This window comes from Ranitomeya variabilis, chromosome 2 (assembly GCF_051348905.1).
Source record: "Ranitomeya variabilis isolate aRanVar5 chromosome 2, aRanVar5.hap1, whole genome shotgun sequence".
In the NCBI taxonomy this organism is placed as follows: Eukaryota; Metazoa; Chordata; class Amphibia; order Anura; family Dendrobatidae; genus Ranitomeya; species Ranitomeya variabilis.
The window spans coordinates 378,176,854-378,313,490 of record NC_135233.1 but is presented as its reverse complement, the minus strand read 5'-3'; the positions used below and the strand labels follow the sequence as shown (position 1 = coordinate 378,313,490).

Below are 136,637 nucleotides of genomic sequence, written 5' to 3'. Positions count from 1 at the left end.
CCAATCACAGTGCAGCTTTCATGTTACCAGAGCCATTTATAAAATGAAAGCTGCTCTCTGATTGGTTGCTATGGGTAACAAGGACTGCTTTGATAAATGAGGCCTAGCTGGAAACACCAGAATTGCCATTTTTTAGTAATCACACTTCCCCCTCAAAACCACAGTTAGGGTATGTGTCCACGTTCAGGTTTGCTTCAGGCTTTGGTCAGGATTTTATGCAAGTAAAATCCTGACCAAAAATGCACCTGAGGTCACTGGCAGGTCACCTGCGGTGTTCCTGCGTGTTTTGCTCATTGTAGCAACATGCTGCGTTCTGAAAAAACGCACCGCATGTGCGTTTTTGCGGGAAAAAACGCATGCGTTTTTTAATGCACAGTGGAGACGGGATTTCATTAAATCCCCTCCACTATGCTGTAACATCTGGACGCTGCGTTTTTGACGCTGCGGCTCAGCGCTGCGTCAAAAACGCAGCGTTTCCTGAACGTGGACACATTCAACGATCAGGATGGCCGGCGGTATCGTCGGAGCGGCAAAGTCGCTCGGCGCTAAGCCCCGCCCCGTTCTGGGACGCGATGATGCCGGATGTGTTAACTGTACACATCCGGGATCATCGCACCCTCGCATAGGGCCCTGTGATATTCCTTGCGTCGCCGCTGCGTCGCCGCAAGGAACACGGACATGCTGCGATCTGAAAAGACGCGCAGCATGTCCGGAGTCGCAGGGCCGCCGCGTGCGGGTTTCCACGCATAGTGGACACGGGATTTCAAAAAATCCCCTCCACTATGCTGGAACATCTGGACGCTGCTTGTTTGACGCTGCAGCTCTGCGCAGCGTCAAACACGCAGCGTTTACTGACCGTGGACACATACCCTAAGAAAAAATTGAACAAATGTCATATGTAACCTAACATTTTGCTAATAAAAACTACGGCACATCCTGCAAAAAAAGACAATGCCCTCAAAACGGCCATGTCAAGGAAAAAAAAAAAGATAGCTCTTGGAAAAAGGGAAGGAGAAAATGGAATTGGGGTTAATGGGTTGTCCCATGAATACCATTCATGGCTTATCCATCGGATGATAAATGTATGATCACTGGGGGTCTGGCTGCTGAGACCCTGAGAACGGGAGTCCAAAGTCTGGATGGAGCGGTAGTGAGCATGTGCGACCATAAGTCCCGTGGATGGAGCAGGGGTCGCACATGCTCACTACTGCTTCATTCAAACAGGGGGTTTTGAGACCCTTGTTATCATGATCAGCAGACATCCCAGCCTTCGGACCCCTGGCAATCATACATTTATCACCTACATCGTGTATGGGCAATATGTGTTGTTTATGGGATAACCCCTTTAAGGCTTTTCCAGCAGAGCCTTCCTGCGTCTTCTGGAGAAGCGCAGCACATTGCATATGCCATGAAGTCAGTGGCGGGGATCAGAGTGCAGTGATTTATGCTACTTGCTGCCAGTGCAGACAACCGGGGCCAAAGCTGCAGGGAAATTAAAAAAATACTTGGGATATAATCACTCCAAATCCGAAAAAACAAGAGGAGCGGTGAGGAGTCTGCGGTTTACAGGGAGGAGAGAGGTCAGGGAGAGCAGATCTGCAGGAGGATCATAATGTCCTCTAATAGCCGGCGGTGAAAGGTAAACTAACCGCAGACCTGATGATGGTGGGAGCACGAGCAACTGGTCGGGGATAGCATTGCTGGAGGGCAGGCAATAGGAGAGGGAAGCGGCAGCCTGGGTGGCGGGCAGATCCGAAAGCAACGGAAGGCACTGGCCGTATCATTGCCAGTCTGCAGCCAGTTCAGTAGGGTCTGTTTCTGCGGTTTGTGCAATGTGGGTGTTTATTGGCCTCTCTACAATCCCGATGGGACATGAATCATTATAAGACTCGCTTCAATTTACATTAATAAAAGCGATTTTACACGAGCAGTTGGCAAAAATTACCAAACGTACGTCAACCTCACTGCTTTACAAGCTAGAGCCTGCTCACGAAAACCAGAGGAGAAGCGCAAATGTTGCATGTACAAAAAAATTTAAAAAATTTGGACCTGGGCCTCTACCCTCTATGTTCGGTAGATTTAGGGCCTTTCTAGCTTTCCAGATCCTGTGAAGATATGTGTGACCTCTCATGTAACAATGTCCCTTATCCTGCAATAGTGTCTTGATCCGGGCCCATTCCTGTAATAATGTCCTCCATCCTGGCCCTTTCCTGTAATAATCTCCATCTTGGGCCTCTTCCTGGTATAATGTCCTCAATCCTGGGCATTTTTATAGTATAATGTCCTCCATCCTGGGCATTTTCCTGGTATAATGTCCCCCATCCTGAGCCCCTTTTAGTAATAATGTCCCCCATCCTAGTATACTGTCTCCTACTTGGGGCCCTTCCTGGCATAATGTCTTCCTTTCCTAGTATAATGTCCTCCATCCTGGGCCCCTTCCTTGTATAATGTCTCCCATTCTTGGTGTAATGTCCTCTATCATGGGCCCCTTCCTGGTATAATGTCTCCCTTTCCTGGTATAATGTCCTCCATCCTGGGTCCCTTTCTTGTATAATGTTTCCCTTTCCTGGTATAATGTCCTCCATCCTGGGTCCCTTCCTGGTATATTGTCTCCCTTTCTTGGTACAATGTCCTCCATCCTGGGTCCCTTCCTAGTATAATGCCCCCCATCCTGGAACCCCTTCCAATTCTACTCACCTTCCCCTGCTCCAGCAGCTGACTTCAGCGTGTAAGCGGCTGGAGCGCATGATGGCATTACCATGGTCCGCTAGTGAGTTGCATGCCAATGTCAGTTGCCAGCCTCTGATTGGCCGGCAGTGTATATGCAGTGCATGGACCCGGCAGGTCTATGCATTGTAATACATTTCAGCTGAATGTGCATCGCTAAGCACACATCCAGCTGAAATAGCTGCTGGCTTCAGGAGACCCCCCTCTGCCCTCTGCGACCATGATCATGACGCCTCTGACTGTTTCTCTATTTCATCATAGGAGCAGAAAAAAATGATCAGAGTGTCGGATCTATCGCAACAATGCCCAATGGACCCATTTACTTATAATAGTGCCCATTGCTTTGGATGACTATTCTTTCAGTAAATTATGAAAGTTTTTACAATGGAAGCCCATGTGACTGTCCAGCATGTCCAACCTAAAGTCCCCCATTCACATATGATTCAAGATGGCTGAATCCACCAATTTCAACAGTTTTGAGTCTATGTGGCCTTCCGACTCTTTCTCAATAGATAATGAGAATCCGGATTATTGAATTTTAATAGCTCATCCTTTTATTCTGGGTGGAATAAGCACGTCTAAACGTGTCTGGCAGTGCCACCCTTCCACGAGTCCAGCCCTCCTGTGTATCGGGTACTCGATAGCATGGGTGGTCATATTGTTAGTGCAATCTGTGCAGCTGCACAGGGGCCCAAGAGGTAAGGGGGCCCATTTCCACCTCCAAAGTAGGTGAAATTGTGCATTTTGATGAGAGTTTGGACTGCAAAGGGCCCATATATTGTTCTTGCACAGTGAACCTTTTTTATCTGTGTCCGCCTATGCTCAAAATAAATATCTGTTGGCTTTACGAACATTGACACTGACAGCTATCTATTGTGTATGCCCAGCTTTACTTTTCTGGAAATTTAGAGTAGTCTCCAAATTTCTGATGATACATATTCAATATATGACCACGGAGAGCCTGTGTCACGACACAGCTGTCGGGTGACCCGGGGACCAGGGGCTACTTGCCTGTCCCTAACACTAGGGAGCACCATAGCTTGCCCTAATCCCTGGTATACTTCTGAAGGTGAAGATACCGGGGCCTCCACCCTTGCCTTATCTCCTGAATCAGCCCTCCGTCTGTTCTCTTCCCCCACCCAGTGAAAAGGGGAGCTGCCATGTGCAGCAGTACACCAACCCAACGAACAAGGGAAACTGAAAATACCAGGCATACAAATATTCACTCACATATAACAGAGGAATGCACCGGGGAGTAGAGGATGGGGAAAAAACAAGATAAGAGGGAAGGGAATTATCACACTCAGAAACCCACGCAACAATCACAGATAAATCCACCAAATGCCTTCTCATATAACCACCAAAATACCTCTCCTCCCAAGCCATGTAGCATAAGCTAGCTCTGACAATGTGTTTCAGTCAGGACCCAGATTATAGGGGACAGGAGTGGCTAACCAAGATCAGCTGAGAGCTCAGGCTCCCAGAGCTTCCAACATGGCCAATTAACCCCTCTACTGCCAGAATAAATAAACAACATTTAAAAAAGAAGGTGAAGTGCTTCTTTTCAGCACAGGAGAAGGATCAATCAGACATTGCGGTCTTCTGGCTCCTCTCCGTTGCGATAACCCCGTGACAGCCTGCAAATTGTCTGCAACTCACATCACAACCACTAGGTGGCCATATATAGACACATATAGCATAAATGTCTCCTGACAGAGTGTCGAAAAATTATGATTATTATTCAAATCTTGCCCATTCATCTCAGGAAATGTCAAAGTAAAATAAGGACTGAAGGAAGGACATGTGTGTGTCCAGTGATTATACCCACTGGGTATTTCAGGAAGTCATTGTGGAATCTAGAAAAGTGCAATTACAAGGGGGCATGCAAAAGTGGGGCTTATGGCATGCTGAGAGTTGTAGTTTCATTGAGCATGTTAGAAAGCACTGCTTTAGAGCAAATAAACCCAAGGATGGCATAAAATGCTGGGGCTTGTAGTTCTGATTGCTCGCAGAGGAGCGGTCAGTATTGGAGGTCACACATAACGCCGGTGGCAGAGCGGAGTCCGGCGCCTCTCCCTGCTTATATCCAGACGCCAGCAGATAAATAAACATTTAACATAGCAAGAAGATGACATCACCCCCAGAAAATAGGAGGAGTCCGCTCCCCCCTCCTACCACTGACATAAAGGGGGCTGTAGGGGGAACAGGGGTCCTCAAGGGAGGAAGAGGCAGTAGGACAACGGTGCACCTGTGTATATTGTAGAGTCATGAGTGCGCTCACAGGGGACGGTGCAGGAAGCGGGGGGTCATCCTCCCACTTTACATAATTCCCAAACATTCCCATACCCCTGCTCCCCAACGTCTTCATACAACCCTCGTCCTTTTCAGTATTTTCCGCTCGTCCGTTTTGCGGAAGGAGTGAATGTGGTAGAACAAGAGTAGAGGTGTGAGGAGGAGATGACCGAGCAATAAAGGAATGGGCAAGAAGGAGCGAGGGAGGAGGAAGACGTCCTGGACATAAGAACAGAGGATGTGTCACACACAGATGTGCAGAAACATTACAGCATCCCATAGACACAGCGACCCGAGGGATGGGGGGCCGAAAGAACGTAAGAAAGGAGCGAGAGAAAGAACGAAAAAAAGGAAATCTAACGATCTGTCTGGTGCTGGATCCGCGACTATCCTTCCTTCTGGTCACCGCCGCTTCTTCACCCGTGGATCTCCAGATGTTGTAAAAACAACTTCCAGGAATCCTTGATATCCGCACACTGTACACATCTCCACAAGGAGCTTTCAGGAACAAACTACAATTAATTAATATATTTCTTCAAGTTCAAATGACATAACCAATCAGATACAGAAGATGTAAATATGGCTTACACACTTCAGGCACTATTGTCCTTTAATCAGCATTCTAATCCATACACCTCCGGAGCTGAATTCACAATTCAGTAAAAAAATAAAATATTTTACTTAAGCTCAATGCATATGTGTGTCATCCCACAATACCCTGATCGTTAGTAAGTATGAAAAAACAGAATTCAGAAATAAACTCCCATATTTCCAGTTCACCGGAGTGGCTGCAGAATGGTGAATGCAGCTCTGGATTATTACATAGAAGAAAACTCAGAATCTGAGAAGCTTCCCCTTAACGTCTACCATCTACAGTGAGGAAAACAAGTGTTTGATACTCTGTAATTTTTATCGTAGGTACACTTCACCTGTGAGACAGAATCTAAAAATAAAAAAATAGTAAATAAAATTGTACGATTTTTACATAATTAATTTGCATTTTAGTGCATTAAATAAGTATTTGACATAATAGAAAAACAGAACTTAATATTTGGTCCAGAAACCTTTGTTTGCAATTACAGAGATCAGACATTTCCTGTAGTTCTTGGCCAGGTTTGCACACACTGCAGCAGGGATTTTGGCCCCCTCCTCCATACAGATCTTCTCCAGATCTTTCAGGTTTCGGGGCTGTCACTGGGCAATATTGAGTTTCAGCTCCCTACAAAGATTTTTATATTGGTTTCAGGTCTGGAGACTGGCTAGGCCCCTCCAGGACCTTTAAATGTTTCTTACGGAGCCACTCCTTAGTTGCCCTGGCTGTGTGTCTCGGGTCATTGTCATGCTGGAAGACTCAGCCACGACCCATCTTCAATGCTCTTACTGAGGGAAGGAGGTTGTTGGCCACAATCTCGCAATACATGACCCCATCCATCCGCCCTACAATACGGTGCAGTCGTCCTGTCTCCTTTGTAGAAAAGCACCCCCAAAGTATGATGTTTCCCCCACCATGCTTCACGGTTGGGATGGTGTTCTTGGGGTTGTAGTCATCCTTCTTCTTCTTCCAAACACGGTGAGTGGAGTTGATAACAATAAGTTCTATTTTGGTTTCATCAGACCACATGACCTTCTCCCATGCCTCCTCTGAATCATACAGATGGTCATTGGTGAACTTCAAACGGGCTTGGACAAATGCTGGCATGAGCAGGCGGACCTTGCGTGCCCTGCAGGATTTTAATCCATGATGGTGTAGTGTGTTACCAACAGTAATATTAGAGACTGTGGTCCCAGCTCTCTTCAGATCATTGACCAGGTGCTCCCGTGTAGTTATTTGCTGATTCCTGACCTTTCTCACAATTATCCTTACACCACGAGGTGAGATCTTGCATGGAGCCCCAGACCAAGGAAGATTGACAGTCATCTTGTGTTTCTTCCATGTTCTAATAGTTGTTGCCTTCTCCCCAAGCTGCTTGCCTATTGTCCTGTAGCCCATCCCAGCCTTGTGCAGGTCTACAATTTCGTTCCTGGTGTCCTTAGACAGCTCTTTGGCCTTGGCCATGGAGGAGAGGTTGGAGTATGATTGAGTGTGTGGAGAAGGTGTCTTTTATACAGGTAACGAGCTGAAAGAGGTGCAATTAATCCAGGTAATGAGTGCAGAGTAGGAGGCTTCTTACAGAAACAGTAACAAAACTGTGAGAGCAGAATTCTTGCAGGTTGGTCGGTGATCAAATATTTATTTCATGCAATAAAATGCAAATTAATTATGTAAAAATCCTACAATGTGATTTTCAGTTTTTTTATTTTTAGATTCTGCCTCTCACAGGTGAAGTGTACCTACAATAAAAATTTCAGACCTCTCCATACTTTGTAGGTGGGAAAACTTGTAAAATCGGCAGTGTATCAAATACTTACCGTATTCTCCCCACTGTAGAGTTTACACAATACAACTAAACAGTGCTGAAAAACACTGCTATCTAAGCATCAAATAATACCACCATACGATGCTGAATAACACCACTTAATAGAAATTCAATATTACCACCATACAGTGCTTATACATTACCACCGTACAACACTGGATAAGCCACTATATGGACCTCCAGCATTACCACTGTAGGAAAAGTACCGCCATACAGGGCTGAAATCATTCTACAACTCAAGAGTCCACATATTACCCCCATACAATGCTGAATAACACCACTTTATAGAAATTCAATATTACCACCATACAGTGCTTATATATTACCACCGTACAACGCTTGATAACATCACTATATAACATCACTCCGGTACTACCACTATATGAATAGTGCCGCCATACAGGGCTGAAATCATTCTGCAACGCAGAGTCTACATAATACCACTATATAATATGAAATAATAGTCCTGATAGGTGAAGGGAACCCACTTGATAGAAGCCGAGGGACACGTGCCCCTTTTTCCCGTCCCCGAATGTTTTACATCTGGAGTGATAAGGACCGGCACAAATACCGCCATGACCTGTCAGTAACAGACGACACAGAGCGACTCACTGCAATAAGATTTCCGACTCTGCAATCAATCAGCCACTTAATATCCAGACTCAGATTATAATCCCATTGTCTGCGCTTCCGGCATAATCACTGGCCCGAGATTAAATGGGGGGGACAGGACGCGGCCTCCCCCACTCATGAAGATGGAGCCAGAAGGAACACAGGGAAGAGGCGTCTCGGGAAAAAGTGACTTTTGGGAGCAGAGAAAATATGGAAAGTAATAAGACACCAGGAGGAATTGATGAGAATAAAAGGAGAGGTGAAGGAGCGGGCAGTGATGATGAGAGCGGAGGTGGGGGCTGGCACAAAGGGCATTATATAGGTGTAGGTGACTACTGATCCCTGCCCTTTACTATATAGATGCATATATTGGTTTCAATCCCAGCTCTTGGCATCCAAGGTGCTAGATTGGGCACTCGGACATTGGATGGTTTCTGGTCTAAACCCCCTCCCTCCCCGCTGCATTCCTTCCTACTATCCGCACACACTACTCCCTCCATCCTCTCATTGTCATCACCCCCATTGTACGCAAACAGCTACAAAATTACACCAATCACACTATTTTCTCGCCAGGACTTTCGGCTTTCCATATCATGTAATGCTTTGACTTGATATCAAATTCCTTTAAAACCCATGTCGTACCCACTCATAGGTCCAGGTTGGTGGTCCGGATACCCAGATTATTTAATGTTGTGGTTTGTTATGGAAGTCCAAAAATTGATTAAGATCTCCAGAAATTAAACCCCACTGCCGCTATAAGAGGACTTGTCACTTGCCATAAATATGTCAATTTTTGTAAACGCCGTTCTCCTGAATCGGGCTGTGTTTTCCTTATGTTCCTACTCCTCTCCGTTCCTGAGATAAGGCCTCTTTTTCCCTGAATGTAAATCTAGCCTTGTTAGACAAGTGGGTGTGGTCTTCATGAACCTGCCCGTAGAGAAGAGCTCAGGGTCATGCCCTTTTCACTAACAAAACTAGATTTACATACAAGAAAGAGGAGGTCATATCTCAAGAACGGAGAGGAGCAGGAACAAAAGAAAAATATTGCCGGATTCAGGAGAACAGCGGCGTTTACATCAGGTAGAAAAATTTCATATTTACGGCGAGTATCACTTCGCCTTTAAGTGGAAGCTACCATTATGCTTGCCCTTGGAAGGAACATTATACATGGCTTTGGTATAGAGATCTGTCCTGTGCTTCCGTTCAGTTGATAAACTATAGATATTGGGGGTAGGAGTAATTTTTACAATTGCCTCCAAATACTTTTCCACTGTAATAACTAATGTGGGAGAACATCCCATCATTGGCAGTAGAGAAGCCTTTCCCGTTTGAGGCTGTTGTCATTCCCCTCCCCGCCAGATGGGGCAGTGTAATTTTAGGATGTGGTGAATGTGCCCTTCACTTGATCTTTTCTGCTCCTTTGGTCTCATCTTTGCTCCATTCTCCGATGTTTGGCCATACAAAACATTTATTGGAGTATCCAGAAGCGCCTGACGCATCGCGTGCATGCAGTGCCACCATCACTCCACGCGATGGTGTTTGTAGCATCTGGGAATGGACCGGCGCCATCCTTAGCAAGCCGAGATGAAGGAGCCGCCAGCACGTGCACCCGCGGGGCCTCCCCGCTGCCGTGAAGCCAAAGAGCGAAGACTCACGTCTAGAGGAATGATGTGTGATATTACGTAATGTGCTGCTGCATCTGGGCCGTATTCTTAAAGGGAGAGGCACCTGACACATTAACAGCGGAAAGGTGGGTGTGTTTAATATGATTGGGCGTGGCCTATAAAATATCACACCAAACAGATGACTCATCTTGGAGTCTTCTTCTACTAGCTAAATGTTAAAAGTGCCAAAATTGAGAAATGGGGGCGTCCAGTCCTGGCCAATCATACAGTGCCAGCAGGAGTGTGAATAGAAATGTGTGTAAATATTAAGATGGCCATGAATTACCGCTCCTGGGCCTTGATACAAACCATGAACCAGACCCCCCTACTCCATAGCATCTGCATACCACCCAACCGTCCCTGATCTGGCGGAACATTCACAGATTTACAAAGCTGTCCTGCTGTCCCAGGAGGTTGGGGTAAGTAGAGATTTCAACTGTTTAAGTCCTTCTGCTCCCTCCCCCCTCTCACAGCGTGCAGCCTCACAGACACAGAGAATCTGCAGCTGCATCCCCCTCCTCTCCCTCCTATTTACTGTGCTACACATCAGAGACTGAGGAGGTTTCTGAGCTTTTACACAGAATCTGAGGAAGATGTTATCTTAGATATAGAACAAGATTTCGGATATGTACATGAATTATTTTAGCAAAAAAATGACATTTGGCATGGTCTACTCTTCATTACAGATCTTCCCGTCTGATGTCTTTATAACAAGCAGCTGCCTGTGAGTTGGATATACTGTAGACCTTTACATACTTGGCTGCAGCTGCGGTACTGACCTATGGCTCCAGATGCACAGTCGGCCCTCGGGGACATGTAAGGAATGATTCGTCTCTGCTCAAATTTCTTATGAAGCTTTTCCCTTCACATAGAAGACAAACAGCAGTAAATATAAACCCTCTGTTATATCTGTTTCTAGGAAAGCTGGGTGGCAACAAGAGGCATGAAATACAAGCAATGAATCAGACCTCCCCACTACATAGCATGTGCATGTAAGGAGATGATGAATGGAAGATTTCCACAATTAATGAATAACAGGGTGTCTGCAAGTAAGCGCCGCCATCTACAGGTCAAAGATTGTAGGACAAGAGAAAGTGGAAACAATTGCATCAGCTGGAACTGTATGAGGAAGAGCATGGTTCCTGAGGGTAAGAGATTGGAGGAGACATCAGGTCAGGTGATAGCTGTGGAACAGTTAGTAATTACAAAAGGTCCAGGAGGGCAGTGAAGGGGAAGAGTCGGCACCTGGACCTGTAGTAGGATGGATGTGCGGTGCGGCAAGGTTGGTTTTTAGAAGCCATTATGAGTGACCTGATCTGAGTGGAAAACCGAGTGATTTGATCAGAGTGGAGAATCGAGTGACCAGATCCAAGTAGAGAACAGGGAGGTCAGACTGGAACCCAAACCAAGAGAAGGACTGAGTGACAGAGACAAGAGCTAACTGAACAAGGGCCAGAACTGAGTGGGACAGGAGCCAAGAGAACTGGACGGACCATGTTAGAGGGACATTCATGAGATCTGCAACGTGAGGTGCACAAGTATGGTACACAGGGAACCGAGGCCGCACTTCAAGAGATGGAGGTGGACAGCGCAAAATGTGGTAGAAGCAATTCATTAAGAAGGGACTTGCGGCTCAATTTAGTAGGGTATATGGGGCATCATACTATGTGTTGGGAAGCACTGTGGGGGCATCATATTCGGATACTGTGTGGCAGCACTATAGAGGCATCATACTGTGCATGTGCAATAACATGGAGGCATCATAATAACAATAATCTTTATTTTTATATAGCGCTAACATATTCCGCAGCGCTTTACAGTTTGCACACATTATCATCGCTGTCCCCGATGGGGCTCACAATCTAAATTCCCTATCAGTATGTCTTTGGAGTGTGGGAGGAACCGGAGAACCTGGAGGAAACCCACGCAAACATGGAGAGAACTGTTGTGAATTCCATTCTCGGACTCCCTCCTGTGGTCATGAATGGTACTTTGGTTGGTTCTGCTCTTGGACTCCCTCTGGTGGCTTCGAGCGGAACTGCTGGTCACTGAGGTTGGCTTTATCAGCTGCTCTCGTTTATTGCTATGCTGCTTCCCTATTTAACTCCACTCAGATCGTTACTTCATGCCAGCTTTCAATGTTCAGTATTGGTTCAGATCTCTCCTCGACTTCTCTGAGGACCTGTCTACTCCAGCAGAAGCTAAGTCTTTGCTAGTTCATTTGTTGTTACTGCTTCCTGAATATATTTCTTAGTATTGCTAATTTCTAGTCCAGCTTGCTATCATGATATTCCCTTGCTAGATGGAAGCTCTGGGGTGCAGAGTGGCACCTCCACACCATGAGTCGGTGTGGGGAGTCTTTTTGCTTACTCTGCGTGGTTTTTGTAGTCTTTTGTGCTGACTGCATAGATCCCTTTCCTATCCTCTGACTATTTAGTGAAATCTGGCCTCCTTTGCTTAAACCTGTTTCATTCCTGTGTTTGTGACTTTCCTCTTAACTCACAGTCAATATATGTGGGGGTCTGCCTTTACCTTTGGGGAATTTCTCTGAGGCAAGGTAAGGCTTCTATTTTCTATCTTTAGGTGTAGTTAGCTCTTAGGCTGTGAAGAGGCGTCTAGGGAGAGTTAGGTACGCTCCACGGCTATATCTAGTGTGTGTTGATAGGATTAGGGTTTGCGATCAGCAGAGTTCCCACTTACCCAGAGCTAGTTCCGATTTTGAGTTTACTCATCAGGACATTCCGGGTGCTCCTAACCTCCAGGTCCATAACAGTACAGCTGGCCATAAAGTGTTAAGGCATCTCAAAAGAGGGATAAGAGAAGTTCTGAACCCATTTTTTTTTCTTTGCAGTGTGTTTTGTCTCTCTTTTCTCCTTAACCTCTGGGTGGTTCAGGACTCAGGTGTAGATATGGATATTCAAGGTCTGTCCTCTTGTGTGGATAATCTCACTGCAAGGGTACAAAGCATTCAAGATTATGTAGTTCAGAATCCGATGTTAGAGCCTAGAATTCCAATTCCTGATTTATTTTCTGGGGATAGATCTAAGTTTCGGAATTTCAAAAATAATTGTAAACTGTTTCTTGCTTTGAAACCCCGCTCCTCTGGTGACCACATCCAGCAAGTAAAAATTATTATTTCTTTGTTGCGTGGCGACCCTCAAGACTGGGCATTCTCCCTTGCACCAGGAGATCCTGCATTGCTTAATGTAGATGCGTTTTTTCTGACGCTTGGATTGCTTTATGACGAACCGAATTCAGTGGATCAGGCAGAGAAAATCTTGTTAGCTTTGTGTCAGGGGCAGGATGAAGCGGAGATATATTGTCAGAAGTTTAGAAAATGGTCTGTGCTTACTCAATGGAATGAGTGTGCCCTGGCAGCAATTTTTAGAAAGGGTCTTTCTGAAGCCCTTAAGGATGTTATGGTGGGATTCCCCATGCCTGCTGGTCTGAATGAATCAATGTCCTTGGCCATCCAAATTGATCGGCGTTTGCGTGAGCGCAAAATTGTGCACCATTTGGCGATGTTCCGTTGGTGTCAATTTCTGCTTCCACTCCTTCTGAAGTCCCTCAGTTTCTGTCGGATTACCAGGATGTATTTGATGAGCCCAAATCCAGTGTCCTACCCCCTCATAGGGATTGTGATTGTGCTATAAATTTGATTCCTGGTAGTAAGTTTCCTAAGGGCCGACTTTTTAATTTATCTGTGCCAGAGCACGCCGCTATGCGGAGTTATATAAAGGAGTCCTTGGAGAAAGGGTATATTCGCCCGTCTTCATCACCGTTGGGAGCAGGGTTCTTTTTTGTGGCCAAGAAGGATGGTTCTCTGAGACCCTGTATAGATTACCGCCTTCTCAATAAAATCACGGTCAGATTTCAGTACCCTTTGCCTCTGCTGTCTGATTTGTTTGCTCGGATTAAGGGGGCTAGTTGGTTCACCAAGATAGATCTTCGAGGGGCGTATAACCTTGTGCGTATTAGACAGGCTCGATGGTCGCTGTTTTTCTCCCGTTTCGATTTTGTGGTCTCATACCTTCCAGGTTCTAAGAATGTGAAGGCGGATGCCCTTTCTAGGAGTTTTGTGCCTGATTCTCCGGGAGTCCCTGAGCCAGCTGGTATTCTCAAAGAGGGGGTAATTCTGTCTGCCATCTCCCCTGATTTGCGGCGGGTGCTGCAGGAGTTTCAGGCTGATAGACCTGATCGTTGTCCAGCGGAGAAATTGTTTGTCCCTGATAGATGGACTAGCAGAGTTATTTCTGAGGTTCATTGCTCGGTGTTGGCTGGTCATCCTGGGATTTTTGGCACCAGAGATTTGGTGGCTAGGTCCTTTTGGTGGCCTTCCTTGTCACGGGATGTGCGTTCTTTTGTGCAGCCCTGTGGGACTTGTGCTCGGGCTAAGCCCTGCTGTTCTCGTGCCAGTGGGTTGCTTTTGCCCTTGCCAGTCCCGAAAAGGCCTTGGACGCATGTTTCCATGAATTTTATTTCAGATCTTCCTGTCTCTCAAAGGATGTCTGTCATCTGGGTGGTTTGTGATCGCTTTTCTAAGATGGTCCATTTGGTACCCTTGCCTAAATTACCTTCTTCCTCTGATTTGGTGCCATTATTTTTTCAACATGTGGTTCGTTTGCATGGCATTCCGGAGAACATTGTGTCGGACAGAGGTTCCCAGTTTGTCTCTAGGTTTTGGCGGTCCTTTTGTGCTAAGATGGGCATTGATTTGTCTTTTTCTTCGGCTTTCCATCCTCAAACAAATGGCCAAACCGGACCAACTAACCAGACTTTGGAAACCTATCTGAGATGCTTTGTTTCTGCTGATCAGGATGATTGGGTGACCTTCTTGCCATTGGCTGAGTTCGCCCTTAATAATCGGGCTAGTTCTGCTACTTTGGTTTCGCCTTTTTTTTGCAATTCTGGTTTTCATCCTCGTTTTTCTTCGGGGCAGGTTGAGCCTTCTGACTGTCCTGGTGTGGATTCTGTGGTGGACAGGTTGCAGCAAATTTGGACTCACGTAGTGGACAATCTGACGTTGTCCCAGGAGAAGGCTCAACGTTTCGCTAACCGCCGTCGTTGTGTTGGTCCCCGACTTCGTGTTGAGGATTTGGTTTGGTTGTCTTCTCGTTATGTTCCTATGAAGGTTTCTTCTCCTAAGTTTAAGCCTCGTTTCATTGGTCCTTATAAGATTTCTGAAATTCTCAACCCTGTGTCATTTCGTTTGGTCCTTCCAGCTTCTTTTGCCATCCATAATGTGTTCCATAGGTCGTTGTTGCGGAGGTACGTGGCGCCTATGGTTCCCTCCGTTGATCCTCCTGCTCCGGTGTTGGTTGAGGGGGAGTTGGAGTATGTGGTGGAAAAAATTTTGGATTCTCGTATTTCGAGACGGAAGCTTCAGTACCTGGTTAAGTGGAAGGGCTATGGTCAGGAGGATAATTCCTGGGTTGTTGCCTCCGATGTCCATGCTGCCGATTTAGTTCGTGCCTTTCATTTGGCTCGTCCTGATCGGCCTGTGGGCCCTGGTGAGGGTTCGGTGACCCCTCCTCAAGGGGGGGGTACTGTTGTGAATTCCGTTCTCGGACTCCCTCCTGTGGTCATGAATGGTACTTTGGTTAGTTCTGCTCTTGGACTCCCTCTGGTGGCTTTGAGCGGAACTGCTGGTCACTGAGGTTGGCTTTATCAGCTGCTCTCATTTATTGCTATGCTGGCTTCCCTATTTAACTCCACTCAGATCGTTACTTCATGCCAGCTGCCAATGTTTCAGTATTGGTTCAGATCTCTCTTGGACTTCTCTGAGGACCTGTCTACTCCAGCAGAAGCTAAGTCTTTGCTAGTTTATTTGTTGTTACTGCTTCCTGAATATATTTCTTAGTACTGCTAATTTCTAGTCCAGCTTGCTATCATGATATTCCTTTGCTAGCTGGAAGCTCTGGGGGTGCAGAGTGGCACCTCCACACCGTGAGTCGGTGTGGGGAGTCTTTTTGCTTACTCTGCGTGTTTTTTTGTAGTCTTTTGTGCTGACCGCATAGTTCCCTTTTCTATCCTCTGACTATTTAGTGAAATCTGGCCTCCTTTGCTAAAACCTGTTTCATTCCTGTGTTTGTGACTTTCCTCTTAACTCACAGTCAATATATGTGGGGGTCTGCCTTTACCTTTGGGGAATTTCTCTGAGGCAAGGTAAGGCTTCTATTTTCTATCTTTAGGTGTAGTTAGCTCTTAGGCTGTGAAGAGGTGTCTAGGGAGAGTTAGGTACGCTCCACGGCTATTTCTAGTGTGTGTTGATAGGATTAGGGTTTGCGGTCAGCAGAGTTCCCACTTACCCAGAGCTAGTTCCGATTTTGAGTTTACTCATCAGGTCATTCCGGGTGCTCCTAACCACCAGGTCCATAACAGAGAACATACAAACTCTTTGCAGATGTTGTCCTTGGTGGGGTTTGAACCCAGGACTCCAGCGCTGCAATGCTAACCACTGTGCCACCGTGCTGCCCACTAATACTTTGCGCAAGCGGCACTGTGGGGACATAATACTGCGTGAGGAGCATTGTTGGGGCATCATACTGTGTGTGGACGACCCTCTGGAGCATCATACTCTGTGTGCGGGAAGCACTGTTAGGGCATCATATAGTGTGTGAGGAGCACTGCTGGCGCATCATGCTGTGTATAGGGGAACAGGTGGGTATCTTACTGTGTGTGAGAAGCACTGTTGGGGCATCATACTGTGTGTGACGAGCAATGATGGGGCATCATACTGTGTGTGAGGAGCGCTGTCGGGGCATCATACTGTGTGTGAGGAGCACTGTCGGGGCATCATACTGTGTGTGAGGAGCACTGGTGGGGCATCATACTGTGTGTGAGGAGCACTGTTGGGACATCATACTGTGTGTGGGGAGCACAGATGGGGCATACTGTGTGTGGGGAGCACTGTTGGGGCATCATACTGTGTGTGAGGAGCACTGTCGGGGCATCATACTGTGTGTGAGGAGCACTGTCGGGGCATCATACTGTGTGTAAGGAGCACTGGTGGGGCATCATACTGTGTGTGAGGAGCACTGTTGGGACATCATACTGTGTGTGGGGAGCACAGTTGGGGCATCATACTGTGTGTGGGGAGCACTGTTGGGGAATCATACTGTGTGTGAGGAGCACTGGTGGGGCATCATACTCTGTGTGAGGAGCACTGTTGGGGCATCATACTGTGTGTGAGAAGCACTGTCGGGGCATCATACTGTGTGTGAGAAGCACAGTCGGGGCATCATACTGTGTGTGAGGAGCACTGTTGGGGCATCATACTGTGTGTGAGGAGCACTTTTGGGGCATCATACTGTGTGTCAAGCAATGTTGGGGCATCATACTGTGTGTGGGGAGCACTGTTGGGGCATCATATTGTGTATAGGGGAACAGTGGGATATCATACTGTGTGTATGGAGCACTATGGTAGCATCATACTGTATCATTTTGGGGCATCATTCTGTGTGGGGCCATTATGGTGCTATCATATTGAACTGAAGTGGCACTGTGAGGGCATCATACTGCGTGTATGGAACACTATGGGAGCATCATGCTGTGTGGGGCCATTATGGTGGTATCATATTGCACTGAGGTGGTACTGTGAGGGCATCATACTGTGTGGATGCCAAGATGAGGAGCATTGTAATGTGTTGAGATGGCAGTTTGTGGGCATCAAAAATGTATAGCAGTGACACTGTGAGCATCATTGTGTGTGAGGGGCATAACACTGTGGAGATAATACCACTCTATGTGAGGGGCATGTTGGGGGCACCATACTGACGTCATTTTATATGGGGCCCCTGAACGGTGTATTATAGTGGTTGGGAACACACAGGGGCTTCCACTCACGGCTCTATTTCTGTGCGTGGTTAGGTGTGTGGCCTAGCATAGAGAACTATGCTGCGATACGTGGTCCTCGTTCCGATCATTACAAGTAGGAGCCCTTATTATACTGGTGTGTGGCGGAGGGGACTTTGTCGGGGACATATTGTACAACCAGGAGTCTGCACGACCCGTAGGAGATGAATCAGAGGCCATATTGCTTTCCCTCAGGTTCTCCAGAAATGGATGTGTTGATTTCCATTGTTTAGAATCTTCAAGACTTTCCATGCCCTGAGAAGTGTCTTGTGTGACCTCGGCCGTGCCATTATCCCGGCTCCCACAGCTGTCACCCTCCCTGGCCTCCAGGTCCCCGCGGTGTATCTGTGCTGACACACGTGCCCGGCCCAGAGCAGTCTCCATGTCGTGGCCTGACAACCATGTCCTGATCTACCCCCTGTCCGGCCGTTGTCACCCCGGAGAAACTCCCTGTCTGCTGTGACCGTGTGCTTCCATACCCACATCTGTTTTACGTCGCGGCTCAGGAAAACATTATCACACTCCATGTGTCCCCCCGCCCGACGCTGCCAGGCCCGTTACATGCCTGCCCGTCCTGGTGTCGCCTCCATACTCCGCACAGTCCCTCTATTCTGTCCAGGATTAAAGGGATCTGGTGACTGTGAGTTTCCATTTGCCAGAATCCTTAGGGGAACTGGCTTTCCCGTAATTACGGTTAGCAGAACCCTACGGCCCTCTCCCTTTTGTATCTGACTGCGTTTGGCCCACGCTCGTTTCCCCGCGCTCGCTCTTTAATGAACTCATTTCTTTCTCATGTCTTTCCAAAGATCCTTCCCACAGAAGAACGATCTCTGTTCTGCGGGACGGGGGATGCCAGAAGGACAATGTTCTGCAACATCTGACGAAAGACGGGGTTAAAGGTGCAATGCTCTGCGGGCCGTGTCTGAAAGGAGGGATCAGCGAGGAGACTGCCGGACCGGCCAGGAAAAGCTGAGTGACTTTACAGGCTGTTAGGGAAACAAAAAGTGGGGCGACCTTCTGTGGGGGTCACTGGGGAGAGGACTAGGTGGCTCAACGGTTAACCCTGGGGCAAGGGGTCCAAATTCAATCAGAGAAACCTATTCTCACTGTGCTCTCCCTACCCTGAAAACACGCTCCTAGCAAAAGTATGATAAGAGAAGGGCTAAGTGTAGTAGGCAGCTCTCTGGGGCACCATTGAGGGTGGGAGTGCAATCTAAACTCTGTATTGGGCACTCCAAAAGCTTGGTCTTCCTGCCCAGTCCAAGTTCTGTACTGATGGCAGGACCTTCTTAATACACAGCTCCATATCCCCTTCTTCCCTATGATATATTTATGTGTACCTGGGGCCACCACTAGGGGGAGCTCACTGTATCAGTGTAATGGGAGATGCATAAATCTGTCTTCAAAAACTCCTATGCTCCCCCTAGTGGTGGCTGAAGGCAAAATTAATGTATTATTTAATACAAATAAAAAAAGGTTAATATAATGTGGACATATTTATATTAAAAAGACCATAGGTGGAAATGTACAGCTTGGCAACTGAGGGATCTGTATAGCTGTGGGGAATCCTTAACCCAATCCAGAGCCTGCCTTGATTGCCTGTGGCCACTGGAGTTCAGTCTGTAGCCCTCCAGTATTTTACTGGTGACCCTAAACTTTTTAATAGAAGCCACATCCGGGGGATATAAAAGTGGTCTTCAGTTGAGTTGAAGGCCACCAAAAGTGCCTACAATGGGCATGCGAGCATCAAAACTGCACCATAGAGCAACAGATAAAGGCGGCCTGAGCTGATAAACTATGTTTTATGGCACGTGGATGGCCAGATGGGTGTGCGGCACTTAACTGGTGAGGAGCGAATGTCTGTGAGGTGGATCCTTGAAGCCCTTGGTCCAGATCATTAGTTGTGAAGCAGCGTGGACCGATGATGTTGGTGCAGCAGGGTGACCGGATGGAACAATGGAAGCAGAACTGCAACAGGAGGCACAAACAGGAACCACAGGTGCCGATAAAGCAGAGCTGAGAAAATGGAATCAGATGTAATGCGAAGCAGACGAAACGCAGTGTCAGCTGAGTTACACAACAATATGGCAAAGTTGGCTCAGTAGTGTAGCAGAGCTGAGATTGTTGCAGAGCCCAATGAAGAGCTAGCACAGCCCAATGAAGAGCTAGCACAGCAGAATTGACGCAGCCATAGAACAGAGCTGAGTTTGTTACAGAGTCCTATGCAGAGCTGGCAACAATAAGTCAGAGATGACTCAGCCGTACGACAGAGCTGAGTTTGTCACAGAGTCCAATGCAGAGCTGGCAACAATAAGGCAGAGATGACTCAGCCATACGACAGAGCTGAGTTTGTCACAGAGTCCTATGCAGAGATGGCAACAATAAGGTAGCGATGACTCAGCCGTACGACAGAGCTGAGTTTGTCACAGAGTCCTATGCAGAGATGGCAACAATAAGTCGGAGTTGTCTAGGCCATACGACAGAGATGAGTTTGTCACAGAGTCCTATGCAGAGCTGGCAACAATAAGGCAGAGATGACTCTGCCGTATAACAGATCTGAGCTTTTCACCAGAACCAAGGCAGAACTGACCATCTGCATAGTAGGGTTGCAGCAATGCAGTAGAGCTGGGTTTGTCACAGAGTCCTATGCAGAGCTGGCAACAATAAGGCAGAGATGACTCAGTCATGCGACAGATCTGAGCTATTCACCAGAACTAAGGCAGAACTGATCATCGGCATAGTAGGGTTGCAGCAATGCAGTAGAGCTGGGTTTGTCACAGAGTCCTATGCAGAGCTGGCAACAATAAGGCAGAGATGACTCAGCCATGCGACAGATGTGAGCTTTTCACCAGAACCAAGGCAGAACTGACCATCGGCATAGTAGGGTTGCAGCAATGCAGTAGAGCTGGGTTTGTCACAGAGTCCTATGCAGAGCTGGCAACAATAAGGCAGAGATGACTCAGTCATGCGACAGATCTGAGCTATTCACCAGAACTAAGGCAGAACTGATCATCGGCATAGTAGGGTTGCAGCAATGCAGTAGAGCTGGGTTTGTCACAGAGTCCTATGCAGAGCTGGCAACAATAAGGCAGAGATGACTCTGCCGTATAACAGATGTGAGCTTTTCACCAGAACCAAGGCAGAACTGACCATCTGCATAGTAGGGTTGCAGCAATGCAGTAGAGCTGGGTTTGTCACAGAGTCCTATGCAGAGCTGGCAACAATAAGGCAGAGATGACTCAGTCATGCGACAGATCTGAGCTATTCACCAGAACTAAGGCAGAACTGATCATCGGCATAGTAGGGTTGCAGCAATGCAGTAGAGCTGGGTTTGTCACAGAGTCCTATGCAGAGCTGGCAACAATAAGGCAGAGATGACTCAGCCATGCGACAGATGTGAGCTTTTCACCAGAACCAAGGCAGAACTGACCATCGGCATAGTAGGGTTGCAGCAATGCAGTAGAGCTGGGTTTGTCAGAGTCCCATGCAGACCTGGCAGCAGTACGGCAAAGCGGAGTTAATCAGAGTCCAGTAAAGGAGAGATGGCCGACAGTACAGCAGAGTTGCCCAGTGATGTAGGAAAGCTGGGTTTGACGTGACAAAAAGATGACAACAGGCTATACTTTGGGTAAAAGGAAAGCCACCAGAGGTAGTGGCGCACTGGGCAATGGCTGATCTGCTGGGAAACCTTGTGTTCTGGGGTCCATAGATTCACACACTGACAAAATATACGTTTAGAGCCCCTTTAAGTTTGCTGGTACTACAACTCCCATCATGTTCCCCTGGATTTGCTGACATTGTCCTGGCGTTACGGCTCCTGGAGCGTCACAGTGTTTCTTTCTTTTGGACCTGAAGGTTTGTTCTCCGGGGGGCTTGATGAAAGCTTATAGCTGATGTATTCCCGCCGCACGCAAGAAACCCGCCCCAGGCGTCATCACACACGGCCAATTAGCGGCACCGGGGGGTACATTCATCTTAGCGACTCATCAATCTTCTCAGTCAGGTGTGTACACTGAACAGCGCAGCGCCGCACCAATAAGTCGCTGCAGAAAGGAACAGAACGTTGTAATATTGTATTTTACAAATTACTTATTGTGAGTTCTTCTCCCTTCACAGCCAAAGCTCACGAAAAGCAATAAGTCACCATCCAGTTACTGCAGTGTTACCAGCAGCTTTGGTTGTGAATGGAGTACGAGACATAATATAATTAAAAAAACCTGACAAAATATTACATTTTTCATGTCTTTTTTTCATATTTTCCAATTTTTTTCTACTTTTTGATAATACGGGTAAAACGTTATAACCTGAAACTTTTAGGAAATTGCTTAAAGGGGTAATCTAGCTTCCGTATAGCGAGACAAGCGTGGCCGGTGACGTCACATCTACAGATATCTGTGAGGTCACCGGAGCCAGATTAACCCTTTAAGCAGCAATGAACTAATTAAAGGGATATTCCCAAGCTGACATTTGTGACCCGCACCTATCTCGTGGACGGGGCCTCGTCTCGCGCTGCCTGGTATGGAGGCGGCTGCACGTGCGCTGCTCCTTATTGTCTGGACTCCCATAGAAGTGAATGTACAGTCAGACGTGCGACCTCCTGTCCCTTCCCCAAGCCTTGAAGACAAACGGAGGGACCCTGACCCGTCAGACATTCGGCAGATCCTGATCTGCGATATTCGCCCCCGTTGGGCAGTTTTGGCTCGCTGCAGATGGCGACCATTACACCACACCGGCTTGTTATAGCGGAGAATTGTCTACAAATGTGGCATAATATAGGCAGCAATCAAATGGTTAATGGAAAAGCAGAGCCGGCGTGGTACGTGCGATCATCATTAATAGTCTGCACACCGCCGCTCATTAAAAAAAAAAAGTGACGGCGTGGCAAAGGAGGGGTTAACGAAGTTGGCGTTACGCAGGTCACGACGAGTTCAAGGTGAGGTCAGCGGAAAAGTGATGATGTCATACAGAGGAGCGCGTTCCCATGGTGACGGGGTTGGGGTTTGGTAAACAGAGGAAAGGGAGGGAAGAGCAGGAATGTGAGAGCGAGCGAGCGGAGGGGAGCGCGGGACTGCTGATGGGGAAGTGGCCGCTGCGCCCCGTGCTTGGCAGGTTATAGCCCGAGGAGCCTCCAATGTAGTCAGCACCCCAAGGGTGGAGGTGCCGCGGACTACTGCACCCAACAGCTACATGTCTGCTGAAATCCCAAACTGACATCATTCGTATTAACCCATCCACAGATCTGGGGGTCTTTATTAATCCCCCCCAAAAAAACCGACCAGGATTAGACAACACGGCAGCTTTCTTCCTAGAACAGTGCCACCCCTGTGCACAGGATGTGTCAGGTATTGCAGCCTACTAGGCTGAGCTGCAATACCACATACAACCTGCACACAGGGGTGGCGCTGTTTTTTCTTGGAAGACAGCAGCCCTGTTTCTTGAGTCTTGTAAGACTCCTGTACTGACTGGCAATGGAGATGGGGAGGATTCAGCGGTGACACACTTTGGCCCAGAAATCGGCCAGTCCCTGCACATCGGGCGCCATGTTAAAGTGGTAGAACATTGGTGAGCTATCAGTGACCAGAGCTGGTCATGGCCACCCTCGTAGAGATACTGGAGCCCACGAAGAAAGCCGAGGCAGCAGTGAGGTCTAACTTTACGGGGTCGTTTTCAACTTTTGTCTACGGACGGTCTCACGCCCTGTAGTAAAGCTCTCACGACCCTCTAAAATCTTAAAGGGGTTGTATAGAATTAGTAAAACACATTTAAAAACAAAAAAAACAGTGCCACCACTCTCCACAGGTCGTGTCTGGTATTGCAGCTCCACACCATTTACTTTGAGACAGATACAACCTATGACTGGACTTTTAGAAAGCAGCCATGTCTTCCTAATCCTGCGCAGCCCCTTAAGGGTGCCCCGTACAGGACCACATAACTACAGGCCTCCAGCGTCTATAAAGTAGTGGAGGTACCGGCCTCGTATGCTGCTCGTAGTGTCGGTACAGGTCCTGGAGCTCAGGACGTAGGGACGGGGGATAGATGGAAGGAGACAACACGTCAGGATCAGACTACAGAGGGATTGTTTGTAGTCTGTTACCATGGAGACGCATAGCTCGGCATGAGAACTGCATACACAAACAGATGAAACATTTTAATTAGGATTTTTTAGCAGAATGGCTTCGTTTTTCATGCATTGGAGCAATACCAGGTACTACAGGCACGACATGTACACATTCCCGATCCTATCTGACCACGTGCTATTCCCACAGCAGACATCTCCATCTCCAGAACTTTCCAGCTCTACATCCTGAAAACCACAGCAGCTGCCAAACACAATAGCGCGCAGTCCGGGCGAGGAGGACTCGGGTCAGGCTGTCAGCCGTTCATCTCATCTCAGGACTTTCCCATGAACCTGGCGCCATGTATCAGAAGATAACGGACTGCCAGGTCCTCCGCCTGACCAGTGACTGGCGGGGGGCTACGCAGCGCTCCTTCACTGACTTAAAGGAGAATTCTCCTATTCTCAAAAGTGGCCGTGACATCACATACGTGGCTTTCTCCATTCACTTCTATGGCAGCCAAATCCGATTTCCCAAAAAAGCGAAGAACAATAGGGGCAAGTGCTCAGTGACCGCTCCGTTACCCATGGTGTAAGAAGGAGCCCCATTCCTAAGGGAGGTATAGGGCCCGAACCAGCGCTCAAAATATCAGAAACGGGAATATCCCTTTAAAAGAGGTATTTTTAAGAACTTTATTTTGGTAGCTACCAATCAGATTGTAGAATATTTATTTAAGACTTCGTTGTTGAAGTGATTTCATTGATCGATGCGCTCACATCTGTGTACATGAAGTAGCTGAGATTCTCAGCCACAGAAGTCGGAGAGCGAGCGTCATGCATTTTTTCCTCGGTTTATCTTCAGCTTTTACATACTGTAATCCTCTCATTTTAACCCCTTAAGGACCAGGGGTGTTTCCATTTTTTGCTCCCCTTCTTCCCACGCCCATAACTTTTTTATTTTTCCATCACTATGGCCATGTGAGGGCTTGTTTTTTTTGCGGGGCGAGTTATACTTTTGAACGGCACCATTGGCTTTTACCATATCACGTACTGGAAAACGGGGAAACAAAATTTCATATGCGGTGAAAGTGCAATTCCACAATTGTTTTTTTTTTTTGCCATGTTTCTTAAATGCTATAACTGACCTGCAGTTATGATTCTCCAGGTGATTACGAGTTCACAGACACCAAACATGTCTAGGTTCTTTTTTATTTAAGAGTGGAAAAAAAAGCCATTTTCCGAGACCCGGATCTGGGGTTGGGTGAGAACTTATTTTTTTGTGCCACGATCTGACGTTTTTATTGATACCATTTTGGTGTGTATATGATCTTTTGATCGCCCGTTATTGCAATGTTGCAGCGACCAAGAAAATGTAATTCTGGCGTTTCGATTTTTTTTCTCGCTACGCCGTTTACAGATTGGATTAATTCTTTTTATATATTGATAGATTGGGCGATTCTGAACGCAGCGATACCAAATATGTGTAGGTTTGAATTTTTTTTTAATTGTTTTATTTTGAATGCGGCGAAAGGGGGGTGATTTGAACTTTTATATTTTTTTAATATTTAAAAAAAAAAAATTATATTTTTTTTACTTTTTACTTGCTTTAATAGTCTCCATGCGAGACTAGAAGCTGCAATCATCCAATCGCTTGGCTGCAGCCAATCCATCGGCAAACCGGGGTCATGTGACACAGGCGACGATGGGCGGGGTTACTGACGCGCTTCCTGTGTGTGCATGTTAAATGCCGCCGTCAAGAGTTTGACAGCGGCATTTAACATGTTAACAGCCGGGGTAGATCGCGATTCCACAAGCAGCTGTTAGGCTACTTTCACACTTGCGTTTGGAGCCGCTGCGGAGGGCTGTGGACTTCCTCCGTGAAGCCCCGCCCCCCGCCGCTAGCTCCGCCTATTTCTGCATGCGGCCGGCATGCGGCTTGTGTACCTATATTTAACATTAGGTACGCAGGTCGTGCCGCTGTATGCAGATGTTGCCGCATGCGTCGTTTTGACGATGCGGAGACCAGCATAGGACGCAGCTCGTAGCAATTTTTTTTTTTCCGCATCGTCAAAACGACGCATGCGGCAGCATCTGCATACAGCCGCACGACCTGCGTACCTAATGTTAAATATAGGTACACAGGCCGCATGCCGGCCGCATGCAGAAATAGGCGGAGCTAGCGGCAGGGGGCGGGGCTTCACGGAGGAAGTCCACAGCCCTCCGCAGCGGCTCCAACCGCAAGTGTGAAAGTAGCCTTGGGGGCACATGTCAGCTGATTAGATCAGCTGACATGTGCCAGAAAAGCTGTGGGCTCATCGCCGGAGCCCGCACCGAACAGGGGGAGGCGTCCAATGACGGATTTCATCACCAGGTATTATTGTAATCAGTATAACGGCGCCGACCTGACACTGTCTGGAGGTTACTGAGCACAATCCTGCTTACAGGGGCACTTTAACCAGCTAAGAGAAAGACAACAGCTGAGGGTTGTTATAGTCTGGGAAGGGGATAAACATGGAGCTTCCCGGGCTATTAATATCAGCTCACAGATGTCTACTTAGCCTTTACAGATTTAAGGGGGAACGCCCCCCCCCAAAAAAAAAAAAAAAAAAATGACATGGAGCCTCCCCTATTTTAATAACCAGCAAAGGCTAAGCAAACAGCTACAGGTTAATCAACACATCACCCGTATGTAGCAGAGCTGGGGTCCATCGTGGGACATCATCATTAAGGATTACCTGCAGACAGGTGAGGATTACTTTTGTTTTATTTGGATCTTAATAAAGAGGGCTGGGGAGTAGTTTGTTCAAATAAAGGACTTTGCTCTGTGTTTTTTAACTTAAACTTAAGGGGTTAGTTATTGGGGCTTCTTATAGATGCCTCTTCATTACTAACCCCTGGCCTTGATGTCGGCAGACATTGAACAGCTGACATCACCTCCAAAATCATTACCAAACTTGCCAACACACCATTGCAAAGGGAAGAGCCGAGGCCAAGCACCAGGATTGGTGCATCTAATGAATGCGCTATTTCTAGGGTGGCTTAGGCTACTTTCACACTAGCGTCGGGAACAACCCGTCGCTGCGCGTCGGGCCGACGTTCCCGACGCTAGTGTGGTCTCCGCCGCACAACGGGGGCAGCGGATGCATATTTTCCACGCATCCGCTGCCCCATTGTGAGGTGCGGGGATGTGCGGGGAGGTGGGGGCGGAGTTCCGACTGCGCATGCGCAGTCGGAAAAAGCGGACCGTCGGGAGCAAAAAACGTTACATGTAGCGTTTTGTTTTCCCGACGGACCGCTACCATACGCCCAAACGCCGCCAAACGCATTCACCGTTTGGAAATGCGTCGCAAATGCGTCGCAAATGCGTCGCTAATGTTACTCTATGACGAAACAACGTATCCAGCAAAAACTTTTGCTGGATGCGGCGTTTCGCAAAAACGACGCATTTGCGACGTATTGCAGTTAACGCTAGTGTGAAAGTAGCCTGAGGGCTAATGTTATTAGTCTGGGAGGGGGCCCCTTCCCTGCCTATAAGGCCATGTGCACACGTTCAGTATTTTTCGCGTTTTTTCGCTATAAAAACGTGATAAAAATGCGAAAAAAATGCAAAAAACCTGCTTACATATGCCTCACATTATTTTCAGTGTATTCCGCATTTCTTGTGCAAATGTTGCATTTTTTTCCGAGAAAAAATCGCATCGCGGAAAAAAAAAAGCAACATGTTCATTAAATTTGCGGAATTGCGGGGATTCCACACACCTAGGAATGCATTGATCTGCTTACTTTCCGCATGTGGCTGTGCCCACCATGCGGGAAGTAAGCAGATCATGTGCGGTTGGTACCCAGGAGACTCTCCTCCACGGACTGGGCACCATATAATTGGTAAAAAAAAAAAAGAATTAAAATAAAAAATAGCTACAGATCGCTTGGAAAACTTTAGCATTCTGCAAGCTAATTACGCTTGCAAAATGCTAAAAAAACGGGAAAAAAACGCAAAAAAGAAAAAATGCGGATTTCTTGCAGAAAATTTCCGGTTTTCTTCAGGAAATTTCTGCAAGAAATCCTGACGTGTACACATGCCAGCAGCTGTCTGCTTAGCCTTTACTCAATAGGGAGGGGGATGTAATTTGTTTTCTGGGAGTCCCTCTTGGAAATAAACAGTAAAGGCTAAGTAGACAGCTGTGAGCTGATATTAATAGCCTGGGAAGATCCATGTTTATTACCCCCTTCCCAGACTATAAACATCAGCCGCCAGCTATCTGCTTTACCTCAGCTGGTTAAGAAAAATAAGGAGGATCCCATGCCATTTTTTAATTTTAATTATTAGCTAAATATATGTATAGTAAGCTACACATACACTACACTGATTATATTACCTCAATTACATCTTTCTATTTTATCTATATTCTATTTTGACGGTTCATGCTGTGAAATTACAGTACGGGGCTGATGAAATGCCGGGCTTCCCATGAGATGGGTCCGTAAAAATCACACACTGCACTGGCATGGTCTGTGTGCCTTGCGATTTTTTTCCTCGCACCCATGAACTTGCATTGGTGAGTTTTGGCCGTTTTACACGGCTATACGTAGCATTCTGATTTTATTTCTCTCCCCTATTCCAGGGGTGTACGATGGATTAAAGGGATTTTCCGTGACTTTAAAGGGGTTGTCCACTACTTTCAATTAACCCCCCAATGTATCCCCCCGGGGCCCCTGATGATTTGTGTAAATACCTTCTTTAGCCGTTTTCGCCTGTGAGCGGCGCTATGCTGGTGGCTGAGTCCGGGTCACGTGACCCCCAGGCTTCAGCCGCCGCTCATTTCCGCCGACGTCACGTCAATTTCCAGACTCTGGAAATTGACGTGACGTCAGTAGCAGGCGTGACCCCAGGCTCCACAGACAGCAGTCACTCATAAAGAGTGACTGGGCTGTGGGCGGGGCTGAGGCTGACTGCGGGGCTGTGCTGGGGGCGGGCGGGGCTAGGCAGGGATGTGCGGTGCCCAGCGCCGTGCGGTCGGTATGTGCTGGGGGGTGGTGTGTGTGTGTGTGTGTGTGTGTGTGTGTGTGTGTGTGTGTGTGTGTGTGTGTGTGTGTGTCTGCAGGCATCGTCCTATGGGACAACAAGTCCCATCGGGCTCTGCCTGCTACAGTGGCAGTGAGTGACACATTAGCCAATGATGGGACAGTAGTAGTCCCATCATCCGGCTAATGTGTTGAATGTAATAAAAAAAAAAAAAAAATACACATACATATACAGTACCACATAACAACTTCACAAGGCACATGCCCACAATAAAATATAGTATAATAGATATACAAATGTTAGTATTAAATGGTGGGCTAGTATATGGATAATTCTGGGGTGATCGCACTCAAAGTGCCACAAAACTCCCGCAAACAACGATCAAAGAAAAACCCCAAAGAACTAAATTGTTAATGAATATAGAAATATTTTATTAATAACCAGGATCAGGGTAAGAGAAGAAGGAACAAAGCCAGGCAGATGTTATTGCACACATGTTGAGAAACGCTGGGGTGTATGTTATACAGCTGGCTCAAAAATGTACAGAGAAATACAATTTAATCATAATGATGACCTGTAAACACAGTATAGACATCTAGAAGAACCGCCCCACAGGTAACTACATCTTAAGGTATTAGTCAGTATGAATAGTCCGCAGATTACCTGAGAGATGTGAAGATGAGAGCCGCCGCAGCATACACCCGCCCCAACGCGCGTTTCGGCGTGATGGCCTTTTTCAAGGGGATGAAAAAGGCCATCACGCCGAAACGCGCGTTGGGGCGGGTGTATGCTGCGGCGGCTCTCATCTTCACATCTCTCAGGTAATCTGCGGACTATTCATACTGACTAATACCTTAAGATGTAGTTACCTGTGGGGGGGTTCTTCTAGAGGTCTATACTGTGTTTACAGGTCATCATTATGATTAAATTGTATTTCTCTGTACATTTTTGAGCCAGCTGTATAACATACACCCCAGCGTTTCTCAACATGTGTGCAATAACATCTGCCTGGCTTTGTTCCTTCTTCTCTTACCCTGATCCTGGTTATTAATAAAATATTTCTATATTCATTAACAATTTAGTTCTTTGGGGTTTTTCTTTGATCGTTGTTTGCGGGAGTTTTGTGATACATATACAGTACGTACGTACATACATACATACAACACCATGCGACGACACTCACCATGCGACGACATGCGCCATGCGACGACATGCAGCATGTGCCATGCGATGACATGCGCCATGCGACAACATGCGACATGCAGCATGTGATGACATGCGCCATGCGACAACATGCAGCATGCGACAACATGCGCCATGCGACGACATGCACCATGCGACAACATGCGACATGCAGCATGCGACGACATGCACCATGCGACAACATGCGCCATGCGCCGACATGCGCCATGCAGCATGTGACGACATGCAGCATGTGACGACATGCGCCGACATGCGCCATGCAGCATGCGACGACATGCGCCATGCGACGACATGCGCCATGCAGCATGCGACGACATGCGCCATGCGACGACATGCGCCATGCAGCATGCGACGACATGCACCATGCGACGACATGCGCCATGCGACAACATGCGCCATGCGACAACATGCGCCATGCGACGACATGCAGCATGCGACGACATGCGCCATGCAGCATGCAACGACATGCGCCATGCGACGACATGCGCCAACATGCAGCATGCGACAACATGCGACATGCCACATACAGTACAGACATACAACATACATATAGACATACAGTACATATAACAGAGTACATACCATCACTTGTCACTTTGATCCCCGAAGCCATTGTCATCTGTAAAAAATATTAAAATAATAAACAAACACTATACTCCCTGATCCGCAGAAATCCAATTAAAACGAGTGTCCCTCGACGATCTCCCGTGGAGAGCAGGAACATCTGCTGACGCGACTGCTCTCCAGAGGCTCCAGGAACACAATGAGGAGAGGAAGGTATCCTTCCACAATGTATTCCCCACAATGTATTCCTACGCCCCTGTGAGAAAATAGTCCCTAGTCTCACTTTATGGCACTGCTGTTGAGAAATTTTCCCATGCAGCAATTGCCATAAAGTGAGACTTTGAACCTTAGTACACCTCAGTGATGCACTGCAGGAGCCATTGTCTCCTGTCAGTGTGTCACTGAGGGTCCTATAGAGCAGTGACATCACCCGATGTCACTGTTCTATAGGGGAGATCGTCGTGGGACACTCGTTATTAATTGGACTACGGCGGACAGGTAGTATACGGTTTATTATTTTACGTTTTTTGCAGGCGCTGAAGTATGGTAAGTATGGTTAAATGAAGAATAATAAAATACTTTTTTCCTAATGTGTGTGTGTTTTATTAACCCTTTATTAATATTGGATTAGTAATGGATAGGCGTCTTATTGACGCCTCTCCGTTATTAACCCGGCTTAATGTCACCTTACAATAGCAAGGTTACATTAACCCCTTATTACCCCATATCCCACCGCTACACGGGAGTGGGAAGAGAGGGGCTAAGTGCCGGAATTGGCGCTTCTTACAGATGCGCCATTTCCGGGGCGGCTGCGGACTGGTATTTGTAGCCGGGGGGGGGACCAATATCCATGGCCCCTCTCTAGGCTATGAATATCAGCCCGCAGCTGTCTGCGTAGCCTTTCTGGCTATAAAATATAGGGGGACCTCCCGTCATTTTTTGGGGGGGGGTCCCCCTATTTTAATAGCCAGTAAAGGCTACGCAGACAGCTGTGGGCTGATATTCATAGCAGGCTACAAATATTGGCCCCCGGCCGTCGGCTTTCCCCCTCTGGCGCAGAAAATTGCGCGGGAGCCCACGCCGTTTTTTTTAAATTACATAACCATAGTGTTTATTAACCCCTTTCTGCCAGCTAACGGAATAGTACGTCAGCTGGCAGTATCCCCCACTTTGAGGTGGGCTTCGCGGTGAGCCCACTTCAAAGCCGCAACATGTCAGCTGTTTTCAATACAAAAATAAAAAATGTACTTGATCGCTAAACGGCATAGCGAGAAAAAAAAATCAAAAGCCAAAATTATGTTTTTTTGGTCTCCGCGACATTGCATTAAAATGCAATAATCGGTGATCAAAAGAACGTATCTGCACAAAAGTGGTATCATTAAAAACGTCAGCTCGGCGCGCAAAAAATTAGCCCTCACCCGACACGATATCTCAGAACATATAGAGGCTACAGGTATCAGAAAATGGCGCCATTATTTTATTTCTTTTTAGCAAAGTTTTGAAATTTTTTTTACCACTTAGATAAAAAATAACCTAGACGTATTTGGCGTCTATGAACTCGTAATGACCTGGAGAATCATAATGGCAGGTCAGTTTTATGCTCTATGCACACGTTGCAGATTTGGGTGCAGAATTGTCTGCACAAAATCTGCATCTCCTTGCAGAAAACGCAGCTGCGTTTTGGATGCATTTTTTTTCACGTTTTTTTCATGGTTTTGCGCGGTTTTGATGAGGCTTTTGTGTGGTTTTGATGCTGTTCTTGGTGCGGTTTTTGGTGTGGTTTTTGTGCGTTTTTGTATGCGTTTTGTTTTTTGTGCGTTTTTGTATGCGTTTTTGAAAGCTAAAGATGTATTATTGAACATTATAGCGTGATGTCATTTCTGTCCAACCTCCTCTTTTACATTTGTTCAACCCACACTCAATTACACACAGATAGATAGACATATAGATGATAGATAAAATGGATAGACAGAGCTACATATAGATAGATCTATAGATGCATACATCTATCTATTCCTATATCTATCTTTAGATATATGTGGATAGATATATCTATTGATAGATGTATTGATAGTGTAGGGTGCGTGTCCACTGTCAGGATTACATCCGAAATAGCTGCAGATTGGATGCTGCATACTTGTAGTACCATTGGATGATCCCCGCACACACCCGAACAGTCCCGCACAGCGCCACACACATCCAAACAGTTCCCCAGAAACATCCGAACAGCCCGCAGACCCCGCACACACCTGATCAGTTCCGCACAGCGCCGCACACATCCGAACAGCCCGCAGACCCAGCACACACATACACGCACACCGTCACTGCCCACATTCCTCCCACCAGGGCCGGACTGGCCATCGGGCACTTCTGGCAAATGCCAGAAGTGCTGGTGCCAGTCGTGGGCCGCTCGATCCTCCGCCCCCTGCCGCCGCCGACTCACCCCCCTGCCGTCGCATTCAACTATCATAGACGCCGGTACAGTTGAATGCAATGATGGAGGAGAGAGCGTCTACAGACGCTCCCTCTCCCATCATTCCCCGCTCTGCCTCTGACACTGCGGGTGCGCAATGACGTCATATCATCGCGCACCTGCTGTGTCCCGGATAGACTGCTGCCGGCGAGACAGAAGCAGGAAGCAACGCGGGCAAGAGGAAAGGTGAGGAGTGTTTTTTTTTTACTGGACTGTGGGGACATTCTCGGGGGGGGGAGGAGGAGAGATGCGGGCTGTGCTGTATATACCACTGTGCGGGCTGTGCTGTATATACCACTGTGCGGGCTGTGCTGTATATACCACTGTGGGCTGTGCTGGATATACCACTGTGCGTCCTGTGCTGGATATACCACTGTGCGGGCTGTGCTGTATATACCACTGTGGGCTGTGCTGGATATACCACTGTGCGGGCTGTGCTGGATATACCACTGTGCGGGCTGTGCTGTATATACTACTGTGTGGGCTGTGCTGTATATACTACTGTGTGGGCTGTGCTGTATATACTACTGTGTGGGCTGTGCTGTATATACTACTGTGTGGGCTGTGCTATCTACTATGCGGGCTGTGCTATATACTATGTGGGCTTTGCTATATACTATGGGGAGTATATTATCTTCTATGGGGAGGCCATGTTATGTACTGTGGCTGTGGTATATTCTATTGTGGGGGTATATTATATTCTATGGGGGAGGTTGGGTTATATACCATGGGGGAGGTTGTTATATACTATGGGGGGCTGCATTATATTCTATGGGGGGCTACATTATATATTATGGGGAGGTGGGCTTTATTATATTCTATGGGGTTACATTATACTCTGTGGGGTGGCTGCATTATACTCTGTGGGGTGGCTGCATTATACTGTGGGGTGGTTGCATTATACTGTGGGGTGGCTGCATTATACTCTGTGGTTGCCGCATTATATTTTGTAGGGTGGTGGCTACATTATACTATATGTGGGCTGCATTATACTGTATCGAGGACTATGGGGAATATGTTATACTATATGAAGGACTATGGGGTGCATTATACTATGGGATGTGAAATGTACTACATGGATGACTATGGCGGTGCATTATACTATATGGAGCACTATGAGGAGTGTATTATGCTATATGGAGGACTATGAGGAGTGTATTATGCTATATGGAGGACTGAGCAGTGTATTATAATATATGGAGGACTATAGGGAGTGTATTATACTATATGGAGGACTGTGGTGCACATTAGAATATATGGAGGACTATGGAGTGTATTTTACTAAACAAGTAAAATGCTGCATATTCAGATTGTTTTTGCCGGAACAAAAATCCTTGTTCTCAGCAGCACATCGCCGGTGTAAACTGTAGATGTGCTGCTGATAACATGATACTGTATGGTGATCTGTTAGTGATCTATTAGTGATCGTTCTGTCCCATCATTCTTTCTCAGACGGTGGAAAGAGGCCGGGAAACAAGCGTTGAACAACTTCAGTATTGTCGATCAAACTCATTTAGCGGCCTGAGATCAGCGCATGTAAATACAACCGAAACACTTTTGTGTGATGTGCAATATGTTAGCATTTTGGGCCCCATTTTAAACTTTGCCTAGGCGTAGGGCCCCACTTTGCCTAAAACCGGCCCTGCCTACAAGTGTACAAAGATATTATACAGTCACCATGTGACAAGTGGGCCTGTGTAACTTCAAATGCCAGGGCTGAATTTTAGTCCCAGTCCGGCCCTGCCGCCCACACACTTCCCTCCTCCCGAACTGCAGCGTTTCTTGGACCCACATTCGCATCTAAACTGCAGATCTTTTTTACATCTGCGGTTTTGCTGCGGATGTGCCCGGCTCCATAAAAGTCTATGGGTGCAGAAATGCTGCAGTTCGGCACAAAAGAAGTGACATGCTGCAGAGAAAAAAAAAGCTGCGTTTCGGTGCGGCCTTTTCCGCAGCATGTGCACAACAAGTCTGCGGCTCCCATAGACTTACATTGGTTGTACACTATACTGCGGATTTGATGCAATTCTGTGCGGCAAAAAACCCTGCGGATCTGCAATCAAATCCGCAACGTGTGCACACAGCCTTAGCATTTAGTGACCCTGGCAAAAAAGCCAAGCAAAAAACAAGCGTCGGATTGCACTTTTTTTGCAATTTCATTGCACTTTGCCTTATTTTGCACATTTTCTGTTACACGACATAGTAAAACCAATGGTGTCGTTCAAAAGTAGAACTTGTCCCGCAAAAGATCACATGGCCATATTGATGGAAAAATTATGGCTCTGCAAAGAAGGGGAGCGCTAAACGAAAACAAAAAAGCTCCAGGGGGTGAAGGGGTTTAGAAACATGGATATGGACATATCTATGGAAATAGACATAGATATATCTGTATGTATGTATGTATCTATCTATCTGTGTGTAATGGAGTGTGGGTTGGACAAATGTAAAAGAGGAGGTTGGACAGAAATGACATCACAAATCTTTTTGAAGCTAGAGGAGGGAGAGGTTGGGGTGTGTTTTGGAGTGGGCGTGGTAGGTTCGTGCTTAGTGGCAGTGCAATGCATCATGGAACTTGTAGTATTAGAGCACAATAACTCAGGAGAAAGGAAGTTGTCGATTAACCTCATGAGAGCTGAATCCAGCACTGAAAATGTGCTGCTACAGCATGATAAAAGGTAATATTGCTAAAATAAAGACAATGGATGTTTTCAGTGGCACATAATAGCAAGATTTATGGAAAAAAAAAAAGGTTATTGTAGTGGACAACTTCTTTAATATTAATATTGAATATTAATATAATATTCAGTCTATCTTTAGGATAGGTCCTCCATATTAGATTGGTTGCGGTCCAATTTCCAGAATTGAAACTGATCACCTGATCGCTGAGGCTGCAGTGTATGGAACTGGCACAGCGCCACACACCCTGTGGTGGCTGTGACTGGTACTGCAAGCTTCTTCCTAATAAACAGCACTGGAGAACAATAAATGTCATTGTTGCACTCGTCCATGAATGAGACACAAAACTTGAGTTTTTCATGATTTATTATAAAAAAAAAAAAATCACCTCAACAAAATACAAAGTAAAGATTGCAGCTCCGGAGGATTGGCACGCACTGGGCTGCACGTCCCCCCTCACTCGCATCCTATGTGTCTTCAATAAAAGCAGCCGACTCTATAAACCCCGTATACAATATACAGACAGACAAAGCCCCCATGAGACAGACGAGGGCAAAGAGCAATGCTCAGGGTCCGGGCGCGACGCCCCACCCTTTAGTCCAGATAATTATGAACCAACGGTTTTATATATTCGTTAGACCCCATATAATGGCTTAAAGGGGAAATCCACTGCAATCCTGCAAAATCAAGAGTGATGACAATTAAAGGGGCGCTTCCATCTTAGCCACTCATGGCAACACCTGTCTATATGCTGGAGGTGGCCGGGATCACTGACACCACCGAGCGGGGGGGCAACTCTCATACAAATCAATGGGATTGAGCACAATTCTTCCCGGCTGTTTTGTACTCCTGACCACCCCCAGCATTTGCACAGGTACTCCTCCCATCTCCGCCATGAGTGGATGGGATGGAAATGCCCCTTTAATACAGAATTCTGCTCTCCGCCCTTCCAGGAGCTGTTTGCCCTCACTGTCCTGTTTGGTGGGGCCAGCAGGCAGCGGGGGTCCCCCTATATCTGGCCCTGGTTATGTGCGGGGGTCCGTCTTTACCCTTAATTTCTCTGTACACACAATGTCATATACATAGAACCTGAACATATGTACAGCGGGAGACGAGACCCTACAGAGACTTGTGCACACATACACAGACATCCCCTTATATACAGGCGTCTGATCATCCGGAATTCATTTTTTTTATCTTCATCACCGCAGATGGACTACAACCCCCACATGTCACATTTGCAGACAGTTTATGTCCCGGGTTGGATCCTTCTCCTGTTGGACGGCAGAAGCTTTGTGCGGCCCCCACAACATAAGCTCGGAGGACTGAGCCGGCATTTAGAGGGGTTCACTTTTTTTTTTGCTTTAGGTACAAAATGTCAGCATATAAAAGTTCATCAGTGATTAGTAACAACGACCACATATATTCTGCTCCACCCCATAGTGCGACCATGGAAGAGGCGCCATATTGTGTCCGTGGTCAGCGCCAATGGGAATCTATGGACTCTACCATGTGAGTGGGGGGGATGGGGGTGGATGCACTTCAGTTTATCTTAATGAACTGACTTTCTTTTGGGGGGGGGGGGGGAGGAAATATAATTTAGATTACAAAAAAACACACATAAAAAAACAACTAACAGAATAACAAAAAATAGAAATAGTGCATCGACCTTCATTTTTCCCTTTAGCTTCATGCCGTTAGTAGAACATAAAAACACACTGAATTGTGATTAAAGGAACACTCCGGCTGAGACGCCATGGCGGACCCTTAGGGGGCGGAGAATCCTTGTGTCATGCCCCGCCCCTTAAGGGCTGGTGTAAATTTGGCAGGGGGCCATCATCCGTCACCCCAGAATCCCACCCCATATATATCTGCATTATTACTTACACATCTTATATACATATATCTGTATTTACAGTATAAAACGCTGATCGCTGCCTCCTCAGTTCGGCCCGTCGGCCACTGACGTCTGGTCCTGCAGATAGAGGGACTGGTTCCCGCTTGCGCTCCCTTGCTGTGGAGGGGGCGTCCGGGGTGTGCGTAGTGAGGGGGGCACCGTGGACGACTTGATCTGGATCACCCTGGTGTCCATCACCTCGCAGTCTATCTGCATCATGGTCTCGTACCCCCGCGTGCTGTTATAGACGCTGTCTGCGAGGCACAAGGGTCAGATCGTCAGTAACCAAGCCCTGAGATGATTGCCTTAAAGAAGCTGTCCCCCCGTAATAGACGACCATGGGGCTGACGGAGGTAAACGAGTGCTGAACTTTGCTTTCTCCGACCATCGCTCCAAACACATAGGACACTCATGGTCGGTGGAGGTCCCAGCGGTAGGACCCCCAGCAATTACAATCACTAAGGATGAGAGAAGTAATCCTACAGGAATCAGAGTGGGCGCCCCGGCGAATGAGCGAACAACTGAGGCGGATCGAACCAGCGGTTGAGCGAATGACTGTGGTGGCAGGCAGATGATCGAACCTGCGAGTGAGTGAATGACTGCGGCAGCAGGGAGACAATCGAACCTGCGAGTGAGTGAATGACTGCGGCAGCAAGGAGACAATCGAACCTGCAAGTGAGTGAATGACTGCAGCAGAAAGGAGACAATCGAACCTGCGAGTGAATGACTGCGGCAGCAGGGAGACAATCGAACCTGCGAGTGAGTGAATGGCTGCGGCAGCAAGGAGACAATCGAACCTGCGAGTGAGTGAATGACTGCGGCAGCAGGGAGACAATCGAACCTGCGAGTGAGTGAACGACTGCGGCGGCAGGGAGACAATCAAACCTGCGAGTGAGTGAATGACTGCGGCAGCAGGGAGATAAACAAAACTTGCACAAATGATCAAATGATTTATATTTTCGGTGATCCAAATAACGTCTTATGTTCTGAGGTTTCGGTCATATTCCCTTACCTTCCCCAGATACATGAACTATTGAGGGTCCTGAGATTGGGGATCTGGAATTCAGGAACCAGGCTGTGCAGAACCCCACAAGATGGGACTCTGCAGAATCTGACCCCAGTCTACAGTCTAAGTAGTCAGACCCCCACAGTTTACGTATCTGAGGAAGGTGAGGGAACGTGATGGAAACGTTCTAACACTTTATTTGGATTGCCGAAAGTAAAAATCATTTGATCGTTCATTGTAGTGAAGGGCAGGCGCCACTTGTGAGTCACTGTCCAGGAGAGGAAGGAATGGGGGCAAGTTGAGTATATCTTATTGTTTTTTAACCCCTTCCCTGTTAATTATTTGAGTTCAGGAGTCCTTACAGAATATCGAAATAATTGTGTTATGGTAAATTGGGCTCAAATAAATTCGATATGAAACAAATTTCTCCGCCATATTTTGTCAGATTTGCTCGTCTCGCCTATTCTGTTCTACCCGATTTAGGACACGTATTTTAGGACTCACCATTGACAGACATGGCCGGCATCACCAGGGACATCTTCGGACGTGACGTCTTATTGTGACTTATTGCTGGAAGCAGCAGGTGATCCTGAAAGACAGAGGATGGGAGTGATTGTGCAGCCCATGGGGCAGGACGGCAGCTCGTCCTCGCATCGTGCGAACCACTACACTGACCCTGCGGAACGAGACCACGTAGAACGTATCTTCCCGCCGTTCAATGGCGTCCATTAGAAAGTGATCGCTGGCCTCCTGGGGGCCGAACAGTTGCAGCGGAGAACTCTGTAACCTATGGGAATGATAGAACGATCACTACAAAAATGTAAGTTTCACAACAGAATGGAGCTCATCACAGGGGGTCTTGCATTCAGGACCCTCAGAGATAAGCTATAATCTGAAGAGGAACCTAAAACAAGTGCTCAGGTTTTCTTCAGCGCCCCTACAGGAGTAATGAAGTATTATACTGTGTGCACAGAAATCAATGGGAAGTTCTAGGAATACATGGACCACCAGGTCCCCAGAGACAAACAGCAGCTGTTCTGTGCTCTGATGAATACATGATGGTCCCAAGTAACAGTAACAGAATCCCCTTCCAACAAGATATTCATAAATGGGAGATGTAAAAAAGATCCCTTTAAGGAAATAGGAAAGAAATGCAAAATGCTGAGACATAGGGTGTAATGCAGAATAGACAGCCAGACGGGCGTGACGGCAGCACAGTCGGGGGGGATCGGAGAGGCGGGTGTGCGATGGACAGAACAGGAGACACGAGGAAGAGACAGAGGTGGACAGCGGAGAACGCGCCCAACGGTGACGCCAGAACTAATATCGGAACAATGTGGATAATGGGAAGATGAATGGGAGGAGGAGAATCTGGAGGACAGTGAAGAGCCGGACCTGTGAGGCTGCAGTCTGGACATGTGAGCCGGCACCAGATCTGACAGCGCCATATTGTTCCTGATCAGCGGTTTCTGGAAGAGAAAACAACAGTAAAGTGTCTGACACAAGAGATAATACTAATCACTGATACTGCGCGGAGCTTTACAAGAAGGGAAGAAGCGAACACGGGAAAATGAGCGGTAACATCCATCAGCCGCTCACTCGCACACAAACCTTTATTTTACGCTGTTTTTTCGGGATCTGCTTTCCTGTCTTCCTCTCATTCTGATGCCGGCGAACCCACAGGCTGAGCTCGTCCGCTAACCTGCACGGGAAACAGAAAGAGATGAGGACGACGAGGCTGTGGGAGAGCAACCCGCGAGAACGACGAAGTTGTGGGAGAGCGACCCGCGAGAGCGGCGAGATTGTGGGAGAGCGACCCGCGAGGGCGACGAGGTTGTGGGAGACCGACCCGCGAGGGCGACTAAGGCTGTAGGAGAGCGAGCCGCGACTGCGACGAGGCTGCGGGAGAGAGACCCGCGAGAGGGCGACGAGATTGGGGGAGAGCAACCCGCGAAGACGATAGGTTGTGGGAGACTGACCCACGTAGACAACGAGGATACAGAGACAGACCTGTGAGGACGAGGAGAATATGGAAACCGACCTGTGAAAATGAAGAGGATATGGAGACCAACTGGTAAGAACAAAGAGGATATGGAGACCGACCCGCAAGGACGAGGATGATTTGGAGACCGACCGGTGAGGAAGATATGCAGATCAACATGTGAGGATGAGGAGGATACAGAGAGGACGAGGAGGATACAGAGAGAATGAGGAGGATATGGTGAGGACGAGAAGGTTATAGAGACCGACTGGTGAGGACATGAAAACCAAACAGTGCTACTCATCAAATTACTACACTGTGAAATCAGAACCAAAAATGAGAAAAATGGACTCTTAGAGTGGGGTTGTCTCAAAGAAAGGGTTTGTCCTCGCACATAAAAGCAGCAATAGATCAGGGGCGGTCTTTTCCATTCACTCCATTATTTGGCCCAGTTACTAAACTTTTCCCTTACACCTTACCCTTAAGAGAAGAAAGGAGGAGCTCTCCTGGGGCAGGAATATGATGGCAACAGTCCCCGAATAGTCCTGACCCAAGACCCCAAACTATGGTGAAACTTGACAAAATCCCTCGCTCTGACCTCAGGAGATCCCCATGTACGCAGCCCCACTGCTCTCCGTGTCTTAGACGTGGACTACGAGGTAACGACAGATATAATAATCCACGACGTGGCACCTACCGGAGCGACTCCGTGCGGTTGAAGTGTCTGCAGTCTGAGGAGAGGAAGAGCTGGTCCAGGTCTCGAACCATTAAGTGCTTGACATTTGCCAGCGACCCTGACGAGTTACTGAGAAGACGACACGAATATCTAAGACTGCATAAATATCAACACTAAAGAACAATGAATGATTCTCCCTAATACATCAGCCGACGTAGCTCAGGCCTCCTGGCCTCACGTCTGACCCCGCAGGCCCCACGTCTGACCCCCGCGGCCCCCACGTCTGACCCCCGCGGGCCCCACGTCTCACCCCCGCGGGCCCCACGTCTCACCCCCGCGGGCCCCACGTCTCACCCCCGCGGGCCCCACGTCTCACCCCCGCGGGCCCCACGTCTCACCCCCGCGGGCCCCACGTCTCACCCCCGCGGGCCCCACGTCTCACCCCCGCGGCCCCCACGTCTCAACCCCCGCGGCCCCCTCGTCTGACCCCCCCGGCCCCCTCGTCTGACCCCCCCGGCCCCCTCGTCTGACCCCCCCCGTCTGACCCCCGCGTCCCCACGTCTGACCCCTGCGTCTCCACGTCTGACCCCGCGGCCCCCACGTCTGACCCCTGCGGCCCCCACGTCTGACCCCTGCGGCCCCCACGTCTGACCCCTGCGGCCCCCACGTCTGACCCCCGCGTCCAACCCCGCGGACCCCAGGTCTGACCCCGCAGCTCCCACGTCTGACCCCGCGGCCCCCAGGTCTGACCCCGCGGCTCCCACGTCTGGCCCCGCGGCGTGGACTCACTGTTGCTTCTTACCTGAATGAGCTTTTGCGTTTGGCGGGATGAGGCGCGTAGTATTTTGGTCTTGGGGGATCAGACGAATCCTCTTTATTGTTGAAAGTCAGCAGGTTGCGGCCACTGTAGGAAACCTCCGGATTCTTCATCGTCTCCTCCGCCATATTGTTACGAGTCACACTGGACAGAAAGAATGAGAATGTCCCATCCGTTATACTTCCATTAATGCCTAGAAAATGCACTGGGGGACGCTCTAACCACCCCGAGTCTATGTGCGGTGGACAAGTGACCCGCTTTCTCAGGGGCTGCGCACGCTCACCTGGTGGGCCCGTAATTGAATGCAATGAAGAGTAGGACCACCATGATGCAGACGACCTTCCGATTGTTGGTGGAGCCATGGAGCGACGAGTTCTGCAATAAATCATAAAGTAGGAGGGGTGAGGAGCAGAAACTTATATTAATGATTTCCCCGACACTTCACGGCGTCCGCTCACCTCCCTCATCAGATGCTGCACAGTTTCCCGCAGCTCTCGGTTCTCTCGGCGGGCGATCTCAAGGTGTCTTTCCGTCTCCTGCAATTTCGCCTCCAGACTCTGGACGTATTCCTTCTTCTTCCTCCGTGACTGACATGCAGATTCACGGTTTTTAATCATGCGCTGCTGTCTCTTTAAGAGCTTTGGCTTAAAAAGGAGGGGGGGAATATTGTGGATTATAATTGAGAAGGAAGAGGGAGGGGGTGACATAAATGAAAGATAACTCGGTATATAAATATAAAGAGATAAAGACGTGCTATAGTCATTTGTATACAGGGAGCTCCCCCTAATGGTGGCTGCAGACAGGATCTTATTTATCTCTGTATACAGGGAGCTCCACCTAGTGGTGACTGCAGACAGGATCTTATCATGTATCTCTGTATACAGGGAGCTCCCCCTAGTGGTGACTGCAGACAGGATCTTATCATGTATCTCTGTATACAGGGAGCTCCCCCTAATGGTGGCTGCAGACAGGATCTTATTTATCTCTGTATACAGGGAGCTCCACCTAGTGGTGACTGCAGACAGGATCTTATCATGTATCTCTGTATACAGGGAGCTCCCCCTAGTGGTGACTGCAGACAGGATCTTATCATGTATCTCTGTATACAGGGAGCTCCCCCTAATGGTGGCTGCAGACAGGATCTTATGTATCTCTGTATACAGGGAGCTCCACCTAGTGGTGACTGCAGACAGGATCTTATCATGTATCTCTGTACACAGGGAGCTCCCCCTAGTGGTGACTGCAGACAGGATCTTATCATGTATCTCTATATACAGGGAGCTCCCCCTAGTGGTGACTGCAGACAGGATCTTATCATGTATCTCTGTATACAGCGAGCTCCCGCTAGTGGTGACTGCAGACAGGATCTTATCATGTATCTCTGTATGCAGGGAGCTCCCCCTAGTGGTGGCTGCAGACAGGATCTTATCATGTATCTCTGTATACAGGGAGCTCCCCCTAGTGGTGACTGCAGACAGAATCTTATGTATCTCTGTATACAGGGAGCTCCCCCTAGTGGTGACTGCAGACAGGATCTTATGTATCTCTGTATACAGGGAGCTCCCCCTAGTGGTGGCTGCAGACAGAATCTTATCATGTATCTCTGTATACAGGGAGCTCCCCCTAGTGGTGGCTGCAAACAGGATCTTATGTATTTCTGTATACAGGGAGCTCCACCTAGTGGTGACTGCAGACAGAATCTTGTCATGTATCTCTGTACACAGGGAGCTCCCCCTAGTGGTGACTGCAGACAGGATCTTATCATGTATCTCTGTATGCAGGGAGCTCCCCCTAGTGGTGGCTGCAGACAGGATCTTATCATGTATCTCTGTATACAGCGAGCTCCCGCTAGTGGTGACTGCAGACAGGATCTTATCATGTATCTCTGTATGCAGGGAGCTCCCCCTAGTGGTGGCTGCAGACAGGATCTTATCATGTATCTCTGTATACAGGGAGCTCCCCCTAGTGGTGACTGCAGACAGAATCTTATGTATCTCTGTATACAGGGAGCTCCCCCTAGTGGTGACTGCAGACAGGATCTTATGTATCTCTGTATACAGGGAGCTCCCCCTAGTGGTGGCTGCAGACAGAATCTTATCATGTATCTCTGTATACAGGGAGCTCCCCCTAGTGGTGGCTGCAAACAGGATCTTATGTATCTCTGTATACAGGGAGGTCCCCCTAGTGGTGGCTGCAGACAAGATCTTATGTATCTCTGTTAACAGGGAGCTCCCCCTAGTGGCGGCTGCAGACAGGATCTTATCATATATCTCTGTATACAGGGAGCTCCCCCTAGTGGTGGCTGCAGACAGGATCTTATGTATCTCGGTTAACAGGGAGCTCCCCCTAGTGGTGACTGCATAGGGGATCTTATGTATCTCTGTACACAGAGAGCTCCCCCTAGTGGTGACTGCAGACAGAATCTTATCATGTATCTCTGTATACAGGGAGCTCCCCCTAGTGGTGGCTGCTGACAGATTAATTTAATGAAAAAAAAATATTTTTAATGATTTTACAAGGTTTAACCCTGAAAGACTCACATCCACCTCAGCCGGGCTGCTTTTGCCAGTAGTCGGGGCAGGCACAATGGTCTTGGCTTCATGTTTAACAGGTGATGTCACGGTCCCCCCGCTCTGCACTGTCATGAGCTGAGACACCATCACTGGTGTGGAGGCTGAAGAGATGAAGGAGAAGGGTGATACAGATCAACAGACGGCGTTATATACCGGAGACATTGGTCATCACAGAGCAAGAAGGTGACCGGTTAAGAAATGGTTAAGAACGGGCTGCAAAGCCACATTCCGTGACAATAGAGGAGACTACGACTCTCCGCCTGCTATACCTTCCCATTTCCAGGAGGAGTAACAGAGGCACAGCATAATGCAGCACTGTACGATACATGGTGTGATCCCACGAGGATACAGGAGAGAATCGGGGGAACCGAGCCCATGACTTATGATCCGCAGGTGACGATCCTGGCCGGGAAGTGAGGATGTGACACGAGGCCTGGACGCCATTAGGGGATTAGAGGGGCGGCAGGAGGGGAGGGAGTCAGGATGGGGGCCAGGGTATCTGCAGGAAACAGTAATTATAGGAAGTCTATGAGGAGGCTTATAATCACAGGGGGAGGCTCGTTACCAAACTCTTCTAATCAAGCATGAAATTACCGAGCCATGTAATAACCAGGAACATCTGTGGCCGATCCCCGGACTATGCTGCATTGTGGACGGTGCGCCCTCAGAGAGGACGATCCCCCGCGGGGGGCGAGAGGCCGCACATAATGAGACTATACAGGAATCTGCGGCCATGGATAGTGGCGTATTCCTGAGCAGCCACGGGATAGCGACAGGACCGGCCCACCACGCTCTGCCCCACCTCACGGCGAGAACAGGGCCTGGATGATTCTAGCTCAAAGGGAGGGCTATTTCCATCTTGTACGTTCATGGTATATTTGCCCTAAAGATGGGAATTAAATGAGGCTCTTAAAGGGATTGTCAGGGATCAAGAAACATCGATTCGCCAGGGAAGGATAACATAATAAATCAGCTGCAAGCGACTGGTTGCAGCGGTCACATGAGCAGTGTTCTGGAGGTGCTGCAGCTCTTAGTAAAGTGAATGTGATCTTCCGTACTGAGAACAGCCACTACACAGCTCAGTATACTGTGCACATCCAGCCTGCTAACAGCTGATTGGCAGACCTTAAAATAGCTGTACAACTGCTCTAAGGATTGATCACGTTTTCTATTGATAAAGACCGTTTCATTGAGGGAGCTTAGGTGACATTTACATTCAGCAATAATGTCACCTAAGTTCCCTCAATGAACTGCTCTGTAAAATGAAAACCTATGTTTTAGCTGAAAATAGCTGATCAGCGGAGGTGTCGGGGGCTGGACCGTCATATGTAAGTCCTGAACAGCTACTCTCACACTTAGAGAGGATTTTAAAGGATCCGTTCAGATTTTTAACTGTTAAAGGGGCTGTTCAGGACCAAGGTCCAACACCCGACACTTCTGCTGATCATCTGTTTGCAGCTTTTCTATTGACAGTAGTTCATTGAGGGAGCTTAGGTGACATTATAGCTATCTGTAAATGTCACCTAAGCTCCCTCTTTGCACTGCTGTCATTAGGAAACCTGTTTTTTAGCTTTAGACATGATGAGAGCAGAAAGCCACTGTGTGACTGGGGGAGCGAGGCGACAAAAGATATAGCAGCGTCGTCAGGCCACTCGCCTGTACGGCCCACTGTATCTCAGAAGAGCATTTTCACAATGATGGAGGTGAGCCATGGATCCTGTCCTGAGTAGCCAGGAGACGAGCGCAGCTCTGGAGCCGCCAATCAGTGAAGTAAGTGTCTTGGTAGGAAGAAATAATGATGTCCTGCCAACAATGAAATCATTGTATAGCGAGCAGATCCGGACACACTGGAGGTTATTTGTTAGTAGCTGGAATGTAGGGGCCTCCGCACACAATCCAGGAGAAGGGGGCCTCCGCCAGAACGCAGCGCAGGCGCTACCGAGGAGCAGCGCCGGGACCCCCGACAGGAGCAATAAACCTAAGTGCTAGGAGCTCCTAGGAGGCGCCGCCGCCCAGCAACGCACGTGGCAGGTCGCCCTCTGGTGGCAGCTGCTAGAAACACAGCTCACTTTTCATTTCTTTTTACTTTTTGTTCTTTTATGCAGTTTGCCGTCTTGGACAAGTAATTTTATATGTTTAAAAATCAGACTTTTATTTTTTTTTGCAGATGTGATAACATCGAATATGTTAGATTGGGAAAAGGGGGTGAATGCAAATGTGTATAACTTTTTTTTTTTTTTTACTAATTTTCACTTTATTTCTCCCCAGGGGACTGCGACCTTCAATTGTTCGATCGCTGGGGCTATAAACTGCGAAACAATAAGATTAGAGTTGGCTATTAGGGGAGTACAAAGATGGCGGTGACTGGGGTCTCATAAGTCCCTGGCTGTGATGGTTACATAGCTTACCCATCCCATGGGCCCCAATCTCAGCCATTTGTTGTCAGAGATGGAGAGCGGCATCAGAATGGTTAAACAATTTCCGATTTTGCGTCCTCGTTTTTCCTCCCCAGAGCCATGGCTGTAGTTTTTCTGTCTCTATAGCCGTATGAGGCTTGTTTTTTTTTGCGGGATGAGTTGCACTTTTGAACGACACCTTTCAATTTACCCCACAGTGCACTGAAAAACGGGAAAAAAATTCCAAATGGGGAGAAATTGTGAAAAAACCCCAGCAATTCTGACATTGTATTTCAGGAATTGTTTTTACAGTGTACAGTTATTGGTCGGAGTGACCATACAACACGATTCTGCTCATCAGTATGATTACGGCGATACCAAACATGTCCAGAGATTTTATTATTTCAGTGGGGAAAAAAAATCCCCCCTCCCCCCCAATTTTTTTTTAGGGGGTCGTGTAGCCATGTTCCAAGACCTACAACGTTTTAATTTTTCGGGCAATGGAGCCGTGTGATGGTGCATTTGCTTCAGGATGAGACGACGGTTCTATTGATACCGGTTTGGTATCAGCATTTTTTGTGGAATTACAGCGACCCCAAAAAATGTAATTTTGTCATTCTAGATATTTTTCCATCTACGGAGTTTACCGATGGGGTAAATTATTTTTATAAACTGCTCAAAAAAATAAAGGGAACACTAAAATCCCACATCCTAGATATCACTGAATGAAATATTCCAACTGTAAATCTTTATTCATTACATAGTGGAATGTGTTGAGAACAATAAAACCTAAAAATTATCAATGTAAATCACAACTAATATCCCACGGAGGTCTGGAGTTGGAATGATGCTCAAAATCAAAGTGGAAAATGAAGTTACAGGCTGAGCCAACTTCAGTGGAAATGCCTCAAGACAAGGAAATGATGCTCAGTAGTGTGTGTGGCCTCCACGTGCCTGTATGAGCTCCCTACAATGCCTGGGCATGCTCCTGATGAGGCCGGGGTTGGTCTCCTGAGGGATCTCCTCACAGACCTGGACTAAAGCATCCGCCAACTCCTGCACAGTGTGGTGCAACATGACGTTGGTGGATGGAGCGAAACATGATGTCCCAGATGTGCTCAATCGGATTCAGGTCTGGGGAACGGGTGGGCCAGTCCATAGCTTCAATGCCTTCATCTTGCAGGAACTGCTGACACACTCCAGCCACATGAGGTTTGGCATTGTCCTGAATTACGAGGAACCCAGGGCCAACCGCACCAGTATATGGTCTCACAAGGGGTCTAAGGATCTCATCTCGGTACCCAATGGCAGTCAGGCTACCTCTGGTGAGCACATGGAGGGCTGTGCGGCCCTCCAAAGATATGCCACCCCACACCATTACTGACCCACTGCCAAACCGATCATGCTGAAGGATGTTGCAGGCAGCAGATCGCTCTCCACGGCGTCTCCAGACTCTGTCACTGGAATTTGCCAATCCTGGTGTTCTGTGGCAAATGCCAAGCATCCTGCACGGTGTTGGGCTGTCAGCACAACCCCCATCTGTGGATGTCGGGCACTCAGACCATCCTCATGGAGTTGGTTTCTAACCGTTTGTGCAGACACATGCACATTTGTGGCCGGCTGGAGGTAATTTTGCAGGGCTCTGGCAGTGTTCCTCCTTGCACAAAGGCTGAGGTAGCGGTCCTGCTGCTGGGTTGTTGCCCTACTACGGCCCCCTCCATGTCTCCTGGTGTACTGGCCTATCTCCTGGTAGAGCCTTCAGTCTCTGGACACTACGCTGACAGACACAGCAAACCTTCTTGTCACAGCTCACATTGATGTGCCATCCTGGATGAGCTGCACTACCTGAGCCACTTGTGTGAGTTGTAGAGTCCGTCTCATGCTACCACGAGTGTGAAAGCACAACCAACATTTAAAAGTGACCAAAACATCAGCCAGAAAGCATTGGTACTGAGATGTGGTCTGTGGTCCCCACCTGCAGACCCACTCCTATATTGAGGGTGTCTTGATAATTGCCAATAATTTCCATCTGTTGTCTATTCCATTTGCACAACAGCATGTGAAATTGATTGTCAATCAGTGTTGCTTCCTAAGTGGACAGTTTGATTTCACAGAAGTTTGATTTACTTGGAGTTATATTCTGTTGTTTAAGTGTTCCCTTTATTTTTTTGAGCAGAGTATTTTTCCCCATCGGACTTTTCCAAACGCGATAATGCCCCTATAACCTGACATCGTCTGATCCCTTGTGCTACACACACATCACTTCCTTTTGGGTTTTTGGATACACTAAATCCCATACTACCCCCTTAAAACCCCGGCCATGTATTCTCTGCTGCTCTCTGGTGTCAGCCTCCTTCTGATGACCTCATAGTCACATTTTATATTTCTCACCCAGACAATGAAGCTTCCTTTCTTGCTAATCCAGATTGACAACTACCGTATTTTTGCCGGTTGTACCGGCAGGCAGATTTCTGGCATTATGTGCCACGTCCGGTGTCCTGCTCTCTGCACTGGCCTGTATACCGCCGCATTCTGCTTTACGGCCTCTCCTGTGCATTTCTGAAAATGGTTCAATGCCAATATCAGGGGGAAAAAACCAGCATGGCTCTCCTCCTTTGAAAGCGGCGCCACCTCTGTCTGCAGGTTGTGTTCAACTTTGCAGCCGAGATGGACAACCCCATTACTGGGAATGGCACCGATAAAAGGAAAAAAGGCATTTCTGTAAGTAGCGCTGGGAATAAAAAGCTGGGCTCATACGGTCGGAGGTATTCAGCCCTTCAGTCTTTCATCAGTGAAAAATGGCTGATAAAGAATATCATCATGCATTAAACGGATTTAGAAGCTGCAGTACTGCCCCCTCCTGGTTTCCAAGAGCTACTGCAGGTTACAAATGATTAATGTAATGCATTAGATCCAGCCAGTCAATTGGCTCCAGATGTAATGCAGTACTACAGATGGCTGACCATGGGCTCCAGCAGAACACGCACTCCTCATAGAGGGTCCCTAGCAGGGCAGCCCCCGGGATGATGTCCTAATAGCACATATGACCTCACTGAGGACCGGCGAATCTCAGATGCAATCCCCAGTGATCCAGCATCTGCCCCCCGTCCTGGGGATGTGGGGGTCCCTGCACCGTGAGAACAGCCGGGTGAGCTTTTACCTGTGAGAGTGGGCACTATAGCGGGCGGAGGCGTGCTGGTCACCGGCTGCAGGATGATGGTGTGTGGGGCGCTGCTGGGAGCTGCGGCTTGTTTGGCCCCTGGTGCAGGTCTCGGTTGTAAGGCCGGTTTCTTGGAAATAGAGATGCTGGACTTGGGGAGACATCCGGGCTGAGCTACAAGAAAGCAATGACAGGAAGCAATGTCAGTCCTGAGAATATATTGAAAAAAAATCACTGGCGCAGCAGCGCCATTACTAGATCCACAGCGCCATAGCCAGAGTGCCGTCACCAGTTCGCCAGAGACCAGTACCCAGAGCCGCAGCCACAGCGTCGTACTAGAGCTGCACCGCCATCGTCAAAGCGCCATCGCCACAGCACCATAACCTGAGCCAGAGCGGCAGCCACAGCGTCATACTAGAGTGTCGTCACCAGTGACACAGTGTTTTAGCCAGAGCAGCAGCGCCATCATAAGAGCGCCATCGCCAAAGCACCATCACCTGAGTCTGAGATCCGCAGCTCCATCGCCAGTCGTACCCAGAGCCCCAGCGCTGTCACCAGAGAGCCTACCCAGAGCCACAGCGCCGTCACGAGAGCCGTACCCAGAGCCACAGTGCAGTCACCAGAGAGCCGTACCTAGAGCCACAGTGCAGTCACCAGAGAGCCGTACCTAGAGCCACAGTGCAGTCACCAGAGAGCTGTACCCAGAGCCACAGCGCAGTCACCAGAGAGCCGTAACCAGAGCCACAGTGCAGTCACCAGAGAGCCGTAATCAGAGCCACAGCGCCGTCACCAGAGAGCCGTACCCAGAGCCACAGCGCCGTCACCAGAGAGCCGTAACCAGAGCCACAGCGCCGTCACCAGAGAGCCGTACCCAGAGCCGCAGCGCTGTCACCAGAGAGCCGTAACCAGAGCCACAGTGCAGTCACCAGAGAGCCGTAATCAGAGCCACAGCGCCGTCACCAGAGAGCCGTACCCAGAGCCACAGCGCCGTCACCAGAGAGCCGTACCCAGAGCCACAGCGCCGTCACCAGAGAGCCGTACCCAGAGCCACAGTGCAGTCACCAGAGAGCCGTAACCAGAGCCACAGCGCCGTCACCAGAGAGCTGTACCCAGAGCCACAGCGCCGTCACCAGAGAGCCGTAACCAGAGCCACAGCGCCGTCAGAGAGCTGTACCCAGAGCCACAGCGCCGTCACCAGAGAGCCGTAACCAGAGCCACAGCGCCGTCACCAGAGAGCTGTACCCAGAGCCACAGTGCAGTCACCAGAGAGCCGTACCCAGAGCCACAGTGCAGTCACCAGAGAGTCGTAACCAGAGCCACAGCGCAGTCACCAGAGAGCTGTACCCAGAGCCGCAGCGCTGTCACCAGAGAGCCGTACCCAGAGCCACACGAACTCCTGGATAATGCTGAACACTGTCTTTCTCTTTCTCCGGGGTGTACTGATTACTGGCTGAGGACGTGTCCCTGCACCCTTTATAAAATAACCCCGCAGCCTCTGCTCATCTCATGCCATTCCTCCGTTTCTCCACCTGGAAACACACGCACAAATCCACTAGCTGGAGCGGTGTCCCTACACTGCCAATCACTGATTACAAGGTCAGCAACGGAGGAGTGACACCAATAAAGACCCCAAATTGGTATTTCACAGGGAACATAAATCTGTACTAAAACTGACAAAATCAGGAGGGGTGATGGGTCCTATAAAGAGACAGCGCAAGATTATTATTAGAAGCAGCGCCACTGTTGTCTACAGGCTATTTCTGGTACTGCAGACCAGTCTCATGTAAGTTAATGCAGTATCATACCCATGCCCAAGTGTGGCGCTGTACCCCTCCATCTCGGCACAGCGGGACATATGACGATCTCGTAGATACAATGCCCTCACCTGTGGACGTCACTGGCAGCAGAGTTATTTGCAGGGCGCTGCACGGAGCAGGAGGCACCTCCAGGCTTGTACATGGGGGTGATGGCGGCAGCTCCACTTTCACGGAGGTCCTGGAGTCTCCTAGAGAGGACTGTGCACAAAGACATTCACAATATCCGGAGCAGAAACTAAAACATGCAGGGAGTTATGGGGGAGATAAGCGGCGCACAGCCACCGCCGGAGACATGGCAGGACATAAGCGCCACCACTGCAGGCAGGAGATCTACAGATCTACGGCCCTAGTAATAATGTACTCACCATGTAGAGGCCATCACAGGAGGAGGAGGAATCACAGGAGGATGACGAGAAGGGGGACACCGGCTCGGTCTTCACTAAGAGATCTAAAGGGAAACATGAATTCCTTGTAAGCAAGGGACCACCAATGCCACAGAGCGGGGTCCCTAATATTCAGCTATACACAGGTCATAAGGACCACATTTATCCTAGGTCATAAGGACCACATTTATCCTAGTGGCACTGTCCCTTTAAATATCAATTCCAGATGGGGTTCATTTCAGCAAGGCATCGTAGTCCTTATCTTTAACAATATTCATTTTCCCCTCAAAGACCCCATTAAAGTGGACTTTTCCCCTCAAGGAAAACGAATACAAAATTCTCAAATAAATATAAAATTAGGAAAACTGAAAAAAACTCATGTGTAATTTAGTGATGAAAGCTCTGATGAAGGAGGAAGAAGAAGGGTCTCTTTTTACTGTCTCACTATTCTGACAGCCATGTGAGGCTTCTCATTTTCTGTCAAATTAACCATTTTGAAGTAGCCACATCCTGTTCTGTCAGATTAACTCTTTAGAAGCAGCCATGTCCTGTTCTGTCAGATTAACCCTTTAAAAGCAGCCATGTCCTGCTCTATCAAATTAACCCTTTAGAAGCAGCTATGTCCTTTTCTGTCAGATTAAACCTTTAGATGAAGCTGTATCTTTCTTCTTTATCGGGGCTGTATAATACACAGAGACATCATATTACATAGCTGATTAATAATAATTTTGCATTAAGCAAAGTTTCTCCTCCTGGTAGGAGGTGAGGCAAGTTTCCACCCGATTTTGCATTTTTGCCTGGTCACAGAACAACGGGATGCATAGATGATCTTTGTCAGATTATCTCTTGCGGAAATTTAGGGGAAAAGTAGGTGAATTAATTCTTCCATTGTATTCTATGGAGAAGAAAGTTGAAAAATGGTGAAGAAGGCCGAATCCTGCCAGATCTGAGCAGAGGATGCTTTATAAACAGCTCCCCCTCACACTTGATAAACTTTGTAACAAAAAAAAAATTTAGATCCATAAGACATCTCCAAGGAGGGCACATTCACCTCCCCACACAGAACATCAGGGAGAAAGTGCTTACACTTATTTGACGAAGAACCATATTGAACATATACAGTGAGGAAAACTAATCAAATCATAGTAAGCTCCAGCTTCAAACATCTTTTCAAGCAGGGAATGCCGGTGGTGACCAAATGGATAAAGCAGGATATCTATTGTAGGGAAAAGTCAGAAAGTCTGAGGTTTGTAGATTCAAGAGGCTGAGAAGTGGGATATCTAACACCTTTAGAAGTAACCGGACATCTGCGATTAGACAGTTAGGTGCCAGTGGTCAGATAATCACGATAAAAAATATGACGACAACATTGAATGCTTGCGATCTTCAGGGGCGGAGATATCCTGGAAGTTAGGAATCTCATAATTTTCTGAAACTGAAGCCACATCACATAATGTGACCCACTTAGGATGTGTGGGTGGAACTTAGGTGCTGATAAAAAGACAACGCAAATTATGATCTGTGTTTAATGTCGGAAGATACATTGCCGTGTAGGCATGCTTTACCCAACCAAAGTGCGCCCCTTCTCTAAGCCATCTCTGTGATCAGTGTTTAAGAAGTTTCTTTCGTTAATCCTTTTTTTATTTTATGTAATTGTATGTGCGGTATTATCTCCTCCCCTTTATAAAAAATATACAAAAGATTTTACAAAACACTGCCTATCTTTCTGGATTAAATATACAATTTAATAGCGGTTCCTTTTGTTCTGTAAACCGCACCCTGAAACTGTAATGGGTGTACAATCGGCAGGTATAAACGATGGGTGGTGGAAGCTACTAATCTTTCTTGGGTTATTGTGGAGTTGGCAGGGACCCTACCGAGGTATATATATACACTGCGTGCAGAATTATTAGGCAAGTTGTATTTCAGAGGACTATTTTTATTATTGATCAACAACTATGTTCTCAATCAACCCAAAAGACTCATAAATATCAAAGCTTAATGTTTTTGGAAGTTGGACTGGGTTTTTTTTTTTTTATTTGGCTACCTTAGGAGGATATCTGTTTGTGCAGGTAACTTACTGTGCAGAATTATTAGGCAACTTAATAAAAACCAAATATAGTCCCATCTCACTTGTTTATTTTCACCAGGTAAACCAATATCACTGCACAATATTTAGAAATAAACATTTCTGACATGCAAAAACAGAACCCCAAAAAATGAGTGCCCAATATAGCCACCTTTATGATGGCACTCAGCAGCCTTCTATCCATAGATTCTGTCAGTTGCTTGATCTGTTTAGGACCAACATTGCGTGCAGAAGCCACCACAGCCTCCCAGACACTGTTCCGAGAGGTGTACTGTTTTCCCTCCCTGTAGATCTCACATTTTATGAGGGACCACAGGTTCTCTATGGGGTTCAGATCAGGTGAACAAGGGGGTCATGTCATTATTTTTTCTTCTCTGAGACCTTTACTGGCCAGTCACGCTGTAGAGTAGTTGGAGGCATGCGATGGAGCATTGTCCTGCATGAAAATCATGTTTTTCTTGAACGATACCGACTTCTTTCTGTACCACTGCTTGAAGAAGTTGTCTTCCAGAAACTGGCAGTAGGTCTGGGAGTTGAGCTTCACTCCATCCTCAACCCGAAAAGGTCCCACAAGTTCATCTTTGATGATACCAGCCCATACCAGTACCCTACCTCCACCTTGCTGGCATCTGAGTCGGAGTGGAGCTCTCTGCCCTTTACTGATCCAGCCTCTGGGCCATTCATCTGGCCCATCAAGAGTCACTCTCATTTCATCAGTCCATAAAACCTTTGAAAAGTCAGTCTTAAGATATTTCTTGGCCCAGACTTGACGTTTTATCTTATGTTTCTTGTTGAAAGGTGGTCGTTTTTTAGCCCTCCTTACCTTGGCCATGTCCCTGAGTATCGCGCACCTTGTGCTTTTTGTTACTCCAGTAACATTGCTGCTCTGCAATATGGCAAAACTGGTGGCAAATGGCATCTTGGCAGCTTCACGCTTGATTTTCCTCAATTCATGGGCAGTTATTTTGTCCCTTTTTTGCCCAACACGCTTCTTGTGACCCTGTTGGCTATTTGCCATGAAACACTTGATTATTCGGAGATCACGCTTCAAAAGTTTGGCAATTTCAAGACTGCTGCATCCCTCTGCAAGACATCTCACAATTTTGGACTTTTCAGAGCCCGTCAAATCTCTTTTCTGACCCATTTTGCCAAAGGAAAGGAAGTTGCCTAATAATTAAGCATACCTTATATAGGGTGTTGATGTCATTAGACAACAACCCTCCTCATTACAGAGATGCACATCACCTGATTTACTTAACCCCTTAAGCCCCGAGGGTGGTTTGCACGTTAATGACCGGGCCAATTTTTACAATTCTGACCACAGTCCCTTTATGAGGTTATAACTCTGGAACGCTTCAACAGTTCTTGGCTATTCTGAGACTGTTTTCTCGTGACATATTGTACTTCATGATAGTGGTAAAATTTATTTGATATAACTTGCGTTTATTTGTGAAAAAAATGGAAATTTGGCGAAAATTTTGAAAATTTTGCAATTTTCCAACTTTGAATTTTTATGCCCTTAAATCACAGAGATATGTCACACAAAATACTTAATAAGTAACATTTTCCCACATGTCTACTTTACATCAGCACAATTTTGGAACCAAAATTTTTTTTTTGTTAGGGAGTTATAAGGGTTAAAAGTTGACCAGCAATTTCTCATTTTTACAACACCATTTTTTTTAGGGACCACATCTCATTTGAAGTCATTTTGAGGGGTCTATATGATAGAAAATACCCATGTGTGACACCATTCTAAAAACTGCACCCCTCAAGGTGCTCAAAACCACATTCAAGAAGTTTATTAACCCTTCAGGTGTTTCACAGGAATTTTTGGAATGTTTAAATAAAAATGAATATTTAACTTTTTTTCACACAAAATTTATTTCAGCTCCAATTTGTCTTATTTTACCAAGGGTAACAGGAGAAAATGAACCCCAAAAGTTGTTGTACAATTTGTCCTGAGTACGCTGATACCCCATATGTGGGGGTAAACCACTGTTTGGGCGCATGGGAGAGCTTGGAAGGGAAGGAGCGCCATTTTAGTTTTCAATGCAAAATTTACTGGAATTGAGATGGGACGCCATGTTGCGTTTGGAGAGCCCCTGATGTGCGTAAACATTGAAACCCCCCACAAGTGACACCGTTTTGGAAAGTAGACCCCCTAAAGAACGTATCTAGATGTGTGGTGAGCACTTTGACCCACCAAGTGCTTCACAGAAGTTTATAATGCAGAGCCGTAAAAATAAAAAATCATATTTTTTCACAAAGATGATCTTTTCGCCCCCAATTTTTTATTTTCCCAAGGGTAAGAGAAGAAATTGGACCCCAAAAATTGTTGTGCAATGTGTGTTTGGGCGCACGGGAGAGCTCGGAAGGGAAGGAGCACTGTTTTACTTTTTCAACGCAGAATTGGCTGGAATTGAGATCGGACGCCATGTCGCGTTTGGAGAGCCCCTGATGTGCCTGAACAGTGGAAACTCCCCAATTCTACCTGAAACCCTAATCCAAACACACCCCTAACCCTAATCCCAATGGTAACCCTAACCACACCCCTAACCCTGACACACCCCTAACCCTAATCCCAACCGTAAATGTAATCCAAACCCTAACCCTAACTTTAGCCCCAACCTTAACTTTAGCCCCAACCCTAACCCTAACTTTAGCTCCAACCCTAGCCCTAACCCTAGTGGGAAAATGGAAATAAATACATTTTTTAAATTTTATTATTTTTCCCTAACTAAGGGGGTGATGAAGGGGGGTTTGATTTACTTTTATAGCGTTTTTTTATATCGGATTTTTATGGTTGGCAGCAGTCACACACTAAAAGACGCTTTTTATAGCAAAAAAGTTTTTGCGTCTCCACATTTTGAGACCTATAATTTTTCCATATTTTGGTCCACAGAGTCATATGAGGTCTTGTTTTTTGCGGGACGAGTTGACGTTTTTATTGATAACATTTTCGGGCACATGACATTTTTTGATCGCTTTTTATTCCGATTTTTGTGAGGCAGAATGACCAAAAACCAGCTATTCATGAATTTCTTTTGGGGGAGGAGGCGTTTATACCGTTCCACGTTTGGTAAAATTGATAAAGCAGTTTTATTCTTCGGGTCAGTACGATTACAGCGATACCTCATTTATATCATTTTTTTTATGTTTTGGCGCTTTTATACGATAAAAGCTATTTTATAGAAAAAATAATTATTTTGGCATCGCTTTATTCTGAGGACTATAACATTTTTATTTTTTTGCTTATGATGCTGTATGGCGGCTTGTTTTTTGTGGGACAATATGACGTTTTCAGCGGTACCATGGATATTTATATCCGTCTTTTTGATCGCGTGTTATTCCACTTTTTGTTCAGCGGTATGATAATAAAGCGTTGTTTTTTGGCTCTTTTTTTTTTTTTTTCTTACGGAGTTCACTGAAGGGGTTAACTAGTGGGACAGTTTTATAGGTTGGGTCGTTACGGACGCGGCGATACTAAATATGTGTACTTTTATTGCTTCTTTTTTTATTTAGATAAAGAAATGTATTTATGGGAATAATATATATTTTTTTTCTTTATTTAGGAATTTTTTTTTTTTTTTTTTTTTACACATGTGGAATTTTTTTTTTTAACTTTGTCCCAGGGGGGGACATCACAGATCGCTGTTCTGACAGTTTGCACAGCACTCTGTCAGATCAGCGATCTGACTTACAGCGCTGCAGGCTTACCAGCGCCTGCTGTGGACCCAGAAGTCCTCCCTGCAGGACCCGGATGCAGCCCCGCAGCCATTTTGGATCCGGGGACTGCAGGGAGGAGACGCTCGGTACAAGGTGAGTACATCGCCTTTTACCGATCGTCTCAGGGAAGCACGCAGGGAGCCCCCTCCCTGCGCGATGCTTCCCTGTACCGCCGGTACACTGCGATCATGTTTGATCGCAGTGTGCCAGGGGTTAATGTGCCGGGGGCTGTCCGTGACCACTCCTGGCACATAGTGCCGGATGTCAGCTGCGATAGTCCGCTGACACCCGGCCGCGATCGGCCGCGCTCCCTCCGTGAGCGCGGCCGAACGCATATGACGTACTATCCCGTCACTGGGAATTAAGTCCCAGGTCACCTTGACGGGATAGTACGTCATATGGGATTAAGGTGTTAATTGGTAGTTGGCTCTCAAGCCTGAACAGCTTGGAGTAGGACAACAAGTATAAAAAGTATCATGTGATCAAAATACAACTTGCCCAATAATTCTGCACGCAGTGTGTGTATATATGTATATATGTGTGTGTGTGTGTGTGTTACATGTGTTGGAATAGGTTGTATATATACACTACACTCACTGTGAGCTCCCTGATAATCAGCCTGGTAGTGGTAACAGCATGCAGACTCCACCATTAAGCGTCGTTCAATGGCGTAATTGTCCTGACGATAGGGGGCAGCAAAGGGTGTTCGTGACAAAAAGGCAACAGCGGGGTGGTTCAACATGACTCCCCGGCTGTGATCTTTGACAAGATTATATATATATTTATTACTCTCACCAGATAAGTTGATGCTGTGGATTTCATCCAGAGATGAGGACACGGAGCACGACTCTACGTCCATCTGGTTGTCATACTGGGGAGAGGAGAAAAGTGATGTAGAAGATGCAAGGGGACAAAAGGAAACAGCAGGGGGTCACTTACCAGATGTAGAGGATAAGATCCGAACCCGGATGGAAACAGGTCGCCATAGTCGTCTGACACGTCGGCGTAACCGTACAGGCCTGTATCTGAGACACAACGAAGACGTAAGAGGCCTCATCGACCACAACGGTCTACAAGTAATCAACATAACAAATGGCGCCACCATAAGCAGATAGATGGATGGACCACGTGGTGAAAGTGGGGGACTTCATTGCCAGATTCTCATTCCCACATGGGACAACCCCTTTAAAGGGAACCTGTCACCCCCAAAATCGCTGGTGAGGTCAGCTCACCGGCATCAGGGGCTTATCTACAGCATTCTGTAATGCTGTAGATAAGCCGCCGATGTTACCTGAGAGAGGAGAAAAAGACGTTAGATTATACTCACCCAGGGGCGGTCCCGGTCCGGTCGGATGGGTGTCTCCGGTCCGCTCCGGCGCCACCCATCTTCGTTCCATGACGTCCTCTTCGGGTCTTTACGCCACGGCTCCGGCGCAGGCGTACTTTGTCTGCCCTGTTGAGGGCAGAGCAAAGTACTGCAGTGCGCAGGCGCCGGGCCTCTCTGACCTTTCCGCGGCGTAAAGACCCGAAGAGGACGTCATGGAACGAAGATGGGAGGCGCCGGAGCGGACCGGAGACACCCATCCGACCGGACCGCAGCGGGACCGCCCCTGGGTGAGTATAATCTAACGTCTTTTTCTCCTCTTTCAGGTAACATCGGCAGCTTATCTACAACATTACAGAATGCTGTAGATAAGCCCCTGATGCCGGTGAGCTTACCTCAACAGCGATTTTGGGGGTGACAGGTTCCCTTTAAGAGGGCCACCCACACCAAGACGGCTTAAACACAGGTGCTTCTACCAGCAAGGCTTCACTGACCAAATTGCTACTATAAGCAAATTAGGGACGGGCGGTCAATTTACCAAAGCCGGGCGGGGAGAAGTGAGAGGGAAGCCCCGCAGACCTCTCCCTGAAGTACAATATGCGTCACCGGGACAACGCCTCCACAGCGGGACAACGCCTCCACAGCGAGAGAACGCCTCCACAACGAGAGAACGCCTCCACAACGAGAGAACGCCTCCACAACGAGAGAACGCCTCCACAACGAGAGAACGCCTCCACAACGAGAGAACGCCTCCACAACGAGAGAACGCCTCCACAGCGGGAGAACGCCTCCACAACGGGAGAACGCCTGCACAACGGGAGAACGCCTGCACAACGGGAGAACGCCTCCACAACGAGAGAACGCCTCCACAGCGAGAGAACGCCTCCACAACGAGAGAACGCCTCCACAACGAGAGAACGCCTCCACAACGAGAGAACGCCTCCACAACGGGAGAACGCCTGCACAACGGGAGAACGCCTCCACAGCGGGAGAACGCCTCCACAGCGGGAGAACGCCTCCACAATGAGAGAACGCCTCCACAACGAGAGAACGCCTCCACAACGAGAGAACGCCTCCACAACGGGAGAACGCCTCCACAGCGGGAGAACGCCTCCACAGCGGGAGAACGCCTCCACAGCGGGAGAACGCCTCCACAGCGGGAGAACGCCTCCACAGCGGGAGAACGCCTCCACAGCGGGAGAACGCCTCCACAACGGGAGAACGCCTGCACAACGGGAGAACGCCTGCACAACGGGAGAACGCCTCCACAATGAGAGAACGCCTCCACAGCGGGAGAACGCCTCCACAATGAGAGAACGCCTCCACAACGAGAGAACGCCTCCACAACGAGAGAACGCCTCCACAACGGGAGAACGCCTCCACAATGCGAGAACGCCGCCACAACGCGAGAACGCCTCCATACACGGAGCGCCAGTGTGCAGCATTGTCCTTGAGGTTAATATAAACTAAAGTCACCCAGAAATGATTCAGAGATTGAGTGGAGCGGCTTTAAAGGGGTCGTCCATCGGCAGTCAGATCATGCTATTTTCACAGGTCGGACACCTGCAGCTGCACAGAACGTGATTGTCGGTAACATCCATTACAGTAAGAAAACCGCACACCGGTCACTGCAATAACCTGCCTAAGCCGTCAGAGTCCTGAGGTTTCATTGTCCCCCTCACACAGATACAAGACCCCCCTGTGCCAGATGCAGTAAATCTCCTGAGACACGGCTCGCGTCGGCTTTCTTTCCTCCACACTCCGTGTGGTACACACCATGATCACAAACAGCACAGTGACTACTTTTCACCCTATAAATAGGCGACTGATTACAAGTCTGCAGACTCCCGTGATGCTGATTACAGGATGCACCGATCCTTATCTAGGGGCGCCATTACTTTTGTCCAGGACATCTTTTTTTCCTCTGAGCCGGCGATCGCTTCATCGCTCGTACTATACACGGTAACACCCCAGCACCGCAGTATATATCCTGTCCCTCTATGGAGGAACAGAAGTGATGGGGGCTTCCAATAGACCCCAAACTGCCATGAGAACCCTTTGGCGCCCTGGAGATTGTGATAAGTCGCTGGAGATCTGACCGCCGGGACCCCCTGATTCCGAGAACGGGGGCTGCACATGCGGTACGGGACTGATAGAAGAGGCGGAGCGCTGTTCGGCCTGATCTCCGGCCCCACGGACAGTACCGCCACACACTGCTGGGATAACGCCTCCGCTCAGGTCTACACTGGAGGGCGCCGTGCTGTAGCCCCCGTGTCGTCCCCTTCTGGCGGCTCTGTGGCCATGTCCCCGATATGTTCCGCCACGTGGCGCTGCGCACAGGTATACGGCGTATATACCCCAGTCCTCGCTGGTCAGCAGGTTGTCGGCACAGAACTTGGAGTCCAGGTCGTTGAGCAGCAGGTCCGTCGCCATGGTGACCATCTCTCGCGGCGACCTCGGCGCCTGCAGGGAGAAACACAAGGCGTGAGGGCAACAGGAAACAAACATGGCAGCCTGTCACACATTACTATAGGGGCGAGAAGACTAAAATCACGTGACTGGAGAACTACAAGTCGCCCACACACAGGGTCACTGGGATTGTACAGCATGGCCAATCTGTGAGGGGTCTGCTCGGCCTGGGTGACGTCACTTCCCATGAAACTCCACGTTATGACGTCAGTATGTAAAAAAAATGATGCAGTCCACATGGCGGCGGTACCGCAGGACGCAGGAAAGCGTCACATCATTACCCGGTGCTCACCGATGCTAGGAACACCCCGCAGCCACAGCCAGGAAGTGTAAGGTCACAGACACACGTTTCCACCAATCACTGCTCAAGACCGTAAGGGTTCAACCAATCAGTGTAGGAAAAAGCAATTGTGCCGCCTCCTCCAGGTATTAACCGGTTATCCATAAAGGAAGACAGTGAGGAGATGCTGGCCAATCAGCTGCTACAAACGACTTGAGTGTCGTGCAGGTAAGCCAATAAGATACAGGAAGGGAGTGGCCCAATAGAAAGTGGGAAGAACCTTCCCGTCGTTATCCGATTGGATAGAAAGGAAGAGTCATCATTTGACAGGAGACCCAAGATGCATTCCTGTTTGGCGCATGCGCTGTAATGTGAGCTCAGGGGTGTCGGGAGTTGTAGTTTACTGAAAATAGAGAACTGCTGCTGATCAAACCGTCACTTTAACTGTATATTTTTTTCCTACATACATCAATAGTGCACGTGACAATAAGCAACTTTATAATACACTCCCCGGCCACTTTATTAGGTACACCATGCTAGTAACGGGTTGGACCCCTTTTGCCTTCAGAACTGCCTCAATTCTTCGTGGCATAGATTCAACAAGGTGCTGGAAGCATTCCTCAGAGATTTTGGTCCATATTGACATGATGGCATCACACAGTTGCCGCAGATTTGTCGGCTGCACATCCCAAAGATGCTCCATACAAGGCAGGATGGATCCATGCTTTCATGTTGTTTACGCCAAATTCTGACCCTACCATCCGAATGTCGCAGCAGAAATCGCGACTCATCAGACCAAGCAACGTTTTTCCAATCTTCTACTGTCCAATTTCGATGAGCTTGTACAAATTGTAGCCTCAGTTTCCTGTTCTTAGCTGAAAGGAGTGGTACCCGGTGTGGTCTTCTGCTGCTGTAGCCCATCTGCCTCAAAGTTCGACGCACTGTGCGTTCAGAGATGCTCTTAGGCCTACCTTGGTTGTAACGGGTGGCGATTTGAGTCACTGTTGCCTTTCTATCAGCTCGAACCAGTCTGCCCATTCTCCTCTGACCTCTGGCATCAACAAGGCATTTCCGCCCACAGAACTGCCGCTCACTGGATTTTTTTTCTTTTTCGGACCATTCTCTGTAAACCCTAGAGATGGTTGTGCGTGAAAATCCCAGTAGATCAGCAGTTTCTGAAATACTCAGACCAGCCCTTCTGGCACCAACAACCATGCCACGTTCAAAGGCACTCAAATCACCTTTCTTCCCCATACTGATGCTCGGTTTGAACTGCAGGAGATTGTCTTGACCATGTCTACATGCCTAAATGCACTGAGTTGCCGCCATGTGATTGGCTGATTAGAAATTAAGTGTTAACAAGAAGTTGGACAGGTGTACCTAATAAAGTGGCCAGTGAGTGTATATCTTATTACAGAAATCTGCTTGTTTCTCTCCAGATTGCTGAGCTAGGAGATGACAGTTGGTGCTCGTAAGGTTGTATGGCACCTGCTGCAGAATGTCTGTGCCAAGCGCCACAATTTACCCTGAATTCTGCAATACTATGGCATCACAGCATGAGCCTGGACGATCGCAGGGTCAATTCTCCAAAGGGGACTAATAAAATAAATAACTCCTCCAATTAAAAAAGAGAAATGTAAAAAATACACATATGTTGTATCAACTCGTTTATAAAGCTCCGATCTATTAAATTGAAAAATTAATTAACCCGATAAAGAAAAAAAAACACCCACTCAGTCACAGCTCCTCTCTAAAATATATATGTGTGTGTATATATATATATATATACTGTATACACTGCTCAAATAAATAAAGGGAACACTTATCACTTAAACAACAGAATCTAACTCCAAGTAAATCAAACTTCTGTGAAATCAAACTGTCCACTTAGGAAGCAACACTGTTTGACAATCAATTTCACATGCTGTTGTGCAAATGGAATAGACAACAGATGGAAATTATTGGCAATTATCAAGACACTCTCAATAAAGGAGTGGTTCTGCAGGTGGGGACCACAGACCACATCTCAGTACCAATGCTTTCTGGCTGATGTTTTGGTCACTTTTGAATGTTGGTTGTGCTTTCACACTCGTGGTAGCATGAGACGGACGCTACAACCCACACAAGTGGCTCAGGTAGTGCAGCTCATCCAGGATGGCACATCAATGCGAGCTGTGGCAAGAAGGTTTACTGTGTCTGTCAGCGTAGTGTCCAGAGGCTGGAGGCACTACCAGGAGACAGGCCAGTAGACATGGAAGGGGCCGTAGGAGGGCAACAACCCAGCAGCAGGACCGCTACCTCAGCCTTTGTGCAAGGAGGAACAGGAGGAGCACTGCCAGAGCCCTGCAAAATGACCTCCAGCAGGCCACAAATGTGCATGTGTCTGCACAAGCGGTTAGAAACCGACTCCATGAGGATGGTCTGAGTGCCCGATGTCCACAGATGGGGGTTGTGCTCACAGCCCAACACCGTGCAGGACGCTTGGCATTTGCCAGAGAACACCAGGATGGCAAATTTGCCACTGGCACCCTGTACTCTTCACAGATGAAAGCAGGTTCACACTGAGCACATGTGACAGACGTGGCAGAGTCTGGAGACGCCGTGGAGAGCGATCTGCTGCCTGCAACATCCTTCAGCATGACCGGGTTGGCAGTGGGTCAGTAATGGTGTGGGGTGGCATTTCTTTGGAGGGCCGCACAGCCCTCCATGTGCTCGCCAGAGGTAGCCTGACTGCCATTAGGTACCGAGATGAGCTCCTCAGACCCCTGGTGAGACCATATGCTGGTGCAGTTGGCCCTGGGTTCCTAATGCAGGACAATGCCAGACCTCATGTGGCTGGAGTGTGTCAGCAGTTCCTGCAAGATGAAGGCATTGAAGCTATGGACTGGCCCGCCCGTTCCCCAGACCTGAATCCGATTGAACACATCTGGGACATCATGTCTCGCTCCATCCACCAACGTCACATTGCACCACAGACTGTGCAGGAGTTGGCAGATGCTTTAGTCCAGGTCTGGGAGGAGATCCCTCAGGAGACCTTCCGCCGCCTCATCAGGAGCATGCCCAGGCATTGTAGGGAGGTCATACAGGCACGTGGAGGCCACACACACTACTGAGCATTAGGGTTGAGCGACCTTAGCTTTTTTAGGATCGAGGTGGGTTTTGTGAAACCCGACCTTCTCGGATGTCGGATCGTATGGAATCGGCCGATTCTACTGTAAAGTCGGGGTCCGGACCCGGAACACGAAACCCAATGTATGTCAATGAAATTATTTTTTTTATTCTCTCTCTCTCTCTCTCTCCTCCGTGCAAGGCATATGTTATTTTTTTGACTCCGGAAATTACTACGTCCGAAAACGTAACATAGCACTATGATGCCGCAGGAGCCGGAACCTATGTCATCACGCTGCCCACAATTAATTGGCTCAAAAAAATGGCGGGGAAGGCGTCATTCGAAACGCGACTTTGGCGCCAAGTTCGCGTTCCACGTGGCCGACCCACACTGGGATCGGATCGGGTTTCATGAGACGCCGACTTTGCCAAAAGTCGGCGACTTATGAAAATGAACGACCCGTTTCGCTCAACCCTACTGAGCATCAGTTCCTTGTCATGAGGCATTTCCACTGAAGTCGGATCAGCCTGTAATTTGATTTTCCACTTTGATTTTGAGCATCATTCCAACTCCAGACCTCCGTGGGATATTAGTTGTGATTTACATTGATCATTTTTAGGTTTTATTGTTCTGAACACATTCCACTATGTAATGAATAAAGATTTACAGTTGGAATATTTCATTCAGTGATATCTAGGACGTGGGATTTTAGTGTTCCCTTTATTTGTTTGAGCAGTGTATATATAAAAAAAAAAATCAATAAAAACATCACATAAGACCGTCAGCTCGCCACGCAAAAATAATAAAACCTCTCACAGGTCAATAGACGGAAAATAAGAAGGTTACGTTACAGGTCCTGGAAAACGGTGACACAAATTGAAAGTTTTATTTTACAAACTTTAGCTTTTTTTTTCTCCACTTAAAAGAAAAGAAACAATTCTGGCCGTAATCGCACCGAGCGGGAGAATTAGGATTCTGAATAATTTTTACGGTAGAGTGTGCAACGTAAAACCAAAACCCAAGAATCCGTGATGGGAATATTTAAGTGGTGAAAAAAAAATCCAAAGTTTGTAAAAAAAAAAAAAAAAAAAAAAGTTTTCCAAGACTCATAGCGCCTCCATTTTTCGGGATCTGGGGTTGGGTGAGGGCTTATTTTCTACGCGCCGATCTGATGTTTTTATTAACATCATTTTGATGCAGATACGATCTTTTGATCGCCGTTATTGCATGTTAATGCAATGTTGCGGCAACAAAAAAAACGTAATTCTGGTGTTTTGATTTTTTTTTGGCTACGACGTTTACCAATCAGGGTCATTATTTTTATATATTGATAGATCGGGCGATTCTGAACACGGCGATACCAAATATGTGTATTTTTTTAAATTTTTTTATTTTGTATGGGGCGAATGGGGGGTTGATTTTAACTTTATTTTTTAATATTTTTAAAAACATTTTTTTTTTACTTTTGGCATGCTTCAATGCTTCAATAGTCTTCATGGGAGTCTAGAAGCTGCGATCATCTGATCACCTCTGCTACACACCGGTGATCAGATCGCCTCTGTGTAGCAGAAATGATCACTTACTATGAGTGCCGACCATGGGGCGGCGCTCATAGTTATCTGGCTGTGTCGACCATAGAGGTCTCCTGCAGACCTCGGGTTGTCATGCCAACCCATCGGCGACCCGCGGTCATGTGGCACGGGCGCCGATGGTCGTGGTTTGCGACGCACTTCTGGGAAATGCATGCTAAATGCCGCCGTCAGAGATTGACAGCCACATTTAACATGTTAACAGTTGCTGGTGAATGGCGATTCCACCCGCGACTCTTAGGGGCACATGTCAGCTGTTCAGATCACCAAACAGGGGGTGGCACCCTATGACAGACACTGCACATCGTTGGGTGTTAAGGGGTTAAAGAGGACCTGTCACTTGTCAAAAATATGAGTCAAGTAGGTTCTGGGGAGGCATTGCTGCATTTGGCACAGGGGGTCTTGAATTTGTGTAGGGTACAAAGAAATCCCAAGACTATCAAGGCACTCCGGAGTGGGAATGAGTCTGAGTCGCAGGTCATCGGTCCTCCAACAGGATAATGACTCAAAACACAGATAAAAAATATCCAAGAATGACTGAGAGCAAAGAATCGGACTCTTCTGACGTGGCTTCTATGAGCCATAATCTAGATCCTACAGAACATCTGTGGAAGGAGCTGCAGTATGGAGAAGGCGCCTTCACACCTGAGACATAAGGAGCAGTTTGCTCACCAGGAGCGGAAGTTAGGGTGCAGTCAGACGGCCGTATAAATCGGGACGCAGTGCACGGACTGGCTGGCTGCTCTTCCGACCCAAGAGTGAAGGTCTTCATGTATTTCAGTCATGCTTGAGTCGGGAGAGCGGCCGGCCAGTCCATGCACTGTGGTCCGATCGCAGTCTAATATATACGACTGTCTGACTGCGCCCTTACAAAAATTGTTTCTTTGCTGTGATTGTCTCAAAAGGTTGTGCAACAAAATAGTTCGGAATATATGCAAATATTTGTATTTATGTGTTGATCTGTAGCACAGACTGTAGCATGTCCTTCTGACCCACTTAGGTTTCGTTTTTGCATCTTTTGCTGCCTAAACTGCATATTATGACTCATTTTTTGTTTTGTTTTCGCCCCCTATCTGTCGGAGTCCCACAAGGTTCAGTTCTCGGGCCCCTGCTCTTCTCCATTTACACCTTTGGCCTGGGACAGCTCATAGAATCTCACGGTTTTCAGTATCATCTCTATGCTGATGACACACAGATCTACATCTCTGGACCAGATATCACCTCCCTACTAACCAGAATCCCTCAATGTCTGTCCACTATTTCTTCCTTCTTCTCCGCTAGATTTCTGAAACTTAACATGGACAAAACAGAACTCATCATCTTTCCCCCATCTCACGCGACCCCCCCAACGAACCTAACCATTACAGTAAATGGCTGCCCACTCTCCCCAGTCCCACAAGCTCGCTGCCTCGGGGTAATCCTTGACGCTGATCTCTCCTTCAAACCACATATCCAAGCCCTTTCCACTTCCTGCCGACTTCAACTCAAAAATATTTCACGAATCCGTTCATTCCTCAACCAAGAATCTGCAAAAACCCTAGTCCATGCCCTCATCATCTCTCGCCTTGACTACTGCAACCTCCTGCTCTGTGGCCTCCCCTCGAACACTCTCGCACCCCTCCAATCTATTCTAAACTCTGCTGCCAGACTAATCCACCTGTCCCCCCGCTATTCCCCTGCCTCTCCCCTCTGTCAATCCCTTCACTGGCTCCCCCATTGCCCAGAGACTGCAGTACAAAAGCCTAACCATGAAGTACAAAGCCATCCACAACCTGTCTCCTCCATACATCTGTGACCTCGTCTCACGGTATTTACCTACACGCAACCTCCGATCCTCACAAGATCTCCTTCTCTACTCCCCTCTTATCTCCTCTTCCCACAATCGCATACAAGATTTCTCTCGCGTATCACCCCTACTCTGGAACCCTCTACCACAACACATCAGACTCTCGCCTACCATCGAAATCTTCAAAAAGAACCTGAAGACCCACCTCTTCCGACAAGCCTACAACCTGCAGTAACCACCGATCAACCAAACCGCTGTATGACCAGCTCTATCCTCACCTACTGTATCCTCACCCATCCCTTGTAGATTGTGAGCCCTCGCGGGCAGGGTCCTCTCTCCTCCTGTACCAGTTATGACTTGTACTGTTTAAGATTATTGTACTTGTTTTTATTATGTATACCCCTCCTCACATGTAAAGCGCCATGGAATAAATGGCGCTATAACAATAAATAATAATAATAATATTAATACTCTATATATGTCTCTACACAGATATTCTGCTTGGAAAAGGCTTTTTTGGAAGTTGTTCTGAGATCTTTGGTTACCATCGTATTGTCATTCTCTTCACATTTGTCATCACTTTTCCCTGGTAACGTCTAGGGAGGTGGGCTACAGTGCCATGGACCTTAAGCTTGTGAATAACATGTGCAATTGTAGTAACAGGAACATCGAGCTGTGTGGAGATGTCTCATAACCTTAAACATGTTAGTTTATAATTGTATTTCTAATGTCCTGAGACTTCTTTCCTGGGATGTATTTGGTCCATGCTCAGTGTGGTACACACCATGATAACAAACAGCACAGTGATTACTTTTCACCCCTTCAATAGGCAGACTGACTGCTTACAAGTCTGTAGACTCCTGTGATGCTAATTACTGTACCGTCAATCTGAATGAAATGTGAATTAGAGTGCGCTGAAGCCTCACCAGTGGCCATTCTCTGGAACTGCAGCTTTCGCTCATTACGTAGCTCAGTTTCGATCGAAATGAACAAGAGCTGCAGTACCAGAGAACGACCACTGGGGAGGCTCCAGCACACAATAATTCACAATTCATTCAGATTGAATACATTTTAAAGGGAACCTGTCACCACGTTTTTGGAAGATGGGATAAAAATAGCGTTAAATAGGGGCAGAGGTGGGCATTACATTAGTGTGTGTGTTATGCGTTTATTACCCACCTAAGTTGCCGAAATAACTTTGCAAAGTCTCCGTTTTCGCCTGTCAATCAGGCTGGTCAGGTCACATGGGCGTGGTGTCTTCACCCAGATTTGGCGTAGTTTTCCGTTGGTGGCGTAGTGGTGTGCGCATGCCCAAAGTCCGGAATCCTCTTCCAGGGGATTTAAAATAGCGCGGTGTTCGTTATTGCATTGGTGATCGGTGGGCGCGGCCATCTTCCTTTGGCCGCGCGTGCGCAGAAGCGGCGCTCTGCTGGCCGCGGCTTCAGGAAAATGGCCGCGGGATGCCGCGCGTGCGCAGATGGATATCGCGGCGGCCATTTTCCTGAAGCCGCGGCCAGCAGAGCGCCGCTTCTGCGCACGCGCGGCCAAAGGAAGATGGCCGCGCCCACCGATCACCAATGCAATAACGAACACCGCGCTATTTTAAATCCCCTGGAAGAGGATTCCGGACTTTGGGCATGCGCACACCACTACGCCACCAACGGAAAACTACGCCAAATCTGGGGGAAGACAACGCCCATGCGACCTGACCAGCCTGATTGACAGGCGAAAACGGAGACTTTGCAAAGTTATTTCGGCAACTTAGGTGGGTAATAAACGCATAACACACACACTAATGTAACGCCCACCTCTGCCCCTATTTAACGCTATTTTTATCCCATCTTCCAAAAACGTGGTGACAGGTTCCCTTTAAGTTTCCTGGTCAAATTCACGAGAACTGAAGAATTTGAACTGTGTCAGATTTGCTCATCACTACTCGGATACCTTTCCTGGCTCTGTATAATTCTTCTCGTCCTGACCTATGACTGAACCATAGCTTTGTTTCTGGATTCATCCTTTGATGACCTCCTCATCCTCTTTCCCAGTTATGACCTTCAGCTTGTACATGACCTCTCTTAACATCATAGTCACCAATTCGAGACTATTCTGGAAGTTGGAAACTGGGAATTTCCTACAATGTTGTCCAGATTCCAAGGGTCTAAATACGAATACCACGAAATCCACTGGCCTATCTAAATCAGACTGAGGCTTTGAGTGTCACCGCTCCATGAAGTGATCCAAGGGCATCATTACCTTCTGCTCTCCTACTATGAACCTCCTGTCCATTTGTCTGGATCACACTGGTTGTGCTCATCAGTGCTGGTACTGACTGATCCTCATGGGAAAAGATCCGTTTATGGTCGAAATCCATATTTGGTTGAGCAGTCTAAGGAGTGCTTACAATTTTAGTTTCATACTGATAAGCATGCTTTAGATTTCAAGAAGGGTGAACTAATTAAGAAACAACTCAAGATAATCTTCACACAATATATTTTTATATCATTCAAAAGAATTTGTCTAATGAATATTTTAAACATTTTGAGGCTCTTTAAGGAAGAGAATTGTCCCATGCGTGTACTGCCCACAATCAGGACGTGAATACAGCTTCTCCCCAGCGTGAATTCTATGATGTCTGATAAGGTCCCACTTCATGCTAAACCATTGTCCAAACTCTGAACATGAAAATTGGCACTCCCCTGTGTGAACCTTCTGATGTCTGACAACATCTGACTTTTGTCTAAAACCTTTACCACATTAAGAACATGAGAATGGCTTCTCCCCGGGGATGTAGATGCTTTGATGCATCACAAGGCGTGACTTAAACATAAATGCTGTCCCAAAATCAAAACGTGATTACAGCTTCTCCCCCATGTGAATTCTATAATGACTGATAAGGTGCCACTTCTGGGTAAAACATTGCCCACACTGCGAACATGAAAATGGGCGTTCCCCCGTATGAACTATCTGATGTCTAATAAAGCTTGACTTTCGCCTAAACCCTTTACCACATTCAGAACATGAGAACAGCTTCTCCCTTGAGTGGATCCTCTGATGCATCACAAGGCGATACTTGTGGTCAAATCCTGTCCCGCACTCAGAACATGAAAACGGCTGCTCCCCGGTGTGGGATTTTTGATGTTCTACAAGAACTGATTTATGGGTAAAACGTCTCCCACAATCTGCACATGAGAATGGCTTCTCCCCGTTGTGGATCCTCTGATGCATCACAAGACGCGACCTATGCATAAATCCTTTCCCACAATCAGAACAAGAGAATGGCTTCTCCTTGATATGGATTCTTTCATGGGAAACAAGACTTGTTTTCCAAGCGAAACATTTCCCACATGTAGCACATGAGAATGGCTTCTCCCCCGTGTGGATTCTCTCATGGGAAACAAGACTTGCTTTCCTAGTGAAACATCTCCCACATTCAGAACAAGAAATTGCCCTGTTGTCATTGTGAGTCCTAATATGTGCCATAAGGTTAAACTTCTGTTTAAAACATTTTTTACACTCAAAACATTGGAAAGATTTGCCTTTCTCGGAATGATCATAAAAAGTTTCCTTGGAATCAAATGGCTGATCTGTGCATATATATGAAGGATGTGGAAGAAAGGAATGTTCTCCAGATGTATCTGAAAGTTCTACTTTAACCTCTCCATATGTAGGGATGTGTCCGTCTACATTGTCGGCGTAGAAATAATCTGCTGGAAATTGACAAGAGATTTTAATTATTGGCTAATTCCAAAAGACAACAGGTAAAATCTCAGAAACCACCCGGGCGACTTCCTAGAAGCGTGCTGCTAGCAACAAATCGTTTGGGGTTGACACGTGCCACAATATGAACTATTTTATGGAACAATTTGAGTTGGCCATCGGTCATGCACTTCTTACACGTCGCAGTATTTCACCAACTCCTCTATCTACATATTCTAAAATTTGATGCCCACATGTCTGGCCCTTTTTCTTTCCTCTGTCTGAGATATCACCCACTTCCAAACATTAGAGTGTTGTGAACAAAACCACATACAACATCTTCCATCTTTTCTGAAATGTCCTCTGTTACAATCATCCTGACCCAAACTCGTCAGACCGATATATGCCCATGACGCTGTCAAGTTTGGGTCATGAGATATGTGTCCACTTCAGTGGATCTGCATCCCTGTGAATCCAGATGTATCAAGAACTATTGCCTGTCTTGTCTGAGAAGTATTCAGGAGAGTTTTGTAGATAACATTAAGGGAAGAGTCAGGCCATATAATTTGGACGAGGATAGCAATGCAATGCTCAGACTGGCTGGAGGCTCTTCTGCCCCGAAAGTATCAGCATGTATTTCGGGAGACCTGCCGGCCAGTCTGAGCATTGCATTACGATACTCATATGAGTTATACAGCCATCTGGTTTGGTCCCCACCATTGCCCTTGACGTTAGATGTGTCCTCACCTGCGCTGAAATCTTCAGTATCTTCTCCATAGGTCGTCATACATAGGTCGTCCTCTTCTTTTACTATCAATTCAGCTGTACTATTAATCAGATCTTCACCCTGAAATAATATATGGAAGACAGAACGTCGGGTTACATGTTAGACCCCATTCAGACGTCCCTGATTTTTCTTTTATATGAAAGCACAGACTGTTTCTCATTGGAGTTTGAGATCCGATTCTGATCATTGTTTGGTCCGTGTCAGAGTTTTTCATCAGTGAAGTCTCTGAAGCACTGAGTAGTAGTGGGCGCTGTAATTCCGCCTTATCCTTCATGTATTCTGCGTATTACACTATGTGCACTCGTAGTGTTAATATGTCAGCTTATCCTACCTGATCATCATCTGCGACATCGTGAATGTCCTCTGAACCGTGCGGAGAATCAGAAAGCCTGGCGTAATCCTCTGGAGAATCATCTCTGCTGTGCTCATCTGCAAGAAATATGCCAATATGAAGTAATATAAAGAGTATTAAAGGGCTCGTCTCACGATTCCTCTGATACAAAGATCACGTCAACACCGTCTACATTATCTTCTAGCAGTGACAATAAGTGACCACCAAACTGGACCCATTTTGAAATAGACCCCCCCTTTAAATAGGATGTTAAAGCACCTCCTTGAAATAGAGGGGTAATTCTTATCTCCCACATGATTTTCCATGAATGCCGGATAGATAAGGGGCCTCACTTTAGGACCCCTGCCTATTGGCATGGTGAGGGTCCGGTATTCCCCATTCTTGGTCGCTGCACTATTTCTTTCTGTAGATCCCATAGACTTTATTGAATTGTGTACGGCCATCGCTCCATGCAGAGACCAGTGACTGGGGAGGGGGGACCAGCACCATTGTCTTCTTATAGCTGGTCACGTGAGTAAGCTACCGATGACAATGGGCAAAACATGGACCTTCTAAAAATCAGCTGATCGTCACCAGTCCAGGAGCTGACATGTCGGATGTAAACTGTTATTTCCAGAAAATCAGTGCGGGGTCAGGTATTTATCCTGCAGTTGATTGCAAGTAGTGGTCTCATTTGTCAGAAATCTCCTCTTACCCGGTGGTGTGAGGGGCCGGGGGTCCTCCATCAGGACGTCCTTGTACTGGTCCTTGTGTCCTTCCATATACTCCCACTCCTCCATGGAGAGATAGACGGTGACGTCCTGACACCTCACAGGGACCTGACAACACAACGGTCCAGTCATCACCCAGACATTACCCGCATGGTGCTGCATTATGTCCCAGCAGCGCTCACCTCTCCGCTCAGCAGCTCAGTGATCTTGTTGCTCAGTTGTATTATCTTCTGTGCGTTCCCGTTCTCATATATAAGTGACTGATGAGGAGGGGACACGACTGTGTCCTGGGTTGTGCTCCGTCCTCCTGACACACAGGGAGGGACACCGGGGGTCACATGTTTATCCGACTTCTTCACTACGGTGTAATCCTGTGTATGGAGAGAAAAGTGGTTAATATAACGTCAATCCACCCTGCATCCTGTCACGGCCTTAGTAATACAGATAAGTGATGTCATGTGACACATTTCCCAGAATCCCTCACCTCTGCAGTCATGTCACTGCCTTAGGCCGGCGTCACACTCAGCGTATGAAAATACGGTCCATTTTACGGCCGTAATACGCAGAAATGTTCCCAAAATAGTGATCCGTATGTCATCCGTAGGCAGGGTGTGTCAGCGTATTTTGCACATGGCATCCTCCGTATGTAATCCGTATGGCATCCGTACTGCGAGATTTTCGCGCAGGCTTGCAAAACCGACATCTAATGGATTTATGTGCTCAAATGTTCGTTAAAACATATATACAGTCTATATATATCTATATATATGAGGCACCGTGATTACTCGCTAATCCCGCCCCCTGCACAGTAGCTCTGCCCCCCCCACATCACCACACACAGTCCCGCCCCCCACCACATTACCGCACACAATCGCGCCCCCCACCGCATTACCACACCCAATCCCGCCCCATTACCACACACAATCCCGCCCCCCACCACATTACCGCACACAATCCCGCCCCCCCACATTACCACACACAATCCCGCCCCCCCACATTACCACACACAATCCCGCCCCCCCACCACATTACCACACACAATCCCACCCCCCACCACATTACCACACACAATCCCGCCCCCCACCACATTACCACACACAATCCCGCCCCCCACCACAATACCGCCCCCCCACCACATTACCACACACAATCCCGCCCCCCACCACAATCCCGCCCCCCCACCACATTACCACACACAATCCCGCGCCCCCACCACATTACCACACAATCCGGCGCCCACCACATTACCACACACAATCCCGCCCCCCACCACATTACCACACACAATTCCGCCCCCCCACCACATTACCACACACAATCCCGCCCCCCCACATTACCACACGAGGCTCCGTCCCCACACATTACCACACAAGGCTCCGTCCCCACACATTACCACACGAGGCTCCGTCCCTCCACATTACCACACAAGGCTCCGTCCCCACACATTACCACACGAATCCAGTTTCCTTTTGATTTTACACTGTGAATAAAATGTAGTAGTATTATTCTGATTTTTAACTATTATTATTGTTATTAATTTCATTTTAAGTTAATTTACCACCTGCGTAAGCGCTATTGAATGTTGTCATTATTTACTTTAGTTTAATCACTAGCAGCGTTAATTAGATAGCAATGAGCATGCCAAGCGTTAGCTGGCTGGAAACAGCTAGTACATATATATATATATATATATATGTCATTGAGACATTATATATATATATATATATATATATATATATATATATATATATATATATATATATATATATATATATATATATATATATATATATATATATATATATATATACTGTGTATATATATATATATACTGTATTTATATTTAATTCAGCGCGAGATATCAGAGAAGCCGGTAATTCAATTGCCGGCTTTTCCTCTCTCCTTCACAAACCCGACATGATATGAGACATGGTTTACATACAGTAAACCATCTCATATCCCTTTTCTTTTTGCATATTCCACACTACTAATGTTAGTAGTGTGTATGTGCAAAATTTGGGCGCGCTAGCTTGTAAAATAAAGGGTTAAATTGCAGGAAAAATTGGCGTGGGCTCCAGCGCAATTTTCTCTGCCAGAGTGGTAAAGCCAGTGACTGAGGGCAGATATTAATAGCCTAGAGAGGGTCCATGGTTATTGGCCCCCCCGCTACAAAAATCTGCCCCCAGTCACCCCAAAAAAGGCACATCTGGAAGATGCGCCTATTCTGGCACTTGGCCACTCTCTTCACACTCCCGTGTAGCGGTGGGATATGGGGTAATGAAGGGTTAATGTCACCTTGCCCTTGCTATTGTAAGGTGACATTAAGCCAGGTTAATAATGGAGAGGCGTCAATTATGACACCTATCCATTATTAATCCAATAGTACAAAATGGTTAATAAAACACACACACATTATTAAAAAGTATTTTCATGAAATAAAGACACAGGGTGTTTTAATATTTTATTATACTCTTATACTCTTAATCCACCTGAAGACCCTCGTTCTGTAACACAGGAAAAATAAAAAATCAACAATATCCCATACCTTCCGTCGTTCAGTCACATCCCACGATGTAAATCCATCTGAAGGGGTTAAATCATTTTACACCCTGGAGCTCTGCTAATGCAGCTGTGCTCCTGTCTGTAAAATTTTGTGAATGAATGGAATGCAGGGGAATGTCCTGTAGTTACCTTGAGTCGTGGTAATGCGCCCTCTGCTGGATGTCCTCATATGAACTCGAGCGTGGGAAAAGTTCTTCCAGATGTGCCTTTTCTGGGGTGGCTGGGGGCAGATATTTGTAGCCAGGGGGGCCAATAACCATGGTCCCTCTCTGGGCTATTAATATCTGCCCTCAGTCACTGGCTTTACCACTCTGGCGGAGAAAATTGCGCGGGAGCCCACGCCAATTTTTTCCGCGATTTAACCCTTTATTTTACAAGTTAGAGCGCCCAAATTTTGCACATACACACTACTAACATTAGTAGTGTGGAATGTGCAAAAAACAAAACAAACGGGATTTGAGATGGTTTAGGCCGGTTTCACACTTGCATATGGAGCAGCTGCGGACTTCCTCCGTGAAGCCCCGCCCTCCGTCGCTAGCTCCGCCTACTTCTGCATGCGGCCGGCATGCGGCCTGTGTATTAGGTATGCAGGTCGTGCGGCTGTATGCGGAGGCTGCCGCATGCGGCGTTTTGACGCTGCAGCTACCAGCGTAGGACGCAGCCTGTAGAATTTTTTTTTTTATCTGCAGCGTCAAAACGCCGCATGCGGCACCATCCGCATACTGCGGCAGGACCTGCGTACCTAATGTTAAAATATAGGTACACGGGCAGCATGCAGAAGTAGGCGGAGCTAGCGGCGGAGGTGCAGCGGGGGCGGGACTTCACGGAGGAAGTCCGCAGCCCGCCGCAGATCAGGTAAACGCTAGTGTGAAACAAGCCTTACTGTATGTAAACCATGTCTCATATCCTGTCGGGTTTGGGAAGGAGAAAGAAAAAGCCGGCAATTGAATTACCGGCTTTTCACATATCTCGCGCTGAATTAAATATATATATATATATGTGTCTCACTGACATATACATATATATATATATATATATATACACTATGTGTACACATTTATTCTACCTATTCTATTCTATTCGATTTTACTGTACACCGCACTGAATTTCCGGCTTTTCTAGAGAACACCGCTGCGTATTTCTCGCAAGTCACTTCAAATGGTCCGTGTGTAATCCGTAATTTTCTCGCCCTCATAGACTTTCATTGGCGATTTTTTTTGCGCAATATGATGACAAAAGCAGCATGCTGCGATTTTCTACGGCCGTACAAGACCGTATAATACGGATCAGTAAAATACGACAGATAGGAGCTGGGACATAGAGAATCATTTTACCGTATGCAATCCGTATTTTCTGCACTTCTCATACGTCCGTAAAACTCGCTAGTGTGAAGCCGGCCTTAGTAATACAGATAGGTGACGTCATGTGACACATTTCCCAGAATCCCTCACCTCTGCAGTCATGTCACGGCCTTAGTAATACAGATAGGTGACGTCATGTGACACATTTCCCAGAATCCCTCACCTCTGCATCCTGTCACGGCCTTAGTAATACAGATAGGTGACGTCATGTGACACATTTCCCAGAATCCCTCACCTCTGCAGTCATGTCACGGCCTTAGTAATACAGATAGGTAACGTCATGTGACACATTTCCCAGAATCCCTCACCTCTGCAGTCATGTCACTGCCTTAGTAATACAGATAGGTAACGTCATGTGACACATTTCCCAGAATCCCTCACCTCTGCAGTCATGTCACTGCCTTAGTAATACAGATAGGTAACGTCATGTGACACATTTCCCAGAATCCCTCACCTCTGCAGTCATGTCACTGCCTTAGTAATACAGATAGGTGACGTCATGTGACACATTTCCCAGAATCCCTCACCTCTGCATCCTGTCACGGCCTTAGTAATACAGATAGGTGACGTCATGTGACACATTTCCCAGAATCCCTCACCTCTGCAGTTATGTCACGGCCTTAGTAATACAGATAGGTGACGTCATGTGACACATTTCCCAGAATCCCTCACTTCTGCAGTCATGTCACGGCCTTAGTAATACAGATAAGTGACGTCATGTGACACATTTCCCAGAATCCCTCACCTCTGCAGTCATGTCACGGCCTTAGTAATACAGATAGGTGACGTCATGTGACACATTTCCCAGAATCCCTCACCTCTGCATCCTGTCACTGCCTTAGTAATACAGATAAGTGACGTCATGTGACACATTTCCCAGAATCCCTCACCTCCGCAGTCATGTCACGGCCTTAGTAATACAGATAGGTGACGTCATGTGACACATTTCCCAGAATCCCTCACCTCTGCAGTTATGTCACGGCCTTAGTAATACAGATAGGTGACGTCATGTGACACATTTCCCAGAATCCCTCACTTCTGCAGTCATGTCACGGCCTTAGTAATACAGATAAGTGACATCATGTGACACATTTCCCAGAATCCCTCACCTCTACAGTCATGTCACGGCCTTAGTAATACAGATAGGTGACGTCATGTGACACATTTCCCAGAATCCCTCACTTCTGCAGTCATGTCACGGCCTTAGTAATACAGATAAGTGACATCATGTGACACATTTCCCAGAATCCCTCACCTCTACAGTCATGTCACGGCCTTAGTAATACAGATAGGAGACATCATGTGACACATTTCCCAGAATCCCTCACCTCTGCAGTCATGTCACGGCCTTAGTAATACAGATAGGTGACGTCATGTGACACATTTCCCAGAATCCCTCACCTCTGCAGTCATGTCACGGCCTTAGTAATACAGATAGGTGACGTCATGTGACATTTCCCAGAATCCCTCACCTCTGCATCCTGTCACTGCCTTAGTAATACAGATAGGAGACATCATGTGACACATTTCCCAGAATCCCTCACCTCTGCATCCTGTCACGGCCTTAGTAATACAGATAGGTGACGTCATGTGACACATTTCCCAGAATCCCTCACCTCTGCATCCTGTCACGGCCTTAGTAATACAGATAGGTGACGTCATGTGACACATTTCCCAGAATCCCTCACCTCTGCATCCTGTCACGGCCTTAGTAATACAGATAAGTGACGTCATGTGACACATTTCCCAGAATCCCTCACCTCTGCAGTCATGTCACGGCCTTAGTAATACAGATAGGAGACGTCATGTGACACATTTCCCAGAATCCCTCACCTCTGCAGTCATGTCACTGCCTTAGTAATACAGATAAGTGACGTCATGTGACACATTTCCCAGAATCCCTCACCTCTGCAGTCATGTCACTGCCTTAGTAATACAGATAGGAGACGTCATGTGACACATTTCCCAGAATCCCTCACCTCTGCATCCTGTCACGGCCTTAGTAATACAGATAGGTGACGTCATGTGACACATTTCCCAGAATCCCTCACCTCTGCAGTTATGTCACGGCCTTAGTAATACAGATAAGTGACGTCATGTGACACATTTCCCAGAATCCCTCACCTCTGCAGTCATGTCACTGCCTTAGTAATACAGATAGGTGACGTCATGTGACACATTTCCCAGAATCCCTCACCTCTGCAGTTATGTCACGGCCTTAGTAATACAGATAGGAGACATCATGTGACACTTCCCAGAATCCCTCACCTCTGCATCCTGTCACGGCCTTAGTAATACAGATAGGTGACGTCATGTGACACATTTCCCAGAATCCCTCACCTCTGCATCCTGTCACTGCCTTAGTAATACAGATAGGAGACATCATGTGACACATTTCCCAGAATCCCTCACCTCTGCATCCTGTCACGGCCTTAGTAATACAGATAAGTGACGTCATGTGACACATTTCCCAGAATCCCTCACCTCTGCATCCTGTCACGGCCTTAGTAATACAGATAGGTAACGTCATGTGACACATTTCCCAGAATCCCTCACCTCTGCAGTCATGTCACGGCCTTAGTAATACAGATAAGTGACGTCATGTGACACATTTCCCAGAATCCCTCACCTCTGCAGTCATGTCACGGCCTTAGTAATACAGATAAGTGACGTCATGTGACACATTTCCCAGAATCCCTCACCTCTGCATCCTGTCACGGCCTTAGTAATACAGATAAGTGACGTCATGTGACACATTTCCCAGAATCCCTCACCTCTGCATCCTGTCACGGCCTTAGTAATACAGATAAGTGACGTCATGTGACACATTTCCCAGAATCCCTCACCTCTGCAGTCATGTCACTGCCTTAGTAATACAGATAGGTAACGTCATGTGACACATTTCCCAGAATCCCTCACCTCTGCAGTTATGTCACGGCCTTAGTAATACAGATAGGTGACGTCATGTGACACATTTCCCAGAATCCCTCACCTCTGCAGTCATGTCACGGCCTTAGTAATACAGATAGGTGACGTCATGTGACACATTTCCCAGAATCCCTCACCTCTGCAGTTATGTCACGGCCTTAGTAATACAGATAGGAGACATCATGTGACACATTTCCCAGAATCCCTCACCTCTGCATCCTGTCACGGCCTTAGTAATACAGATAGGTGACGTCATGTGACACATTTCCCAGAATCCCTCACCTCTGCAGTCATGTCACGGCCTTAGTAATACAGATAAGTGACGTCATGTGACACATTTCCCAGAATCCCTCACCTCTGCAGTCATGTCACGGCCTTAGTAATACAGATAGGTGACGTCATGTGACACATTTCCCAGAATCCCTCACTTCTGCAGTCATGTCACTGCCTTAGTAATACAGATAGGTAACGTCATGTGACACATTTCCCAGAATCCCTCACCTCTGCAGACATGTCACTGCCTTAGTAATACAGATAAGTGACGTCATGTGACACATTTCCCAGAATCCCTCACCTCTGCAGTCATGTCACGGCCTTAGTAATACAGATAAGTGACGTCATGTGACACATTTCCCAGAATGCCTCACCTCTGCATCCTGTCACGGCCTTAGTAATACAGATAAGTGACGTCATGTGACACATTTCCCAGAATCCCTCACCTCTGCAGTCATGTCACGGCCTTAGTAATACAGATAAGTGACGTCATGTGACACATTTCCCAGAATCCCTCACCTCTGCAGTTATGTCACTGCCTTAGTAATACAGATAAGTGACATCATGTGACACATTTCCCAGAATCCCTCACCTCTGCAGTCATGTCACTGCCTTAGTAATACAGATAAGTGACGTCATGTGACATTTCCCAGAATCCCTCACCTCTGCAGTCATGTCACGGCCTTAGTAATACAGATAGGAGACGTCATGTGACATTTCCCAGAATCCCTCACCTCTGCAGTCATGTCACGGCCTTAGTAATACAGATAGGAGACATCATGTGACACATTTCCCAGAATCCCTCACCTCTACAGTCATGTCACTGCCTTAGTAATACAGATAAGTGACGTCATGTGACACATTTCCCAGAATCCCTCACCTCTGCAGTCATGTCACGGCCTTAGTAATACAGATAGGTGACGTCATGTGACACATTTCCCAGAATCCCTCACCTCTGCATCCTGTCACGGCCTTAGTAATACAGATAGGTGACGTCATGTGACACATTTCCCAGAATCCCTCACCTCTACAGTCATGTCACTGCCTTAGTAATACAGATAGGTGACGTCATGTGACACATTTCCCAGAATCCCTCATCTCTGCATCCTGTCACTGCCTTAGTAATACAGATAGGAGACGTCATGTGACACATTTCCCAGAATCCCTCACCTCTGCATCCTGTCACTGCCTTAGTAATACAGATAAGTGACGTCATGTGACACATTTCCCAGAATCCCTCACCTCTGCATCCTGTCACTGCCTTAGTAATACAGATAAGTGACGTCATGTGACACATTTCCCAGAATCCCTCACCTCTGCATCCTGTCACGGCCTTAGTAATACAGATAAGTGATGTCATGTGACACATTTCCCAGAATCCCTCACCTCTGCATCCTGTCACTGCCTTAGTAATACAGATAGGTGACGTCATGTGACACATTTCCCAGAATGCCTCACCTCTGCAGTCATGTCACGGCCTTAGTAATACAGATAGGTAACGTCATGTGACACATTTCCCAGAATCCCTCACCTCTGCAGTCATGTCACGGCCTTAGTAATACAGATAAGTGACGTCATGTGACACATTTCCCAGAATCCCTCACCTCTGCAGTCATGTCACTGCCTTAGTAATATAGATAGGAGACATCATGTGACACATTTCCCAGAATCCCTCACCTCTGCATCCTGTCACTGCCTTAGTAATACAGATAAGTGACGTCATGTGACACATTTCCCAGAATCCCTCACCTCTGCAGTCATGTCACGGCCTTAGTAATACAGATAAGTGACGTCATGTGACACATTTCCCAGAATCCCTCACCTCTGCAGTCATGTCACGGCCTTAGTAATACAGATAGGAGACATCATGTGACACATTTCCCAGAATCCCTCACCTCTGCAGTCATGTCACGGCCTTAGTAATACAGATAAGTGACGTCATGTGACACATTTCCCAGAATCCCTCACCTCTGCAGTCATGTCACTGCCTTAGTAATACAGATAGGAGACATCATGTGACACATTTCCCAGAATCCCTCACCTCTGCAGTCATGTCACTGCCTTAGTAATACAGATAGGAGACATCATGTGACACATTTCCCAGAATCCCTCACCTCTGCATCCTGTCACTGCCTTAGTAATACAGATAGGAGACATCATGTGACACTTCCCAGAATCCCTCACCTCTGCAGTCATGTCACGGCCTTAGTAATACAGATAAGTGACGTCATGTGACACATTTCCCAGAATCCCTCACCTCTGCAGTCATGTCACTGCCTTAGTAATACAGATAAGTGACGTCATGTGACATTTCCCAGAATCCCTCACCTCTGCAGTCATGTCACGGCCTTAGTAATACAGATAGGAGACGTCATGTGACATTTCCCAGAATCCCTCACCTCTGCAGTCATGTCACGGCCTTAGTAATACAGATAGGAGACATCATGTGACACATTTCCCAGAATCCCTCACCTCTACAGTCATGTCACTGCCTTAGTAATACAGATAAGTGACGTCATGTGACACATTTCCCAGAATCCCTCACCTCTGCAGTCATGTCACGGCCTTAGTAATACAGATAGGTGACGTCATGTGACACATTTCCCAGAATCCCTCACCTCTGCAGTCATGTCACTGCCTTAGTAATACAGATAGGTGACGTCATGTGACACATTTCCCAGAATCCCTCATCTCTGCATCCTGTCACTGCCTTAGTAATACAGATAGGAGACGTCATGTGACACATTTCCCAGAATCCCTCACCTCTGCATCCTGTCACTGCCTTAGTAATACAGATAAGTGACGTCATGTGACACATTTCCCAGAATCCCTCACCTCTGCAGTTATGTCACGGCCTTAGTAATACAGATAGGAGACATCATGTGACACATTTCCCAGAATCCCTCACCTCTGCATCCTGTCACTGCCTTAGTAATACAGATAAGTGACGTCATGTGACACATTTCCCAGAATCCCTCACCTCTGCATCCTGTCACTGCCTTAGTAATACAGATAGGTGACGTCATGTGACACATTTCCCAGAATGCCTCACCTCTGCAGTCATGTCACGGCCTTAGTAATACAGATAGGTAACGTCATGTGACACATTTCCCAGAATCCCTCACCTCTGCAGTCATGTCACGGCCTTAGTAATACAGATAAGTGACGTCATGTGACACATTTCCCAGAATCCCTCACCTCTGCAGTCATGTCACTGCCTTAGTAATATAGATAGGAGACATCATGTGACACATTTCCCAGAATCCCTCACCTCTGCATCCTGTCACTGCCTTAGTAATACAGATAAGTGACGTCATGTGACACATTTCCCAGAATCCCTCACCTCTGCAGTCATGTCACGGCCTTAGTAATACAGATAAGTGACGTCATGTGACACATTTCCCAGAATCCCTCACCTCTGCAGTCATGTCACGGCCTTAGTAATACAGATAAGTGACGTCATGTGACACATTTCCCAGAATGCCTCACCTCTGCATCCTGTCACGGCCTTAGTAATACAGATAAGTGACGTCATGTGACACATTTCCCAGAATCCCTCACCTCTGCAGTCATGTCACGGCCTTAGTAATACAGATAAGTGACGTCATGTGACACATTTCCCAGAATCCCTCACCTCTGCAGTTATGTCACTGCCTTAGTAATACAGATAAGTGACATCATGTGACACATTTCCCAGAATCCCTCACCTCTGCAGTCATGTCACTGCCTTAGTAATACAGATAAGTGACGTCATGTGACATTTCCCAGAATCCCTCACCTCTGCAGTCATGTCACGGCCTTAGTAATACAGATAGGAGACGTCATGTGACATTTCCCAGAATCCCTCACCTCTGCAGTCATGTCACGGCCTTAGTAATACAGATAGGAGACATCATGTGACACATTTCCCAGAATCCCTCACCTCTACAGTCATGTCACTGCCTTAGTAATACAGATAAGTGACGTCATGTGACACATTTCCCAGAATCCCTCACCTCTGCAGTCATGTCACGGCCTTAGTAATACAGATAGGTGACGTCATGTGACACATTTCCCAGAATCCCTCACCTCTGCATCCTGTCACGGCCTTAGTAATACAGATAGGTGACGTCATGTGACACATTTCCCAGAATCCCTCACCTCTACAGTCATGTCACTGCCTTAGTAATACAGATAGGTGACGTCATGTGACACATTTCCCAGAATCCCTCATCTCTGCATCCTGTCACTGCCTTAGTAATACAGATAGGAGACGTCATGTGACACATTTCCCAGAATCCCTCACCTCTGCATCCTGTCACTGCCTTAGTAATACAGATAAGTGACGTCATGTGACACATTTCCCAGAATCCCTCACCTCTGCATCCTGTCACTGCCTTAGTAATACAGATAAGTGACGTCATGTGACACATTTCCCAGAATCCCTCACCTCTGCATCCTGTCACGGCCTTAGTAATACAGATAAGTGATGTCATGTGACACATTTCCCAGAATCCCTCACCTCTGCATCCTGTCACTGCCTTAGTAATACAGATAGGTGACGTCATGTGACACATTTCCCAGAATGCCTCACCTCTGCAGTCATGTCACGGCCTTAGTAATACAGATAGGTAACGTCATGTGACACATTTCCCAGAATCCCTCACCTCTGCAGTCATGTCACGGCCTTAGTAATACAGATAAGTGACGTCATGTGACACATTTCCCAGAATCCCTCACCTCTGCAGTCATGTCACTGCCTTAGTAATATAGATAGGAGACATCATGTGACACATTTCCCAGAATCCCTCACCTCTGCATCCTGTCACTGCCTTAGTAATACAGATAAGTGACGTCATGTGACACATTTCCCAGAATCCCTCACCTCTGCAGTCATGTCACGGCCTTAGTAATACAGATAAGTGACGTCATGTGACACATTTCCCAGAATCCCTCACCTCTGCAGTCATGTCACGGCCTTAGTAATACAGATAGGAGACATCATGTGACACATTTCCCAGAATCCCTCACCTCTGCAGTCATGTCACGGCCTTAGTAATACAGATAAGTGACGTCATGTGACACATTTCCCAGAATCCCTCACCTCTGCAGTCATGTCACTGCCTTAGTAATACAGATAGGAGACATCATGTGACACATTTCCCAGAATCCCTCACCTCTGCAGTCATGTCACTGCCTTAGTAATACAGATAGGAGACATCATGTGACACATTTCCCAGAATCCCTCACCTCTGCATCCTGTCACTGCCTTAGTAATACAGATAGGAGACATCATGTGACACTTCCCAGAATCCCTCACCTCTGCAGTCATGTCACGGCCTTAGTAATACAGATAAGTGACGTCATGTGACACATTTCCCAGAATCCCTCACCTCTGCAGTCATGTCACTGCCTTAGTAATACAGATAAGTGACGTCATGTGACATTTCCCAGAATCCCTCACCTCTGCAGTCATGTCACGGCCTTAGTAATACAGATAGGAGACGTCATGTGACATTTCCCAGAATCCCTCACCTCTGCAGTCATGTCACGGCCTTAGTAATACAGATAGGAGACATCATGTGACACATTTCCCAGAATCCCTCACCTCTACAGTCATGTCACTGCCTTAGTAATACAGATAAGTGACGTCATGTGACACATTTCCCAGAATCCCTCACCTCTGCAGTCATGTCACGGCCTTAGTAATACAGATAGGTGACGTCATGTGACACATTTCCCAGAATCCCTCACCTCTGCAGTCATGTCACTGCCTTAGTAATACAGATAGGTGACGTCATGTGACACATTTCCCAGAATCCCTCATCTCTGCATCCTGTCACTGCCTTAGTAATACAGATAGGAGACGTCATGTGACACATTTCCCAGAATCCCTCACCTCTGCATCCTGTCACTGCCTTAGTAATACAGATAAGTGACGTCATGTGACACATTTCCCAGAATCCCTCACCTCTGCAGTTATGTCACGGCCTTAGTAATACAGATAGGAGACATCATGTGACACATTTCCCAGAATCCCTCACCTCTGCATCCTGTCACTGCCTTAGTAATACAGATAAGTGACGTCATGTGACACATTTCCCAGAATCCCTCACCTCTGCATCCTGTCACTGCCTTAGTAATACAGATAGGTGACGTCATGTGACACATTTCCCAGAATGCCTCACCTCTGCAGTCATGTCACGGCCTTAGTAATACAGATAGGTAACGTCATGTGACACATTTCCCAGAATCCCTCACCTCTGCAGTCATGTCACGGCCTTAGTAATACAGATAAGTGACGTCATGTGACACATTTCCCAGAATCCCTCACCTCTGCAGTCATGTCACTGCCTTAGTAATATAGATAGGAGACATCATGTGACACATTTCCCAGAATCCCTCACCTCTGCATCCTGTCACTGCCTTAGTAATACAGATAAGTGACGTCATGTGACACATTTCCCAGAATCCCTCACCTCTGCAGTCATGTCACGGCCTTAGTAATACAGATAAGTGACGTCATGTGACACATTTCCCAGAATCCCTCACCTCTGCAGTCATGTCACGGCCTTAGTAATACAGATAAGTGACGTCATGTGACACATTTCCCAGAATCCCTCACCTCTGCAGTCATGTCACGGCCTTAGTAATACAGATAGGAGACATCATGTGACACATTTCCCAGAATCCCTCACCTCTGCAGTCATGTCACGGCCTTAGTAATACAGATAAGTGACGTCATGTGACACATTTCCCAGAATCCCTCACCTCTGCAGTCATGTCACTGCCTTAGTAATACAGATAGGAGACATCATGTGACACATTTCCCAGAATCCCTCACCTCTGCATCCTGTCACTGCCTTAGTAATACAGATAGGAGACATCATGTGACACTTCCCAGAATCCCTCACCTCTGCAGTCATGTCACGGCCTTAGTAATACAGATAAGTGACGTCATGTGACACATTTCCCAGAATCCCTCACCTCTGCAGTCATGTCACGGCCTTAGTAATACAGATAAGTGACGTCATGTGACACATTTCCCAGAATCCCTCACCTCTGCATCCTGTCACGGCCTTAGTAATACAGATAAGTGACGTCATGTGACACATTTCCCAGAATCCCTCACCTCTGCAGTCATGTCACGGCCTTAGTAATACAGATAGGAGACATCATGTGACACATTTCCCAGAATCCCTCACCTCTGCATCCTGTCACTGCCTTAGTAATACAGATAAGTGACGTCATGTGACACATTTCCCAGAATCCCTCACCTCTGCAGTCATGTCACTGCCTTAGTAATACAGATAGGTGACGTCATGTGACACATTTCCCAGAATCCCTCACCTCTGCAGTCATGTCACTGCCTTAGTAATACAGATAGGAGACATCATGTGACACATTTCCCAGAATCCCTCACCTCTGCAGTCATGTCACGGCCTTAGTAATACAGATAGGTGACGTCATGTGACACATTTCCCAGAATCCCTCACCTCTGCAGTCATGTCTCGGCCTTAGTAATACAGATAGGTGACGTCATGTGACACATTTCCCAGAATCCCTCACCTCTGCAGTCATGTCACGGCCTTAGTAATACAGATAGGTGACGTCATGTGACACATTTCCCAGAATCCCTCACCTCTGCAGTCATGTCACGGCCTTAGTAATACAGATAGGTGACGTCATGTGACACATTTCCCAGAATCCCTCACCTCTGCAGTCATGTCACGGCCTTAGTAATACAGATAGGTGACGTCATGTGACACATTTCCCAGAATCCCTCACCTCTGCAGTTATGTCACGGCCTTAGTAATACAGATAGGAGACATCATGTGACACATTTCCCAGAATCCCTCACCTCTGCATCCTGTCACTGCCTTAGTAATACGGATAGGAGACGTCATGTGACACATTTCCCAGAATCCCTCACCTCTGCAGTTATGTCACGGCCTTAGTAATACAGATAGGAGACATCATGTGACACATTTCCCAGAATCCCTCACCTCTGCATCCTGTCACTGCCTTAGTAATACGGATAGGAGACGTCATGTGACACATTTCCCAGAATCCCTCACCTCTGCAGTCATGTCACGGCCTTAGTAATACAGATAAGTGACGTCATGTGACACATTTCCCAGAATCCCTCACCTCTGCATCCTGTCACGGCCTTAGTAATACAGATAGGAGACATCATGTGACACATTTCCCAGAATCCCTCACCTCTGCAGTCATGTCACGGCCTTAGTAATACAGATAAGTGACGTCATGTGACACATTTCCCAGAATCCCTCACCTCTGCATCCTGTCACGGCCTTAGTAATACAGATAGGTGACGTCATGTGACACATTTCCCAGAATCCCTCACCTCTACAGTCATGTCACTGCCTTAGTAATACAGATAGGTGACGTCATGTGACACATTTCCCAGAATCCCTCACCTCTACAGTCATGTCACTGCCTTAGTAATACAGATAGGAGACATCATGTGACACATTTCCCAGAATCCCTCACCTCTGCAGTTATGTCACGGCCTTAGTAATACAGATAGGAGACATCATGTGACACATTTCCCAGAATCCCTCACCTCTACAGTCATGTCACGGCCTTAGTAATACAGATAGGAGACATCATGTGACACATTTCCCAGAATCCCTCACCTCTACAGTCATGTCACGGCCTTAGTAATACAGATAGGAGACATCATGTGATACATTTCCCAGAATCCCTCACCTCTACAGTCATGTCACGGCCTTAGTAATACAGATAGGTGACGTCATGTGACACATTTCCCAGAATCCCTCACCTCTGCAGTCATGTCACGGCCTTAGTAATACAGATAGGAGACATCATGTGACACATTTCCCAGAATCCCTCACCTCTGCAGTTATGTCACGGCCTTAGTAATACAGATAGGAGACATCATGTGACACATTTCCCAGAATCCCTCACCTCTACAGTCATGTCACGGCCTTAGTAATACAGATAAGTGACGTCATGTGACACATTTCCCAGAATCCCTCACCTCTGCATCCTGTCACGGCCTTAGTAATACAGATAGGTGACGTCATGTGACACATTTCCCAGAATCCCTCACCTCTACAGTCATGTCACGGCCTTAGTAATACAGATAAGTGACGTCATGTGACACATTTCCCAGAATCCCTCACCTCTACAGTCATGTCACGGCCTTAGTAATACAGATAGGAGACATCATGTGACACATTTCCCAGAATCCCTCACCTCTACAGTCATGTCACTGCCTTAGTAATACAGATAGGTGACGTCATGTGACACATTTCCCAGAATCCCTCACCTCTGCATCCTGTCACGGCCTTAGTAATACAGATAGGTGACGTCATGTGACACATTTCCCAGAATCCCTCACCTCTACAGTCATGTCACTGCCTTAGTAATACAGATAGGAGACGTCATGTGACACATTTCCCAGAATCCCTCACCTCTGCAGTTATGTCACGGCCTTAGTAATACAGATAGGAGACATCATGTGACACATTTCCCAGAATCCCTCACCTCTACAGTCATGTCACGGCCTTAGTAATACAGATAGGTGACGTCATGTGACACATTTCCCAGAATCCCTCACCTCTGCATCCTGTCACGGCCTTAGTAATACAGATAGGTGACGTCATGTGACACATTTCCCAGAATCCCTCACCTCTGCAGTCATGTCACGGCCTTAGTAATACAGATAGGAGACATCATGTGACACATTTCCCAGAATCCCTCACCTCTGCAGTCATGTCACGGCCTTAGTAATACAGATAGGTGACGTCATGTGACACATTTCCCAGAATCCCTCACCTCTACAGTCATGTCACGGCCTTAGTAATACAGATAGGAGACATCATGTGACACATTTCCCAGAATCCCTCACCTCTACAGTCATGTCACGGCCTTAGTAATACAGATAGGAGACATCATGTGACACATTTCCCAGAATCCCTCACCTCTACAGTCATGTCACGGCCTTAGTAATACAGATAGGAGACATCATGTGACACATTTCCCAGAATCCCTCACCTCTACAGTCATGTCACGGCCTTAGTAATACAGATAGGAGACATCATGTGACACATTTCCCAGAATCCCTCACCTCTACAGTCATGTCACTGCCTTAGTAATACAGATAGGTGACGTCATGTGACACATTTCCCAGAATCCCTCACCTCTGCAGTCATGTCACTGCCTTAGTAATACAGATAGGTGACGTCATGTGACACATTTCCCAGAATCCCTCACCTCTGCATCCTGTCACGGCCTTAGTAATACAGATAGGTGACGTCATGTGACACATTTCCCAGAATCCCTCACCTCTGCAGTCATGTCACTGCCTTAGTAATACAGATAGGAGACGTCATGTGACACATTTCCCAGAATCCCTCACCTCTGCATCCTGTCACTGCCTTAGTAATACAGATAAGTGACATCATGTGACACATTTCCCAGAATCCCTCACCTCTGCAGTCATGTCACGGCCTTAGTAATACAGATAGGTAACGTCATGTGACACATTTCCCAGAATCCCTCACCTCTGCAGTCATGTCACTGCCTTAGTAATACAGATAGGAGACATCATGTGACACATTTCCCAGAATCCCTCACCTCTACAGTCATGTCACTGCCTTAGTAATACAGATAGGTGACGTCATGTGACACATTTCCCAGAATCCCTCACCTCTGCAGTCATGTCACTGCCTTAGTAATACAGATAGGTGACGTCATGTGACACATTTCCCAGAATCCCTCACCTCTGCATCCTGTCACGGCCTTAGTAATACAGATAGGTGACGTCATGTGACACATTTCCCAGAATCCCTCACCTCTGCAGTCATGTCACTGCCTTAGTAATACAGATAGGAGACGTCATGTGACACATTTCCCAGAATCCCTCACCTCTGCATCCTGTCACTGCCTTAGTAATACAGATAAGTGACGTCATGTGACACATTTCCCAGAATCCCTCACCTCTGCAGTCATGTCACTGCCTTAGTAATATAGATAGGAGACATCATGTGACACATTTCCCAGAATCCCTCACCTCTGCATCCTGTCACGGCCTTAGTAATACAGATAGGAGACATCATGTGACACATTTCCCAGAATCCCTCACCTCTGCATCCTGTCACTGCCTTAGTAATACGGATAGGAGACGTCATGTGACACATTTCCCAGAATCCCTCACCTCTGCATCCTGTCACGGCCTTAGTAATACAGATAGGTGACGTCATGTGACACATTTCCCAGAATCCCTCACCTCTGCAGTCATGTCACTGCCTTAGTAATACAGATAGGAGACGTCATGTGACACATTTCCCAGAATCCCTCACCTCTGCATCCTGTCACTGCCTTAGTAATACAGATAAGTGACGTCATGTGACACATTTCCCAGAATCCCTCACCTCTGCAGTCATGTCACTGCCTTAGTAATATAGATAGGAGACATCATGTGACACATTTCCCAGAATCCCTCACCTCTGCATCCTGTCACGGCCTTAGTAATACAGATAGGAGACATCATGTGACACATTTCCCAGAATCCCTCACCTCTGCATCCTGTCACTGCCTTAGTAATACGGATAGGAGACGTCATGTGACACATTTCCCAGAATCCCTCACCTCTGCAGTCATGTCACGGCCTTAGTAATACAGATAAGTGACGTCATGTGACACATTTCCCAGAATCCCTCACCTCTGCATCCTGTCACGGCCTTAGTAATACAGATAGGTGACGTCATGTGACACATTTCCCAGAATCCCTCACCTCTACAGTCATGTCACTGCCTTAGTAATACAGATAGGAGACATCATGTGACACATTTACCAGAATCCCTCACCTCTGCAGTTATGTCACGGCCTTAGTAATACAGATAGGAGACATCATGTGACACATTTCCCAGAATCCCTCACCTCTACAGTCATGTCACGGCCTTAGTAATACAGATAGGAGACATCATGTGACACATTTCCCAGAATCCCTCACCTCTACAGTCATGTCACTGCCTTAGTAATACAGATAGGAGACATCATGTGACACATTTCCCAGAATCCCTCACCTCTACAGTCATGTCACGGCCTTAGTAATACAGATAGGTGACGTCATGTGACACATTTCCCAGAATCCCTCACCTCTGCATCCTGTCACGGCCTTAGTAATACAGATAGGTGACGTCATGTGACACATTTCCCAGAATCCCTCACCTCTACAGTCATGTCACTGCCTTAGTAATACAGATAGGTGACGTCATGTGACACATTTCCCAGAATCCCTCACCTCTACAGTCATGTCACTGCCTTAGTAATACAGATAGGAGACATCATGTGACACATTTCCCAGAATCCCTCACCTCTGCAGTCATGTCACTGCCTTAGTAATACAGATAGGAGACATCATGTGACACATTTCCCAGAATCCCTCACCTCTACAGTCATGTCACGGCCTTAGTAATACAGATAGGTGACGTCATGTGACACATTTCCCAGAATCCCTCACCTCTGCAGTCATGTCACTGCCTTAGTAATACAGATAGGAGACATCATGTGACACATTTCCCAGAATCCCTCACCTCTGCAGTTATGTCACTGCCTTAGTAATACAGATAGGTAACGTCATGTGACACATTTCCCAGAATCCCTCACCTCTACAGTCATGTCACTGCCTTAGTAATACAGATAGGAGACGTCATGTGACACATTTCCCAGAATCCCTCACCTCTGCAGTTATGTCACGGCCTTAGTAATACAGATAAGTGACGTCATGTGACACATTTCCCAGAATCCCTCACCTCTACAGTCATGTCACGGCCTTAGTAATACAGATAGGAGACATCATGTGACACATTTCCCAGAATCCCTCACCTCTACAGTCATGTCACGGCCTTAGTAATACAGATAGGAGACATCATGTGACACATTTCCCAGAATCCCTCACCTCTGCAGTCATGTCACTGCCTTAGTAATACAGATAAGTGACATCATGTGACACATTTCCCAGAATCCCTCACCTCTGCAGTCATGTCACGGCCTTAGTAATACAGATAGGTGACGTCATGTGACACATTTCCCAGAATCCCTCACCTCTGCAGTTATGTCACGGCCTTAGTAATACAGATAAGTGACGTCATGTGACACATTTCCCAGAATCCCTCACCTCTACAGTCATGTCACGGCCTTAGTAATACAGATAGGAGACATCATGTGACACATTTCCCAGAATCCCTCACCTCTACAGTCATGTCACGGCCTTAGTAATACAGATAGGAGACATCATGTGACACATTTCCCAGAATCCCTCACCTCTGCAGTCATGTCACTGCCTTAGTAATACAGATAGGAGACATCATGTGACACATTTCCCAGAATCCCTCACCTCTGCAGTCATGTCACGGCCTTAGTAATACAGATAGGTGACGTCATGTGACACATTTCCCAGAATCCCTCACCTCTACAGTCATGTCACTGCCTTAGTAATACAGATAGGAGACATCATGTGACACATTTCCCAGAATCCCTCACCTCTACAGTCATGTCACGGCCTTAGTAATACAGATAGGAGACATCATGTGACACATTTCCCAGAATCCCTCACCTCTACAGTCATGTCACGGCCTTAGTAATACAGATAGGAGACATCATGTGACACATTTCCCAGAATCCCTCACCTCTACAGTCATGTCACTGCCTTAGTAATACAGATAGGTGACGTCATGTGACACATTTCCCAGAATCCCTCACCTCTGCAGTCATGTCACTGCCTTAGTAATACAGATAGGAGACGTCATGTGACACATTTCCCAGAATCCCTCACCTCTGCATCCTGTCACTGCCTTAGTAATACAGATAAGTGACGTCATGTGACACATTTCCCAGAATCCCTCACCTCTGCAGTCATGTCACTGCCTTAGTAATACAGATAGGTGACGTCATGTGACACATTTCCCAGAATCCCTCATCTCTGCATCCTGTCACTGCCTTAGTAATACAGATAGGAGACGTCATGTGACACATTTCCCAGAATCCCTCACCTCTGCATCCTGTCACTGCCTTAGTAATACAGATAAGTGACGTCATGTGACACATTTCCCAGAATCCCTCACCTCTGCAGTTATGTCACGGCCTTAGTAATACAGATAGGAGACATCATGTGACACATTTCCCAGAATCCCTCACCTCTGCATCCTGTCACTGCCTTAGTAATACAGATAAGTGACGTCATGTGACACATTTCCCAGAATCCCTCACCTCTGCATCCTGTCACTGCCTTAGTAATACAGATAGGTGACGTCATGTGACACATTTCCCAGAATGCCTCACCTCTGCAGTCATGTCACGGCCTTAGTAATACAGATAGGTAACGTCATGTGACACATTTCCCAGAATCCCTCACCTCTGCAGTCATGTCACGGCCTTAGTAATACAGATAAGTGACGTCATGTGACACATTTCCCAGAATCCCTCACCTCTGCAGTCATGTCACTGCCTTAGTAATATAGATAGGAGACATCATGTGACACATTTCCCAGAATCCCTCACCTCTGCATCCTGTCACTGCCTTAGTAATACAGATAAGTGACGTCATGTGACACATTTCCCAGAATCCCTCACCTCTGCAGTCATGTCACGGCCTTAGTAATACAGATAAGTGACGTCATGTGACACATTTCCCAGAATCCCTCACCTCTGCAGTCATGTCACGGCCTTAGTAATACAGATAAGTGACGTCATGTGACACATTTCCCAGAATCCCTCACCTCTGCAGTCATGTCACGGCCTTAGTAATACAGATAGGAGACATCATGTGACACATTTCCCAGAATCCCTCACCTCTGCAGTCATGTCACGGCCTTAGTAATACAGATAATTGACGTCATGTGACACATTTCCCAGAATCCCTCACCTCTGCAGTCATGTCACTGCCTTAGTAATACAGATAGGAGACATCATGTGACACATTTCCCAGAATCCCTCACCTCTGCATCCTGTCACTGCCTTAGTAATACAGATAGGAGACATCATGTGACACTTCCCAGAATCCCTCACCTCTGCAGTCATGTCACTGCCTTAGTAATACAGATAGGAGACGTCATGTGACACATTTCCCAGAATCCCTCACCTCTGCATCCTGTCACGGCCTTAGTAATACAGATAAGTGACGTCATGTGACACATTTCCCAGAATCCCTCACCTCTGCAGTCATGTCACGGCCTTAGTAATACAGATAGGAGACATCATGTGACACATTTCCCAGAATCCCTCACCTCTGCATCCTGTCACTGCCTTAGTAATACAGATAAGTGACGTCATGTGACACATTTCCCAGAATCCCTCACCTCTGCAGTCATGTCACTGCCTTAGTAATACAGATAGGTGACGTCATGTGACACATTTCCCAGAATCCCTCACCTCTGCAGTCATGTCACTGCCTTAGTAATACAGATAGGAGACATCATGTGACACATTTCCCAGAATCCCTCACCTCTGCAGTCATGTCACGGCCTTAGTAATACAGATAGGTGACGTCATGTGACACATTTCCCAGAATCCCTCACCTCTGCAGTCATGTCACGGCCTTAGTAATACAGATAGGTGACGTCATGTGACACATTTCCCAGAATCCCTCACCTCTGCAGTCATGTCACGGCCTTAGTAATACAGATAGGTGACGTCATGTGACACATTTCCCAGAATCCCTCACCTCTGCAGTCATGTCACGGCCTTAGTAATACAGATAGGTGACGTCATGTGACACATTTCCCAGAATCCCTCACCTCTGCAGTCATGTCACGGCCTTAGTAATACAGATAGGTGACGTCATGTGACACATTTCCCAGAATCCCTCACCTCTGCAGTTATGTCACGGCCTTAGTAATACAGATAGGAGACATCATGTGACACATTTCCCAGAATCCCTCACCTCTGCATCCTGTCACTGCCTTAGTAATACGGATAGGAGACGTCATGTGACACATTTCCCAGAATCCCTCACCTCTGCAGTTATGTCACGGCCTTAGTAATACAGATAGGAGACATCATGTGACACATTTCCCAGAATCCCTCACCTCTGCATCCTGTCACTGCCTTAGTAATACGGATAGGAGACGTCATGTGACACATTTCCCAGAATCCCTCACCTCTGCAGTCATGTCACGGCCTTAGTAATACAGATAAGTGACGTCATGTGACACATTTCCCAGAATCCCTCACCTCTGCATCCTGTCACGGCCTTAGTAATACAGATAGGAGACATCATGTGACACATTTCCCAGAATCCCTCACCTCTGCAGTCATGTCACGGCCTTAGTAATACAGATAAGTGACGTCATGTGACACATTTCCCAGAATCCCTCACCTCTGCATCCTGTCACGGCCTTAGTAATACAGATAGGTGACGTCATGTGACACATTTCCCAGAATCCCTCACCTCTACAGTCATGTCACTGCCTTAGTAATACAGATAGGTGACGTCATGTGACACATTTCCCAGAATCCCTCACCTCTACAGTCATGTCACTGCCTTAGTAATACAGATAGGAGACATCATGTGACACATTTCCCAGAATCCCTCACCTCTGCAGTTATGTCACGGCCTTAGTAATACAGATAGGAGACATCATGTGACACATTTCCCAGAATCCCTCACCTCTACAGTCATGTCACGGCCTTAGTAATACAGATAGGAGACATCATGTGACACATTTCCCAGAATCCCTCACCTCTACAGTCATGTCACGGCCTTAGTAATACAGATAGGAGACATCATGTGATACATTTCCCAGAATCCCTCACCTCTACAGTCATGTCACGGCCTTAGTAATACAGATAGGTGACGTCATGTGACACATTTCCCAGAATCCCTCACCTCTGCAGTCATGTCACGGCCTTAGTAATACAGATAGGAGACATCATGTGACACATTTCCCAGAATCCCTCACCTCTACAGTCATGTCACTGCCTTAGTAATACAGATAGGTGACGTCATGTGACACATTTCCCAGAATCCCTCACCTCTGCATCCTGTCACGGCCTTAGTAATACAGATAGGTGACGTCATGTGACACATTTCCCAGAATCCCTCACCTCTACAGTCATGTCACTGCCTTAGTAATACAGATAGGTGACGTCATGTGACACATTTCCCAGAATCCCTCACCTCTACAGTCATGTCACTGCCTTAGTAATACAGATAGGAGACATCATGTGACACATTTCCCAGAATCCCTCACCTCTGCAGTTATGTCACGGCCTTAGTAATACAGATAGGAGACATCATGTGACACATTTCCCAGAATCCCTCACCTCTACAGTCATGTCACGGCCTTAGTAATACAGATAAGTGACGTCATGTGACACATTTCCCAGAATCCCTCACCTCTGCATCCTGTCACGGCCTTAGTAATACAGATAGGTGACGTCATGTGACACATTTCCCAGAATCCCTCACCTCTACAGTCATGTCACGGCCTTAGTAATACAGATAAGTGACGTCATGTGACACATTTCCCAGAATCCCTCACCTCTACAGTCATGTCACGGCCTTAGTAATACAGATAGGAGACATCATGTGACACATTTCCCAGAATCCCTCACCTCTACAGTCATGTCACGGCCTTAGTAATACAGATAGGAGACATCATGTGACACATTTCCCAGAATCCCTCACCTCTACAGTCATGTCACTGCCTTAGTAATACAGATAGGTGACGTCATGTGACACATTTCCCAGAATCCCTCACCTCTGCATCCTGTCACGGCCTTAGTAATACAGATAGGTGACGTCATGTGACACATTTCCCAGAATCCCTCACCTCTACAGTCATGTCACTGCCTTAGTAATACAGATAGGAGACGTCATGTGACACATTTCCCAGAATCCCTCACCTCTGCAGTTATGTCACGGCCTTAGTAATACAGATAGGAGACATCATGTGACACATTTCCCAGAATCCCTCACCTCTACAGTCATGTCACTGCCTTAGTAATACAGATAGGTGACGTCATGTGACACATTTCCCAGAATCCCTCACCTCTGCAGTTATGTCACGGCCTTAGTAATACAGATAGGTGACGTCATGTGACACATTTCCCAGAATCCCTCACCTCTGCATCCTGTCACGGCCTTAGTAATACAGATAGGTGACGTCATGTGACACATTTCCCAGAATCCCTCACCTCTGCAGTCATGTCACGGCCTTAGTAATACAGATAGGAGACATCATGTGACACATTTCCCAGAATCCCTCACCTCTGCAGTCATGTCACGGCCTTAGTAATACAGATAGGTGACGTCATGTGACACATTTCCCAGAATCCCTCACCTCTACAGTCATGTCACGGCCTTAGTAATACAGATAGGAGACATCATGTGACACATTTCCCAGAATCCCTCACCTCTACAGTCATGTCACGGCCTTAGTAATACAGATAGGAGACATCATGTGACACATTTCCCAGAATCCCTCACCTCTACAGTCATGTCACGGCCTTAGTAATACAGATAGGAGACATCATGTGACACATTTCCCAGAATCCCTCACCTCTACAGTCATGTCACTGCCTTAGTAATACAGATAGGTGACGTCATGTGACACATTTCCCAGAATCCCTCACCTCTGCAGTCATGTCACTGCCTTAGTAATACAGATAGGTGACGTCATGTGACACATTTCCCAGAATCCCTCACCTCTGCATCCTGTCACGGCCTTAGTAATACAGATAGGTGACGTCATGTGACACATTTCCCAGAATCCCTCACCTCTGCAGTCATGTCACTGCCTTAGTAATACAGATAGGAGACGTCATGTGACACATTTCCCAGAATCCCTCACCTCTGCATCCTGTCACTGCCTTAGTAATACAGATAAGTGACATCATGTGACACATTTCCCAGAATCCCTCACCTCTGCAGTCATGTCACGGCCTTAGTAATACAGATAGGTAACGTCATGTGACACATTTCCCAGAATCCCTCACCTCTGCAGTCATGTCACTGCCTTAGTAATACAGATAGGAGACATCATGTGACACATTTCCCAGAATCCCTCACCTCTACAGTCATGTCACTGCCTTAGTAATACAGATAGGTGACGTCATGTGACACATTTCCCAGAATCCCTCACCTCTGCAGTCATGTCACTGCCTTAGTAATACAGATAGGTGACGTCATGTGACACATTTCCCAGAATCCCTCACCTCTGCATCCTGTCACGGCCTTAGTAATACAGATAGGTGACGTCATGTGACACATTTCCCAGAATCCCTCACCTCTGCAGTCATGTCACTGCCTTAGTAATACAGATAGGAGACGTCATGTGACACATTTCCCAGAATCCCTCACCTCTGCATCCTGTCACTGCCTTAGTAATACAGATAAGTGACGTCATGTGACACATTTCCCAGAATCCCTCACCTCTGCAGTCATGTCACTGCCTTAGTAATATAGATAGGAGACATCATGTGACACATTTCCCAGAATCCCTCACCTCTGCATCCTGTCACGGCCTTAGTAATACAGATAGGAGACATCATGTGACACATTTCCCAGAATCCCTCACCTCTGCATCCTGTCACTGCCTTAGTAATACGGATAGGAGACGTCATGTGACACATTTCCCAGAATCCCTCACCTCTGCATCCTGTCACGGCCTTAGTAATACAGATAGGTGACGTCATGTGACACATTTCCCAGAATCCCTCACCTCTGCAGTCATGTCACTGCCTTAGTAATACAGATAGGAGACGTCATGTGACACATTTCCCAGAATCCCTCACCTCTGCATCCTGTCACTGCCTTAGTAATACAGATAAGTGACGTCATGTGACACATTTCCCAGAATCCCTCACCTCTGCAGTCATGTCACTGCCTTAGTAATATAGATAGGAGACATCATGTGACACATTTCCCAGAATCCCTCACCTCTGCATCCTGTCACGGCCTTAGTAATACAGATAGGAGACATCATGTGACACATTTCCCAGAATCCCTCACCTCTGCATCCTGTCACTGCCTTAGTAATACGGATAGGAGACGTCATGTGACACATTTCCCAGAATCCCTCACCTCTGCAGTCATGTCACGGCCTTAGTAATACAGATAAGTGACGTCATGTGACACATTTCCCAGAATCCCTCACCTCTGCATCCTGTCACGGCCTTAGTAATACAGATAGGTGACGTCATGTGACACATTTCCCAGAATCCCTCACCTCTACAGTCATGTCACTGCCTTAGTAATACAGATAGGAGACATCATGTGACACATTTCCCAGAATCCCTCACCTCTGCAGTTATGTCACGGCCTTAGTAATACAGATAGGAGACATCATGTGACACATTTCCCAGAATCCCTCACCTCTACAGTCATGTCACGGCCTTAGTAATACAGATAGGAGACATCATGTGACACATTTCCCAGAATCCCTCACCTCTACAGTCATGTCACGGCCTTAGTAATACAGATAGGAGACATCATGTGACACATTTCCCAGAATCCCTCACCTCTACAGTCATGTCACGGCCTTAGTAATACAGATAGGTGACGTCATGTGACACATTTCCCAGAATCCCTCACCTCTGCATCCTGTCACGGCCTTAGTAATACAGATAGGTGACGTCATGTGACACATTTCCCAGAATCCCTCACCTCTACAGTCATGTCACTGCCTTAGTAATACAGATAGGTGACGTCATGTGACACATTTCCCAGAATCCCTCACCTCTACAGTCATGTCACTGCCTTAGTAATACAGATAGGAGACATCATGTGACACATTTCCCAGAATCCCTCACCTCTGCAGTCATGTCACTGCCTTAGTAATACAGATAGGAGACATCATGTGACACATTTCCCAGAATCCCTCACCTCTACAGTCATGTCACGGCCTTAGTAATACAGATAGGTGACGTCATGTGACACATTTCCCAGAATCCCTCACCTCTGCAGTCATGTCACTGCCTTAGTAATACAGATAGGAGACATCATGTGACACATTTCCCAGAATCCCTCACCTCTGCAGTTATGTCACTGCCTTAGTAATACAGATAGGTAACGTCATGTGACACATTTCCCAGAATCCCTCACCTCTACAGTCATGTCACTGCCTTAGTAATACAGATAGGAGACGTCATGTGACACATTTCCCAGAATCCCTCACCTCTGCAGTTATGTCACGGCCTTAGTAATACAGATAAGTGACGTCATGTGACACATTTCCCAGAATCCCTCACCTCTACAGTCATGTCACGGCCTTAGTAATACAGATAGGAGACATCATGTGACACATTTCCCAGAATCCCTCACCTCTACAGTCATGTCACGGCCTTAGTAATACAGATAGGAGACATCATGTGACACATTTCCCAGAATCCCTCACCTCTGCAGTCATGTCACTGCCTTAGTAATACAGATAAGTGACATCATGTGACACATTTCCCAGAATCCCTCACCTCTGCAGTCATGTCACGGCCTTAGTAATACAGATAGGTGACGTCATGTGACACATTTCCCAGAATCCCTCACCTCTGCAGTTATGTCACGGCCTTAGTAATACAGATAAGTGACGTCATGTGACACATTTCCCAGAATCCCTCACCTCTACAGTCATGTCACGGCCTTAGTAATACAGATAGGAGACATCATGTGACACATTTCCCAGAATCCCTCACCTCTGCAGTCATGTCACTGCCTTAGTAATACAGATAGGAGACATCATGTGACACATTTCCCAGAATCCCTCACCTCTGCAGTCATGTCACGGCCTTAGTAATACAGATAGGTGACGTCATGTGACACATTTCCCAGAATCCCTCACCTCTACAGTCATGTCACTGCCTTAGTAATACAGATAGGAGACATCATGTGACACATTTCCCAGAATCCCTCACCTCTACAGTCATGTCACGGCCTTAGTAATACAGATAGGAGACATCATGTGACACATTTCCCAGAATCCCTCACCTCTACAGTCATGTCACGGCCTTAGTAATACAGATAGGAGACATCATGTGACACATTTCCCAGAATCCCTCACCTCTACAGTCATGTCACTGCCTTAGTAATACAGATAGGTGACGTCATGTGACACATTTCCCAGAATCCCTCACCTCTGCAGTCATGTCACTGCCTTAGTAATACAGATAGGAGACGTCATGTGACACATTTCCCAGAATCCCTCACCTCTGCATCCTGTCACTGCCTTAGTAATACAGATAAGTGACGTCATGTGACACATTTCCCAGAATCCCTCACCTCTGCAGTCATGTCACTGCCTTAGTAATATAGATAGGAGACATCATGTGACACATTTCCCAGAATCCCTCACCTCTGCAGTAAGCAGGTAAATGATCTCCAAGGTGAGATTTATTATCGTCTCGGTCATTTTGTTTTTCTCCTTTTCCATTGTGGATGGATCATTCCTGAAAAAAAGCATCTTGTTGAGGAGACGTGAAAAGGAATCAGGCAGTAATGTGAATTACCCAGCATGTTGGAGATGAAGTCACATTCTGTCATTTGGAAAACCCCTTTAACCCTCCACCATTAACAGTGCAGCAGTGCGGACAGGCGGGTGGCTGCATTGTAGCAAGCAGCTCAGTAAGTGATCTATCCCTGGAATCAGGGTCTCTGCCCCTACATCATGCTGCTCTCAGATTACATAGCACAAATCTGGTGACAGATAAGGGGTTAAGTCATGGGCGTTTAGCTCCAGTCACTGCTGTTACAGGCAGGTGCCGGCTGTAGAATACCGCCGTGGGAGGAGAGGGCTGTAGAATGCTGCCGTGGGAGGAGAGGGCTGTAGAATGCCGCTGTGGGAGGAGAGTGCTGTATAATACCGCCGTGGGAGGAGAGGGCTGTAGAATGCCGCCGTGGGAGGAGAGGGCTGTAGAATGCTGCCGTGGGAGGAGAGTGCTGTATAATACCACCGTGGGAGGAGAGGGCTATAGAATACCGCCGTGGGAGGAGAGGGCTGTATAATACCGCCGTGGGAGGAGAGTGCTGTATAATACCGCCGTGGGAGGAGAGGGCTGTAGAATGCCTCCGTGGGAGGAGAGGGCTGTAGAATGCAGCCGTGGGAGGAGAGGGCTGTAGAATGCCTCCGTGGGAGGAGAGGGCTGTAGAATGCAGCCGTGGGAGGAGAGGGCTGTATAATGCTGCCGTGGGAGGAGAGGGCTGTATAATGCTGCCGTGGGAGGAGAGGGCTGTATAATGCTGCCGTGGGAGGAGACTGCTGTATAATACCGCCGTGGGAGGAGAGGGCTGTAGAATGCCGCCATGGGAGGAGAGTGCTGTATAATACCGCCATGGGAGGAGAGTGCTGTATAACACCGCCGTGGGAGGAGAGGGCTGTAGAACGCCGCCGTGGGAGGAGAGGGCTGTAGAATACCGCCGTGGGAGAAGAGGACTGTAGAATACCGCCGTGGGAGGAGAGGGCTGTAGAATGCCACCGTGGGAGGAGAGGGCTGTAGAATACCGCCGTGGGAGGAGAGGGCTGTAGAATACCGCCGTGGGAGGAGAGGGCTGTAGAATACCGCCGTGGGAGGAGAGGGCTGTATAATACCGCCGTGGGAGGAGAGGGCTGTCGAACCCCGCCGTGGGAGGAGAAGGCTGTAGAACGCCGCCGTGGGAGGAGAGGGCTGCAGAATGCCGCCGTGGGAGGAGAGGGCTGCAGAATGCCGCCGTGGGAGGAGAGGGCTGTAGAATGCCGCCGTGGGAGGAGAGGGCTGCAGAATGCCGCCGTGGGAGGAGAGGGCTGTAGAATGCCGCCGTGGGAGGAGAGGGCTGTAGAATGCCGCCGTGGGAGGAGAGGGCTGTAGAATGCCGCCGTGGGAGGAGAGGGCTGTAGAACGCCGCCGTGGGAGGAGAGGGCTGCAGAACGCCACCGTGGGAGGAGAGGGCTGTATAATGCCGCCGTGGGAGGAGAAGGCTGTAGAATACCGCCGTGGGAGGAGAGGGCTGTAGAATGCCGCCGTGGGAGGAGAGGGCTGTAGAATGCTGCCGTGGGAGGAGAGGGCTGCAGAATGCCGCCGTGGGAGGAGAGGGCTGCAGAATGGCGCCGTGGGAGGAGAGGGCTGTAGAATACCGCCGTGGGAGGAGAGGGCTGTAGAATGCCGCCGTGGGAGGAGAGGGCTGTAGAATGCCGCCGTGGGAGGAGAGGGCTGTAGAATACCGCCGTGGGAGGAGAGGGCTGTAGAATACCTCCGTGGGAGGAGAGGGCTGTAGAATGCCGCCGTGGGAGGAGAGGGCTGTAGAATAATGTCGTGGGAGGAGAGGGCTGTAGAATGCCGCTGTGGGAGGAGAGGGCTGTAGAATGCCGCCGTGGGAGGAGAGGGCTGTAGAATGCCGCCGTGGGAGGAGAGGGCTGTAGAATGCCGCCGTGGGAGGAGAGGGCTGTAGAATACCGCCGTGGGAGGAGAGGGCTGTAGAATGCCGCCGTGGGAGGAGAGGGCTGCAGAATGCCGCCGTGGGAGGAGAGGGCTGTATAATGCCGCCGTGGGAGGAGAGGGCTGTAGAATGCTGCCGTGGGAGGAGAGGGCTGTAGAATGCTGCCGTGGGAGGAGAGGAGAGGGCTGTATAATGCCGCCGTGGGAGGAGAGGGCTGCAGAATGCCGCCGTGGGAGGAGAGGGCTGTAGAATACCGCCGTGGGAGGAGAGGGCTGTAGAACGCCGCCGTGGGAGGAGAGGGCTGTAGAATGCCGCCGTGGGAGGAGAGGGCTGCAGAATGCCGCCGTGGGAGGAGAGGGCTGTATAATGCCGCCGTGGGAGGAGAGGGCTGTAGAATGCTGCCGTGGGAGGAGAGGGCTGTAGAATGCTGCCGTGGGAGGAGAGGGCTGTAGAATGCTGCCGTGGGAGGAGAGGAGAGGGCTGTATAATGCCGCCGTGGGAGGAGAGGGCTGCAGAATGCCGCCGTGGGAGGAGAGGGCTGTAGAATGCCGCCGTGGGAGGAGAGGGCTGTAGAATGCTGCCGTGGGAGGAGAGGGCTGTAGAATGCTGCCGTGGGAGGAGAGGGCTGTAGAATGCTGCCGTGGGAGGAGAGGGCTGTAGAATGCTGCCGTGGGAGGAGAGGAGAGGGCTGTATAATGCCGCCGTGGGAGGAGAGGGCTGTAGAATGCCGCCGTGGGAGGAGAGGGCTGTAGAATGCCGCCGTGGGAGGAGAGGGCTGTAGAATAATGCCGTGGGAGGAGAGGGCTGTAGAATGCCGCCGTGGGAGGAGAGGGCTGTAGAATACTGCCGTGGGAGGAGAGGGCTGTAGAATATGCCGTGGGAGGAGAGGGCTGTAGAATATGCCGTGGGAGGAGAGGGCTGCACACGCCCACACCCGACATACATGTACGTCACATGTCAGGAAGAGGTTAATATTGGATTGTGACGGGTGATGACGTCTGTACAGCGCTGCAGAACATGGCGGTGCTATATACACAAGCATGATAATAATGCAGCCAAGCACCACATGTGTCACGTACCGGGATCAGTTACGTACCTGGCAGTGCTCTGTGTATATAGGGGATGGAGGACCTTTGGTGACGTCATGTTGAGGGAGGAGTCACATGTCAGGGGGTTGGGGTGGGTTGCCATGGTAACGGGAGCTCTTCAATGTTTGACTGTGGGCTGCAGGACCTTTGGGATGTCATGAGCTGGTCCTCCGCCCACGAGAGATCACATGACGGTGACAGCAGCGCAGGTCCTAGAGCCCCTGTGATCAGTGCTGGACGCGGTGTACGTATTCCTGGGGTGGTCGTGCGCGGCGTCATCACATTCCGGCACCGTTATATGTCAGGGGCTTCACCAGGATGTGTGGAGGGAGCAGGAGGCGTGCACATCATGGTGTGTGACATCCCTGCGGCTTTACATTTCTCACTGATTTTCCCCATTCAGTCTAATGGCTCAATGGGCTGAAATGAGGAAATGTGCAGGTAGTTGTCACTAGTCACAGTGAGGCTCCATGTGGTGGCCGAGTCTTTCTCGCACCCATAGACTCGGGCGATGTACGGTGACAGTCGCAGCATGCTGCCATTTTATACACATGTAGGATATGGCTGAGAAAATACAGTGATGTGATCCCACCATAGATTAACACTGGGCCGAGTGCTGGGATGTTTCTCTGTATTCTACGCTAGTGTGACCCCGGCCTTATAATAATAATCTTTATTTATATAGCGCCAACATATTCCGCAGCGCTTTACAGTTTAACAGCTTCAAACACAACAGTCATAGGTAACAATGTTAACAATACAGTAATAAAGCAAAATAAGACGACCCTGCTCGTGAGAGCTTACAATCTACAATGAGGTGGGGGAGATACAAAGCACAGGTGTGTATTTACAATGATGTATTTACAATGATGGTCCAGCCATCGTCAGGGGGTGGGGGATAGATGGAAGTAGTGAATGGGCTACACACACACAAACATAAAATGACTTTGATTAGGGAACATGATAGGCAGCTCTGAACAAATGTGTTTTGAGGGAGCGCCTAAAACTATGCAAGTTGTGGATGGTCCTAATATCTTGGGGTAGAGCATTCCAGAGGATTGGTGCAGCACGGGAGAAGTCTTGGAGTCGGGAGTGGGAGGTACAGATTAGTGCAGAAGTTAGTCGAAAGTCGTTTGCAGAGCGCAGCGGTCGGCTAGGCCGATAGACTGAAATGAGGGAGATGTAAGGGGGTGCCGCACTGTGGAGAGCTTTGTGGGTGAGAACAAGTACTTTGAATTGTATCCTGTAATGAATGGGCAGCCAGTGTAACGACTGGCGAAGAGCGGACATGTCCGAGTAACGATTAGCCAGATGGACGACCCTGGCTGCTGCATTAAGGATAGACTGGAGAGGGGAAAGTCGACTGGAGGAGGAGAGAGTCTGGCAGCTGCTCTGTCACACAGGAGCGGTACGCTGAGCTGAGTGTTACGGAGTTTTGGGAGTTGAGCGAGATAGCGGTCAGATGAATTATTTTTTGACTAATAGATGTCTAATGTGTATGGCAGCTTAAAAGGCTATTCCGTCTTCACAGATGGATATTGTCGGATAGCACTTATGAAAACAAGCACTTTTGCAATTTACTGCTTGTTAAAATTTACAGCCGTTCTTCAGATAATACTTTACACTTTTGTTTCCATCTCATTGCCTAGGAGACCGACCACCGCTGCTGTCTACTTGAAGCTTCAAAACAAGTCCTTACAATATCAATAGAAATGTGCTTGTAAGCACTGTGCATTTTCTGCCGTCTAGCAGCGGTGGTCGGTCTCCTAGGCAACGAGCTGTAAACTAACAAAAAGTGTTAAAAGAACGGCTGAAAATTGTAGCAATGAAAAATTACAAAATGGCTTATACCTACAAGCACCATCCGACAATAGCCGTCCAAGAAGATAGGAATTACTCTAAGTTGTCAGATCTCATGGGCAGTGAAGAAACTGTCCAGAACTACATTCCTAGAAGTCTCCTCTGCCATACTGCTTTACAGAGGAAAGTTCTGCATACATCCAGCAATGGCACTCCCTAGGTGCTGCCATTATTGAGGGAAGAGGAGGCAGAGGCTGTATTTATGGGGCTGCACAGCTGTACAGGCATTATAGGGTGAGCAGGTCCCGATAGCGCCACTCGTATCCATGGTTGTGTCTGGTATTACAGCTCGGATTATATTCTCGGGATTTAGATTGTCTAGGTTTTTTTCTAGGTTCGTCATCCTCAAGCATCTTGTCATTTTCCTGACGGAGGATGGACAAGGACAGGAACAAGAAGGTGGAGGAGATATTGGACCTGACCCTGGAGATCATCTACCTGCTGACCGGAGAGGTGAGGGCTTCTGACATTATTCTTACCTGTATTCATAAAGCCAGGACCGGAGGTGATTGTGCCTCTCCGTACACAGGGTTACACGCTAGTGAGGAAAGCTGGCAAGAGTCTGACTCCAAGCTCCGATCCACGTGTGTCAGGAGGGTGGAGCGAGAGTCGAAGCCCACCGCCATCACCGATACATGAGATGAGCAGCGAGCAGAGGATCCTGGAGATCACCAATAAGATCCTGCAGGTGGTGACCGGAGAGGTGAGCGCTGCCGGGGACGCCGGGACCTTATATAATGTGTCTGGGTGATGACGGGACCGTTGTGTTGTCAGGTCCCTGTAAGGTGTCAGGACGTCACCGTCTATCTCTCCATGGAGGAGTGGGAGTATATGGAAGGACACAAGGACCAGTACAAGGACGTCCTGATGGAGGACCCCCGGCCTCTCACATCACCGGGTAAGAGGAAATATTGGATGGAGAGGATCTTAGGGTCTTTGTGTTATTACAGGGCAGCATTCAGCATTCATAGTACTCCCCGTCCTGGTCATCTCAGTAAATGAGCACCAGGCTCTGGCTGTCTGGAGTAAGAGACCATCTAGGGAGATATGGGGTCTTCACAGGTTACTTGTTTTAGTCTGCATTGTATACATCTTCAGATTTAAGGTATGTGCACATGGCATCTTCATTAGGTGTATTCTGTTTCAATCCCCCTGAAAAAGCGCTAAAAAATGTAAAAAAGAATTACCGTATGCTAAACAATGTAAAAACGACTTGCCGTTCATTTTACCATTTAACATTTTTTTAAAAACTTTTTTAATTTTATTTATTTATTTTTTTACTAAAACTACGGTCTCCTATGGACTTGGGCTTTCTATGAGTAGCACGCCACAACAACCCATGATATTAAGTGTTCAAATTTCCTGCAGCGCCACCATAGGAGAAAGGAAACATTACATCAGGTCTGTTTGTTGTTGAGGGGTGGCCATAGAAAATAATGGTCTCGATTTTTTTCCTCAACAGATGTCATCCTGAGCCAAGAGTGCTGCTATCTCTCTCCACCTCCAAATTGTAAAGAAGAATGTGACATCACTCAGGAATGTTATGAGGAATTCACTCTTGCCCCCGATCTGCCTTCATTAATCTACGGCAAAAATCTCCCATCTGATCTCGCTTCCCTAGAAGAACCTTCCTCTGATCATTCACCATTTTCATGGTCTGACGTTGGAAATGATTTCACAATGAAGTCTCATGTGTCCATGCAGAAGACGAGCCACAAAAATGATAGAAAATATTCCTGTTCGGTATGTGGGAAGTGTTTTACAAATAAGCCGAATTTTGTGGAACATCAGAGAATTCACACTGGGGTGAAGCCGTACTCATGTCTCGAATGTGGGAAATGTTTTACCTGGAGATCAAATCTCGGGGAACATCAGAAGGTGCACACAGGAGTGAAGCCACATTCCTGCCTTGTTTGTGGAAAATGTTTTTCCTCTAAATCACATCTTGTGGAACATCAGAGAATCCACACCGGGGAGAAGCCATATTCATGTACAGAATGTGGGAAAAGTTTTGCGATTAGATCCAATCTTGTGGAGCATCAGAAAACTCACAGAGGGGAAAGGCCATTTTCTTGTTTGCAGTGTGGCAAAAGTTTTACACGGAAGCCAGACCTGGTGAGACATCAGAAAATTCACACCGGGGAGAAGCCGTATTCATGTTTGGAATGTGGGAAGTGCTTTTCCTTAAAATCCAATCTTGCAGAACATCAAAAAGTTCACACGGGGGAGCGGCCGTATTCGTGTTCAGAATGTGGGAGAAGTTTTTCTAAGAAATCAAATTTAGTAGAACATCAAAAAATTTACACTGGGAGAAACCATTTTATTCTTCATACTTTATGAAATAAGGTATCGCATTAATGGATGCTACAGCATTCACATTAAAATGGCTATAGACTTAAAATTCAATGTGAGATTGGCCGGTTATCTAATGGACGGTTCCCTGTCGGCACGGAGGATCGGGCTTTTTGGATTCCATCATTCCCAATCCTTCGCTGCCTTGTGAGATGAGACGCTGCCACAGGTGTCTGGCAGCAACATATTGTAATATTTATGGAGACGTCAAGGGTGGAAGGTTTTTCTAAAACTCAGGAGATGCTATTGGTTGGGTTCATGTCAAGTGACCCCCACAATTAGTAGTAAAAAGCGGCTCCTTCATCCGACTGCCGGGACCTAAACCTATCTGACCAATGGAGTGGCAATATGAACGCTTGACCACTGCCACAATCATTCCCTACGTGGCGTCCAAGCGCTGCACTCAGCCTTTTACAGCAGCCATAAAGAAGATGAATGGAGCGGCGATCACTCATCCAACTTGTCGCTCCATTTTATCTGGGATAAAAGTTCCCCGATCGGTGAGAGTTTGCGAGTTCAGATATCTAATGATCAGTAACTTTTTACTGGACAAGCCCTTTACGGTACTTACCAATATGTTAGAAGGCACCAAAAGTGCTCTGCGTTTTTACAGAAAATTACCGCGGTCGTATTTGCACTTTTTCTTCACACAATAGTTACAGGTAAAATGCATTTTAATGAGTTTTACCAATAATTTCTTATAAAAAAGGAAAAGTAACGACAAAATCAACATGTCAGGATACACTGCGATAGGGCATGACGGTAATTATGTCAGCAAGGTTCCTCGTGGGATAAGGAAGTTCTGGTTGACACAGTCGCACTATGAAATAATCTTCAGATGATACAAGTTGATGGCGAAGCCGGCAGTAGTGCTAATGGCCGAATTATTTAACTTATTGACTATTAGGAAACAGCAAATGGTGGCGAAAGAGTAGGATGGTGGAGGGGCAGAGTCTCCTTGGTTTCCGACCATTGATGAGGGCAGAGACCAAGTGTAACAGCAGCTCAACCCATAAGGACTGACCACCCGTCTCCTGCCCTGAACTCAACAGCCTCGTATCCAGACATCCCTATGAGGACGAGGTCACTCCTGAAATCACGGTCCATGCACGGACGTCTGAATTTTGGCCCAGCTCCCATATTTGGAGGGATCGTCATAAATCCAACTTTTTGTTGTTGAATTGTTCTAGTTTTGTATTAATAAATTAACTCTGCTGTCGCACTTTATCTGCTTTTTATCTATGTACATAGGGCTGTGGAGTCGGTAAGCCAAACCTCCGAATCCCTCATACATGGCTCATGTTTAAGTGATAGGTTTACTGTAGTTAAATAGTAACATCAGGCTTTTAGTCACCATTACAATACAACAATCAAGCTGTTTAGATATATTTTATGTTCTATTTATTGGAATACAACTTTGGAGCACAAAAAAGTTTAATAAACTGTAAACATTCAATACACTGTGCAGTAAGGCTTCTTTCACACTTCCGTCTTTCAGCTCCCGTCACAATCCGTCGATTTTTGAGAATGCAGGATCCTGCATCTTCCCATAGACTTGTATTAGCGACGGATTGTGACGGATGGCCATCCGTTTCATCTGTCGTGCACTGGATCCTGTGTAAAAAAAAAAAAACGGTCCGTCGGGCAGAGAAACCGTTCAGAGGAACGTTTTTTCTGCACGTCGGAAAATCGCTCAGCGACGCATCCTGCGCTGCCCGTCACTGGCTACAATGGAAGCCTATGGGCGCAGGATGCGTCGCTGCCCGTGAAAAGCAGGAATCCAGCGACGGGTCCCGTCTTTTCAAACTGAGCATGCGTGGAAGAATTTCCCGTCAGGGAAATTCTCTCTCTCTCGCTCGCTCTCTTTCTCTTTTTACTATTGATGCTGCCTATGCAGCATCAATAGTAACAAAATAGAATGTGAAAAATAATTTTAAAAAATCGCAGTATTCTCACCTACCGGCGTCCCACGTAGCGTCACTGATGCTCCCGTTCCTAGTAATACATTGCGAAATCTCGCGAGAAGACGGGCCCAGTGCACACGTTTTCCACAATCTGCACAGGATCCATCATTTCAACGTCTTGACGGATCCTGTGCAGACTTGGAAGACGGAAGTGTGAAAGAAGCCTAAGTGGGGAAAAAAACAGTATTCAACAAAAACGTACTGAATTTGTTCTGAGAAATAGTATCGCCTCCATCAAATGCTGCTTCATAGATGACCTCAAATCTGACCTAATTATTTTATGGCTAGAGAAAAACCTCTCTACACTAACTTGGGTTGGTGACAAAGCAGTAACCACATGGGCAACATCTCTAACAATCTCAGGGTATAAAGGAATTGCCTCGTGAACAGTCAGTTTTGATGAATGGTTGAACTCTTCTACTTCTTTGAGAGCAAGTGAAACATTTTTGCTGAAATCTGGTCAATCTTTTGGCTATGGGAGAGGAATCTTTTTTCTTTTGCCTGCTCCATGTCTTCCAAATACTTCTCAAAATCAAACTTCTCATCTGATGAGGATGAAGATATGGGAGCAGCAGCACTGACAAGTCCCACGTTTTTGGTGCGTTTTCTCTATTGATTCGAGTGAAGTGAATGGTGAAAAACGCAGAGAATTGACACTCTGCAGATTATGTTCTGTACCAAACTTGCAACTCAAAAATTCTCAATGCATGACACTTCAGGTTACTCATTCACGTTGCTGGCATCACAATTCCGCACAGAAAAAATTAGACAAAGAACACAACAAATCTGCATGTGTACACACAATCTAAAATTTTGGACAAGTTTTTTGAGACTTATATAGCAACGAAGTGTACACAAGAAGATGTAATGCCCTATGGATGATACTGATACATCTTTAAACAAGTTTTTGAGGGTTACCGTATATACCAAGGACTTGTACCTGAGAATATGTAATAATGTATGGCATAGAAATGTAACCCACAAAAATTTTGAAACTTTTTTTTTGAGTCTCATATATCACAAAAATGTACCCCGAACACGGAATAGTGTATGGTTAAGAAATGTTAAGAAGCATACGAAATTTTTAACTGCTATTTTGTAGCGTTATATACCACAAAAATGTTACAAACCACGTAATACTGTATGGATGAGTAATCTAATCCAGAAAATGTTTTTCTACATTTTATGTACCGTAAGTTTTACATACCACCGTAATGCAACGATAACTGTGTTAAATTGTATGGATGAGTCACTGAATCCATAAAAAAAATTCTGAAGGTAAATATTTTGAAATTGCAGTTGGTGTACTTACACAGTCATAAAGGCTTTGCAGGAAGTACACAGCCAGACAGAAAATATGAGGAGGATCAGCCATAGACCCCTGAAATGTAACAACTTGCGGGCCTCATTCAAATATTTTAAATGTGCACTTGCTGTACTCCTACACTCATAAAGGCTTTATAAAACCTATAAAAGAAAAAATGAGCAAAAACCCTGCTGTAACTAAATAAATAAAAAGCAAAAAGTGCATATAAATAACACAGAGTTTTTAGTAATACACTGTGTGCAGAATAATTAGACAAGTTGTATTTAGATCACATGAAACTTTTTATACATGTTGTCCTACTCCAAACTGTTCAGGCTTGAGAGCCAACTACCAATTAAGTAAATCAGGTGATGTGCATCTCTGTAATGAGGAGGGCGCAGGGGCGGACATATTATTGGTGCAACCTGTGCTGCCGCACAGGGGCCCAAGGGGCCCATTTCAACCGCCAAAGCAGGTGCAGTTTTGCATTTTCAGGAGCTCTTGGGCTGCAAAGGGTCTATATATTGTTCTTGCACAGGGCGCCCTTTTCTATCGGTGTCTGCCAGTAAGGAGGGGTGTTGTCTAATGACATCAAAACCCTATATAAGGTGTGCTTAATTAGGCAACTTCCTTTCCTTTGGCAAAATGGGTCAGAAGAGAGATTTGACGGACTCTGAAAAGTCCAAAATTGTGAGATGTCTTGCAGAGGGATGCAGCAGTCTTGAAATTGCCAAACTTTTGAAGCGTGATCACCGAACAATCAAGCGTTTCATGTCAAATTGCCACCAGGGTCGCAAGAAGCGTGTTGGGCAAAAAAGGCGCAAAATAACTGCCCATGAATTGAGGAAAATCAAGCGTGAAGCTGCCAAGATGCCATTTGCCACCAGTTTTGCCATATTTCAGAGCTGCAACTGGAGTAACAAAAGACACAAGGTGTGCAATACTCAGGGACATGGCCAAGGAAAGGAAAGCTGAAAAACGACCACCTTTGTACAAGAAACATAAGATAAAACGTCAAGACTGGGCCAAGAAATATCTTAAGACTGACTTTTCAAAGGTTTTATGGACTGATGAAATGAGTGACTCTTGATGGGCCAGATGGATGGGCCAGAGGCTGGATCAGTAAAGGGCAGAGAGCTCCACTCTGACTCAGATGCCAGCAAAGTGGAGGTGGGGTACTGGTATGGGCTGGTATCATCAAAGATGAACTTGTGGGACCTTTTCGGGGTGAGGATGGAGTGAAGCTCAACTCCCAGACCTACTGCCAGTTTCTGGAAGACAACTTCTTCAAGCAGTGGTACAGGAAGAAGTCGGTATCGTTCAAGAAAAACATGATTTTCATGTAGGACAATGCTCCATCACATGCCCCCAACTACTCCACAGTGTAATAATTATAGGAGATAACTACAGGACACAGTTTTATAAGTGGTAAAGTCTATATTATCACACGGTGATTCAAACAGGTGCAGAGAGAAACTCAAGTCCACAACACTTGGTGCAAATAATAAACGCAGCTTAGCAGTCTATAGGAAACTTCAGAGGAAAATGCAATCAAGCAGAAAGTCTATGAAGCACAGTTATTCTTGAGGATACTTGACACGAATAAATCCTTGTCTTAGTCCAGACACAGATAGATATGCTCATAAGGCAGTTCAAATCATATCTTAGCTCAACCAGGGAGGCCTGGTTAATAGTCTCAGGTTATTGTAAAGCAGAAACAGCTTACATGTCCAGCAAATGCAGATGGAAGTAAACACGAACAGCATATGAAGGAGGATTACTGGAAACTTGTGTATGCAGCAGGAACTCAGAGCAGAGTAGCAGGATCACCACACAGGTTCACAGGAGCAGGTGTATAGCCAGGGAGTAATCAGAGGTCAGGAGCTGGATGCAAGGCAGAATACTCTAGCACAGACTGAAGGCTGGGGTGGAGTTTTATAGCAGGAAGACACAGTGCACATGAGACCAAAGACGCCATCTTGGAAAAGGGCAGTAATGCACAAAAGGTAAAAAATGTTCAGAGTCCTGACATTACTCCCTCCTTAGAAGCGGCCTCAGGACGATCCTGGACCTGGTTTCTCAGGGAATCTCTGATGAAAACGAGAAATCTGTTGGGCATTGATGTTTTCCACAGGTTCCCAAGAGTCTTCCTCAGGGGGATATCCCTGCCATCTTATCAGATATTGGAGCCGATTCCTGCGAATCCTGGAATCAATAATTTCCTCCACCACAAATTGTTCTTGCCCATCAATCACCACAGGCTGCGGAGGTGGCACAACACGTCCCTGGAAGGTATTAGGAGATACAGGCTTTAGTAAAGATACTGATGAAAAACTGGGTGTATCTTCATAGTCCTAGGCAGCTTCAGCCGGCAGGCCACAGAGCTCACAATACCGTTGATCTTGAAAGGGCCAATGAATTTCTGTCCAAGTTTTTGTGAAGGAACGTTTAACTTCAGATTCTTAGTTGCTAACCACACGGAATCTCCTACCTCGAACATGGGTGCAGGTTTGCGGAATCTATCAGCCGATCTCTTATAACATTCTTGAGCTGTGGTCAGGGATTCCTTCAGAACCTCCAGATTCTGTCTCATCGCAGTCAGCCTTTCCTCCACTGCCGGAACTGGAGAATTAATTGGAGACCTAGGTAAAATACACGGATGATAACCCAGATTGGCAAAGAAAGGTGTAAATTTAGTGGAGGCGCTCTGAGAATTATTATATGAAAATTCGGCTAACGGCAACAACTCCAACCAATCATCCTGGAGATGGCTGACATAACATCTTAGATATTGTTCCAGCGTCTGGTTGGTACGCTCAGTCTGACCATTTGTCTGGGGATGGTAAGCAGAAGAGAGACAGACATTAATATTGAGTGCAGCGCAAAACTCCTTCCAGAATCTTGAAATGAACTGCACTCCACGGTCAGAGATGATCTCATCCGGAACCCCGTGCAACCGAAAGACATTCTGTATAACCAAGTTCACTGTATCTTTAGCTGAGGGGAGGCCGATGCACGGAACAAAATGAGCAGCTTTAGTCAGGCGATCAACTACTACCATGATTGTATTTATGCCCCCTGATGTAGGCAGCTCCACAATAAAGTCCATTGATATAGACCCCCAAGGGTGGGACGGAACAGGTAATGGTTGTAGAAGACCCGTAGGTGCCACATGAGGAGTCTTCTAACGGGCACATACCTCGCAAGAGAGAACATAGTCCTTGGTATCCTTCAGGCAAGTTGGCCACCAGAAGAATCGGCTCAGGAACTCTTGTGTCTTCTGTACCCCCCTGTGACCAGCCAACTTGGAGTTATGTACCAACTTGAGGATCTGCAGACGGACGACCTCCGGGACGTAGATATGTCGATCTCTGAACCACATGCCACCCTTAAAGACAAGATTAATATCCACAGGTGGGTTGGCCAGAAATACATCACCTTCATAGGCCTCCCTGCACTCCTTCCACAAGTCCTGATCGTGGATAACTCCGATGAAATTGGCATCAGATAGAATGGTCTTGGACGGGGCTCCAGGTACGGAATCCGCAGCATGGATTCGGGATAAAGCATCAGCCTTCCCATTACGAGAACCTGGACGATACGAGATAACAAAGTTAAATTGATTTAAAAATAAGTTCCAACGAGCCTGACGAGGCAGACATCTAGCGGATCTAAGGAACTCTAGATTGCAATGGTCAGTTAGCACTATGATCTGTTGTGCAGCTCCTTGCAGATGATGCCTCCATTCTTTGAAAGCCGCAATAATAGCCAGCAATTCCTTGTCTCCCACGTCGTAATTTTTCTCTGCTGAGGTTAGTCTACAGGAAAAGAAAGCACAAGGATGTAGCAAACCCTTCTCTCCAGTTCTTTGGGAGAGATTAGCCCCCAAAGCATTATCAGAAGCGTCCACCTCCACAATGAAAGGAAGTGTTGGATCTGGTTGTATCAACAGCGGTGCTGATGTGAAACAGATCTTAAGCCGATCAAAAGCTTCTTGAGCCTGTGATGACCACTTAAAGGGCTTTTCATTCTTTGTCAAGGAAGTAATGGGACGGACAATATCAGAAAAATTTCGAATGAAGCGTCTGTAGAAATTTGCAAAACCAATAAAACATTGGACCTCCTTAACGTTCTTGGGTACCGGCCAGTCAAGGATAGCCTGAATCTTACCAGATTCCATGTTCAGCCCCTGGGGAGAGATGATATAACCTAAGAACTTTATCTCGGAACGATGGAACTCCCATTTCTCCGGCTTAATATACAGATGGTTCTCTTTCAGACGTCTTAAAACAGTTTTGACATGTTCTTCATGTTCCTGTAGAGAGTCAGAAAAGATTAGTATATCGTCCAAATAGATCACTACAAACTGGTCCAACAAATCTCTGAAAATGTCATTAGCAAGGTGTTGAAACGTTGCAGGGGCATTACAAAGCCCGAAGGGCATCACAAGAGATTCAAAGTGTCCATACCGGCATCTGAATGCTGTCTTCCACTCATCCCCTGGACGAATACGCACCAAATTATAAGCCCCACGAAGATCCAGTTTAGAGAACACCTTAGCATGGCGGACTCTTTCCAGTAATTCGGGAATCAGAGGCAAAGGGTAATAGTTTTGTACGTTTACCTTATTGAGTTCTCGATAGTCAACATAGGGTCTCAGGGTCCCATCCTTCTTCCTTACAAAAAAGATAGGTGCCCCTGCTGGTGAGGAAGAAGGACGTATGAAGCCTTTGGCCAGATTTTCATCAATATACTCTTTTAAGGCTTGAAGCTCAGGTGCCGCCAAAGGGTATACGTTACCAAAAGGAATGGCTGTCCCGAGAAGCAGCTCAATGGGACAGTCATAATGCCTGTGTGGAGGAAGCTGATCTGCATTCTTCTTGTCACAGAGGTCAGATAACTCTTTATAAGCTGGAGGTAAAGAAAATACCTGTACATGTGGTTCCGTAGCCGTGGACTCAGGGACAGCTTCTGTTAATGCTGAGTTGCTCCTTGTTGGGAAGATAACCTCCTTGGTCTCCCAGTTGATAATTGGGTTCTGAGAACACAACCAAGGAATGCCTAAAATCACAGGAAAATGAGGAGAAGAAATTAGCAAGAAAGAAAGTTGCTCCTGATGATTAGGCTGCAACAAAATTTCAAGGGGTACGGTCTCCTGATCCACAGGTCCAGAGATTAAAGGTGACCCATCCACTGTTTCCATGGTAATTGGAGATGCTCTTTGCTGAATTTCAATACCATGTTCCTTGGCAAATGCGATATCCATGAAATTGCCACCTGCACCAGAGTCAATCATAGCTGAACTGGAAATCCACTGTCCTGAACACAGGATCTTAATAGGGAGAGAACAGTGAGAGTTCTTTTCCTTCAGCTCCTTGGGGGGTGAAGTCACAGTGTTGAGGGAGGATCTAAAGTGATCCTTCACGGTTAACCCAGTGATTTCCAAATTAATATACAAGGTGTTGCCGGCAACTGAAAATGACCAGACGGAGACGTGTGTCTCTGTATGGGGGATCGAGCTGATTTCTGGCCCCCGTTTATTTTTTTTATTTTGTGTATGAGTTTTCATTGTCATAGAAATTATACTTCAACCAATCAGCATAAGAACACGCTCACAGTTCTTAACCTATAAGAATGCAGGAAAAACTTAACCCATGAGGATACAGGAAAAATGGAAACTACAGATATGGTCATGTCTTTTTGGCATAGTATATGTTTTTCTAACAGATGCCTCAGTCTTGTATAGTGATACACCCCCGAATCTCTTATCTGGCTTGAGTCAGAAGACTCAAGGTCTTTATACCAATTATGAACCATAGCCTAGTTGCATACCAGGCTTGTGAACAACAAGATAAAATTACTTCATGGCAGCTGTAACCTTTTACCTAATTAAATAACAGAATTTATCTTAAAGCAACAAGAAAATGGAGTCAAAAGCACAAAATGGAGAATTTAGCACAAAATGGAGAACCTTTCTTAATTTCTTCCTTCACATTCCCCCCTAGATAAATTTTGTTAATTAATGTCCAGCATCAGAGGTACTATCCCAAGCTCTAAGCTCGAGGGGTATTGGTCTTCACATGACTGGTGTCATGTTACCACCAGACATGGCTGTTGCGGCATACCCGTCCCCCCTGTATACTAGAATTTACGAATAACAAGTATTAATAACAGTAGTGGGGATCTTTTGAAGATAGCCATGCGCTTGGCTTCAACATCTTCATCAGGTAACTTTGTGAAATCGGTATAGAGAAGAGCAGAGGTGGCAACGCTTTTGGTCTCATCATTAGTTATCCTAGTGCAGAATTTCCTAATACACACAGAAATACACCAAAAAACAAGTTTTAGTATTACATACATAACAAGGATAAATGCAGCAATATATAACAAACTTTGCAAGATTCCAGCAATCCAGCCCCCAGGTCCCTCAAACCAATTGGCTGGATTAAGAAAGGAGAAGGTGTCTGCCCACCAACTGTCCTTATTACGGTCACTGTCTTTATTATATTGAGCTCTGAGTCTTTGAATATCCTCTAACTTTAACTTCATTGTGCTATTGGGATCTATATAATGACAGCAAGCGGGTCCAATAACCTGACACATACCACCCTGTGCTGCTGTTAAGTAATACAGTATATTGATTAGTGACTATGATAAATTGGTTTTGGACAACAACAGTAGTATATTAAATATATCCAATATATCCCAAATTTGATCATCTAGAAAATCTGTGGCCCTAACCAATTTATCCCACATTTGTGTAATCATAGGGTAAATGGAGATAGAACTGACAATTTTATTAGCTATACCCATCTGTACTACTAATCTTTCATGATATTGTACAAACTTATTATTTCACAGTATAAGATACAGCAGTACAAAAAGTATATAAGAAAATATATTTTCACCTTGACAATCCCCCCTAAACACTAAGTTTTTCCCTTAAAGAAAGATCCTTCGAGACTGTCCATGTGATGGGAAAAGGGGAAGTGGATTTCTTCATCCAGACACCTCAGAAACTCTCCCCTAGCGAGAGGCCTCCAGGCAGCTGAACCCTTCACTAACCTCACATGGAGTTCTCCCACTGTCCCTAAACTAAATCTCTTAGCATCATCTGAGAATGGGGGGTTCTGTCTACTCTCTTGAGGGGGACATACCTAGGGATCTCCCTTGGATCAGTACCATCGTACTCTGGTGGGTCTACGTCTTGATTGAGGAAGGTGCCAGTCGGGATTGCTTTCACTAACTACCTAGGCCTGCCCAGGTGTACTTATACATCTATCATATTGTCATTATTTGTAAAATGAGAAAGGTTGGTTCTCAGGGTCAGCCAATTGTTTTTGCATAGCTAGCTAGTCAGAGGGCCTCCAGGGATAATACTCCTGTATCTGTCTTACCCTACCTGATGTGGTTGGTTCTCTGGTGGTGGGGGCGACATGACATGCTAGTCTACAGCTCCTTCCCAAAAGGATCTGTCAGCCTACTCCCAAAAGTTAATGTCTCCACTATCCACCAACCACAATCCTGTGTCAGCTTCTTATATCACTGCATGTGATCTTGTCTGGACAGGATTCAGTGTAATTCTCTTAGGTCGGTGTCATGATCTCCATGGCCAGAGAACTAGCATAAGCCTCAATAGGAACAAGCTCTTGGAAGATGTAACTATACTGACCATGAACTAAACCTACCGCATCATCTAGAAGTAGCCAGGTAGCATGTCCTACTTTTTATCCCTATATGCCCAGCGCCGGCCGGAGAACTAAATAATGCTAGCAGAGGGAAATATAAGACCTGACTCACCTCTAGAGAAATGCCCAAAAAGGAGACAGAGGCCCCCCACATATATTGGCGGTGATATGAGATGAAACAACAAACGCAGCAGGAAAATAGTTTTAGCAAATTTGAGGTCCGCTTTCTAGATAGCAGAAGACAGAAAGCATACTTTCATGGTCAGTAGAAAACCCTAACAAAACACATCCAGAAATTACTTTAGGACTCTGGCATTAACTCATAATACCAGAGTGGCAATTCCTGATCAACAAGAGCTTTCCAGACACAGTAACGAAACTGCAGCTGTGAACTGGAACCAAAATACAAAAACAAAACATGGACGAATGTCCAACTTATCTAGTAGATGTCTGGGAGCAGGAACAAGCACAGAGAGGCTTCTGATAACATTGTTGACCGGCAAGCATCTAACAGAGAAGCCAGGTTATATAGCGACACCCAGATCTAATCAGAACAGGTGAACAGGGAAGATGATGTCACAAGTTCAATTCCACCAGTAGCCACCGGGGGAGCCCAGAATCCAAATTCACAACAGGTCGGGTTGCAGCACGGGTCATACAAGTGTCAGAGCCCAAATCCTCAACTATACCCTAAAAGGCATCACAGCTATAATTGACAAATCTTTGTTCACTGTAATATATATATTTGATCCATTCAACATTTTTATTAATCTGCACTTGTGGGATTATAGAAGCAAAGCCAGCATAAATCTGGTTCTGGGCTTTAAACTGGTCAGGCACCCCCCTTGGCACTCCAATGGTATAAATATATACTAGTGGATCTTCTTCATAACTCATGTGGAGCTGATCAAAACTTCTCTTTCTGGTAGGTTCATCAGGTATCTTTGGTGTACATATATTGTGTATGTTTAATTAGCAAGTCAGTATCTAAAGAACTGTTCTCTCTGCAGAAACCTGTCTCGGAGATCTCTACTGGTGTACCTGTGGTGTTGTGGGAATTATAGCAGGTGTAATTGTCAGCTAATACGGTTACTTCTCCTGGGACCTTTAGTTTGGGTTCCTTATGAATTAGTGGGACATAATCTGGGCAATCAGTGGACTTCAAACCTTTCAACAAATTCATGACACAGGCGGTGGTGTTGTCATCAGGAAAAAGCAGTGCATGTGTGTATAGGTGTGTATTCGCAGCAGCACAAGCAATACATCCTACAGAGATATTCTGGACTCTTACATTGTATCTCACCCATTCTAACCACAGGTTTTTTCCTTGGGGCTGTTTGTGTTTCTATGGAGAAAACCTCTTGCCAACTGAGACCTGGAATGGGGATCACTTCATTAACTACATTTTGCAAACGCTCACCTGGGCCTGTTTTAGCTGTACTGGTAACAGGGGCTTTGGTTGGTCTGAAACTAATATCCTGGAGCTGTATATGGCCTAAATTCCCATGGTATCCACTACTAAATACATAATTATAATGCCTTCCCAGTACAAATGTCTGCAGGTCAGCAGATTGGGGGCTTTCGAGATTTAGGAGGAGGGGGTGACAACTTGTACCCCATTTACAGCCCCTAAGTGGTTGCAGAAGGGCTGTTAGATGCATTCTCCCATGAAGACTCCTACCCGTCCCATCCTTGGGAACATGGCTTCACTAGGTTTATATCCCCAATCATCTCCCGTATTCCAGGCAGCATCGGGGCTGTCAGGTTTACCCAGAGAATAGTGGGACCAGAATTCTTATTTACAATAGGGGCCAAAGAGGTAGGGGCGAGGATGGCCCCCAGTTCCAGGATCAAAAACAACAGTAACATTTCCCTTCAGTCACTACTGTGACTAAACACTGGTTTGGTCTCTTTTACAATATGAGGCGTGGATCCAGGTGCTCTTTCCTTCAAGTTTTACTGCAATGGGGGTAACCAGGATCACCGTGTGGGGTCCTTCAAATCTTGGCTGGAGACAATCTCTGCGCACAAACTTTTTCACATACACCAGGTCTCCTGGCACAAAGGGATGGTGTCCAGGAACCTTGTCTGAGTCTGGAAGAGAACCGAAGACAGTTAAATGCACTTTGGCAAGGTGTCCATGTAAGGCCTGCACATAGCTAGTCAAGTCCTGGTACTTGAGCTGCAACTGTTGTGGAAAGAAACATTCAAGACTGGGGCTCCTGCCAAACAGAATCTCATACGGTGACAGTTCTATCTTCCTGTTTGGGGTATATCTTACTGAAAACAAAGCTAGAGGAAGGCATTCTGTCCATGGTTTACCAGTCTCTGCCATTGCCTTCTGGATTTTAAGCTTAAGAGTTCCATTTAGTCTCTCCACTTTTCCACTACTCTGTGGATGGAGTATGCAGTGCTTGACTTACCCCCAGTGCTGCCATTACCTCTGACATGATCTCTCCAGTAAAATAGGAACCCCGATCGCTTTCAATGACTTCAGGAACTCCATACCTGCATATGATCTCAGCCATCAGTTTCTTCACCGTTGTCTTAGCCGTAGCTTTGGCAACTGGGTAGGCTTCTGGCCAACCTGAAAATAAATCAATGCAGACCAACACATACTCATACGTCCCTACCCTGGGTAACTGAATATAATCATTCTGCAGTCTCTGGAATTGGTTAAAGGGGCCGGGGAGTGTGTTTGGATGGGGTTTTCACTGTCCTACCCTGATTATGTGTGGCACATATCATGCAGCTCTGTACCTGCCTTTCTGCGCAGGTGGAAAACCCTGGGGGCAATCCATTGTTTCTGTAGGGTGTCACACATGGCCGTCTTCGAGTGGTGCACATTCCCGTGCAGAACCTGTGCCATCATTGGGTACAGTACCTGTGGTAGGCAGACCTTTTCACCCCTCCCCCATAGTCCAGTGACGGTATCAGAGCAAGCCCCTATCTTTTGCCACCTATTTTTCTCCTCCTTACTTGCCTGTTCTTGTAACCGGGCTAAGATGTCTTTCAACACAAGTGGATATGGTGGGGTGTCTAGGTGATGTACTTGAGAGGCTACAGGAGTGCTTGCTGCTTTCTTGGCAGCCTGGTCTGCCAGTGCGTTACCCTTTGTCCGTCCATCAGTGCCTTTGCTATGTGCCTTTACCTTTACGATGCCTGCTTGGGTGGGAAGCTGTAGTGCATTCATAAGTTGCTGGACTGCCTCAGCATGTTTAAAGGGGTGGCCATTTGCTGTCAGGAAAGCCCTGGCTCTCCAGATAGGCCCATAACCGTGTGCAATGCCAAAGGCATACCTGGAATCAGTGTAGATATTTACAGTCTTACCTTCTGCTAGTTTGCACGCTTCTATGAGCGCCTTGAGATCTGCTTCTTGTGCATGGGAGGTAACCGTAGGCACTACTATTGGAGGTGGTGCTCAAGTAGGTGCCCAAACCTTATAGTATTGTAAAGTAACTTGGCACACACGTGATCAAGATGCTTGTGAAATTTAATAAAGAGAGTACATACAGACGTTTCGGTCAAAGACCTTCTTCAATGTACCTCTCTCAGAGAGTCTTATCTGGTGAGCAGACAGATGGGGTGAAAAATGACCCCTTTGTGCGTCAGTAGGTGGTGATCACCGTAGATGCGGTCACAGACCAGAGTCCGGTGCTAACGTGTCACGATCTTAGACGCGGCATCCACCGCTTGTCTCCGATGTCAAAACATCGGAGACAAGCGGTGGATGCCGCGTCTAAGATCGTGACACGTTAGCACCGGACTCTGGTCTGTGACCGCATCTACGGTGATCACCACCTACTGACGCACAAAGGGGTCATTTTTCACCCCATCTGTCTGCTCACCAGATAAGACTCTCTGCTTCTTGTGCAGACATATGAGCTGGCATTGACTCTGCCTTGATTACCTCATGTTCTGAGACCACAGCATATCCGGTACAGAAACATCCTTGGTCATCTTGGTGACGGGATCCATCTACAAAAAGCTCAAAATCAGCATTAGAATAGGCACACTAGAGACCAGCCGTTTCCTGAGACATCAATTCTAGACAATCATGTGATTTGGAAACCTAATCTTGTTCTTCTGGATCCATTCTAGAAAGAAAAAAGAATGTCCTTTTCCATGTCACCTACTCCTCCCCCCTTTGGATCCATAGGAACTAGGAGAAGAGTAGCGGGGTTCAGGACAGTGCACCTTTTCAAAGTCACATTAGTAGGCATGAGAATAGCACACTGGAGTCGCAGCTGTCCAGCCATGGACATGTGGCTAGATTGTACTTGGTTAGGGATACTATATACATCATGTGGGGTATGGACCATCAGTGGGTAATTCAAAACAATCTCTGAAGATTTGTGTAGCAACAGCTGGACAGACAACACAGCCCAAACACAGGAGGAACTTCCTCTTGCCACCGTATCCAGGCGGCCGCTGTAATAAGCAACAGATCTCTGTTTGTCTCCATGAAGCTGAGTCAGCACACCTGTAGCATGTCCTGCATAGGTGAGCTCTGTCTGCAAAGCAGTCTGCAATACTGTACGGCAGTGCTCGGGTGTCTTGTAATCATATATGGGGCCTGCGGCGTGTAACACTATATCACAGGGCAAATTCCCTCTTTGGGTGGACATAGCGTCTCCTGGATGCAAGGGGCCATAAGTGGCAAGGTAGGCCTGAGACTCTTGGGCTATAACTGGCCTTCCCTTTTTAGCTATCTGTTGGGCCAAACCACCTCTATGTGACAGGGTAGAATTAGCTGGGTTCACTATGGCTCCTACCTGGTGGGTAATTTGATTGAGTCCATGAGGGTTTTAACAGCTTCAGCATTCTTCACTGGAGTCCCGGCGGTGGTAATAAACCCTCGATTGGCCCATTGGGCTCTGAAATCATGAGTAATACCAAATGCATACTGTGAGTCCGTGTATATATTAGCCCACCTGTCTTTGGCCAGAACACATGCAGTAGACGGAGCCTGAAGTTCTGCTTCTTGTGCTGACAGTGAGGGAGGGAGTGCAGCTCCGTGCACTACAGTGTCTTCCGTCGTAACAGCGTATCCGGTGTGGAATCTGCCAAACTCATCAGCATATCTTGAACCGTCTTTCAGGGCATTGTAGAAAGGTTGCATTATACGGGATGCGTCCGGTATCCACTGACAACAATAAGTACATAGTCCAAGAAAATGCTGGAGTTCAGTCTCATCTTTTGGTAAAGGAAGGGAGCTGATGGCTATTTTTCTTTCTTATGTGAGGTGTCTGGCACCCTGAAGGAAACAGTGACCCAAAAATATCACTTGACCAAGGCAGAACCGAAGTTTCGAGGCCGAAACCCGACAGTTCAGATCTGCCAGATACTTGAGAAAACTAACAGTGGCAACAATGGCTTCCTGCTCTGTCTGTTCACACAACAAAAGATTATCCACATACTGAAGCAGCGTGACATAGGGGTGTTCTAACTGCCAGGGTAAAAGACACTCTCCCATATTTTTTGCAAACTGATTGGGACTTCTTTTTGGGCCCCCTGTGGCATAACTGTCCACGTCAATTGTCATCCCTGATAAATGAATGCAAACAGAATTGGCAATCTGGGTGTAATGGAATGCTGAAGAAGACATTGGCAAGATCGATAACTATGAACCAAGCAGCATCCTGAGATATCTGGGACAAAAGAGTATGTGGATTAGGCACCGGAGATTTCAGAACAGTAACTGCATTAACTGCCCGTAGATCTTGTACCAGCCGGTACACAGGGGGTTGGCCGGGTGGGGTCTTTTTCTTAATGGGAAACAAGGGCGTGTTACATGGGGAAACACAGGGTATCAGGGCACCATTATCGAGTAACGTTTGTATTTGCCCCTTGAGGCACTGCTCCTGATCATATTTCAAAGGGTATTGATGGACCTTAGAAAAAGGAGCACCAGGTTTGAGAAACACTTTTGCTGGTTCTACAGGCATTATTGGGGGAGAATCTGGGTCTATCAGGACCATCATAACTGTGGGAAGGGCATGTAGGATACAGATCTCATTATATTTATCTGCATAGGGGTTATATAACGTAAGGAACATCTGACCATCATCTTGGAATTGTATTCTGGAGCGGAACTGTGATAATAAATCTGCCCCCAGTAAATTTACCGGACATGAGGGAGAGATTAGAGACTGAGCAGTAACTTCAGGGAAAGGTCCCACAGGGATAGGTTTTATAAGAGTATATTTATTGGGTCTGTCATCTACTCTAATTAAAACAAGCTCTTGATCTGAGAATTGACATGGCGGGGCCGAGGAGGGAGATTCCCAGACAGGGTTAAAAGGGATATTTTAGTATGAGACTGGATTTGTGCAAGGTGGGGAGGGCAGCCTGTTACATGAACCGCTGATAATGAGCGTCCTTGCAGCTGTGAAAGGGGGGCTGTATTTGGAGCGGGGAATTGCTGTCAGCGTTTAGCAAGGGAAAGGTGGGGGCTACGACCCTGGATCTCCTCGCTCCACAATTGTAACAGACCTCTCTACACTGAGAATTAGTAACTCCGCGTACATCACAAATCCACGCAGCCGGATCATAGGGTGGAGGCGCACTAAGTTTTGGCAACCAGATTTCACTTTTCAATTTACAATATTTTCTTTGTACTTCAAAACAATATTGTCGCCTTAAACAAAACACAAATCTACCAGCGTGTACTACACCAAGAAAATAGAGACTCAAGAGCGCAGCCACATGCTGCTGCCCCCTCCCTTTTCAGAAACAGAGATAAGAAAAATCACAGCATTCCTCAGCGCAGAGAAAGGAGTCTACGAAACCTTCATCACACAATTCACATACCAGAACACCTTAGAAAAACCTATGATTGAGAATATTTTCCTCATTTTTGGGCTAACAATATCAGCTTCATCACACAACTTCAAAGACTTCTTTTCCTTCCACAAAAACGGATTCTCCTTTAGAGCTAAATATCCTTCTTAGTTGTGCATAATACCGACGGCCTTACGGTTTTATTCCACTGGGTCTCTCTGTCCCCCGCTGGGACAACCCAAAAACGCGGTACTCAGTGAAAGGAGGAGGGCGTCTCAGACTTAACCCTCCGGACACCCCAGGAAATATTTAAATCAATATATTCCTGAGTTACGCATCCTACCCAATCTTCGATCACCTCACCGCGCCTGATTCTAACAGTGATCAGGAATTCAGGATATTTTGACTGTAAAGAGAATTACATCACTGGTCAATCCGGGGTGTCCGTCCCTTATGAGGTACGGTTCGAGCACTGGGCTTCCCACGGAACTACACCTCTATATGATTCCACCCAAAAATCATCCCACCTCCGGGGACAAACCTCAGATCCTCTTTGCAGCAACAAACACAGGAAAACCACACCAAACGGTCAGTCTGGACAGTATAACTGCCAACTTACCGTGGTTGTTGTGGGGGATGATCAGTCCCAATTTTCCAGTGCCTGTGTCCGGTCCGAGGGTCCTTTGTCTTGTTGTCCTCCGGGGGGCAGAAGCGTTCCTGCTTGAGCCCCACGTTCAAGGGCGCCAACTGTTGAGGGAGGATCTAAAGTGATCCTTCACGGTTAACCCAGTGATTTCCAAATTAATATACAAGGTGTTGCCGGCAACTGAAAATGACCAGACGGAGACGTGTGTCTCTGTATGGGGGATCGAGGTGATCTCTGGCCCCCATTTATTTTGTGTATGAGTTTTCATTGTCATAGAAATTATACTTCAACCAATCAGCATAAGAACACGCTCACAGTTCTTAACCTATAAGAATGCAGGAAAAACTTAACCCATGAGGATACAGGAAAAATGGAAACTACAGATATGGTCATGTCTTTTTGGCATAGTATATGTTTTTCTAACAGATGCCTCAGTCTTGTATAGTGATACACCCCCGAATCTCTTATCTGGCTTGAGTCAGAAGACTCAAGGTCTTTATACCAATTATGAACCATAGCCTAGTTGCATACCAGGCTTGTGAACAACAAGATAAAATTACTTCATGGCAGCTGTAACCTTTTACCTAATTAAATAACAGAATTTATCTTAAAGCAACAAGAAAATGGAGTCAAAAGCACAAAATGGAGAATCTAGCACAAAATGGAGAACCTTTCTTAATTTCTTCCTTCACAACAGAAAGTGAATGGAATACAGCGTTTAAAGGCAGGCTACATTCAGAGATGTCAGATTCATCATCACAGTTGTCATACTCCCCTATTGCTGCTAGCACCTTGTTAGGCCGTCTAGGACACTTAGGACAATTGATCAAGAAGTGGTCAGACTGGCCGCAGTAGAAACATAGACTTTCACGAAGGCGATGCTCCCGGCGCTCATTGATCTCGCGCCTCTGAACGGAATCAATTTGCATGGGCACCTCCTCCACCTCCCGAGAGATTTTACCTGCAGGCTCTTTGGAAGGAAGGGAAAAGTTAGAAACACGGTTATATGCAGCAAATTTCTCCTGCCTACACTCAGTAAGGCGAATGTCTATGCGCACACAATGCTGTATAAATGTCTCTAGCTCTTGTGGTGACTCAGAGCGGGCTAGTTCATCTTTTACAATACTAGACAGACCCCTTTTAAAAATAGGCAATTGTGCATAACTGTCCCAATTGGTATCTACCGCCAATGTCCTGAACTCAGTGGCATACTCAATAACAGAACGTTTAGCCTGGCGTAAAGACAACAAAGCAGATTCAGTGGTTGCACGGTGATTAGGGTAATCAAACATTAATGCCATAACGGCCAAGAAATCATCCAAGTCATTTAAACGTGGGTCACGAGACTCAATCATCGGATTCGCCCAGGCGAGCGCTCGTGAGGTTAGTAGCATTATTACACACAATACTTTGGATCTATCAGTAGGAAAACGGTCAGCATGCACATCAAAATATAGCATACATTGATTCACAAAGCCACGAAATTTGTCGCGATCACCAGTAAATCTGAATGGGGGCAACTTAGGTGGGCCAGCTGGTGGCGGTTGCCCAGAGGGTAAAGTCACTTGTGCAGCTATTTGCGTGCTTATGTCCTGAAAAGCCCGTCCATACTGGGACTCTATGCCAGCAAGTTTGTTTTCCTGGGCTGCCATGCGGTTGCTCAAGTCCTGCAAAGTTTGTCCAAACACTTGTTGATTGTGTTCAAAGCTTCCAAACTTCTTTTGCAGACCTTCCACATCTTTCTGCAGTCATCTAATTATGGAATACACCTGCTCTAATTTGCTTTCTGCAGTCATTGTTCCAGCAGTCTCCTTTTTTTTTTTAGGCTAGAGTATCCTGTAATAATTATAGGGGATAACTCAGGAGACTCTTTGCGTGGAACAAGACAACTACAGGACACAGTTTTATAAGTGGTAAAGTCTATATTATCACATGGTGATTCAAACAGGTGCAAAGAGAAACTCAAGTCCACAACACTTGGTGCAAATAATAAACGCAGCTTAGCAGTCTATAGGACACTTCAGAGGAAAATGCAATCAAGCAGAAAGTCTATGAAGCACAGTTATTCTTGAGGATACTTGACACGAATAAATCCTTGTCTTAGTCCAGGCACAGATAGATATGCTTATAGGCAGTTCAAATCATATCTTAGCTCAACCAGGGAGGCCTGGTTAATAGCCTCAGGTTACTGCAAAGCAGCAACAGCTTACATGTCCAGCAAATGCAGATGGAAGTAAACACGAGCGGCAGATGAAGGAGGATTACTGGAAACTTGTGTATGCAGCAGGAACTCACAGCAGAGTAGCAGGATCACCACACAGGTTCACAGGAGCAGGTGTATAGCCAGGGAGTAATCAGAGGTCAGGAGCTGGATGCAAGGCAGAATACTCTAGCACAGACTGAAGGCTGGGGTGGAGTTTTATAGCAGGAAGACACAGTGCACATGAGACCAAAGACGCCATCTTGGAAAAGGGCAGTAGTGCACAAAAGGTAAAAAATGTTCAGAGTCCTGACACACAGCGTGGCTGGCCAGTAAAGGTATCAAAGAAGAAAAAATAATGACATGGCCCCCTTGTTCACCTGATCTGAACCCCATAGAGAACCTGTGGTCCCTCATAAAATGTGAGATCTACAGGGAGGGAAAACAGTCCACCTCTCGGAACAGTGTCTGGAGGCTGTGGTGGCTGCTGCACCCAATGTTGATAGTAAACAGATCAAGCAACTGACAGAATCTATGGAAGGAAGGCTGCTGAGTGTCATCATGAAGAAAGGTCGTCACTAATTTTTTGGGGTTTTGTTTTTGCATATCAGAAATGTTTATTTCTAAATTTTGTGAAGTTATATTGGTTTACCTGGTGAAAATAAACAAGTGAGATGGGAATATATTTGGTTTTTATTAAGTTGCCTAATAATTCTGCACAGTAATAGTTACCTGCACAAACCGACATCCTCCTAAGATGGCCAAATCTAAAAATAACCCCACTCCAGCTTCCAAAAATATTAAACTTTGATATTTATGAGTATTTTGGGTTGATTGAGAACATAGTTGTTGATCAATAATAAAAATAATCCTCTAAAATAAAACTTGCCTAATAATTCTGCACACAGTGTACTGTTTTTGATCAAAAATAGCATAAAACCCATCCCACCACGACAAGGCACCGTATATACTCGAGTATAAGCCACAAAAAACTGGGAAAACTTAATGACTCGAGTATAAGCCTAGGGTGGGAAATGCAGCAGCTACCGGTAAATGTCAAAAGTAAAAATAGATACCAATAAAAGTAAAATTAATTGAGACATCAGTAGGTTAAGTGTTTTTGAATATCCATATTGAATCAGGAGCCCCATATAATCCTGCATAAAGTTTATGATGGCCCCATAAGATGCTCCATATTAAAATATGCCCCATGTAATCCTGCATAAAGGTTAATAATGGCCCAAAAAGATGCTCCATAGACACATTTGCCCAATATAGTGCTGCACAAACGTTAATTATGGCCCAATAAGATGCTCCATACAGACATTTGCCCCATATAGTGCTGCACAGACATTAATTATGGCCCCATAAGATGCTCCATAAAGATATTTGCCCCATATAGTGCTGCACAAAAGTTGATTATCGCCCCAAAAGATGCTCCATACAGATATTTGCCCCATATAATGCTGCACAAACGTTGATTATAGCCCAATAAGATGCTCCATAGAGATATTTGCCCCATATAGTGCTGCACAAACCTTGATTATGGCCCCATAAGATGCTCCATACAGACACTTGCCCCATTTGCTGTGATAAAAAAAAAAATCACATACTTACCTCTCCGTCGCTCAGGCCCCCGCACTTTCAATATTCACCTGACTTCGTTCCGGGCGCCGCTCCATCTTTAGCGTCTTCTGCACTGACGTTCAGGCAGAGGGCGCGGACTAACCACATCACCGTGCCCTCTGACCTGAGCGTCACTGCAGAAGACGCTGAAGATCGAGCGGCACCGGAATGAGGAGAGGTGAATATCGCACAGCTCTCCCCCTCCCCATTATACTCACCTGCTCCTGGCGCGGTCCCTGCTTCCCCGGCGCCGCAGCTTCTTCCTGTACTGAGCGGTCACGTTACTGCTCATTACAGTAATGAATATGCGGCTCCACCCCTATGGGAGGTGGAGCCGCATATTAATTACTGTAATGAGCAGTACCATGTGACCGCTCAGTGCAGGAAGAAGCTGCGGCGCCGGGGAAGCAGGGACCTGCAGGGACCGCGCCAGGAGCAGGTGAGTATAATTAGACATCCCCCGCTCCCCCTCCCCTTCCGACCCCTGGGTATGACTCGAGTATAAGCCGAGAGGGGGACTTTCAGCCCAAAAAAATGGGCTGAAAATCTCGGCTTATACTCGAGTATATACGGTAACTCTGATGAGACAGTCCACAGGTTGGGCCATCACTTTTTGCTTTTTACTTACTATCAACATGCGTTTATGAGCTGCATGTGTAACAACTCAAATGAAGCTCAATTTTTGTGTTTTTTCTTTGTATTATTGCATTCTGTGCAAGCCGGGGTGTGGCCTCCCTTTCCTGAGCTAGGGAATTGTATATAAGGCTTCCCTAGACTGGTGTTTCACTGGTTGGGCCCAGTCCTGTTGTCTGCCCTTATTCACACTGAGGTCAACTCTGACACATGGTAAGATTTTAATATTAGACAGTGTAGGACTGTCTCGATCCCGAAAAAAAATTGAACACTTTTTTGGAGTGTTATAAATCACAGAAATGTACCTCAGCCACACAATACTGTGTGGCTGAGAAATGTAGCCCTATAAATTTTTTAAATGCTTGTTTTTCAGTTTTATAGATCGAAGTAAATTTACCCCAGAACACGGAATAGTGTATAGATGAGAACGGTAATCCAGCTAATTTTTTGAAAGTGTTAGATACCACAGACCATGTGAAATTGTATGGTTGAGAAATTTAAGTCTGCAACAAATGTTATCCCTTTTTTCTTCAGCTTTATAAATTACAGGAAATGTACCCCAGACCACGTAACACACGGGTGACAAATGTATTAAGACTGCAACATTTTAAAATGCTTTTTTGGAGTGTTATGTATTAAAAAATGAATCCAGAACACAGAATAGTGTATGGGTAAGAATTTAACCCAGATAAATTTTTTAACAACTTTTTTTTTATAACACAAAAAAGTAACACAAATCATATAATACACGATGGATCAAAATATATTCAATCCCCCCCCACTCAAAAAAGCAGCAGCTATATACAGTATTTGCCAACGGACTGCACAGGCCTAATCCCTGTCTACAGACTGGATTCTGTCACTCCTATGAACCAACAAACAAACGAAAGGATGGATCAATGAGTAATATCAGGAGAGTGTTCATTTGTTCACAATGTAGTTGTGCACAAAATCCATACCAGATAGGGGTAAATAATTAATCAATGCACAATTTTATTTAGAAAAATATAAAAAATAAGGAGTGAGTATTAAATGACAGCTAAAACAACCAGTGTGAATAGATGGAAAAAAGGTACACTGGTAAATAACACATATGTCCTGGCACAAAGCTGCAAAATACAATGCTAAACAATCATGGCTGCAGTAATCAGAGTGCTAGGAGGACCATGCAAAAAGAGTAAACGGGCATCATAGCCTTACAAAGGTCAACTAGTGACCCAAAATGATGGATAACAGAAGCATTAATGTAACCTAGGGTAACCGGTACAAAATCTCAGCGAGGGAAGGCTATATACTAGTACCTTGGGACATGATGGCAGGAGAATGCTGGCATGCTGACAGGGCAGAATGGAGCCTCGACGCGCGTTTCACCGCCTTGGCTTCGTCAGGAGGCATCGTAAGTAAAAAAGGGCTAGAATATTTATATGGGAGTGAGAAGGACCCTCAGCGAATCGGCGCGCAGACCCATCAAGATGTGTGCACCCCGACGGGGTGGGCCACCGCGCACCACAGAAGATGGGAAGGAGGACGTGCGTCATCACTGCCCATCTCTATGGTGACACGCCCGGCCAGCAACGCCGCCAGAGTGACACAACGCATGCGTGGGGTGTGTCTGCACCAGAGAAGACCTTACAGAAGTAGGTGCCCGTCAAAGGAAATAGCTGCCTGCCAGGTAAATCAAATAATTTGTCCGGAAGATGAAAAAGGATGTTGTAAATGAAGATTTACCTGTGCGTCGTCACTAACCGTATCTATGGTAACGCGCCCAGCCAATCGCGTCGTGAGGTCAACACAGCGCATGCGTGGGACACGTCACCATCGGAGAGGAAATAAGATGCTCCCGATTAAAAGCGTGGCTGTTGTAGAAACAAGTCAATCAAACTAACGCAAGGCATACCAGAAATGAAAGGCTGCCGATTATTATAGGAAGCATAAAATTAGATGGAGATAAGATGGACACGGGGTGCACTAAGTCCAATCACATACAGAATTTAAAAACAAAGAAAAAAGGCAATTTGTAATCACCAACCAATGTGTAAGGTATAGGATAAAGACGCGGTATCCACCGCTAGTCGCGTATACCTGGAAGCGTCCCATGCTAGTATTTATATAGTGCGGTAAAGTAGTGACTGAAGCTGCGCGGCTGGAAGATGCCGACCGGAAGTGACGTATCATGCGTTCCACTAGGGCGGAAGTGGGTGGGAATTGGATTGTGCCTTCCAGTGATGCCGTCTAGCGTTTCATAGGCCGGAAGTAGATAAGTGCATTCCAAGGAGGATAGAACGCTGCTAAGCTGTGTGTAAGGCTATGTGCACATGTTGTGGATTTTGATGCATTTCCGTGGCATTTTTGGCAACACGGATTCGCATCAAATCCGCAGTGTAGTGCACAGTCAATGTTAGTCTATGTGAAATTGACATTTGTTGTGCACATGCTGCGGAAAAAAATGCGCGGAAACGCAGCTGTGTTTTTCCCCGCAGCATGTCAATTCTTTTGGTTCATCTGCAGCGTTTCTGCACCCATTGACTTCCATTGAGTCGGGCACATACGCAGCAAAACCGTAGATGTAAAAAAGATTTGTGGTTTCTGCAGATCGGGAGGAGGGAGAGTCTGGGCGGAGTGTGGGCGTATATAGTGTGTGCGGGGGTCTGCGTGTATGTGTCTCTGTGTGTCCCTGTGTGTGCGTGTATGTGTGTGCAGGGGTCTACGTGTATGTGTATCTGTGTGTGCGTATATAGTGTGTGCAGGGGTCTACGTGTATGTGTCTGTGTGTGTGCGTATATAGTGTGTGCGGGGGTCTGCGTGTAT

At 46.8% G+C, this 136,637-nt stretch overlaps 3 protein-coding genes across 10 annotated transcripts; 1 reads left to right on the top strand and 2 right to left on the bottom strand.

Annotated features, from left to right (window-relative positions):
• Nucleotides 1-35,908: 35,908 nt before the first annotated feature.
• On the bottom strand, nucleotides 35,909-62,297 carry ATF6B (activating transcription factor 6 beta). Of its 3 annotated transcripts, none has more exons than XM_077286084.1 (17): nucleotides 62,170-62,297; nucleotides 61,766-61,871; nucleotides 59,024-59,109; nucleotides 58,880-58,955; nucleotides 52,249-52,331; nucleotides 51,952-52,081; nucleotides 50,067-50,240; nucleotides 44,478-44,611; nucleotides 42,396-42,581; nucleotides 42,221-42,312; nucleotides 41,923-42,081; nucleotides 41,142-41,249; nucleotides 40,075-40,165; nucleotides 39,859-39,932; nucleotides 39,139-39,250; nucleotides 38,968-39,052; nucleotides 35,909-37,711 (listed from the first exon to the last, which is right to left on the bottom strand). In XM_077286084.1, the coding sequence occupies exons 2-17, from the start codon at nucleotides 61,848-61,850 to the stop codon at nucleotides 37,503-37,505; spliced, it is 1,884 nt and encodes a 627-aa protein (XP_077142199.1). In that variant the 5' UTR covers nucleotides 61,851-61,871; nucleotides 62,170-62,297; the 3' UTR covers nucleotides 35,909-37,502. The 3 variants fall into 3 exon arrangements, with proteins under 3 accessions (XP_077142199.1, XP_077142200.1, XP_077142198.1); XM_077286085.1 differs by having other exon boundaries at nucleotides 62,159-62,283; XM_077286083.1 differs by lacking the exon at nucleotides 62,170-62,297 and adding an exon at nucleotides 61,994-62,116.
• A 5-nt stretch (nucleotides 62,298-62,302) lies between these two features.
• Nucleotides 62,303-112,437, top strand: LOC143806127 (uncharacterized). Of its 4 annotated transcripts, none has more exons than XM_077286099.1 (5): nucleotides 62,303-62,385; nucleotides 108,966-109,084; nucleotides 109,161-109,334; nucleotides 109,406-109,529; nucleotides 110,094-112,410. In XM_077286099.1, the coding sequence occupies exons 2-5, from the start codon at nucleotides 109,007-109,009 to the stop codon at nucleotides 110,969-110,971; spliced, it is 1,254 nt and encodes a 417-aa protein (XP_077142214.1). In that variant the 5' UTR covers nucleotides 62,303-62,385; nucleotides 108,966-109,006; the 3' UTR covers nucleotides 110,972-112,410. The 4 variants fall into 4 exon arrangements, with proteins under 4 accessions (XP_077142214.1, XP_077142211.1, XP_077142213.1 ...); XM_077286096.1 differs by lacking the exon at nucleotides 62,303-62,385 and adding an exon at nucleotides 106,880-107,015 and having other exon boundaries at nucleotides 110,094-112,437; XM_077286098.1 differs by lacking the exon at nucleotides 62,303-62,385 and adding an exon at nucleotides 106,949-107,123.
• LOC143806122 (uncharacterized) lies at nucleotides 70,874-106,911 on the bottom strand. Of its 3 annotated transcripts, none has more exons than XM_077286088.1 (7): nucleotides 106,780-106,911; nucleotides 103,627-103,720; nucleotides 74,369-74,557; nucleotides 74,171-74,294; nucleotides 73,456-73,553; nucleotides 73,085-73,184; nucleotides 70,874-72,345 (listed from the first exon to the last, which is right to left on the bottom strand). In XM_077286088.1, the coding sequence occupies exons 1-7, from the start codon at nucleotides 106,872-106,874 to the stop codon at nucleotides 71,495-71,497; spliced, it is 1,551 nt and encodes a 516-aa protein (XP_077142203.1). In that variant the 5' UTR covers nucleotides 106,875-106,911; the 3' UTR covers nucleotides 70,874-71,494. The 3 variants fall into 3 exon arrangements, with proteins under 3 accessions (XP_077142203.1, XP_077142204.1, XP_077142201.1); XM_077286086.1 differs by having other exon boundaries at nucleotides 70,879-72,348; XM_077286089.1 differs by lacking the exons at nucleotides 103,627-103,720; nucleotides 106,780-106,911 and adding an exon at nucleotides 78,200-78,234 and having other exon boundaries at nucleotides 70,877-72,348.
• Nucleotides 112,438-136,637: the final 24,200 nt, after the last annotated feature.

Excerpts from the sequence above, each read along its gene's own strand:
- ATF6B (XM_077286083.1), bottom strand. The coding sequence starts at position 62,116 with ATGTGGACTGCATCATTTTTTTTACATACTGACGTCATAACGTGGAGT. Across the intron at positions 59,110-61,765 it reads GCTGACCAGCGAGGACTGGG|ATACAGGCCTGTACGGTTAC; the intron begins GTATATACGCCG and ends GTTGTGTCTCAG. Across the intron at positions 52,082-52,248 it reads CCTGTGATGGCCTCTACATG|TCCTCTCTAGGAGACTCCAG; the intron begins GTGAGTACATTA and ends CTTTGTGCACAG.
- LOC143806122 (XM_077286086.1), bottom strand. The coding sequence starts at position 106,874 with ATGGCAACCCACCCCAACCCCCTGACATGTGACTCCTCCCTCAACATG. Across the intron at positions 74,558-103,626 it reads TTTACCTGCTTACTGCAGAG|GATTACACCGTAGTGAAGAA; the intron begins GTGAGGGATTCT and ends CTCCATACACAG. Across the intron at positions 74,295-74,368 it reads CTGAGCTGCTGAGCGGAGAG|GTCCCTGTGAGGTGTCAGGA; the intron begins GTGAGCGCTGCT and ends TTGTGTTGTCAG.
- LOC143806127 (XM_077286096.1), top strand. The coding sequence starts at position 109,007 with ATGGACAAGGACAGGAACAAGAAGGTGGAGGAGATATTGGACCTGACC. Across the intron at positions 109,335-109,405 it reads TGCAGGTGGTGACCGGAGAG|GTCCCTGTAAGGTGTCAGGA; the intron begins GTGAGCGCTGCC and ends TTGTGTTGTCAG. Across the intron at positions 109,530-110,093 it reads CCGGCCTCTCACATCACCGG|ATGTCATCCTGAGCCAAGAG; the intron begins GTAAGAGGAAAT and ends TTTCCTCAACAG.